At 41.1% G+C, this 144,179-nt stretch overlaps 7 protein-coding genes across 13 annotated transcripts in view; 1 reads left to right on the top strand and 6 right to left on the bottom strand.

Annotated features, from left to right (window-relative positions):
- Positions 1 to 42,016: 42,016 nt before the first annotated feature.
- Positions 42,017 to 44,644, bottom strand: cav4a (caveolin 4a). The gene is made up of 3 exons (XM_080424191.1): positions 44,319 to 44,644; positions 43,013 to 43,200; positions 42,017 to 42,311 (listed from the first exon to the last, which is right to left on the bottom strand). The coding sequence occupies exons 1-3, from the start codon at positions 44,544 to 44,546 to the stop codon at positions 42,161 to 42,163; spliced, it is 567 nt and encodes a 188-aa protein (XP_080280317.1). The 5' UTR covers positions 44,547 to 44,644; the 3' UTR covers positions 42,017 to 42,160.
- A 13,642-nt stretch (positions 44,645 to 58,286) lies between these two features.
- Positions 58,287 to 59,579, bottom strand: LOC308082022 (putative G-protein coupled receptor; the record flags this gene model as incomplete). Its single annotated transcript, XM_080423630.1, has 1 exon — positions 58,287 to 59,579. The coding sequence occupies one exon, from the start codon at positions 59,577 to 59,579 to the stop codon at positions 58,287 to 58,289; it is 1,293 nt and encodes a 430-aa protein (XP_080279756.1).
- Positions 59,580 to 65,173: 5,594 nt separating this feature from the next.
- Positions 65,174 to 76,732, bottom strand: LOC308082023 (uncharacterized protein; the record flags this gene model as incomplete). Its single annotated transcript, XM_080423631.1, has 6 exons — positions 65,174 to 65,922; positions 68,385 to 68,616; positions 70,399 to 70,571; positions 71,591 to 71,744; positions 72,715 to 72,894; positions 76,613 to 76,732. 6 exons carry the CDS (start codon positions 76,730 to 76,732, stop codon positions 65,765 to 65,767), a joined length of 1,017 nt encoding a protein of 338 aa, XP_080279757.1. The 3' UTR covers positions 65,174 to 65,764.
- A 485-nt stretch (positions 76,733 to 77,217) lies between these two features.
- LOC308081665 (uncharacterized protein) lies at positions 77,218 to 82,432 on the bottom strand. 2 transcript variants are annotated; one of them, XR_013932887.1, is made up of 5 exons: positions 81,983 to 82,432; positions 80,664 to 81,032; positions 80,016 to 80,154; positions 79,539 to 79,839; positions 77,218 to 79,481 (listed from the first exon to the last, which is right to left on the bottom strand). XR_013932887.1 is itself a non-coding variant. In XM_080423247.1 (4 exons), exons 1-4 carry the CDS (start codon positions 82,418 to 82,420, stop codon positions 79,697 to 79,699), a joined length of 1,089 nt encoding a protein of 362 aa, XP_080279373.1. In that variant the 5' UTR covers positions 82,421 to 82,432; the 3' UTR covers positions 77,218 to 79,696. The 2 variants fall into 2 exon arrangements, 1 of the variants encoding a protein (XP_080279373.1); XM_080423247.1 differs by having other exon boundaries at positions 77,218 to 79,839.
- Positions 82,433 to 83,995: 1,563 nt separating this feature from the next.
- Positions 83,996 to 94,257, bottom strand: LOC308083123 (uncharacterized protein). Of its 2 annotated transcripts, none has more exons than XM_080425275.1 (8): positions 93,916 to 94,257; positions 91,656 to 91,884; positions 88,858 to 88,969; positions 88,221 to 88,339; positions 87,983 to 88,136; positions 86,914 to 87,095; positions 85,879 to 86,107; positions 83,996 to 85,606 (listed from the first exon to the last, which is right to left on the bottom strand). In XM_080425275.1, the coding sequence occupies exons 1-8, from the start codon at positions 94,095 to 94,097 to the stop codon at positions 85,488 to 85,490; spliced, it is 1,326 nt and encodes a 441-aa protein (XP_080281401.1). In that variant the 5' UTR covers positions 94,098 to 94,257; the 3' UTR covers positions 83,996 to 85,487. The 2 variants fall into 2 exon arrangements, with proteins under 2 accessions (XP_080281401.1, XP_080281400.1); XM_080425274.1 differs by having other exon boundaries at positions 88,221 to 88,366.
- A 1,403-nt stretch (positions 94,258 to 95,660) lies between these two features.
- Positions 95,661 to 109,031, top strand: rrp9 (ribosomal RNA processing 9, U3 small nucleolar RNA binding protein). 2 transcript variants are annotated; one of them, XM_080421600.1, is made up of 15 exons: positions 95,661 to 95,842; positions 96,366 to 96,460; positions 98,308 to 98,420; positions 99,106 to 99,173; positions 99,281 to 99,322; positions 100,056 to 100,182; positions 100,782 to 100,906; positions 101,029 to 101,121; positions 102,076 to 102,176; positions 102,657 to 102,791; positions 102,973 to 103,035; positions 104,570 to 104,727; positions 105,264 to 105,343; positions 105,924 to 105,997; positions 108,473 to 109,031. In XM_080421600.1, exons 1-15 carry the CDS (start codon positions 95,759 to 95,761, stop codon positions 108,741 to 108,743), a joined length of 1,629 nt encoding a protein of 542 aa, XP_080277726.1. In that variant the 5' UTR covers positions 95,661 to 95,758; the 3' UTR covers positions 108,744 to 109,031. The 2 variants fall into 2 exon arrangements, with proteins under 2 accessions (XP_080277726.1, XP_080277727.1); XM_080421601.1 differs by having other exon boundaries at positions 104,570 to 104,715.
- Positions 109,032 to 118,553: 9,522 nt separating this feature from the next.
- The window catches only part of grm2b (glutamate receptor, metabotropic 2b), a gene marked incomplete at its 3' end in the record, with an annotated part of 45,312 nt that continues 19,686 nt past the window's right edge, over positions 118,554 to 144,179 (bottom strand). Inside the window, exons 3-11 of one of the 4 annotated variants that reach the window (XM_080421561.1) lie at positions 136,916 to 137,185; positions 135,608 to 135,954; positions 134,517 to 134,737; positions 132,942 to 133,237; positions 132,124 to 132,324; positions 130,969 to 131,208; positions 129,986 to 130,312; positions 119,311 to 119,500; positions 118,554 to 118,627 (exon numbers count right to left, since the gene is read on the bottom strand). In XM_080421561.1, coding sequence (XP_080277687.1) covers positions 118,554 to 118,627; positions 119,311 to 119,500; positions 129,986 to 130,312; positions 130,969 to 131,208; positions 132,124 to 132,324; positions 132,942 to 133,237; positions 134,517 to 134,737; positions 135,608 to 135,954; positions 136,916 to 137,185 — 2,166 coding nt within the window. Of the gene's footprint in view, positions 118,634 to 119,310; positions 119,501 to 129,985; positions 130,313 to 130,968; positions 131,209 to 132,123; positions 132,325 to 132,941; positions 133,238 to 134,516; positions 134,738 to 135,607; positions 135,955 to 136,915; positions 137,186 to 144,179 lie in introns of all 4 variants that reach the window. The other 3 variants (XM_080421560.1, XM_080421563.1, XM_080421562.1) reach the window with 3 other exon arrangements.

The raw sequence follows: 144,179 nt of genomic DNA on the forward strand, positions 1-144,179 counted from the left end.
AGGCGTCATACATTGATTGTCATGGTGACGACGTCCTGTAAATTATGTAAATCTAGATCAAAGATCATCCCCATATCCATATCTGCTGTGATATCTTAGTCCTGAATGTCCACAAAATCTTCCAATGAAATCAGCTTGTTGCCTTCATCTGTGCAAATTATTTTATTGTGTCACACATGTCACACATAATCCGACTTTGAATAAAAACAGGACAGGATTTTAAAATACGTGATTTGACCATTACAACGATTTAGTTTTCTGTCTAGGAGATTTCAGTGGAAACATATATTTTCTCTATCGGATTTACGTATGTTAGTTGAAATAAGGTGATATTCTGGACCAGCTCTAACTAGACATGATAGGACTTGATCAAACCCCATTCATGGTCATTGGTCACTGGTCCAGGTTCGTCCATGTTTTGTTGGGAAAGACTCATTCCATTTTGCCCCCTTAACTTTGAAAAGTCAATCTATGCAAGGACACATTGTTATGTCTGTCTGTAAACAGCTAATCTCCGGCACCGTTGGACTGATCGGCATGAAACTGTATGCACACTCTCAGTAGGCCAAGGAAGAAACTCTGCACCAGTTCTTTCAAATCTTGAGCTACATGGCATAAAAAGTCAAGAAAAAGGTAACAATGATCAAATTCAAAGAAATGCTAAGAGATCTACAAGCTATTACCCATAAAACATTATAGCATTATGTCATGGAACATTTTCTCATATATTTCAGTTGATTGTAGGGGTTAACTTTTCATTTACCTGAACAGCTATAGGTGAAACATATCCATACTGACTTAATGTGTGATCGTCAGACCTGTTCCCTGCAAGGGCTAAATGCAAAGCTTTTCAATTAGGGTCGTTCAACCTCAATAATTTCTTCTGTTCAAGTAGAAATTTGCAATCTGATGATGCACCATAAGGACTTTCAATGACGGCTAATTAGAAACAGTTGTATGATACAAAACAAGTCTTTATTTTGATTTTGATACTAGAGAAAAATAAGACAATACAGTATAGTGCAGTACAGTATAGTACAGGAATGACATGCATACTGACTGGAACCTCATTTAGTCTAAATCTCAACCACTGTGCATAGTGGTATAACTACTGACACTTTCTCTTTGGTCTGGCTTAACTGCACAGTTGTGGCACTGTAAACACATCTGTTTGCAATTCTTGCAATGGGTAGAAATGACGGTGCACTATCTGTCTGTGTGCCTTGCAAATCCCATATCTCTACAGGCTTCCCAAATAAATATCTGTCTGGATGAGGATGTAGCCACTTTACCTTTGCAACAACATGCTGATGAGTAGAAGCCTGTGACTTAACATTGACTATCAGAAACCTTTTCACAATCCCAGGGCGCAACTCAGCAGTTGGGTCCAACAGTGGTACCTCAAACCTTGAGTTGCTAGAACACCACTTGGCAGAAATGCATGCAGACCTGTCAGCCCTGCTATTAACAGAAAATGTCACTCCAAGGCTTCTAACTCTAGTGCACATCTGTACCAAACTACCTACATGTGAGACTAAACTGTGACTCTCTCTCTCTCTCTCTTTAAACAATCTAAATCTACAAAGTCATTTAACTATGGTCTTTTGAAAAGATCACATTGCAACGCTTAGTGAGCTAAAAAACTAAAGTTTTCAATTGATTGCAATGTAGTAAAAAGTGAATAAGAACATTTCCCATATCTGTTCACATCAAACACATTTCTAAATGCCAAAGCTATTCGCTGCCTGCTTGTTCAGGGGATACATTGAATCTTGGCCATCAGGTCAGAATTTGGGTCAGATCCTATCTAGGTGAGACATGACCTTTGACACGATCCAAATGTCTCAATAGAAGAGCAGGGAGACAACATTCAACCACCCCAATGGTATAAGTTATATTGTATGAACATACTCTACCATACAGATTGGACCTTACATAAAAAAAAGTGACATGTGCCGCTTTAAGTCAAAGCATATCTGTACTACTTCCTGTAAATTACGTCATTTAAGCAACACCATATCGCTTATTTCTGAACGTCACTGTAAGACGTCACCACAACGTTACCTGGCTTTGTGTCAAGTCGTCATGTTCATTTATACAAGAAAATGGCTGATATTGATTTGATGCAGCATAGTGTCGAAGAGCAATGTATTGTATAGGCCTGAAGTAGGGTTCCCTATAAGAGCCATGACAACTCTCTATTGGATCAACCAACTCCAACATTCCCATACCAACACATACTATACATAAATGTGAAAAGGGGAGAGGGACTGACTAAACGAACAGACATTTAAACTCATGGTTTTACTAACAAATTTACATATAAAAACATAAATCACCAAATAACACCACAACAAAACACTAAACACAATGACCCATAACATAACCCAAATACTCATTCCCATATTCAAATAATTACACAAATAAAAACAATACAGTCCTTGGTGCCCCAGTGCATGCTGGGAAATGGACTTCCTCTAGCCACCATTATAGGTCACTGACAAGCCGTCCATATGATGTCCTGGTGATGACTTCAAGATCATCCCCATATCGGCTGTGATCTGGCCTAGTACTGAACGTCACCGGAGGACGTCATCATTGAGTCATCATTGAGTCATCATGGCGTCATCATGACGTCTTGATTTTGACGTCATTTCCAAGACGTCATCTAAACAACTTTATAATCACCCAAACTGGCCGTATATCAGGCTGTTTTAGGTCACTAAAAAGCCGTCCATACTATGTCCTAGTGATGACGTCAAGATCATCCCCATATCGGCCATGATTTGGCCTAGTTCTGAACATCACTGAAAGACATTGTAAACAACATTTTGATCACCCAAACTGCCGTAAAAAGGCGTCATACATTGATTGTCATGGTGACGACGTCCTGTAAATTATGTAAATCTAGATCAAAGATCATCCCCATATCCATATCTGCTGTGATATCTTAGTCCTGAATGTCCACAAAATCTTCCAATGAAATCAGCTTGTTGCCTTCATCTGTGCAAATTATTTTATTGTGTCACACATGTCACACATAATCCGACTTTGAATAAAAACAGGACAGGATTTTAAAATACGTGATTTGACCATTACAACGATTTAGTTTTCTGTCTAGGAGATTTCAGTGGAAACATATATTTTCTCTATCGGATTTACGTATGTTAGTTGAAATAAGGTGATATTCTGGACCAGCTCTAACTAGACATGATAGGACTTGATCAAACCCCATTCATGGTCATTGGTCACTGGTCCAGGTTCGTCCATGTTTTGTTGGGAAAGACTCATTCCATTTTGCCCCCTTAACTTTGAAAAGTCAATCTATGCAAGGACACATTGTTATGTCTGTCTGTAAACAGCTAATCTCCGGCACCGTTGGACTGATCGGCATGAAACTGTATGCACACTCTCAGTAGGCCAAGGAAGAAACTCTGCACCAGTTCTTTCAAATCTTGAGCTACATGGCATAAAAAGTCAAGAAAAAGGTAACAATGATCAAATTCAAAGAAATGCTAAGAGATCTACAAGCTATTACCCATAAAACATTATAGCATTATGTCATGGAACATTTTCTCATATATTTCAGTTGATTGTAGGGGTTAACTTTTCATTTACCTGAACAGCTATAGGTGAAACATATCCATACTGACTTAATGTGTGATCGTCAGACCTGTTCCCTGCAAGGGCTAAATGCAAAGCTTTTCAATTAGGGTCGTTCAACCTCAATAATTTCTTCTGTTCAAGTAGAAATTTGCAATCTGATGATGCACCATAAGGACTTTCAATGACGGCTAATTAGAAACAGTTGTATGATACAAAACAAGTCTTTATTTTGATTTTGATACTAGAGAAAAATAAGACAATACAGTATAGTGCAGTACAGTATAGTACAGGAATGACATGCATACTGACTGGAACCTCATTTAGTCTAAATCTCAACCACTGTGCATAGTGGTATAACTACTGACACTTTCTCTTTGGTCTGGCTTAACTGCACAGTTGTGGCACTGTAAACACATCTGTTTGCAATTCTTGCAATGGGTAGAAATGACGGTGCACTATCTGTCTGTGTGCCTTGCAAATCCCATATCTCTACAGGCTTCCCAAATAAATATCTGTCTGGATGAGGATGTAGCCACTTTACCTTTGCAACAACATGCTGATGAGTAGAAGCCTGTGACTTAACATTGACTATCAGAAACCTTTTCACAATCCCAGGGCGCAACTCAGCAGTTGGGTCCAACAGTGGTACCTCAAACCTTGAGTTGCTAGAACACCACTTGGCAGAAATGCATGCAGACCTGTCAGCCCTGCTATTAACAGAAAATGTCACTCCAAGGCTTCTAACTCTAGTGCACATCTGTACCAAACTACCTACATGTGAGACTAAACTGTGACTCTCTCTCTCTCTCTCTTTAAACAATCTAAATCTACAAAGTCATTTAACTATGGTCTTTTGAAAAGATCACATTGCAACGCTTAGTGAGCTAAAAAACTAAAGTTTTCAATTGATTGCAATGTAGTAAAAAGTGAATAAGAACATTTCCCATATCTGTTCACATCAAACACATTTCTAAATGCCAAAGCTATTCGCTGCCTGCTTGTTCAGGGGATACATTGAATCTTGGCCATCAGGTCAGAATTTGGGTCAGATCCTATCTAGGTGAGACATGACCTTTGACACGATCCAAATGTCTCAATAGAAGAGCAGGGAGACAACATTCAACCACCCCAATGGTATAAGTTATATTGTATGAACATACTCTACCATACAGATTGGACCTTACATAAAAAAAAGTGACATGTGCCGCTTTAAGTCAAAGCATATCTGTATACTCCTGGTCAAATCCACACTAAATCTGTGGCAAAAATAGCCAGTGTTCAAGATCACAATTAACGCATTGCATTGCAAAACTGTTATGTTCTTATACAGCTGCTATTTGTGCAAAAGGTTCACCCCATAGGGTTCATGTGGTTATTGTGTGTGGATAACATGTGTGGTTATATACATTTTAGGAGGGAAGCCGCCTTTGCCTGTGTGTCACGCTTGGGCCCTGGGCCAGACTTTGGACATGTCTGCTTTATGTGCTGCTGCGGGTATTTTACCTACTGTACACTGTTACGACCTGGCTCGTAGGCCATAACAAAAAGGAGGAAGACACACGGCTGGTTTAAAAGTGTATACAATAATATTATATATTTAACTTGAATATAACAAAGAATTGCATGGAGAGTGTTAGTCTGTAGAATCAGTAAGTGAGTGGATGTGTGTAAACCAAAGACTAAACTGAAGAAGACCAAATTAGTTGTTGCTATATCGCTGTTGTCGGAAAGAAACCTCTTATCTCCATATTCGAAATTATGTTTTTTATTAGATAAACGCCCTACTTCTTCATACTACAGCGTCACACAAAAGCATCAAATGCTACTTTTGTTATTTTTTTAAATAGAATCCTGAAAACGAACTGTTTTGGACACAAGTTTTTCAGAAAAACCCAATGCCCAGCCTGCAGGACCTGTGGGAAGACACTCAAAGACAGACAGGGGAGTAGGCTAAGCGAGCTTGCTTGAGGTGTGAAGGGGGATGGTGTGTGTTTGTGCGTGTGTGTGTGTGTGTGTGTGTGTGTGTGTGTGTGTGTGTGCGTGCGTGCGTGCGTGCGTGTGCGTGTGTGTGCGTGTGCGTGTGTGTGTTTGTGTGTGTGTGTGTGTGTGTGTGTGTGTGTCTGTTTGTGTGTGTGTGTGTGTGTGTGTGTGTGTGTGTGTGTGTGTGTGTGTGTGTGTGTGTGTGTGTGTGTGTGTGTGTGTGTGTGTGTGTGTGTGTGTGTGTGTGTGTGTCTGTTTGTTTGTGTGTGTGTGTGTGTGTGTGTGTGTGTGTGTGTGTGTGTGTGTGTGTGTGTGTGTGTGTGTGTGTGTGTGTGTGTGTGTGTGTGTGTGTGTGTGTGTGTGTGTGTGTGTGACAGAGAGAGAGAGAGACGGGTGATCATTTAGAAAGTCGAATATTTACAGCAGCACAGGTTATGTTGATAAAGGCTGGTGATGTTTGCTTTTATGCATTATTACACACTTAACTTAAGACAGGCAAGCCCATTGTATTTAGTATTCAGTTAGTATTTTATTGTTATTTATTTATCGTTTATTTGGTCAGGCATTTTCCTAAAGGTCCTTATTTGGGCCCTTCCAGGACCCCATTGAGTCCCTTTGTTCACCAAATTAAAATCAGGAAAGCTAAACTTTATTTTCATGCTGTTTTATGCTGCTCAGTTTGGGTATTCTTCTTGCTTGTCTTGGTTGAATTATTAAAGTATGCTAGCTAAGCTATTAGCTGAAACTTTTACATGTGCTACAACATATTTTGTTTTATTTTATCAAGTAGGTAATTATGTTAGCCTTTCACATACAGTTCAAAAGCTTAAATGCTAGGTTTTGATGGAGGCTTTGAACAGGTCGGGGTGGGGTGGAGGCGTCTGCACTCTGAAAATGGCTTCTCTGGAATCAATTAACATATACTGCTTTTCTATTTTCAGTATCAATTCTCCACATAATCTTGCAGTGATGATCCATGTTGGATCAGGTTGGGATTGCTTTTCCCGACGTAGACAGTGTCGTTATAACGGGTAAGAAAATATATATTTAATTAAAAAAGAATATACATGTGATCAGTGGTGTAAAGTAACTAAGTACCTTGACTCAAGTACTGTACTTCAGTAAAATGTTGAGGTATTTTTACTGGAGTAGTTCCAATTTTCAATACTTACTTCTAACCCACTACATCTCAGAGGCAAATATTTTACTTTTACTCTACTATTATTTGAAAACTTACTATAAACTCTACTATAAATTATTACATTATAAAACTATTTGAAAATAGCAGATCTACAAGCTCACAACGCATTGTGAGCTTGTAGATCTGCTATTTTCATTTTACTTAAGTAAAATATCTGAGTACTTCTTCCACCACTGCCGGTGATAAGCTTAGACTTTTACAGGGGCAAATCACCTGTAGGTTCTCTTTTAGAGCGGTTTTGAATAGATATGGAATTGTGTTGTTTGTGTAGATAAACAACTAAATAAATCCTAATTGTATTTTCCTTGTATTTTCACCATCGTCTGGACCAGCCAGAGAATGCTGACCAGAAGATGATGATGAATGCCGCAATGAAGAGCTGACAGAGAAGATTGAGGGTAAGTTCTGTTTCATTCCCTCCTGACTGCCAGTAGGCAGTTACAGTAGTGAATAATGCCCCTCGCGCTCCGCGCAGGTCGAGTATTTATATAAACAAAGTCATGTGACGCGTAGGCTACCTGTGCGTCCGCCGTCCCGGCTACATAAGCACATGATAGCCTGCGCGCGGCCTCTTTGAACTTCTCGCTACCTGGCGTGCATCGCGGGTAAGTATTGCTCTGGAGAATCCGTGCATCGGTTCTTTGTTTTGCAGGTCCAAAGAGAGAAAGACACTACGTGTTGTTTGGTGAGTTGACATCCTGCCTGTGACAGTTGTCGAGAGCGCAATTTATTGCCCTCTTAAGGCTGTGGTTGTCAAACTATCTCCTCCTCTCTTTTCTTTTTCTATCGGGAGGATTTTCGAGCGTGGCTCGCTCACCAGCTACACACACACTGTCTTACACAGAGTGTTGTGAGAGTGATCCTCCACACTGGGTGTCGGTCGCGTGCTGTGGGCTGCCCACAGCACTCGCCTGATTTACCTGGCTATAATAGCTTGTTTGATTAATTAAAGGTTAAATTAATTAAAAAGTTAAATTAATTTAAAAAAAATAAATTGATTGAAAATAATTATAATAATCAATTAATTAAAAGTTACTGGAAGTTCCTGACGCGTACTGTGGCTGCACAGTTCTCGCTACGATTGCCTGGTTAAACACCTGATTGACATTTAAGCTGTTCTAAACTGTTGAAGGTGAATATCAAATCTGCTGGACGTTCTGGTTAGTGTTCAGATTTCCTAGCCTGTTGAGCTAACAGCAAGCTACTTTAGCCTGACTGATTAGCTACACTTTGTGATTGTTGCTGGAGGTTACTAACGCGTTCGGTAATTGTACAGCTCTCGTTGGTATTGCCTGGCTACACAACTGACTCGATATGGAGTGTTCGTCCTGTAAGGTTCACCTTCAGGTCGAGGACGGCCATGAATTGTGTCCATCATGCTTGGGTATCGGTCATCTCAAGGAAGCTCTGACTGACCAGGCATGCATGAATTGTAGCATCCTGCCACTCTCTGTGAGAGAGGCCAGGCTGCAGGGGGTGGAGAACCTCCTTTACAGGGGAGACCTTCCACCCTCTGGGGTCCCTTCCGGTGGGAGGGCGAAGCGCAAACACGGGTCTCATGGCGAGCGCGGTCACCCTGCCCCGAAGAGGTCGGCGGGGGCTGACAAGGCTCCATATCGCCATGAAATGGACGATTTGCTAGCTGAAATAGAGCGCCTTAAGGCAATGGTGCAGCCACCGCCTCGCCTGCCTCTAGCACCTCCCCCACACCAGGCGGCCTGGGAATCGGAGGAAGACAATGCTGACGTCCTGTCAACTAGAGCTTCAGACTCTGAGTTCCATGACGGGGGTTATAGCCCCAGGTACGACCCTTCCCCCGAACGGGGGTCTCAGGGTACTCCCCAGCCTGGGAGTGTGCAGGCTGAGGATGGCTCAGAGACTTCCCGCAGGAGCTCGGGAAGCACTGAGCTAGGAGATGGGCCCTGCGCGTTGTGTGCAACGCTGCGTGCTGCCCTGGCTAAGGTCGGTTTGGATGAGCCACCGGCCGCTCAGGTTGTGAGTAACCCGTTCTTCCGACGGGTTGCTGCGGCTCCACCCTTTGCTGTCCCACCCTCGCCTCACTACTTAAGTCAGTTGAAGCAGTGTTGGGCTGATCCAGGCGCACCTGCCCACCGAGGCAAGGATGCAAGAGCCCTGGCCTCCATGAGTGAGGCAGAAAAACATGGACTGGTTCACATACCTCCTGTGGACCAGTGCATTGCGGCGCTGGTTCTCCCTCCGGATGAGGCTCTGAAGAACACAGCCCGCTGTCCCAGCTCGCAGTGCCGGGTCACTGATGGCCTTCTGTCGAAGGCATATGATTCCGCTGCCTGCATGGCCCGTATGGGAAACTCTCTCTCTGTGCTCCTCCTCGCCCAGTCCAAGATCTTAGAGAGCGGGCAACCAGGGAGTGAGTTGGGCGACATTAACGATGTGGCTCTTGAGACCTTCGGCTTAATGTCAAGTGAACTTGGCCGTTTGATGTCCACCCTGGTCGTGACACGACGTCAGGTGTGGCTTGCTCAGGCGCCTATGTCTGACGAATGCAGAAATGCGCTACGGAAGCTCCCTGTTGTGCCGGGCCAGTTGTTTGGGCCAGAGGCAGACAAAGCACTAGAACGTAGGCGGCAGTCACGGCAGGCTTCAGAAGCCTGGGGTCAACGGGGTAGAGGCATGATGGCCCCCCCCGTTCGAACCTCTAAGCCACGTGGCGCGCGGGACCCGCGACGCTCGGGCTACCTGAGTCCTCAGCCGCAGCCCTGGCAACGGGACCAGGCGGCTGCAGGCAGATGGCAACATCAGTCCAGAGGTGGGCGGCGCCCACCTCGCCAGCCCCAGTGTGGGCAATGGCATAACCAGCGCCCCCCCAAGCCCCCAAATAACCCTCCAGGCACAGCCTGAGGGTCGGGGGCCGGCGGCTGGAAGATTTTCACAGCAGCACCTGAATTATTGGGCAGACCATGCCAAGGATGCATGAGTCTTGACAACAATGTCTCAAGGTTACAGGTTGCAGTTCCGCCGCCGACCCCCACCACCTTCAGGGGTCAGGGTGACCTCGGTCACAGACCCCGTGAAGGCCCAGTGTTTGGCCCAAGAGGTGGCCAAGCTCTTGGACAAACGAGCCATAACAGTAGTTCACCCACGTTCACAGAACGAGGGGTTCTACTCAACTTACTTTCTCATCCCAAAGAAAGACGGGTCTCTCAGGCCTATACTAGACCTAAGAAGGGTGAACGTGTACCTCAAGGTCCTTCCGTTTCGGATGCTTCGCACAGTCGACGTCCTGCAGACGATCACACAGGGGGAGTGGTTCACCTCAATAGATCTCAGGGACGCGTATTTTCATGTGCCTATACACCCAGAGCACAGAAAATACCTCCGCTTTGCCTTTCAAGGCCAAGTCTACCAGTTTGCCGTTCTGCCATTCGGCCTGTCTCTAGCTCCCCGCATCTTCACAAGGTGTATGAGGGCAGCCTTAACATCGCTATGCCTGTCAGGAGTGAAGATACTTCCCTACCTCGACGATTGGCTCATCTGCGCCCCCTCTTTCAGGGAGGCGGAACAGGTGACATCCAGGGTCCTCGCTCACATCGAGGCACTGGGCATGTCGGTGAACCTCGAGAAGAGCTCGTTGGTTCCGACACAACAGACCACCTTCATCGGCATGTCCCTAGCATCGGTATCGATGAAGGCACGACCGACTACACAGAGGGTGGAAAAGATACACAACCTCCTGCGGTCTTTCCGCCTGGGGGCAATGTTGACTGTCCTAACATGGCTCAGACTGCTTGGCATGCTGACCTCAGTCTCAGCGATCACTCCTCTGGGGCTGTTACATCTACGCCCACTACAGAGGTGGTTCAATGGCCTTCGCATGGACCCCTGCCTACAAAGGGGGGTCAAGGTCAAAGTCACTCGCAGGTGCCTTGGTTATCTCCGCCGGTGGCGGGACAATGCATTCCTGCTGCATGGGGTTCCTCTCGGCTCAGTCCCGGCGAGACGAGAGGTAGTGACAACAGATGCCTCGCTTCAAGGTTGGGGCGCGGTATGGCAGAAGAGGTCAGTCCAGGGGGTATGGTGCTCTCGGTGGAGAGGACGCCATATCAATGTTCTAGAACTCCGGACTGTTTCCTTGGCGCTGAAGCACTTCTTACCCTTTCTCAGGGGGAAGCATGTGCTCATTCGGACAGACAGCACCTCAGTGGTGTTTCATGTCAACCATCTAGGAGGGACCAGGTCTCTGGAGTCCCTGAGGGAAGCCCAGCGACTGTGGACATGGGCTTATCCTCTATTTTCCTCGATGAGGGCAATGCACCTGCCAGGCAGAGTAAACTCTGTGGCAGATTATCTGTCTCGTCAGAGACTGCCCTCTGGGGAGTGGAGATTGCACCCCCAGGTGGTACGGTTGATTTGGGATCGGTACGGGGTAGCCCGTGTAGATCTGTTTGCCTCAAAGGGCACAACTCATTGTCCTCTGTGGTTCAGCCTGGCAGAGTCCAGTGCCCCGCTTGGGATGGACGCTCTCGCCAACATCTGGCCGAGGGCGCTCCTGTATGCGTTTCCTCCGATCCCCCTGTTGTTGCCTGTGCTTCACAGGGTGAGATTGTCAGATCACAGAGTTCTCATGGTGGCCCTCGAGAATATGGTATTCAACGCTCCTCAGTCTATTGGACGGGGATCCTTGGCAGCTTCCAGTGAGGATGGACCTCCTGTCCCAGCTGGACGGGAAGGTATGGCATCCATCACCGAGCCTCCTTCAGCTTTGGGTATGGCCATTGAGAGGGATCAGTCACTCTTGAGTGTGCTTGACCCCTCAATATGTGAGACTTTGCGGAATGCTAGAGCCCCTTCCACAAGGTTGGTGTACTCTAATTGCTGGGCTGCTTTCTCATCATGGTGCAGCGACAGGGGTCTAGACCCAGTCTCTTGCCCTGTACAACATGTATTACATTATTTACAGTGTCTACTTGATGCGGGCCGTGCGGCCTCCACGTTGAGGGTACACACGGCCGCTATATCCTTTAATCATAGCCATATTGATGGCAGGTCAGTTGGTGCGCATTACTGGGTGACACAGTTTCTGCGTGGTGCCAAGAGGTTACGCCCCCCTAGGGTGGGGCGTGCTGCAACTTGGGACCTACCTCTGGTCCTGCAGGCATTGAGCCGGGCGCCCTTTGAGCCTATGGCGGGGTCGTCCTTGAGCTCTTTATCCATTAAGACTGCGTTTCTGTTAGCAGTCACAACAGCCAAGCGTGTGAGTGAGCTCCACGCACTTTCTATTAGTCCAGTATGCCTTCATTGGAAGGCGAACGACTCTGGGGTTACACTTTGGCCGAATGTCTCATTCCTACCTAAGGTATTGCCCCCCAATCATACTAATCAGGCCATAGAGTTGGCTGCATTCCATCCTCCCCCGTTTACATCCGAGGTGGAGGAAAGGGCCCACTTACTGTGTCCAGTCCGTGCGTTGCGACTGTATATTCAGGCAACGCAGAGTATTAGACGCTCAGAGCAGCTATTTGTCTGCTACGGCGGAAAGAATAGGGGATGTGCACTGTCTAAACAGCGGCTATCCCACTGGGTAGTTGACACAATTAAAGAGGCTTATGAAGTAGCCGGTAAACCTGCCCCTTCAAATGTCATCTGCCATTCTACCAGGGGCGTAGCCACGTCCTGGGCGGCGATGAAGGGGGTGTCACTGACGGACGTCTGTGCGGCGGCATCTTGGACAGCGCCTTGCACATTCTCGAGGTTCTATCGCCTTGACGTGGCCTCTGGATCCTCACTGGCGTCAGCTATCCTGCCGCTGGCTGCTACGGCAGACTAGGAGGTGGGTGCAATTCCTCGTGACACTTGTGGTATAAGTCATCCACTACTGTAACTGCCTACTGGCAGTCAGGAGGGAATGAAACAGAACGGAAGTTACGAATGTAACTATGGTTCTGTGAATTCCTGGATGACTGCCAGTAATACTGGTCACTCGGAATCTTTCAGGCGAGAAGATTCTTAGAGGCCGCGCGCAGGCTATCATGTGCTTATGTAGCCGGGACGGCGGACGCACAGGTAGCCTACGCGTCACATGACTTTGTTTATATAAATACTCGACCTGCGCGGAGCCGAGGGGCATTATTCACTACTGTAACTGCCTACTGGCAGTCATCCAGGAATTCACAGAACCATAGTTACATTCGTAACTTCCGTTATATGGAACTGTTTGTAAGATGTTTTTTGTTTTACATTATGTGTTCCTGTAATAATGGTAATTGAATACATCATTTAATTGCTATTCTATTCTATATTTTACAGTTGATGACCACCAGGACTGCATGTCTGGAGACTGATGGAGAAAGGGCAGTGTGGCAGCATGAACTAATGTCAGATGAAGAGGACAGCATCGTAGATGGACAGGCGGTGTGGATAAATAGCAGATCTACAAGCTCACAGCGCTGCACTCAGTACCACGCTATGAGCTTGTAGATCTGCTATTTTTGAATAGCCAAAGTATACTGTATACTGTTATTTTTTTATCAATAAAAACAATTTACCTGACTGAAATTGTTGCTTATTTGTTTTCAGAATCGTGTGTGTGTGTGTGTGTGTGTGTGTGTGTGTGTGTGTGTGTGTGTGTGTGTGTGTGTGTGTGTGTGTGTGTGTGTGTGTGTGTGTGTGTGTGTGTGTGTGTGTGTGTGTGTGTGTGTGTATAACTAAATAAATACATAAATAAATAAATATATATATATATATACATACATACATTAATAAATAAAATAAGGGGGGGGCACCACCCCCCTAGATCCCTAGGAGGGGGGTCACCTTGTGAGCCCCCCCCCCCCCCCCCACCCCCCCCCTCACAATGTGACCCCCAAAATAAGGGAGGGATGCCCACCTAGGTCACAGCCAATCATAGGTGGCTTATTACACATGCTCAGTAGCATTACTTGAGATAGGGAGGAGGGCAAATTGTGGAAATCCAGGTTAGGGCTGAAGGTGTGATTTTCTGGCAGCAGCCCCAGCAGGGGGTCACGCATACTTAATTTGGTACGATACCGGTCTTTACTGACTCAGAAAACTTTGAGTTTTCCGAGTGGTTTAGCTCATGTAAATACAGGAATTTTGACTGAATTTACATCTCATTTTCATCTGTTTTCAAAGCCGGAAACCTTGTTTTTTGCGCAGTGTAATGTCCAGTTTGCTAATCCACAACTACTGTGCCAGATAATCACCAAGAGAGTTAAAAAATAAAAAACGTTTCAGTCATTCAGTCCGACTTCACTGTAGCCTATAGTAGCCTTTTCATAAATTATATTTGTATTAGGCTGTCCTAAGAGTTTATAATATTTAGAGAAATGTAAGGTTTCAAATACAAAAGTATTGGTAGTAGTTGCTGGACATTTAGACTGAATGTTTCATTTATCCTCATCTTGCGCTAATGCACGCAACTGTTTTGCCAGGTTTTATTTGTGTTGTTTCTCATAAGCGTGCATCCGTTGTCCGTCAAAAACACAGTAGTCTGTGCCTTGACTTCAGTGCGCTGACTCTCTCCCCCCCCCGCCCCCCGCCCCCTTGCGCTTCAACTACATGCAAAAGGCCCGTTCGCAGTACAGCTACGTTCTGCTGGCAAATGTAAACACACTGAGCCGCTATTTCCTACTTCCGGTCCCCCCGCAGGATGTTTCCCACACAGGATTTTTGCTCCAGTAAATTCCTGCGGAAACAGGTGGATAGAGCATCGCAGTTCTAAACCCTTCCGGGTTCCACCGCAAAATACTCAATGCATTTTTCCCATTGACATTTCCAAAAATATTTATATCAATTAATTTAAGCCTAGAATCAAGCCATCCAGGGTCCTGGTGAATCATGACCATAAAACGTTTGATTCTGTGATTATTATTTTTTGAAAATGGCAAAACAACGGGTATTTATTAAATATAGTATATCATATAATTAAATATAAAATAAAATAAATCACAGAAAAAAAACGTTTTATGGTCATGATTCACCAGGACCCTGGATGGCTTGATTCTAGGCTTAAATTAATTGATATAAATATTTTTGGAAATGTCAATGGGAAAAATGCATTGAGTTTTTCCTTCCGGCACCAGGAAAAACCAAGAAGTGGGCGGGAACTGCGATGCTCTATTTCAAAGGATACAAAGGATTCAAATCAAGTACACCGTGGTCTGTTTAGAATCAATGACGGTCGTTAACAAGCCATCAACGCACAGCCAGTGTGAACGACCCAGTCAAATCTATCAGCGTCTTAACGATGGTGGTTGAACAATTAAGCAAAACTTCAACAGGGCGTTAGGCATATTGGAGAGATGCATTATCCCATTTGCCAACACAGAGATATCCTCTTTTAAGTGTGTTTTTGTTGCTCATAGAATTACATACACCAGGTAGGTTACAATGACCAATTTATAACTGGATATTCATAATCAAATGGACAGTTGTGTATAGATGCCAGCCTAGCTCCACAAATAAAACCAGAATGATCTGGCCATAAATAGCCTAATTTGTTTTATGTTAGGCAACAGTGTAGTCACTGTAGTTAATCATTAAAAGGGCAGAGTGACAAAAAGTTGTAAACTACTGGTTACCAAATACTCAACTTTCTTCAATCTGACCAGGATTCAATGGGTTTACCACATGTAAGTTGAGAACACTATCCATTCTGCCACCACTACTACAGACACTACACTGTGCACAAGACTGGCTACTGCAATGTTCTAATCAATGTGGAACAGGGCTGTGCAGAGAGTGCTGAAGGGGCAGGTGCTCAAAATGTCCACAAAAGGGCACATATGCGCATGCCGATTTTTGGGGTGGTGTTTTTGTGGGTGTCCCTTGTGCCATTTCACACCAGAAATGTAGTATGTTGGATGTCTTATGCTAATGGAGCAAGATGTTCCACAATAACATGGCCCATGTCATTACTGCCAGTACCCTCTCCTCTGCCTCATTGAGAGTAATGGCAGTAATGACATGGGCCATGTTATTTTGAACAAAAATTTAAAAGTTTATATATTTGAAAGTAATGTAAAGTATACATGATGTGAACATGCATGGTACATCATTATCAGATTATCCTTCAACTTCTTGTTTATGCCCCAAAATGACTGGATCTGTTTTATAGCAATTTGTAGCAATTGTAGAAATGTTAGACCTTAATTGCCGAATCTTTAAGCATATTCTAATCATGCACACTTTACTTAAAAAACTTTTTCCAAATATTTTATTTGTTTAACATGTTAAGCCAATTTTACATCGAGGTGCCCAGATGTCCCTAGTGCCCAGCTATCCCGTTATCCCTGCATCATACCACAAACAGCCTAATACGTTAACTTTAAGATGAGGGCAAAGTAACTACAATTTCATTTGACAGCTTCAGTCCATGTGGGACTTTCATCAGTGCAAATTTCAGTAAAATAAGCATTACGTTCTCATTACCATGTACAAATTTAAATAATTAACATTTCTCTATGTAGCCTATTGGCCATCATTCCCATTTTCATTCTTCAATACTAATGATCAAATAAAACAGATAAGGCAGGTGAAGATCAAAATGTACTAAAATATGTACCTGCAAAACATTTGAGGTGAGAAACTAATGCAGCATGCAGTAACATGCATGCTTCAGCAGTAGCAGACCAGGGAGAAATAATTCTCTAGCTACAGCCAGGAGCCAGTTTATTTAGTTATCACATAGATTGGAAATAGGGAGAAACAATGAACCTGACTCTGTACAAACTAAGCTAACAAAAGCTAGCTAATCTGCACAGAACGTGAAGTGTAAAACTTAAAGCAACAATTTATTGATGGGGGAGTGAACTTAACATGCTTGCTGCCTGTATCAAATCAAGTTGTTTGCAGCTGCAAGGATAATGAGGTGGGAGCAGGGGTCATCACCATGGCAGCTTGTGATGGACATTTTCATTAATATTTCATTTTTGCCACAGACATGCAAAATAATCATTGTACCAAAAACACAGTGGCCTAGCCCTAAATGTATACTAATGGACTCCTAATGTGTCATAGGGTCTATTCCAATGTGCTGCACATTTTAAAACAATAATACAGTATGTCTGCTTTAACTACTGAGCGACCAACAAATTAAATCCTAATTATTTTGGATTATAATAGTTGAGTGTCATCAGTACAGACAGTGCTTCAACCTCAAAAGGGTCACTTAGCTGCAAAGGTGAGTGGGGGTGCGTATTATACATCATATGGCTAATATAGAGATTGCTGGCTTTTCAAAAGACAGTGTTACTTGAGGACAGAAAGAGATCAAGTTCTACCAGCTAAACCATTTGGTTTGACAAGGTACGGTAGTGCATTCCATTAAGGTGATCAGGTGTTCTCTGTTGATGAGAAAGTCCAAGGCATGCACATGTAAGACACACCCTACAAGCTACACTTGATTTGTTTAGATTTATTAGACATAATAATTACATGGTAAATGCTTTGCGGCCCTCACATCTAGGCCCGATCCGAGGTTGGTCCAGACAGAGTCCAAGACTCATCAGATGTCAGGGCCGCGTCAAACTCTCCAAACATTTCCTCCTTCTAAATAGTCAAATTCCTCCTCATTCTTTAGCGGTGTGTGTAACAGATTCACATCCTCATCGTTCCTAAACACTGTTATCCCTTCTAAATAGTAAATTTCCTCTGTAAGAGATATTTCTGAACCATGACGGCGACCTGGCCTAATTATAGCTCTGCACACACGTCATGCGAAGTCCGGCCTCTCGGGCGTCTCCTCTCGGCTCCTCTCCTCCCCTCTCCTCCCTCCCCGCTTTGCTTTGCGGCCCTAACCTCTAGTCCCATCCTCCCAACCTCGGTCATGTGATAAAGAGGTCAGACTTCCTGTATCTGGTTGCTATGGCAACCTGCCAGATCAGGCTGAGGGTCTGATAGGCAAATCAGAGAATCAATCAAACCGAGGGTCCGATCACTGATCGAGGTGGGGGTAAGATGCCTAAAACATAGCCATAGCTCTGATCAACAGTCTGTGGCAAGTTTCGGGGCAAATGGAGTGATCCTGTGCTTGCTTACCCCGCACGAACTTTCGGAGCTTTTGTAAATTATATAGTAGTAAGATAGTAAGATAAGATAAGATAAGATAGTAAGATTATGATAAGATTTACATTTCATATCATACACCATACAGTAAGAACTCCTATAACTTTCAACGGCAATTTTTTTTTTTTCTTAATAAAAAAACAATTAAAAAAATATTACGATACAGTATGACATCATGACAATACCTATCGTCACATTTTAATACCACAATAGGCTATATCGTGTGACAATATGTCGTGACACTCACTCCTAGGCGGGGAGGGTTAATTTTTTTTTTTTAATCACTTGGGGAGGGTCATTGATTTATTTTTTTGTCTAAGGGAGGGTCATGGCATTTTAGATCAAGGTACATACATTTTCTCCAGGGGTACCCTTCTTTCACTCCTGCAAACTTTAGATGTCAATCTTAGCCAATCAGGATGGAATATGAAAAATCTAACAGATCCGTCTTGATCACATGAATATAGAGATCATGTCTACCGATTTGCGTGAAATTTTGATTAAATGTGAAGGAGTAATATAAAAAAATTTGTTTTATATAAGTCAGCCTCCTGGTGGCGCTATAAAAGGCAGATGTGAAAAATGAAGGGCAAAGGTTTTTCCCTGACCTCTAGGGTGTGCGCATACAAAGTTTTACACAGATCAGTGCAGTTAGAGGTAAAAACAGTAATCGGCACGTTATAGCGCCACCATGAGGCTGATTTGAAAATGTTCAAGTTGCATGTCTTCCTCGGCATAGTGGGAATGAACCAAGAACCTCTAAACTCAAATCTAACGAGTCTAACAGGACTACCGGTCATGCCAAACTAAAGCAGCACACTAAAATAAAGCAGACAAAAATAAAAGGCTATCTAAGCCTGATCTAACAAAGTCTGTGCTGTGCTGTATGGGTCTCTGTCTGCTTTTAAAGCTGCTACATGGGACTGCAGCTGCAATCAAGGATGAGGTGCAGGTATCCCAGCCTGGTAAGAGAGGAGAGAGTGTTAAAGGCACTGCCACACAATATGTATACAAGATGTCATGGTGTCACACAACACTACTCAAAGATGTGATTACTTTTATTGACACTTTGGGTACATTGTCACGGCAAAGAATAAGGAATAGTTAAAATACACAAATTCCCAAGTACAAAATACAGAAGAAAGAATATACAGCATCTTGATTATGGGAAAAATAGCCTAGAGGTCTAATTATTAGTGTGGTTGCCCGAATGGGCAACCAGACTATAGTACTCTACCGACTTTATTATTCTTTCTAGATAAACTTTTTTCTCACGCGCTATTTCTCCCACAGTTTATTTTTCCCAATTTTGTGCCATAATGTCAAATTGACCGGCTTCACCGGGACCAGACTGCTTGTACTTTGCTAAGAGATTGGTTACATAGTTTAATTGATATTGATTTATTAGTGCATTAAATCCATCCACTTTAATGGGAATTGCAAAAACTCCTATTCAAGTATTTTTTTCTCGGAAACCGTAAGGGCTACAGTTACAAGACTTGGAGGGGAGGTTAATAGTTTATTGCAAAATTATAAAAAAAAAGAATCACACCAGTCGGCCACATGGTGGCGCTATAACAGCCCACTTTACCTTTTGGCCTTTAACTCTTGAACCGTAGGTCGTACAATAAAAAAATATTTTCCCCTGGATTCCTTGGGTCATGACGCAACTCCCCATATAGGCCACGCCCATTTGTGTCTGGATAGATTTTCCGCCATTTAGAATTTTCTTCAAAACACACTTTTAGCTCCTCCTCCCACTTATTTTGTCCAAATCTCACAAAATTCGGTACACATGATCTCTGAACCCATGCGATAAACATCTCCAAGCAGAGTTTTGATAGTCCATACCGTTCGTCCGTAAATGGCTTTCAAAGTTAGCAGGAGGGGCCTGTTTTACCAAAAAGGCCAAAAATCACGAACGAAACGTCCGGTCAATCCCAAATTTGAATCACATGTCAAGGGTGGTTTACACAACAAATCCCCAAAAGCATTTCCACTTTGATCCATAGGGGGCACCACAAATACTCAAAATGTAACCGTTTGATGCAAAAACCTTATTTTGGGGGGATCAATCCTCTCAAAATGAAACGCAAGTGATCTCAGGAGTGACGTGACAATGTAATTGACGGTATTCCTCCCAGCGTATTCCTCGAGTCCCGACCGGCGTCGGCGCAACCACACTTTGCAATTGCCCTGAATTGCGACGCGTCTAGTTATTATTATTATTTCTATGTCATCGATATCGACAGATTTTCATAATAGCAGCTTATAGTTAGAACATTGTTTGCACTGCATGATATGGTATTGCATTATGAAAAATCCTGAGTGTCAACTTCAAACAAAACACTCTGCTCAACGATATCTCTAGCCTTTTCAATTATAATCACAGTCTCTGGCAATTACAGTCTCTCAGTTAGACTGCATGGGGTTCTGAGCAGTGGTGGTCTGGTGGACAGTAACAAAATGCATTATGTATTTTTGGATATAGGCTGACTTTCACTACACTAAATTTCAAAGACAAATGTTTTACTTTTGACTGCACTACATTTCTAGAAAGGGAAAATTATGAATTAACCACTTGAGCCATATTTCAAATCAGACAAGCTTGCGTGCCTCTGGCTGTTTATTTCATGGTATGGTTTGTATGGTTTGTCTATCAGGATCTGGCACTCACAAATAACTGATGAAATATCATCCTTCTTTGAACTTTTACAAAAGGCTCTCAATTGCCAGTTATTTTGTGTATTTTCGCCATTGATCTGGAATTTTCCAAAATGTTTTGCCAGGATGAAGTTCCTTTAAATCCTTCTCAAATTGGCACATAAACCACTTCCAATAGATTGCTTCTGAAGAATGTGGGGGGATACTCCAACATTCCCAAGGTGGACCAGCTTTTTTGTATTCTTTGTAGGCGATCATCTGGTCAGATTTTGGACAGACATTTTCGTCTACTTACTAAGGTAGTGCAAAAATCAATACCATAAGTATTGGTCATGCTATTAGCAAGACGGTGGAAACCCAGATCATGTATCAGATAATATATCCAAGAACTTTTTAAAGCTAGTCCAGATATTGCACTTGTACGATGAAAATGAGTGCTATGATCAGTCTCATGTCCCTCTACTTCATTGGTGCAGACAGCGCAACAGAAGGGACATTGGCCCGGATTCATAACGAGGGTCGTAAATATGGGGTAAATAAAGTTCGTAAAGGAGGTCGTATTTTTGGTACTCACAAACGAATGTGCAATTCCCAAAGGGGTTCGTATATCACAGAGACGTGCGTACGACCAGCTCTATATTATAATGACAGTCAGCTGGGCGTGAAAATCCTGAGAGGTTCATTTACATTGCTCCACGCCCCATTTTGCACCATAAAAGGCGTGAACCGTGACTCAGCAGTTTCTCTCTGATCAAATCTGTCACTTTACTGAACAGTGTTGCCATGTCCGCTTATTATAAGCGAATTTGGGCTTATTTTTCTGTAAAGTTGCTTGTAAATATTGGTAGCTGTGGGGTGCGGTTTTTTGGCCTTGTTTCTAAAGTGTAGTTCATTATTTGGGCTTGCTTCACAATTGTTCAATTATTTTAACCGGTGGTTCTCAAATATTTTTATGTCATGGACCCCCAAGTTAATATGTAGGCTAATGTATCCCTATAAGCCCCATCTGAAAATGTGTTGTGCCAGCTGGAGCCCCTTACCAGATTTGTGTTGTTAGAATGTTTAAAAAATCTTCCAAATATTCCACATTTTATTGCAAGATTTTTTTTTTAATAGCAGATCTACAAGCTCACGAAGTGCTTTGAGCTTGTAGATCGGCTATCTCCAATGTATATATATAATATGTAGTAAATATATATATCATTTCAATGTATACAGTATATATATATAGGTTTACAGCAGTGGTGTGTTCTAGATTTTTTTGGAGGGTATACTATGATTATTCCCTGCCTCCCACACGCACGGCATGCGCACATGCGCGCGTCTATAATTAATTAAATGTAAAAAAAATTGCACTCGCGCTTCGCGCGCTTGTGTGGCCCACACACAATATGCTTTGTACTGGTTTTCTAGTGTTTCTGATGTTAATCACCTGAACTCAACCACTTCTGAGCTGCTTTTAGCCTTAGATGCATTTTCAAAGCAAAGCAAGGATTATTACCATGTAAGAGCGCAAGGATTGTTATAAATAGATGCTGATTCCTTATCAGATATAATAGCAGTGTTAACAGCAAGCATTCATGTATCTATTACAGAATAGTATTAACTTGGCATTGGCCTTATTGAGTGTAGTGTCAGCAGATGAGAGCAGAGAGAGATTCTGTCTGGGACAGTGGTGTCTCTGGTGCAGCAGACGGAGGCCGTTCTGGAGACGCATCAGATGGGGTAAGAGGATGCTTACAAGCCGGGGCTGCAGCGAAACTCTTAAACAGATCGCTTTGAAAGAACTGCTTCTTTTTTGGCGGTGGTTGTGGTCCCATCTTCGTTTCCAAGAGTCAGGAGCAGACTGAACTAAAACCAACATTTCATTGCCTTTTATGCTGTGCTATGACGCGCATACGCGAATACTAATGAAGTACTCTAATCACTGCCTGATTAGAGTACTTCATTAGTATTCGCGTCGTTGAGTTAATGTGTGAATTCCGTCGCAGCCATTACTTATCACCTTAAGAACAATAGCTAAACACATGATAAGCCATCAACTCAGAGTTACACTAGACAGACCACATTCTTGCTGCCCCCCCAGCCACTCCTGGGGCTGGCAGTAGCGTATCAGACCGTATCACCGTATCAGATACGCTGTTTTGAACAGTTTTTGGATGTAGACGGTGGCGACGAAAAAAATCTACAGGGCATACTGCGTATACAGCGTACCATGGTAGAACACATCACTGGTTTACAGACAGTTCTCATATGGCTAGCTTCTTTTGGGCTTATTTTCATAGACCTGGTTGCTTATTTCTCTCACAAAATCTGGCAACACCAGAGCTGGGAGTTTAACTTCTCGTCCAAACTTACAGATGTCGGCCGCAGTGCCTTGACACTGACAGAGAACTTGAACATCATTCTGATCTGTCTGGAAGCGAGTCCCACTATTGCACGATGGGTCAGCTGAACGTAATGTGTTATGTTTACAAGGTTTAACCCCGCCAGCAAATAATAGACTAATAGAGTAGACAGTAGGCTTAGCCTACAAATTAATACCGCAGCACGGACACTGGCGCGTCAGTCCCTCCGCAGTTTCATTAAGGCATGATAGCCTATTTTCATTATTACGTGACACTTTGGCTCAGATGGCCCGCTGGCAAACACACTGAGGGACCTAATAATTCAGCTCTAAATGGAACTGATAGCCTAGAAATTAAATAAAAAGCGGTGGAATCTACATCATGTCTATATTATGTATAGGCTACAAGCAATACATCGTTTGACATTTATTTTTTATTTTTTATCTATATGTGTTGACAAATGTTGGGCACATATATATTTTATTTGAGGTTTGCCACTGTTGTAATTGATTTTGGCATGAAGAATAAAGCATTCTAAAGACGCACATTTCAGCCCTGGTAAGACAGCCTCGGGGCTGACCTGAGAACGTGCGCATGCACCTGACGCACAAAACACAGACCAAAAAACGTTTATGAATCCGACTGCAGGTGTAGGATTTGTCCTAAATGCCGGTACGTACAAAATATGGTCGTAAATCCCTTTATGAATCCGGGCCATTGTTCCCAGCAGCCATTACAGAGATGTTTCTTTAGCGTTGCATCAGGTGTTTCCCTGAACATCTCCATATTCAGTGATGTACAATTGAGATTTTGCTTGAATTCTGTAATGATGTTTTCCAGACCTTTCTTTACTGTTTCCTCAAGAAAGTCAAAGTCAGTAATATCTAGGCAAACAACACCTTTAAGGTAGTTACCACTTAACACTAGGTGAACAGAGAGTTTGTCACAGAATGTCTTCAGCCATGCTTGAATTGTCTTCTTTAGACTGTATTACCTCTCTTGTTGCAGACTCCATGGCATGTAGTATGCACTTTTGTTTGTCATCTATGTTTGTCCTCATCAGTTGAATAACTCTTGGATGTTTTTCTGTCCCGCCCCCATTTTAGAACACACCCAGCGGGAAATTTTGAATTTTGAAAAAAGTGCGGTAAAAAAAAAGAGCGGGAGGATTTTAATTGGGCGTGGTAAAATTAATAATTAACAATAATTAATATTACAATTAATAATTATTTGAAATTTAAAAAATAATTAAACTAATTACATTTAAATTGCGTTTTTTGACAACAAAGTAGGTGAGATGAGGTCAGAGGGCTGTTGCATAATTATGAACACACAGCGTCTGTGGACGTCTGGGGTCAGCTGGAGGGGTGGGTCTGCAGCAGCATGCTGAATGTGTTTGTGATTGGGTCATCTCAGAGAACACGAAGTATGACAACACCCTTTCCAAGTCATATGGTGCTCAAACAAGAGAGCGGTAGATGTGATAAGAAACCGGTAGTTAGGCCTGAGCCTATTTTAAGAAACAAACAGTTGACACACTTATCTCATCCACACACACACACACACACACACACACACACACAGACACACACACACACACACACACACACACACACACACACACACACACACACACACACACACACACACACACACACACACCGTTCTGCATCCTAATCAGAGAGTTCTAGTGCGTAACCTAATTTGTGACAGTTTCAGACGCTGTGTGTTCATAATTATGCAACAGCCCTCTGACCTCATCTCACCTACTTTGTTGTCAAAAAACGCAATTTAAATGTAATTAGTTTAATTATTTTTTAAATTTCAAATAATTATTCATTGTTATATGAATTATTGTTAATTATTAATTTACCACGCCCAATTAAAATCCTCCCGCTCTTTTTTTTACCGCACTTTTTTCAAAATTAAAATTTTCCCGCTGGGTGTGTTCTAAAATGGGGGCGGGACTACTTTATTCTAGAGAAGAAAGTACTCACAACCTGTCAGATTGACCCATCAAATGACGTCACAGCTAAGTCCCGCCCCTTTTTAACCGGAAGTCCCGCCCCCCTTTTAACCGGAAGTCCCGCCCCCATTTTAGAACACGCCCAGCGGGAAAATTTGAATTTTGAAAAAGGGCGGTAAAAAAAAAGAGCGGGGAGGATTTTTAATTGGGCGTGGTAAATTATGTCATGTTTAAAAAAGCGGGAAGCACTAAAGGGCGGGGGCTCTATAAAAAAGTATATAAAGTTGTTATCTCCACCGAGGGTTACAATAGAAAATGGCTTTATCTAAGAAAATGGATTTAGCTGCTGCGGAGAGCAGTCCTATAGCTGATCAAATTGGGGTCCGCTTCAACGAGGGGCAGGGTCCCCACACATTTTTAGCAATGAATTTCCAAAACTTTTCCAAAACTTTTCCAGAATATTTAGCCCAATTTCCAGGCCTATAAAACAATCATTCAGCGCAATAATGTGTCTCTTACTCCTATGTACAATGCCCAAAGATAGGCAGTGTAGCAAAAATAAAGCATAGAATATAAAATAGTACAATTTCATTCAACATTTCGTGCAAAATTAGGGCATAGTGACCCTGCGAGCGAAAATAGGAGGGGTGGACGACGTCGTTGCACGGTTCGTTGTCGCTCGCGGTAGGTCAGGACGGTCTCATTCAAAAACATGTATTTTAATGAGATTTCATCACCCGCTCGCTTTGCATCACGTCGCATCGCTGGCAGTGCGGATGGGGTGTTACAAAGCCCGTTTGGCGAAAAACTACTTATGTTACATATTTTGTGTAATGTTATACATGTTTATGAAAATGTTTTGTATTAAAAAAAATCAATAGCCAAAAACAATGCATAGCCAAATATTTTTCCAGGACCCTTGATAAATTCCAGGACCTTTGATCAATTCCAAACCTTTTCCAGTACTGGATTTTTTAATTTTTTATTTCAAAATATTTCCAGGAATTTCATGACCGTGGGGACCCTGGAGGGGAAATGCTGTAAGGTTACGATCTTTACAGTGCAGTCTAAGGAGAAACGGCCGTTGACGGAGCTCCGCCAGATTGAAATTGATGAGAAAAGCTATGATTCCTTCTATAGTGCATGTCTGAGGTTTATAGATTATATGACTGTAAGGTCACCACGCAACTGCGTGCTGAACTCCATCAATGGTGAATGTGGTGATGGGGTCAGTTCATACCTGATTGACAGTAGTCGCGGCTTAACATGGTTCCTGATCCGTATATGCATGTGGAAATACCTCTAAAAATTTTGGAGGGGGGCCTAAGCCTCAAAATGCGGTGGAAAAAGAATTTTTCTTTCCAATCCAGTTGACTTTGAACACTGCGGACTTGTCGAAGTTTCAAGAAGTGTTGGACCATTCAGTGTTCGGCAGATGCAAGCGTGAACGAGTAAAGATGTTGCTAAATAATCTTTAAGAAAATCATAACTTTTTTGAAAAGGCGGGGATAAAGGGCGGTAAAAAAAAAGAAAGCAGGAAGCCTCTAAGGGGGTTGGGAAGTTATGGACCAATTGAAAGAAAGGTCCGCCCCCTTTAAAAAAAAAAAACCCTCCTCCTCAGGCATCTTTTTTTTTTAAATAGGGAAGACACAGACAGTCGACTACTGAAAGCCCCCAAAGAACTGAAACAGCACAAGGCTTAATTCATTTAAAAATACATTAATTGAATAAGAAAAAAATGGCGTCTACCGGTTTGATCCACCGTGGGAGTGATAAGAACATTTGGCGGCTGAACCACTCCCGAAAAATGGCGAACCAGCCTTCATCGTCGACTGTTCCAGGTCTCTTCAATGGCTTCAGGCCACTCAGCAGAGTGATGGACCAACGCTCGGACTGTTCGGACATGAGCCGGATTGTCTAAAAATAAAAAAAATAACATGAATTGTTAATTAGCTATAGAACCATGAACTGCATACTAACACCCTACATGATGTAGAATTCTTACACTCTACACGGGTATGGCTGTAGGGCTTTGAGCTTTGGCACGAAGCACCTGGCTTTTTTTTTTTTTTTTTTTTTTTTTTAGATTCAATGTAAACAAGAGACTGTAAGTGTATGCACTTATCATGGTGTGAAAACCTTTTAAAAATATATATTACCTTCTTTGGGACTGCTTTGAGCTCCAGGAGGTGCAAGAGCTGATATACCAGAAAGATCCCCACTTTCCAGATCTATGAACACATGGAGAAAGCAAAAACTTGTATGTATGTATGTACATAACATGTATGAGCCTGCTATGAATGTTATTATTATAGAATTTATTTTAAATATTTTCACCTTCAACTGGTATGTATGGCAAGGCTCTGGGATAAATTTCCTCCGCTAGGCTATAGACATGAACAGGGTTTTAAACACAGGAGTTTTAATCAGCAGAGTTTTAATATAAATGAATAAAATACTATTATTTACCAAATCCATATGGTCTTCGCCCCGGGTAGAAAACAGACGGATTTTGCTCACTAAAAATAAATACACAGAATAAATTAAGCAGTAAAATAGCCTATTTTAACATTCTACATGTAACTGCTACAGTTACCCTGATGCACACATTCATGATATGCTTTAATAAGGGTAATAATAATAATAATAATAATAATAATAATGCTGATATCTATAATTGGCTCGCCACCATTAGATGTCATTCCTCACTGTCTCTCTCCCTTCACAGATCTGATCTGATCTGATGTGACAAGTATAGGGAACTGTGACACTGAGTTAAAGCTCCCTGATATATTAGTGTCAGATCAGTGAAGTGATGAATCATCTAGATTGGTGAAATTGGATATAGACGATAGCTTAAACTCATGACTTCTAAGAAACCATGTAATGTCAAAGAAAAACAAAATCATGACACACCCCTTAGATAATTTGGATGTCTAACCCTAAGGAGTATAGAGCATGAGGACACGCTCAAACAAATTATTCAGCTAATCTCCCTATAAGACTCAATTGACTGAAGAAGAATTGTTGCAAAAACAAACAAATAAACAAACAAAATGACATGGTAAAAAAATTTGTTGGCTAATCCTGATAGGGGAACTAAAGGAACTACAGTTATGGACCAGGGACGCAAGGGTTTATGAAGGACAGCACTACAAATTGGGGTAATTGAAACAGTATGATGTCACAGAGAGGTGGTAACAGAGACACAATCCTTCTCCAGAGAGAGTCATATTGAACACTAGTTATTTATTACATCTTCAAAATGTAATTAAATTGTATATTACAGATCTACAAGCTAACAATGTATCGCATCACATGTTGATAGCTTGTAGATCTGTTTTTTTCTTTTTGGAGTATAAATTACAGGCTCTTGCATCTTTGTCAAAATAAATTGTTTTCATTGTATCTTCGTTATACTATAGTTACTGGGGAAAGTAATAATATTACAGTAATATATTACTTAGTAAATAGTTACTGCCCAACACTGCTGGGGACAGACCTGGATTTCTATTATTACACCATGTGATAATTGCATCAACTGGATGAGTCAAAGTTACTTCAACAATATGTAATATGCTGTGATATACTGTACATGCATGTTGTTTTTCTTGTTTGCCATGACAATATGGACCAAAAACACATCATCATTGGCCTTCTAGCTGTATTATAGTCTTAAAAAGAATCAGTAAAATATACACTAGACAGAAAACAGTGCTTTTGAATATTCATTTATTGAGAGGATGCATTATGGGGGATCTTTAAAGTAATGGTACCAGTGTTACATAGGATAAACCAGAAATCCACTGAACATGTTATGGTTGTTTGAATCGTCATAGAGCTTCCTCCCACCAGGTAAACGCATGTAAACTATGTCCCCCTCCTCCAGCTCTACGATGATTCCATTCGATACGTATTCAAACCAACCACCCTTATTATTGTATCCTCTGCTGTAAAGGAGTTGCTGCTGATTTTTATACATGAGGATCTGCAACACATCTGACGTTTGAGTGTGACCTGCAGTAAATCTGAAGTAGTAGACTCCTTTCACCGGTGTTGTAAAGACACCTGTAAGAAAACACATGCACGCACACACGCATGCACAGGTCACACACACGCGCGTATAAATACACACAAACAAACACACTGCTGATTTCAACTGAAATATATTTTTTCCATGATGGTAACACTTTTAAAAACACAGTTGAAGATTTATTTCGATTACTGTAATTTATTTTTTATGTCTAATAGCCTGATAATTGCCTGATAAGTTGTAAAATGTGTAGGTTCGAGCTAATTGATTCTGTAAAGTTCATTGACATGACTTTATGATCACCTACCTGTGGCTGGACTGTATGCCTCGCCAATGTTAGTGAAGACTTTGGTGTAGACCAGAGTGTTATCAGTACCAAATGGTCCAACATACCCAGAATGACTCAAACCAACAGAAAAGGCCACCTTTGGTTTATCTGTCAACACAGAGCATTATCAAATGGTTTATAGTATAATGTTACAAAGGACGGCGATGTCCGGCACTACGCCGTATATGGACACATAGCGGCAGCGTGACGTCGCCTCACGTCATATCCTACTTATAAATATCGCGACTCCCAGACAGGAGAGAGAGTCAGTCATAAGTAGTAATAGCAATAATAGTAATATAATACCCATATAAATATCAGGCCTATTCACCACATCAAGGTGGGTGATTAAGGACCATATCCGGGCCTGCCGTCAATAGCACTTGCGACGGTCAATAGTATAGAATAGCCAGCCTAACAGAAATACAGTCCTTTAGAAGCAGTAACAGGAAAGCTCTGTTACATTTGGTCCTTCGAGCTGTCGGCGCGCTAGGCCTTCATCTCCCTTCGGGCTGGGGGCTCTGACGTACCGGATCGCCAGGAGCTCCTTTGGCAGCAGACCCGGTCTGGTCTCGCCTGGATGAACTACGCTATTGTGCTGTTGGGCCACCGTGACTGCACATTACGGTCACAGGCTCCTCCTAAGCTTCCCCTACAGCTACACCGCTGCACCAGCTGCGTAGCACATCCACCCACATCGCTCGGACCCGACGGAGACCCGACGGAGATGTAGGTACGAATCCCCTCTCCCGACCAAGCACTGGAATGAAGAGGAGAGCGCATTCACCTTGCCCGACGTCCGTCAGCATGCACCTCGCAGAGCGCAGTCAATTGTGGCCCAACAGCACAATAGCGTAGTTCATCCACGCGAGACCAGACCGGGTCTGCTGCCAAAGGAGCTCCTGGCGATCCGGTACGTCAGAGCCCCCAGCCCGAAGGGAGATGAAGGCCTAGCGCGCCGACACGACGGTTCTAAGGGGGACTCATGGAATCCGGTCAGCCCGGCTTACTCCACTCAAATAACCACCTGGTCGACGGACTCAATCAGGTGGTCCTATGCCACAGTGCGATGGAAGTGGACGCTAGAATGGGTATGGTGTGTAGTGAATGCCTTGTGGTATCTCTGACACCCCAAACCGAGCAGAGAGCACGCACAGGTCCTCCACCCCCCACCATCAGGAGGAAACCGAAGTCAAGAAGAGCGGGAGAAAGAAACAATAACAGAACGCCGAACATCGTCGGACATCGTCCGATACCGTCATTCGTGATTCATGAGAGCATGGTCGCAACGACCATCTCTCAGGGGGGACTGTTACAAAGGACGGCGATGTCCGGCACTACGCCGTATATGGACACATAGCGGCAGCGTGACGTCGCCTCACGTCATATCCTACTTATAAATATCGCGACTCCCAGACAGGAGAGAGAGTCAGTCATAAGTAGTAATAGCAATAATAGTAATATAATACCCATATAAATATCAGGTCTATTCACCACATCAAGGTGGGTGATTAAGGACCATATCCGGGCCTGCCGTCAATAGCACTTGCGACGGTCAATAGTATAGAATAGCCAGCCTAACAGAAATACAGTCCTTTAGAAGCAGTAACAGGAAAGCTCTGTTACAATAACATTATATAATATGCAATTGATCCAGTTATCTTGCAGTATAGCAGATACATACATATACATCCAACTGTCAGCTTGAACAAGACAAAGCAGAACAACTAAACAGTCACTACTCAATCTAGCAGTAGCAGTATTGTTATTATTGAGCTTGGTGTTCAAAATACTGTAAGATCTTAGTTCTCTAAGTTCACTAAGAGTGAGATACAGGAGGGTGCTGGAGCATTCAAAGCTGCATTCAGTAGGAGGTGTTTGATTGTATGGTGTTCTCAGGTGTATGATTGAACTAGAAGTTCGGGCCGCTACGCGGGCCCTCACATCTAGCGTGACACGTCGTACACTTCGCATCACAGATCCACCTTACAGCCACCTCACAGTGTGAGCGAGAGTATTGTGTTGAAAGTAGGGCGAAGTCGCTTATAATTGTCGGACATGGCAACACTGTGGTGAAAAGAAAGGCAAATTCGCTTATAATCAGAGGACATGGCAACGCTGAGTGTCCTGTGCTCCCCTCTTTCTCTGTCCCTGTGTGTCTGTCCCCCTGTCTGTCCAATAAGGTTCGGTCCCACATAAAAGTGCCTAGTTGGGTTCCACCTAGGGCCCAGGTAGAACCCACCTAAAGCCCACATGGGCATCCCATTTGGGACCCACCTCGGTCCCATATAGACTTGCCTAGTTGGGGCCCACCTAGAGCCCAGGTAGAACCCACCTAAAGGCCACATGGGCAACCCAGTTGGGACCCACCTCGGTCCCACATAGAATTGCCTAGGTGGGGCCCACCTAAGGCCCAGGTAGAACCCACGTATAGCATATACAGTTCAGCCCACCTTGAAACCATATGGGACCCATGTCAGCCCCGCGTGCTTCAGGACTCCACCGCACTCTGGTCCAAGGCCACGCCCCTTGAACACTTGAGTGACAGCATGCGTCCAAACATGCCCCCACCGCCGGCCTCTATGAGAACATAGAGGCAAAACATATTCCACCGTTCTCGTTTGTTTAGTCTGAAGTGCAATTATTATATTTATATATTGCATAAACGCCAGGTCGGCTGCCATTCTTAGTTATTTATTTTAGATCGCCTAAAACACCGCTATTATTTCTGTGTTTATTATTAGTTTAGGGAGCTTTTTAGTGTCCCTATTAAAATTGTACTGGTCTATATTCCACCCAATGTAATAATACAATGTAGAATGGAGTAGTTAAAGGTATATTTCACTTTCAAAAAAACTTTTGGTCATTTTATCGTCTACTCAGGCTTTTGTGACCCCCCCAGACCGTTTTTAAGTTGCTTGATTCAGTATTTAGATATTTGATAATCATTTGATCAGACACGCCCCCTTCCTATACAAACCCATTATAACTTCAAACTCCATTTTTAACATGTTAGATTCATCAAAAACACCTGTCCTTGGTTCTGCTGACTCACCCTGCCCTCCTAATACGTGAGGGGGCCGTGTTTTTTTTTTATTACTTTTTTCATTTATTTAATTTTTTTTTTTAATTGTATTTAATTTTTTTCATTTTCCCAAAAAAATATAAAAAACAAATGAAAAAAATTATCAAAAAAACACGGCCCCCTCACATATTAGGAGGGCAGGGTGAGTCACCAGAACCAAGGACGGTGTTTTTGATGAATCTAACATTTAAAAAATTGAGTTTGAAGTTATAATGGGTTTGTATAGGAAGGGGGCGTGTCTGATAAAATGATTATCAAATGTCTAAATACTGAATCAAGCAACTTAAAAATGGTCTGGGGGGCTCACAAAAGCCTGAGTAGACGATAAAATGACCAAAAGTTTTTTTGAAAGTGAAATATCCCTTTAACTCAATTTAACATTAACATGCCTCGTCATCTTTATGCTATTGCAACTATTGTTTAGTTCAAAATAATAATAGATAGATACAATTTGGTGATCCCACACTCTGGAATAATCTCCCACTGCACATTAAGTCCAGCTCCACCATTGAAATGTTTAAATCCACCCTAACAACCTAAAATAATATGTGTACAAATTAAAGTATTATCTTTCGACTAAAAGCTCCCTAAACTAATAATAAACACCGAAATAATAGCGGTATTTTTAGGCGATCTAAAAGAGAGAACTAAGAGTGGCAGCCGACCTGGCGTTTATGCAATATATAAATATAATGATTGCACTTCAGACTAAACAAAAGAGAACGGGGGAACATAAAAACTGTGTTTTTAGGCGATCTAAAAGAAAGAACAGAGAGTGGCAGCCGACCTGGCGTTTATAAGTATAAATATAATGATCGCGCGATGCATCGTCTTGATATAATGTAACTGCGTTAGGAGCGGACCCGGAGCTCATTTATAGATAAAATCACTGTGGTATTTAGATTAGCCATGTGTATCAGTCAGCTCCTGCCTCCTGCTCGCCCTGCCCCAACAGAGTAATCACAGACAGGCTGCGTCGTGTGCATTCTGCTCTGTGTTGCAGACAGACAGACAGACAACATTTTGCCGACTTTATACCGTCTGTCCCCGCAGATTATGTCCATAAACATGCTCCACACAAACAACGTTCCAACTTGCATCTTCCCGGTGGCTTTTGTTTGCATTTCACCTGCTAAAAAAACTCCATGGTGTTACCACGCAGGTCGCAGGGTAGCCGCCCGGAAAACTCGCCCCAAAACACACTTGCCCCCATTTTCGTGTATTTGTTTGACTGAGGATAAGGTTAGAAATAAGTTTAGGTTTAGGTATAGATTTACTGAGGTTAAGTTTAGGAATAAGGTTAGATTTTGGCACCGTTTTACTGAGGTTACGTTTAGGATTAAGGTTAGGTTTAGGCATAGTTTACTGAGGTTACGGGGCGACTGTGTTTTGGGGTGACTGCAGTGCGGGGCGCGTGAGATTGGCTGCGTTTCAATCGGCTGCGTTTTAATCGGCTGTTAACATTAAGCTATGAGAGAACAGGCGATATGGATTTGGGAGCGTAATTACAACGCATCGGTCTCATTTTAAAACCGAAGGTTAAAGAGATTAATATAATAATATTAATCTCTAGTTCTCGGTTCGGGGCTCGGGTCTTCGGTTCCGGGTGGACCCGTACTACCCTCTAGTCTCTCCCCCCCCCCCCCCCCCCACACACACACACACACACACACACGCTCTCCTTGTCTCTCTCTCTCCCCCTCCCCCTCTCTCTCTCCCCTCCCCCTCTCGCTCTGTCGCTCTCTCTCTCACCCCCCTCTCTCTCTCTCTCTCCCTCCCTCCCTGTCTCTCTTTCGCTCTCTCTCTCTCCCTCTCTATCTGTGTCGCTCTCTTGCAGTTAGTAATGTCCCATGACGTCAAAGGGTGCTCACTGTGTCGCAGATGATTGGCTGTTAAAACGAACCATCCGGAAGTAAATTGTGAGCTGAAATATATAGCACTTTATGATTATTAGAAAAGGAGACACATGTGACGGTGGAAAAGAAAGTATAAGTATTTATATACTTTTGCATGAGCGATTTTTGTAGCAAGTTGGGACAGAATTGGCCCAGTGCTTTGGCCGTGAGTTGTTCCTTAAAGGTTCAGGTTCCAAGGCGCGCGTCCTCTCTGATTGAGGTGTGAGATGTTTAAATGAAACAGGGTGCCAGTGTAATGTTACTGAATGTTGCACTGAGTGGCCATGGCTGAATTGGTAGAAGGCTATGTGTCGAAGTGTTTGTTCTTAGGTGACATTAAAGAAGGACCAGTACATTTCCAGTAGTCCAATCAATCAGGTCAAGGTCAGGTGGCGTTTTTGTTCATCTAATTGGTTGACCCCTCATCAGTGATATTTAGTGGAAGAAGGTATACAGTCACTACTTTGGTTCAGACCAGCTAAATTTAACATTTTATGTGTTTGTCAGTACTATATATTTGTTTTCTGTGTTTCTGAGGAATATCATTTTAACAGCATGGATTAGATGTTTGCTATGTCTACTAAACATGAAGGTACCTGTATTCTGTCTCTTCATTTCCTCTACTTGTTCCTCACAGTTAGTCAGCTTCGTTACTACGGTGGACAGCTGAGTACGATGGGCTGGAATCAACACAGTGTTATTATTAAATCAATCACAAATATTCATGCAGTTTCATTTGAGTGGGTAAGCTTTACCATAATGGACTTTATGGAACAAATACAGTACATTATTGTCAAAACATTGTCTATTCTCTGAGCTGAAGTTGTGTTTAACTATGAAACATTTTAAACACATTTCAGCCTGTATTTCCTTACGGTCCATTTTAAAATCACGCACCACAAATATGCAGCCTCTTAACCATCCTAACCATCCTAATTAACACCAAATAAGGTCCTTTTTCAACACTGCCCTCTCCTAGCTGAATTAATTGAACATCCTGCTGTGCAAGTTACCTTCATTTTCTTTCTTCAAGTCCTCCACCAATGTCTCGCTGGAACTCAATTTGGCAGCCATTTCTGAAACATATCAGAGAAAATTATATTAGACTATGAAATATTTTAAACAAATTTCAGCCTGTACTTCAAGCTCCATTTTTAAATGATGTTTATCACAACAAAACATGCAGCCTCTCTTAACCATCCTAACCTGCAGCATGCACCCGAAGATCAGTCACTAAATTTCTCTGCTCCTTGGCTACTTCCTCGCTGGCTGCCACCCTGGCCTCCGTGTTCCTCAGCTTCTCTCTCTGTTCTGCCACAGTGGCTCCCAAGATATGTACCATGTCTCTTTGCTCTAACACCATGCCTCTTAGAAACTTTAACTCTGCCCAGAGGTCAGACAGGGAGGTGGTGCCTGGTTCAACCTTGCTCTCTCTCTCGTTGACCCATTCATTCTGTTCCTGAGCCTCAGCCTCAGACAGACAGAACAGTAAAACAACCAAAGCCCAACAACCCCTCATTCTGAAACGGACTCACAGGGATATTCTGCAACCACCTTATATACTCACACACCTTGGAAACAAAACACGTCAAACTTACCACGTATCCAGTGGAAACTTACTGTTCAAGCTGATCAAATAAAGTCAAGGACCATCTGAGAGCCCCAACATGTGGTGCATGATAAGAGCAAGGTCGCATGTCCTGGCTCTGAAAAATGTGGGTGAGAAGACGTGGTGAAAAAAACTAAACGTTTTTTACACTTTTAGAGCATACCCGCGGTCATAATGAGGACATATCTATAATTAGATCCCAATTTTGTTTATATCAAAAGTCCCTGTAAGTCGAATTTTAATTACTTCCTGTAAACTAAAATGCGTGATGACATAGATATAGACCTTTATGAATATAAATCAATCATGATTTAATTCACCTGTTTGAGCCCAAGGGGATGGGACCTTCTGATTGGTTCAGACGGAAGAAAATGACCCAAAAACCCATTTCACCAGAACTTTAATGTCAGCTGTTAGTGTTCATGTTCCTCACGTGATGTGCCTCATAGACTTTATAGTGTGCCTTGAGATGTACAGTAAGGAAATGATCGCACAAAAATAGATATTTATTCAATAGACATAAACCACAAATGTTTTCTGTTCATTACTGTCTAAAGGTGTCTCACTGTCAGTTAGAGGCTGAGAGCATGTGACCCCAGCCATCACCTTAAAAAAAAAAATGTTTTTAGCATTTTTATAATATTGCACTCATGCTTATGACATTCCGATTACAGTTGTTATTACGATAACCATTGTTTTGTTAACACACAAACATAATGCAACTTTCTTCAGATAACAATAAATGTATGCATGTGCATAGTTATTAGAAAATTACATTATTGTACCTATCAAATATTGAACTGTTGTGTTGTGTTAGCCTGGTAAACCCTCCCTCCGGAAATCTCATTTGTAATTTATTTCAGGAGTGAGTCTGGCATGATCGCCCATTCTGCAATTTTGGCTGTGGGCTGGAGTTGGGCGGGAGTAATACCGTTGACTGACAACTCCTTCAGCCAATCAGCAGTGTCCCACTTCAGCCAGTGCATTTTTACCATTTCCAGACTAATGTGACGCAACGGGACTTTTGAGGCGGCCATGCCCAAAATAGGTGTGAGTGTTCGGCCTTTTCTTCACTTGAAAAAAAAACGCAATAGACCTATGTCAAGATATGTTGTTGACATGGTGCTTAATTTATACTTCATCATACAATGGTGTCATGCGATGCATTGTGAGCTTATAGATCGTGTATTTTTGGCATGCGTACTTCAGAGTTTAAATCAGGCTTTATTTATCTTTATCTTTTTATCTATTTTATTCAGATCCCAACATAGCTCGATAATAGCCCGCGTCGGGTGTAAACATCCTTTTTCTCCGAGTGCACAACCGACCTCTTATCTTTTCTACATGCCTTTGGGATCATTTATGAGCAACCCCTCTGCCTTCCACAAACCATTAACTAAAAGTATGTTTTGCCGTCCGTCCGTCCGTCCGTCCGTCCGTCCGTCCGTCCGTCCGTCCGTGTGTGTGTGTGTGTGACTGTGTGTGTGTGTGTGTGTGTGTGTGTGTGTGTGTGTGTGTGTGTGTGTGTGTGTGTGTGTGTGTGTGTGTGTGTGTGTGTGTGTGTGTGTGTGTGTGTGTGTGTGTGTTACAGGTACCAGGATCTGGCACCTAGTAGCAGATATATAATACCTGGAAAGCAGGTTAAAGTGGTTTAGAAGAAATAGAGGCAGAGAAACTGTTTCCACCGAGTCTTCTCTCAGTTATGAGTTATTCACATAAACACAATTTCAATAACCCTAACTGTCTACTGTTTGCATTGTCCTTTTTACTTTAATATTTACCCAGTATTTAATACTGCACATTTTACTTAGCATAGCTATACTGCCTTTTTTTTAACTGTCTATCTAGACATATTGACATTCACTTGTTGTTCAGAGAACATTCAGAATTACATCAATCCAACAAAATACAATAACCATTCTCTGACATCATTCTGATCCAAAATACATTCCAAAAGAAACACACCTTGTAACCTCTTGTGTCACTCTTATTTGCATTCAACTCCCAAATTCGTTTTGGTCATTAATTAACTTGCATCTAAAGTGCATTTTTATATATAAGATGCTCTAAGCACCATCAAGACTTGCATATCAGTAACAGTAAGACTATTAAATGAACCTATTTACATCTGCGTGTTTTGGTCCTTGCCATACCTTAGCTTTTGCTGAACTGACGCCACTGATCTTAGACCCATTGTTCTACTAGAGCACACATGGGCAACATAAGGCCCAGGGGCCGGACCCGGCCCTTTGACCATCTCAATCCGACCCGCCAAGCCCTCAAAGAAAAACTAAATGACCCCCCCAAAAAACATCTACATTCTAAAAGGCTGCCATTTGTTAATGGGTTTAGGACAAAATCATTTAACTCGACTCCAATTAATAGTAAATATTTACCATTTGAGTACATACCTGCATTCTTCCATCCATATGTACTCAAATGTTTTATTATGTTTATAATGTAACAGTGAAACAGTCTGCCTTGAGTCCAAATTTATAACATAATGCAATGTGTTTTATCAGTGACCTTTGGAGTGGTGCATATCAGTAAGATACCGTCTAAATGTATAAAAGGCTCATAAAAGTTGATACGGCATTGATGTAGATTGTTTTATGTAAGTAATATTTTCATTGTAACCTCGTGCAGAGTACAGAGTGATATAGTACACTGCAGCTGTAAAAAAATGTTTAAAAGAATAAAAAAGAAAAGATCATCATTTTGTAACTGAAAATTGTTGTTGTGAAAGCAAGGACCTTATTGTAAAGATAGTCTGGCATGTCTACCAAATTCATGCAGTTTTAACATAATTAAGCACTATGTGTTTCAAGTTTCAATTCAATTGTACAATGTGTGGCTTCTCACTCACTTTATCGAAGTCAGTATGGCCCTCTGGAAATAAATGCTGCCCACCCCTGTTCTAGAGCCTGACCCTAAATTTAAGCTGATGTTTTTGTCTGGGTTTTCAAATTGCTCCACAATTGACCAATGAAAAACCTTGGGATCGACCGGTCGATCTTAAACACATGGTTGTCCTCCCATACTCTTCTAGATCAACTGGTTGTTGGTGGCACACTGCAGGGCACTAGGCCTGATGTACGCTTTAAAGCATCATTACCTAACTGCTAGAGATGTCCTAATACTGACTGGCGGTTCACATCACATCACATGTTTATAGTAAAAGTATGGGTTACATTTTTTCTTGGGCAAGCTCTCAAGATAGCAGTACAGGAACAGTTAGAATAGAGAAGAGAGAATAGAATGGAAAAGAACACAGAACACAGAACAGGTCAATAACAGGAGGGCTGCCCTGATGTCAGGGTGTGTGTGTTATTTTGTTTTGATTACATAGGACAGTAGGGAGACAGGAACTGAGGGGGGAACAAGTGACATTACAATTTTATCAGGTCAACTACCCGTCAAATGAACACTCTTAATACCCTCCCAACAACCACATTGATTCTCTGCCTCTCAAGTCTGCAGATGAGTACATTTCTGTGGTGTGTTGTTTATCCATTTTGTCATCAATCTAATAAATCAAAGCTGTCTTTCGTGTCCCCACATCCACACGTTAGCCCTGGGGCCTGTATCCAAGAGGCAACTTGCCTGCATGTATTCAGAGTCTAGTTTGACTAGTTCTGGGCAATTAAAAAACAGCCAGCAGCGCGCTGTGATTGTGATATATGTGCTGGAAGCAGGGGTGGAATTTTGATGGTGGGGGTGTCTTCCCCCACCATGAGTACAGCCACACATCCTCAAAAGGGCATTCGTTTTTCACATACCCCTGCCCAAGGTAGAACAAAACACCACCATGAATGAATGAATGGTCGTAACAACACATATTTTACACAGCAAAATAGAGTAAAAAGTGAGAAAATAAAAAAATACACTATGGCGATGGGAGGGATAATTTTTCACCTATTGCTTGAATTTAGTTGAGCATTGCACTAATAGAGCCATGATATCTGCCCTACATCTCAAAACAAAAATGAATATCAAACTAGAAAGAGCGCAGACCTCCGCCAGGCCTACTCACCTACCCAGCTCGGTCGCTCATGATTTGTGTCATTTTTTGCAATACAAACCTACGGTTCAAGAGTTATAGGCCAAACCGTGAAGCAGGCTGTCATAGCGCCACCATGAGGCCGAGTTGAGATTTGGCATGGAGGTTCTTCCTTGGCCTACGGGGAGTGTGTGTGCAAAGTTCCAGTGGTGCACAAGACTAGCTGGTCACAGACAGACCCACTCACAGAATTACAGGAGCGGAAACATAATCCCAGCTCCCGGCTGTTCCAGCCTAAATGTTTACGTATAGTCATGAATTTTTTTTACCTATCACAGCCAAGGTCTGTTGTTGTGGTATGACACATATATATATACACACACACACACACACACACACACACACACACACACACACACACACACATATATATATATATATATATATATATACACACACACACACGCACACACACACACACAATACCATTGTTATACAATGGTGTCATGTGAGGCATTGTGAACTTAATTGATCTGCAATTTTTGGCTTGTGACACCATTGTACGACGATGGAGCATAAATCAGGCCTTATTTATTCAGATCCCAACATAGCTCCATAAAAGCCCCCGTCAGGTGAAAACATCCTTTTTCTCTGAGAGCACAACCAACCTCTCCTCTTTTCTGCATGCTTTTGGGATAATTTATGAGCAACCCCTCTGCCTTCCACAAACCATTAACTCCAGTGAATAGAATAATGAATCAAAATAGTTGTGTTCCACTTACTCATTTCAAACAGACAGAGTGCTTTCCATCAGTCAAAACACACTGTGACATAATTGGTTGATCTTTTGAATAGATGCATGCCAGCAGAATATCCTCAGCTTTTGAAGCCAGTGATTTGTGTGACTCGAGTATGAATGCAATGCTTCCATATTTCCAACTCCAAATGCTTGAAATATTCTGAAATATGTCATATCAAAATGTGAGACAATATGAAACACAAATATTAGGACACAAACTATAATATAGCAAAGTTAAATTATAAACAAAGTACCTCATGAATACGAAAAATGGTATTGCATAAAAAGCACCAAATGATCTTGCGATTGTCCCTCACTTTGATGACAAAATGACTTATTTTCTATCAATTACACACCCCATGAAGCATTGAATTCATGGCTTTTTTGGGGGGGGTTTTTGTCGCATTCCTAAGCCAATAATTTGATGACCGGCGGTCTCTCCGGTAGGAGACTCAAAGAGTCTTCTTTGAGTCTCCTACCGGATACATTAGCATCTTTCCGCCGGTAAACAAATTATTGGCTTAGGAATGCGACAAAAACAAAAACATCTACATGAATGCAATGCTTCATGGGGTGTGTAATTGATAGAAAATAAGTCATTTTTTGGGTGAACTACTCCTTTTACTGCTAACATCAATGCAAGTTGTCTTCAGTTAACAGATGTAATCACACTGATCTCTGTGAACATGCAAGGCCCCAGAGACTGTTCTCCTTTGGGTCTTATGAAGACAAATTGTTACCACGTATGTATTTATCGTAGAACCCTTTTATTTTACCTTTATTTTACCAGAAAAATCACATTGAGGTTCGAGACCTCTTTTACAAGTGTGACCTGGCCAAGACTAGGCCTAAGCAGTATAAAAACATCAGACAAGAACAAAATTATGCCAGAAAATGTGCAACAGATACATAACGAAAAAGTACAAATAAAAACAACTAACAGTTAATAGTAAATGTTTTTAAAACATGATAACTTTTGTTATTATGTAGGGCAATGGATAACAACATCTTCTGTTTCTATATCAAGTCCGAGACGAAGCTTAGTTATTGATCATTTGAAAATAACGCAAAGCCTTTTATGATTTAAAAATCACACCCTGTGTGAAGTGGGCGGTGTCTTGCTAGCTAATCACAATACTGAATGGAGTCAACCAATCATGTACAATAAATTGACATGTACATTTATTGAAACACTCTTTATGATGGACGAAACCATAACTAAAAAAAAACAAAGTAATGGTTTTTTTTAAGTTATGGTTTCTTATATAGGGCTATGCACATGTGTCATGTGACACTGGCCAATCACAGTCCTGAATAGACTGTGATTGGCCAATCACGGTGCAGGGTTAGGCGGGGTACTTTTTGGCCAATCACAGCGCAGGATAATTGTACAAATTTCCAAACCTCACTTATAGGGGCGGTTTCACCGCCCAAAAAATAGCCTTTTTTGAGCTTTTCAAATCTCAGTCCATGAGGCAGCAGTGGTACTTAAGTGGTACTTATGGGCACATCGGTTGGGAACCAGTGACACAGAACTTAATCCCAACCTTCATAATGTCCCTCACGTGTGAAAAGAAAGGTGTCATTCTCTCGCCAGGTGAACGCTGAAACCGCCGCAGCACCTGCTAGCACTGGTGAAGAAGGGCTGCACGATAATGCCCATTACAATGCTCCACAGGCTCTGTAACCAGCGGGTACCCACCAGCAGGCACTGGACACATGGGCTGAGCAACCTGTTAACAGGGGCAAATGGAGAAACGCATTCAGAGGAAAAGAAAGCACTGAACGATGTTAAAACATTGTAGACAGTATTTGATGAACTAATCTATGCTTGGATGGGTGTGGGTGATTTAAGCACCTGGTCTGTGTCAAAATAAATGGACTCTGGGCTAGGTGTGACTACAAAGGGGATCAATTAAATGCCTGCCTGCCTGTCTATGTATCTAGTTATTTTTAATAATAATAATAATAATAATAATAATAATAATAATAATAATAATAATAATAATAATAAGGGTAATAATAATAATAATAATAATAATAATAATAATAATAATAATAAACATTATTTATATAGCACCCTTTCAAACAAAGTTACAAAGTGCTTATAACAACTAAATAACAAACATAAATCATAATCAATTGAGAAAAGAATATAGGATGACTAGACAGCAACACACAATAACAGTATTAGTGAGAATAGATGCATCAATTTCTGCCGTTAGGGAGTTAAAAAGCATTTTTTGAATATAAAAGTGGGTTTTTAATTTAGATTTAAAAATGGTTATGGAGCTAGCAAGCCTGAGGTCCAATGCTAAGCTGTTCTAGAGTCTGATGGCAAAGGCCCGGTCACCCTTGGTCACCAGCCTAGACTTAGGAACAACAGTGAATGACACCATGGAGTGTGGTGACACATGAATTGGCCTCCACGCACCAAATGTGGAGGCAGCTGAGAATGCCAAACAGGAGGCCAGAGAGGATGGACATCGGAATGGCCAGCAGCACTGTCGCTATCCTGTAGATCCACACCCTGGACACCTCAAACAGAGCGTTGCTCCAGATCCACACCCTGTCCCCACTGCGTACCGACACAGGCTCTGCTATCACATCCTCAAAGGTCACCTGCATACATGGAGGAGAGAGACACGCAACTGTCACACATGGACGGAGGGGATGGTGTTACCATCGTAATCTGTAATGTGGCTTTAAGGTGCCGTAAGTGATTGTTATTTGTTAAAATAAGTGTAATAGCTCTATATTCCAGGGCCGGCGCGCCCATTAGGTAGAGTAGGCAGTTGCCTAGGGCGCCACTAGGGGGGGGCGCCAAAAAAAAGGCTCTAGGTGGCGCTGTGGCAGAAAACGGTGGCGCGGCGGGGGGGGGGGGGGCGCCAGGAAAAATATTGCCTATGGCGCCTAATTGCCTAGCATCGGCCCTGCTATATTCTGATAGTAAACATTACTATGGAGTGTTTTTTCAGTAGCAGGGGTCGCCCCGTCTCTCTCAGCTCAGTAAACTGCATTTTCAGGTCGGGATACAAATGTCCTGTCCAATCAGGAGAGAGAACTCATACAGGATACAGGATAATCAAGAGAAATTGGAAGAGATGACACAAATAAATGAGCAGACAAAATTAAATGCACGATGCAATTGAAGCTGATAAATGGGTACTGATTGGCTGAAATTGGTAACCCACCTGAAAATGTATTTTCTATTTATTTAAGAGCTGGAGAGACGGGGAGATCCCTGTTAGTGAACAGACACTCTAAAGCAATGATTACTATCAGAATATTGAAAAAATACGTTTTTATTTTAACCTAAAAATATCACTCACATTAACTTATTTAAAAAAAATATATATAAAAAATATTGAAAAAACACAGCCCCCTCACGCATTAGAAGGACAATATCAGTCACCAGAACCAAGGACGGGTGTTTTCAATTAATCTAACATGGTTAAAATGGAGTTTGACGTTACAATGGGTGTGCATGAGAAGGGGGCGTGTCTGTTTAAATGAATATCCAATATCTAAATACCGAATCAAGAACTGTCTGGGGTGCTCACAAAAGCCAGAGTATAGACGTTAAAATGACCCCAAACATGTTTGAAAGTGAAATACCCCTTTAATGCATATCACTGGTTTTTGCCTTAGTTATCAGATAGTTTTACTAGGAAGTTCAAATCCATGCGACTATATCAAGGTCCAAGTTACATCCATGGCCCATAACGGACCAAAAATACCTTGAGGCTGTCATTGATTCCACGGGGGTCTCTGTTATTAAGCAGAGGCTTGGTGTCACTGATCTCCACCAAAGTAGACGTATGGATATTCTCCTCTTCATCCAGGACGGGAGAGGCCTTCCAGAGGGCCACAGGCTCCTCCTGCTCATCAGAGTCCTCCAGCTCATCGGAGTCCCCCAGGTCAATCTCTACCTCCTCGGAATCTTCCCCTTTCATCATGGTGTCCATTCAAACATGAGAGGAAAAGCCAAACAAGGGGGACAAGCCGGTGTGTCTCACTCCGATTCATGTACTGTACTGTGTAAGCTGCATGCTCAGACCGCGGGCTGACCAGCCCCCCCCTGGCTGGCATTGAAGAGGGGTTTATATTGGGACCGTGACAGTGGCCTGGATGGCATTTGCAGATGGTCTTTCTCTTTAATGTGTGGATCACTTCCCCCTGTGCCTAGGGAGAGCCGCCTATGTAGCAGGATATAAATACCAGGGAGAGAGGGGAGCTTCCCTCTGGACACTGATACTCTCTGTTGGGAACGCAGACACAACACAAACTACACACTTTTGCTCTCCATATACCAGACACAGTGTCAGGATCTGTCTCCTTGTATCTTATTCTGTTGTATCGTTCCTATTGCTTCCTGTTCTCTTGTACTTTTATGTAGTGATGTCCTAGTGTTTCCTATTATACCTAGTTACTGTTACTTGTCTTGTCTCACCTACCCTTTGATTAGTTATGTTTTCCACCTGTGTCCTGTTGTGCCCCAGCCAATCCCTGTGTGTGTGTGTATAGACCCACAGTTCCTTATTTTTCCTGTTAGATTATAGACTTTGTTATGTTGTCCTGTCCAGTTCTGTTCACCTATCTGTTCAATAAATCTTTGTGCATTTGACCTGCTCTGCTCCTGCCTATCTGTTCTGCATCTGGGTCCTACACTCCTGCCTCGCACGTGACACACAACTTGAGGACAATGACATGAGAACCTGCATACATGCAGCACACAAGTAAAATAAAATAAATAAACCAATAAATAAAGAGATTCATGGAAAATAGCTAACTGTTAGGCTATTTTCCATTAATCTCTTTATTTATTGGTTATTAGAAGACTGTAAACAGGTATGATTTCATATAGATAATAGAGGCTCTATGCTTTTCTTAAGCAAATTCACAAGTGTTACGTTAGGCAGACTGGCCAACCACTCACTATTATCCATCTGTATTCAGCTTGAGAGAAAGATTTCTGACCTCAGCTCACTAAATGGGTCAAGAGATTAATTATAACTATACTGCCCCCACCTGGCCTGTGAAGAACATTACATCTCTTTTAACAAGCAGTACTCCCCACTGCAGCTGAATGGTGACCACGTATCTACAGCAGGCCTACGCCTACCCCTCCTTTATGACAAACACTGACTTAGTACAACAGTTACTAGCTAACTGATATATTAAATCTGACTCTATATGAAGTACAGCACTCAATGTAGCATCAATGTTCTGCTGTATTGTTCCCCATGTTTTTTCAATATATTGACCAAGTCTAACAAAAAAAACGAACCTTTCAGCATTATACACATTGCTTCCAAGATTATTGGCCTTCCCACACCAAGCCATCACATGTTTAGCAGTAAATGACCTCAACCGTCACTTTACAATCATGGCATCGGGATGAAGATACAGATCTTTTGACTCAGCCATTGCAGCACTAAACAAACTGACTCTATGTATTGTTTTTATGTTGTATTGTATTTTGTTATTATTAATATTTTTGTTGAACATACTGTGAAGAGGAATATCCCTCTGGGACGATACAGACTGATTATGATAATGAATTATGACTTATATCAGGCCTATCAGGCCTTCAGCGTGGGTAAGCCCCCCAGGGCATTATTACACATTATTATACAGCTTTTTTGTGATTTTTTTCAAGGGTGTCCTTAACCTAATAATTTTAATAAATATTATGATGATACTATGGTCCTAGCTAGGTGACTTACAGCCACAGTGAGCGTAGCCAATGCAGTGTTGATAAACTTGAGTTATTTAAAGTTAGAATAGCTGAAGTTGTGACTGCATCAAGGAATTATGCCATCTACAAAAACAATGTCAAGCTGAGTTACTACCACCTGAGCATGGCCCAAAGTAGCTTTGAAACAAGTTCAGAACCAGTGAAATGCGTTGCATGGCACGTTCTTGTAATCAAAAAGAGCCATGAATCCCTTGGCCCTGTCAAGTTCACCTCTCAGCCTTGTCACGCTCACCCTGTCCCTATTGGGCTTCCCAGATCCGTTTCTAACGCTCATCCTGGAAAGAAACATCTCCGAGTTTGAACAGGAAAGCTTTGGCTATAGATTCTGGCCAGAGAAAGAATGATGGGTTTATTCTGGTCCGGAAGTAGTGAATAGTTCAGCTGTTGGGGCTGAAAAAAGACTGTCTGCTTTGTCTTCTCCTGCTCAGGTCATAAATGGCATCCATCTCTATGAGGAAGCTCCTGGAGACAGATAGTGGTGGAAGAAGTACTCCGAAGTTTTTTACTTAAGTAAAAAGAGTAGCGATACAACCACTGCATGTAAAAGATTTGTTATTTGACTTGAGTAAAAGTATAAAAGCATTGTCATCAAAATCTGAAGTACCAAAAGTCATTATGCAGTATATCCCTTTTTTTTTATTCTCAAATTTCCTAAATGCTTTCGAAAATTGGCGATCAACAAGCTCATCACAACGCTGTTGTGAGCTTGTAGATCGGCTATTTTCGAAGAGACTAAGTAGAAAATAATGAATCTGTTTCGTAATAATAAACTAAATCTAAAAAAGTACAGTATTTGCCTCTGAGATGTAGTGGCGTAGAAGTATAAAGTATTGAAAAATGAAAATAATGAAGCAAAGTGAAAGTACTCAATTGTAAATATACTTTTCCTCCACTGGCTTTGTCTTCTCCTGCCCAGGTCATCAGAGGCATCAATCTCCACGAGGAAGCTCCAGAAGACAGATGACTCAATGTGCTGCTCTGGGCCTGGATAATGTGGAAAATGCTTTCTATTCTATGCCTTCTATGCTCTCTCAGGTATATAAGGTATATTTCACAACATGCTTTTAGGGAAAATCCTTTCTCTATACTCTCAACCTTTGGACTCATTAACAAATGATCCTCACACTGCTATTAATAGACCAGCCCATGGCAGTGAGGCAAGGTGTATTCAAATGAACTCCTAGCTCCCTGTTCAATTCCCAGGTTTTGCCCTCATTTTTATTTTCATAAAATTGAGAGGCATCCTGGAAGGCTTAAACTCATACATAGATTTTATGGATTTATGAAAAAAAAAGAATATCCTTCCCCATGGGTGCTGACCTTATCCCCCCATTTACAATTATGAGCTTATCTATTTCAAATGAAGGGATTCATGATGATCTTTTCCTATAGCTAAACAAAGTGAATTTGCAGGGGCCTATGGGCATCCCTTGTTCAATTAGCAGGAAACAGTGCTCATTGCCTCTTAGATCCATTGATTGCAATCAATGATTCTCTGAAGTATTTCAAATTGTTTGTGTAATAAATCATGCATAGTGTGCGTGTGTGCATGTGTGATCCACACACGCAAGCACACGCACGCACACACCAACGAGAAACACACACACACACACACACACACACACACACACACACACACACACACACACACACACACACACACACACACACACACACACACACACACACACACACACACACACACACACACACACACACACACAATTTAGCAGATGCTTTTATCCAGAGTGACTTACAAGTGTGAGATCAGAATAAGCAGAGTGACTAAGCATGAACTCTATCAATAAACAACAAGGTAAATGGTCACATTATAGAGTGCAGAAAGAACAATGTATTGCCTCAAAGAAACTAGGATATCAGGTAAACAACACGAGCACACGCGCGCGCGCACTTACGTACACACCACACACACGCACACGCTCACACAGTGTTTATAGTGTGAGAGAGGTCCTCCGCAGTGTGTCTGAATGGTCTCCATGGTGAATGATAATTCCTGTCTGAAGACAAAGTGGGAACACAGTGTATCAGTCATAGATAGATAGTGTGTGTGTGTGTGTGTGTGTGTGTGTGTGTGTGTGTGTGTGTGTGTGTGTGTGTGTGTGTGTGTGTGTGTGTGTGTGTGTGTGTGTGTGTGTGTGTGTGTGTGTGTGTGTGTGTGTGTGTGTGTGTGTGTGTGTGTGTGTGTGTGTGTGTGTGTGTGAGGTAAGAGACAGTGGTATGCTAATGGCCACTTGCACACTTCAGCAGATGGGCTCCATGAGGGTTTGTTTACATCCATAGCTGAACAGGTGAGCGAACCTACCAGGCAAAACAGAGGGAATGAGAGAAAGCGAGTGAAAGTACACAAAAGAGAGTACAAGTAATAGACTGTAAAAAAAGGAATATATATATATACATAAGTGTTTATATTATGTGTATTAACTCACTAACCATGTCTAAATCCTTACATGTACAAATTTGCACACTTATTCATACTCAAACTCGTGTTTTATTAAGGTAGCTCCTAGTCGTTAGTTGAGTGTTTTGTGTGAGCCCATCTAAAGTCAGGACTATCTATGCCTTATAAAGCATGTATACATTACATAGAAGCAGTGATATAGAAAATGTCAATAGAATCATTAAGCACATTACATATTCGGTTATTAATCGGGAATAAAACGATAATAACTGTGTTTACTAATGCTTAGTAATGTATGACTAATGCTATACAAATGATACATTCATGATTAATTAAGTATTTAGCCTACTAATTCTTGATAGTGTATCGTTATTATAAAGTGTTACCGCAAATTCAAATCCACCATCTTAGAATTTCTGGTCCCGAATGGAGCCAGAAAATGAATGCTACGGCTGGAAGGGCAGCTCTGGTTGAGCAAGTAGAAGCCCTGGAAGCATACCCTTCTTTATAATCAATGAAAACATTTATGGGACCATAATTTACAAAAACTCATATCATGATAATTCAAAAAAGAGCTTAAACTAGTGCCTGAAAGCATTTATGACAATGTATAAGTAAAATCTGATCATCAAATTCCCATTGAGTTTAATGAGGTGAAAAGTCTGCGGCATTTTCAATACGTCCGCATTGGCCTCATTTCCAGCGGCGAATGCTTACCGCCTGGTACAACCACAGTCTGATACTGTTGGCCACTGCAGCATCTCCCCTGGAGCAGTCCAGGGATTCAATGTCTTGCTCAAGGGCACGACTACAGCGTTGTTGGGGGGAGGGGATATGGTGGCCATTCACTTCCCCAATCTGATTTATCCTGCCGGTTCGGGGGACCAGGACCCTTTCAATCACACACTTTAGGCCACCATTGCCCCCTCCATTTATATCCTCTCAGAGTTCCAGACCCATAAGGGTCCCCAGACCTGATGTTGAGAAACTGTGCCTTACTATATTGCGTCCCCCCCGCCCCCTGTCTCTACCAGTGGTGTAAAGTAACTAAGTACATTTACTCAAGTACAATTTTGAGGTACTTTTACTTTACTGGAGCATTTCCCAATTGTCTATACTTTTACTTCTCCTCCACTACATCTCAGAGGCAAATATTGTACTTTTACTCCACTACAATTATTTGAAAACTTTAGTTACTACTTTACTTTGCAGATATACATTATTACATTATAAAACATACATTAACCACTTTAGCCCTGATTTATACATAGGCTATTTGAAAATAGCCTATCTACAAGCTCACAGCTTGTAGATCTGCTATTTTGTAACATTTTAGTACTTTTACTTTTGGTACATTTTGATACCAATACTTTTGTACTTTTATTAAAGTAAATGTTTAATTCCAGACTTTTACTTGTAACAGAGTACTTCTACATTGCAGTATTGATAGTAAAACATTTGAGTACTTTTTCCACCACTGGTCTCTACACATGTGAACTGATCTACACAATCTATCTATAGACAATGTGCACCCATTAGCTGGATATAAGTGATTTACATTCACATCACGTCTTATTGCCATGCCTGTTTTAACCAGTGCTTTGCTTAAGGTGTGATAACCAGTAGATGTTTTTATGCATGTGCACAAGCACAAAGAGAAACATTAACTTGAACACACACACACACACACACGCACACGCACACACACACGCACACGCACACACGTTGGCATCATAATATACTTAAAGTATCAAAAGTAAAAGTACTCGTTATGCAGAATGTCCCATTTCACACGTTGTTTTTTCTTTTTTCAAGGGTTTTCAAACATTTTCAAAATATCTTGGAGATAGCCGATCTACAAGCTCACAATGCGTTATGACGCAACAAGTTGTGAGCTTGTAGATTTGCTATTTTTCTTTTAAATGTATGACATTTCAAAATTAAATACTTTCGTGAATTTCTTAGAAAATGTACTTCATAATTTGCACTTATTTATACTTAAGTATTTTTAAAAGCAAGTACAGAGCACATTTTACTTAGTTGAGTTAGTAGTATCTATCTATACTTTGACTCTAGTATTGCCTATAGTAATATGTGTGTGTGTGCATGTGGCTCTGTGCAGAGTCAGCCGGCTACTGTTTCTGGAACAATCTAATGAACTAAACAGAATCATCAATCACACCATATCTCCTTCTTTCTCGCTTTGATTCCTCAGCTCTGGTTCACTCATTGCCGCCATGTAGTGTCTGCAGCAACATCATATTTCATATTTATTCATTTATTTTCATATCTCATTATATTTAAAGAGTAGAACGTACAGGGGAAAGGCAGATTCACCATGAGAAGTACAGCTACAGTATATGATGGAGCCACACACTTGCCTAGTGGAAAGTGGTTCTCATACATTTTCATGTCAAGGACCCCCTTTTCAAAAGACTTGGTGCCGAGGACCCCCATTGGAGAAGATGTTTGTAGCTAGATTATATTTAGTACAGAATTCTACAACTGTCTACACACCAGGGCTCTTCAATGATTTTCAGGAGAGGGATGCATAGATAGCTTCCACTTGTTTGACAGCACTGTCATCAGTGTTGTGTAAATGAATGTTTTGTAGGTGTTTATTTATAGATTATTTTGTCTAATATGCAACGCATTGCGCTGCGACGTGTTCTTGTGAGCTTGTAGATCTGCTATTTTCAGCGAATTCCCCACCCATAATAGGGATGCTATAGGATAGGGTATAAGGGGTTATTGTAAAAAAAAAAAAACCTGAGGGGGTCCCGGACCCCCTGTTGAAGACCCATGGTCTATAATGTGGGTGGGGAGATAACAGTGGAGAGAGTGAAACCTATGATCTGAATAGTCATTCTTATAGGGTGCATTCTCATCGGGTTAATAACTTCTAGCTGGTGAATCACAGTAATAGTGAAATTAAACTGTTCTTCATGTTTTCGGGGGACCCCTGAAACCCCCTTAAGGACCCCTGGGGTTTCCCGGACCCCACTTTGAGAACAACTGCTCTAGGCTTTCTTGTAAATTGTTGCTGTCGGGCAGAATCCTTGTATCATTTAAACTTTTTATGTTTTGTTTTTTTTCGTCATACAAGAGTGTCACACAAAAGTCATGAAAAGACTATTTTCGCTATTCTAAAATGTCAAATCAAACATTAAAAAAAGAACGGTTTTGGACATGGGCATGGTTTCCACCCGACACCCGACTGTGTTTGATCTACAATGAATATCATGTGAGAATGAGAATGGGCAATTGATGTGACTCTCTGGCTTTGATGAAGGTGCTTGCTTCAATTGAGATGGAAGGTCCTTCATTTTAATTAGCAATTAATAAGAACTGCTCCAGCAAATATAATTACTGTGCTGAACCAAGCAATATGCCGTCGCTGTCAGGCAGTAACCTCTTATCTCCACTTTTCAAGACCTACTTCGTCGTACAAGAGTGTCACCCAACAGGAGTGAAAATAGCCAATCTATGCACAAGAAATGTGGCGCTGAGCGGTCCAGCGGTTTGTGAGATTATCTCCGGACACACACACACACGCACACACACACACACACACACACACACACACACACACACACACACACACACACACACACACACACACACACACACACACACACACACACACACACACACACACACACACACACACACACACACACACACACACACACGGACACCCCGTCTCAGAGAGCAATGGTTCTCAACCTTTTCAGGCCGCGACCCCCCAAAATAATCATACTTGAGTTGAGGCATTCCATTTAGTTTGACTCGGTTCAACAGATAAATATTGTGAAAATGGCTGATCTACAAGCTCACAACGCCTCGCGTTGTAAGGCGTTGTGAGCTTGTAGATCAGCTATTTTCATTTTTTTATATTATTTGAGAATTTAGCCAATGTTTGACCAGTTTTTATAGTACAGTTTGCTGATTACTTTTGATGCAGTAATGGTCTTTTTCTTGTCTTTATGTTTTTCCTTAAATTGTCACTTCACTGTCATCTGGGGACCCCCCAAAAATCATGTGGGGTCCCGACCCACAGGTTGAGGACCCCTGTCATAGAGGGCTAGACTCTTTAAGCCTTTTGCAGAGCCGCACTCCCAAAAATTGTTTTGTATAGACTTTTTTTTTTAAACAGTCAGAGGAGTGAGGTGTTCTCGGCCTAGAGGAGGGATCCTGATGAAAGGCCAAAGGTCAAAGGTCAACAGCACCTGACACCTTCACTGCCATGCAAGTTCAACATACCCAGCATGTCATCGCTGTCCCATGGAAACCTTGCATGTCGAATTAATGCCCTACTTGATCATACCTACTACAGCCTCACATAAAAGTAACAAAAGCAGCAGATCTACAAGCTCGTTTTGAGCTTAGAGATCCGTTACTTTTGCTGTTTTTGAATTTGAATCCTGAAAAGTAAACAGTTTTGGACATATGTTTCCACCCGACAGAGACGATCTCCAAAGCGATTTACTTTTCATGAAATGGGAAAACGAATATGTGTGCCAACAGTTCCAACGTAGTTAATATTCAGTCACAAGGCTCTTGTTTACACTTTTGATTGGTTCAATATTTATGAAACCCATAGACACACAAGCTACTTTCACTTTCAAAAATGTCCATAAACAGTAAACATAGCAGATCTACAAGCTCACATCGCAGTGCGACACATTGTGAGCTTGTAGATCAGCTAGCTTCGCTACTTTTGTGTGACATTCTTGTTCGATGAAGTAAGGGGAAAAAACATTAAAAAGTTGTGCTATGGAGATACAAGGTTTCAGCCCAACAGCAACGGTATTGTTTGGTTATTTGGCTTCCTAAACCCTGACAACCACAATCACACTAAGCAGTCACACGACGGTGGTTATCAACTCGGTAAAGTCACGCCGGGATTTCCCAATCGAGCCATTAAAAAGGGACAGTGTTTGCGACATATGACCAATGGCAAACATGGACAGATACTACCGGCAGCACAGTGGCACGTCTCACAAACCGAGAGCAAACTATAACCATATTAGACAAATACGAACAATTCAAACACATCATCCATGGATAACAAGTGACACCGTTAGCAGCTGCCAAATGCAGGAAGCTAGGACAGCTGGCGAGAAAATAAATCGCTGAAGGTGTGAATGCAGAATAGGCTTATAATCGTCTGTAAATGCACGGCGTGTGTGTGTGTGTGTGTGTGTGTGTGTGTGTGTGTGTGTGTGTGTGTGTGTGTGTGTGTGTGTGTTACATGTGTGTGTGTGTGTGTGTGTTTGCTTCAATGCATGGCACATATTGTCTCTGTAGTTGCGAACGCGGGAGGAGGCGCGGCGAAGCCGCGCCTCCGACCAAGTGGAGCTTACTATGTAACCCTGCTTGGGTTGTGTCTCTGTCTCTCTGTCTGTCTCTCTGTGTGCACTGCCTGTGTGCAGCTCCTCTGAGATAAGTAAATGTCCAATTTAGACGTACCATACATCAAATGAAAGGTCTTTGAAAACTGAACACACCTGTCAAGGTTGCGTTTAAGCCCGCCCCTTCCCCCGGAAGCCACGCCCCGGAGAAGGCTCCTAAAAACTCCCCATTGAAACCCCATGTTAAATGAAAAGTGCCCGAATCGCTCCCAAACTTTTTCTACCCCCCCTAAGTGGGGGTCTACGAACAAATACATCGGGCTCGGATTTTGGCTCCGCCCCCCGGAAGTGGGTGAAACAGGCACTTCAAACACTTTGTTGAATTGTTCAAAAACATTCCAAGTTTTTTTTTTGTGAATTTGTATTTTTCTAAGATGCTCCTTTTAACGCAGATTTTAAAAAAAAACTTTTTTACTTTTTTTCAATATTTTTTTTCATTCTTTTTTTTCTTTTTTTGCGTTCGCTTACCGCGTTCGCGCGTCTTACTTGTACTAACACATATACCTCTAATCATGGCTTATTGGAATTGTCTCTCATTTGATGCCAGCACACTGTAATCCTAAAATGGAATATTAATCCCACTCTGTGTGTGTGTGTGTGTGTGTGTGTGTGTGTGTGTGTGTGTGTGTGTGTGTGTGTGTGTGTGTGTGTGTGTGTGTGTGCGCGTGCGTGCGTGCGTGCGTGCGCACACGTGTGTGCGTGTTCACTGTGCTTGTGTTTCAGCATTGTTTCCGAATTCCTCCACGTTCCATTCTACCTGCCTTGGCATTCATTCAGACAACACAAGCAGATGGCATATCGTATCATCCATTTCATCTATTTGTTTCCTATAAAGTGATGTGCCTTTTCATCTGAGTCTGTCTAGTCTAGAGATGTGCTTACAGAGCTTTGAAAATCTAGTACAGCATGTTCTTTTTGCTTGATCAGGGACATCAATACCATATATTATCCCTTAAATCTAATCTGGTTGAGTACGGGCGGCACATTCACTCACAAATAAATGTTCTGCTAGAGAACGTCTCATCAATATTTTATCAAACCATCTCCACACACATAATCTTTCTTACATGAGAAAGTGTTAATAATGAGCCTAATTGGATGAAAGCTAACAGCAATCCAGCAGGGTATTTCCTTTTTCTGGCTGTGACAAGTATGTCATATCCATAAATAAACGCACCGAATGCAAACATACTTTGCGTATAATCTCCTAGTGTACACAGTACACACATTAAGAGGGCATTATAGACAACCTCTCTGAGCTGTTATGAAATGGATTTCTCTCCTTATATAACCTGACCTGGGCTCTGTCTCGGTCACAGGGCTTTCACATCACAGAGGACATGGAAGACAGAAGTACATCAGGTACAACCTGGCCATAATGATACTCACTGCACTACAGATGCGGTTGCTTCCATTTAAAAAGGAAAGCTTTGCTGCAAACTATATACTGTGGCCTCCATGGCCTGGTGAATGTTTTTGACATGAGGTTTCCACCCGACAGATACAATATTTATTTTGTATACTTACTGATTTTGATACTAAATTGCTAAGTTTGTGGGGACCCCCTGGAACACCCTCAAGGACCCTCGGGGGTCCCCAGACCCCACTTTGAGGAACACTGCTGTAGGTATTTTGATTGTCGACTTTGTCCACATAACATTCATGGACAAAACAAAGCTGAGTACTGAGTTACTGTGACAATTTCAATGTATTTGTTGAAAGTTCTTTCAAAATGAACCAAAATCACACAATGTGATAATTAGGACCAATTATTAAACACAGGTCATTGATTTTGTTTGTCCACTGTATTTCCTTTTGATTTACACATGGGTAAATCAAAGGTTTTAGCAAAACAGGAAAAGCCAAAAGTACAGCCATGTTGGGAACAAACATTGGAAGTCTCTCAGGCAAAAGAGTAAAATAAATACAAAATGTCCTGCAACATAAATACAAAAAAAAACAACATAATATTGAATTGTATTTGCAAAAGTATTTGTACACATTTCACACCAAATAGCCTCCGGCACTTAATATAAATTATTTCACTTGCTTATCCTCAGTCAATCAAATACTCCTTCCATAGAAAGTCAAGTTGTCCAGTGAACGTAATATGATGTAGAATACATTTACTATTCAAGTGCAATAATATAATGATATAAAAAAAACAAATCCTTTCATAGTGAAAAAAACATAGGCCTACTGATTGCAGTGTACTGATAGTTGTAAGATTGCATTAGCAATGTAGTAGAGGTAAGTGTACTACCATTAATGAATTAATGAACCATTGATGAAATAAAGCTAATAATATCTATTTAACATATTAGCTTCTTTTATTTCCTTTTTTTTTCTTAGGGGATAAAGTGATTGTGTACTTCACCCTTCAACTTCAGCTAAAGGAGCTTGTCACCCATTTTCAACCTTATCTTCATATAATTGGCCCTCATGCTTGTTATGAGATGGCACAATTTCGGTCTACTCACTTAGCGTCTCATTGGTGGGCTTTGGACAGTACCAATGACATCATCGAAGGGGTTTCCAAGCTTATAGAAACTACAGCCTTTCTCTTCCTGGAAAGTTTGCATGATGAACCACTGTTACGTTAAAAGAAAATGAAATGAAAAGTGGATGAAAAGTTTTAAATCTTGTTTCAAATGACCAAACCTGTGTCTATTGAGGCTATCGATTATGTCATTGGTAGGCAGGTTTCTGAACTGTCCACAGCCCTGCTCTGAGACACACAGTGAGTAGAAAGAAATGGTGCCATCTAATGAGCATTAGTGAGAAACGGGTGAAATGGTTCTTTAAAACAATAATTATACATATAGATGGAAAGCATGTGAAAACAAGCAAAAGACTTGACATGAATCTCTTCATACTGTATCCGAACTTTTACAGTTTGATACAGTAAGTGCTATTAATCCCCCTGGCCTGGGGCTGCTAATGTTCATCTTCATCATATCTTAGGACTGGGCAATATATCCATGTTATATCCATATTGTGATATGAGACTTAATATCATCTGGGATTTTGGATAATGTAATATGTAGCATGTGTTGTCTTTTCCTGTTCCTAATTACTTCAAGGGTTTTTCACAATAAAACACTACTGGGGAGATTTTAGCGCTTGATTAAATATTTATGTATTTGATATTAATTTAAGCATATATAACCTATATAAAACCCATTGATCTTCAAACTCCGTGTTAACCATGCTAGATTAAATGAAAACACCCATCCCTGCTTCTGGGGACTGTTCCTTCCAATGCATGAGGGGACCGTCATCTTTCAATAACTTTTGAAAGTGAAAAAAGACAAATATAATTCAGTTTTTAAGTAATAAAAACATGAAAGGTGCCTCGTGCATTAGAAGGACAGTCACCAGAGCAGGGACGTGTTTTCAATGAGTCAAACATGGCTAAAATGGAGTTTGAGTTTTAAAATGGAGTTTGAATTATTGAATCAAGCAACTTAAAAACTGTCTGGGGTGCACACAAAAGCCAGAGTAGACGTTAAAATGCCCCAGAAGTGTTTTAAAGTGAAATACCCCCTTTAAGCCCGTTATATTTTCAAAACATGTCAAAAATAGCACAAACAATATAGAGCTGTAGATCTGCTATTTTGGGGAAATGTATTTTTTTTGTGCCTATAATATAACATTCTTACCATATGTGAAAAGTGGTTACAGGCTGCATTACAGTAAAGTGGAGACATTTTCTGAACTTATTGCTGTTCTAGCTGTTCTATATTTGCCTCCCACAAAAATAAGAATCCCATTGTGCAATTCCTTTTGTAAAAGCACTAGACATCCCCACAATTATATCAATATTGTGAGTGTGGCGATATTATCGTCAATGTTGATATCTAGGTGTTTGGTCAAAAACATCATCATATTTGATCCATATTGCCCAGCCCTGTCTTATCCCAGTGCGTGCTGATCGTCCTGTGGCAAAACAATGAGGTAATGTCTAGCTCAGTGGTTCTCAAACGGGGTCCGGGGACCCCCAGTTTTTTACACTGTCAGAGTTAAATCCCCCAGAGATCAAAAATCCTATGGATCCGTGACCTTATGAAGCATATCAAACTGGGGGTCGTTGAAAAAAAAGAGAACCACTGATCTAGCTGAACTCCTCTGGGATCTGTCCTGGTATCCTAAAGCCAGTCTGCCCACTCTGATCCAGAGTGTTCCTGGGGCTGGAGGTGGTGGTGAAGCTGGCCCGGGTCTCCACCGTACAGCTCGTCCTGTGGAGGAACTGCAGGAAGTTCTCGTGCCCGGAGCCGTCGTGGCTGGACACGCCGGCCAGCTCCACCGGCCGCGCCGCGTAGCAGCGCCGCAGCTTGCAAAGCTCCTCCCTGATCTGCCGGTTGAGAAGGCCGTAGAAGAAGGGGTTAATGGCGAACGAGGAGTACGCCAGCCAGGTGACCACCTCCTCCAGGTCGTCCGGGATTTTGGGTGAATCGTCCAACGTCAGACGGAAGTGGAAGGCAAAGTAAGGCAACCAGCAGACCAGAAACTGACCCACGATGACCACCAGAGTGAGAGCGGCTTTGGCGCCTCCGAATGGCCGGTGGCGCCCCGCTGTTCTGCGCGGGGCGGTCCGTGTGGTGATGATGGTCGTCTGGCTGTTAATGGAGTCCGAGCGGGGCTTGATCTGGCCGGTCGTCCACGAGGGCAGCGGGCCGTGCTGGCGGGCAGCCACGCGCGCCACCTTGTACACGTTGCAGTAGACGACGAAGATGACGACCGCCGGCAGGCAGAAGCACGCCACGCAGAAGAACACGGAAAAGGCCCGCCGGTGGTGGCTGTGGCTCCAGTGGAGGGAGCAGTGGGCCGCGCTGATGGAGCTGAGGTTGGCGTAGGAGGGCCACCCGAACACGGTGGACAGTCCCAGCACCGCAGAGGCCACCCAGACCAGAGCCATGACGGCGGCCGTTAGCTTGAACGTCATCTTGACCTCGTAGTGCATGGGGTGGACGATGTAGTAGTAGCGCTCCACGCTGATGGCCGTGATGGTGAAGATGGAGGCGGCGACGAGGAACACGTTGAGGAAGACGTAGACCTGGCACTCCAGCACGGTGAACGCCACGGTGGCGAAGAACGGCGAGCTGGACACGATGCCCAGCGGCATGAGCAGCAAGGCACACAGCAGGTCCACCGCGCACAGGTGGCACACGAAGGCGAACTTCCTGAGCTGCGGGGCTTTGATGATGACCGTCAGGACGGCGGTGTTGGCCAGGAGAGCCAGGACGTTCAGGGTGACCATGAGCAAGATCCCGGACAGGTCCTTAAAGCGGGTGTGGGCGTTGGAGAGGGTGCCCAGCTGTCTGCTGGGGGCGGAGGGCACGGGGGCTGGCCAGGACCCGGTGCTGTGGTTGAAGCCATGGGTGAACGGTGAGGTAGCCTCCTCCATGGTTTACAGCGAGGGCTTCAGGGCAGAGTTCTGCTTTCCAGGGTCCTCCCTCTTTGCTCCACCATTTTTTCTCCTATTGAGGATGGAATAAAAACATCATTGTTTTTTTGTTGTTTTTTTTGGTTCGGATTGCATGTTAAAGACATTTTTGTGAACATCTTTGTGTTTACTATACACTTCAAAGCATGTTTCAAAGAGTCAATAGTACATGTTACAAGTTGGACTGATGGGCTCTGTCCTGTGATTAATGATGACTGTGCAGCTTCACTCCCCAAAAACAGTAACCAGTGTGTCAGAAGAGAAACAACAAAGAAACAAAGACATTCAATACTTTTTGTAGGCAACAAGCGTTCCAAAAACTTCCTTAAAGGAGTAGTTCACCCAAAACATGACTTATTTTCTATCAATTGCACACCCCACGAAGCCTTGAATTCATGGAGATTTTTTTTGTTTTTGAGCCAACAATTTGATGACCAGCGTAGTCTCCTGTAGGAGACTGAATTGAGTACTGACCGATGACCCGGTCATCAAATGATTGGCTTAGGAATGCGACAAAAAACAAAAAGTCTCCATGAATTCAAGGCTTCATGGGGTGTGTAATTGATTGAAAATAAGTATTTTTTTGGATGAACTACTCCTTTAATAATAAAGTCATAAGTGATAAATATTGAACCACAATGACACTTTTACTTTGAAATTCTAGCTTTCAAACGGCAAGTAGAATTACAACCTGCCTCAAAAGCTACTTTATGGGAAGTAAACCAATAACTAATTTGTGGGAATATTTAACCACTTAATCACAAACTATTTCAAAATGATAATAAAAAACAGCTAATCTCCACAACACCGCTATTTTTTGCTACTTTTGTGTGACACTGTTGTATGATGAAGTAGGGCATTCATTTACAACAACAAAAAAAAGTTTAAATACGGAGACACAGACAATATTAATGTTATATTATCAATTATATCATATAGTGTTTCGGAAATTATTTGCACTTGCAATAGCCTCACAGCCCACCAGTGGGCCCCGGCCCACAGGTTGGGAATCACTGAGGTAGGGACGGGTCATGATGATCAATAGGAATAATTCATGGAGGACACCCTGTCCGTCTCTCCTTCATTCGTCCCCGTCCTTTTGAAATGAAAGATAATGAGTGTGCTTGTTTTAGCCCGCACAGCTGCAGGGAGCTGGCTGCATTGATTAGCATACATGTGCACAGTGATACTCACCCTGCACAAAACACCATCAAAGACACAACCTTCAGCCATGAAACATTGCTCATTTTCAGGATGTGGCACATTAGAAAATTCTATGACCAGAGGATATCGTTGTTGTCCGACAGAAACCTTGTATCTCTGTATCATGGAGGGGTCCTCAGAGTTACTATCAGGGGGCTGCCAAATCTTTGTGTCTTTTCTTCTCTTTTTTTCACCTCTTGACCCCTAACATCCCTATTCTGAGCTTGTAGATTGGCTATTTTCAGCAAAGTGGTTTGGTGTAGAGCGGTGGTTCTCAAAGTGGGGTCCGGGGACCCCCAGGGGTCCTTGAGGGAGTTCCAGGGGGTCCCCAGCTAGATGATAGATAGTTAGAGGCAAATGGACCCTTATGGGTCTGTAACTCAGAGAGTGTACAAATGTGGTTCCATTTGTACACTCTCAGAGTTAAATTAACATAGTTTTTACAATATAAATTGTGGTCCCAGAAATATAAAGGCCATTAAATGGTGGTCCGTAGCCTAATGCATGTCAAACTTAGCCTGGTAAAGCCCCTCCCTCCGGAAAATCTCTTTTCCATTTGAATAAATTACAAATGAGATTTCCGGAGGGAGGGTTTACCAGGCTATGTCAAACTGGGGGTCCTTGAAATTAAAATGGTTGAAAATCACTGCTAGAGCCCTAAAGATCTCTTATTGGGGGCCTTGGCATATCTTTTCAACAGGGAGTCCGCGAGCTATAATATGTGTACATTTGGGGGTCCTTGACATGAAAAAGTTTGAGAACCACTGTAGAGGGAAGAAAAAAGAGCAGACCAAGTACTGAGCCAAAGGGCAAGTTCACTAAGTATTGAGGAAAACGTTTAATGCTCTATTTTACACTTCATATAGCAGTGTCATGCAAAAGTAGCGAAATTAGCAGATCTACAAGCACACAACACATTGTGATGCGATAAATTGTGATCTTGTAGATCTGGTATTTATTTAGAAATTGTGAACATTTTGAAAATTTGGGGAACGCCAGGTAGAAAGTCTGTATGTGGATTTTTTGTGTGGGTTTCAATAAATATTTAACCAATGAAAAGTATTAATAAAAGCTTGTGACATTGTTCAGTACAGGTCCTTTTCTTTTTATTTCTTGAAAAGTAACAGTAGGGCATAAAGTAACAGTTTTGGCCTATAAGCTCTCTAGCCAACAGTGACCATAATTAGTTTTTGCTGCGTTTACTCTCATTAAACCTCAGTATGTAAGTTAGGTAAGCTATTAGAAGATCAACTTTCAGTAGAGCAATGATATGAGCTGTTAAATTTCGAAACAACATATTTCTCTGCTGCCTTGCTTATCATTATGATAAGAGTGGCAACCGTATGCATTTTGCAATGTAGTTTAATTGCTTGCCGTACGTCAATGTGCTGATATGTTAACCACTTAAAGCCTCTAGACTTAGTAAACTGGACCTGAGTTGTCTCTGTACTTGGACAGTTTTTTTCTGTCTACACCCAAATCTCTTTGCCAAAATAGCCGATCGACAAGCTCACAACCCATCGCGACGCGTTGTGAGCTTGTAGATCGGCTATTTTTTGGGCTAATGTTCCCCCCAGAATGTGGATGCTGGGGTTCAAGTGCATTCATTGAGCTCCCAGTGTGAGTTTTCCTTGTCCTAAATCACTGGTTCTCAACGTGCGGTCCAGGGACCACCAACTGGGTCCATGTGGACTCTTACAGGTCTGTAACTCTGAGAGTTCAAATGGAACCAAATGGACCCGTAATGATATCCTAGATATAAAAATGCATATCAAAACGGGCCTTGTTGAAATGAAAAGGGTTGAGAATCACTGTCCTAAATCCATGTGTTTTCATTTTTTTTTATCACTACCAGTGATCTACTGATGTACTCTCCCTCTGTAATCAGTTCTGGTGGACTATGCTATTGGCATGCCATGTTGGTAATGAGATTTATCCCCAGGAAGAACCAGTACACGTACAGTACAGCATTACTCTCATGCACGTTATGTAAGGCCACGTTTCCATCGTGCATGGCTGCACGACATATGCTGCATCCTTAAGGTTCAAATCTCATCTCTAAAGTGGATGGACATTTCCAATCATTAGCCTTTTTTTCTCGTATGGTTGAACTCACTCGAAGATATTGTGCACTGTTGATACATTGTTTTATCTAATTAACGGATGCATTTATTTTACAATTTGCATAGCCCTGTAGGCATTTGTGTTTCTTTTTTTCTTATATTGTGGATAGGAAATATTTGTATTTAACTTTTTTGCAACAGAGCTGCTATATACATTTTATTTGAGCATGCAGAGTAAAGCCTCTGGAATCACTAACATTACAACCATGATGAACTTAATCAGTCATAATGCCTGAGAGAATTGTATTCTAAACATGATAATAGTGTGACATTCAATGGCAATACAGTATGTCCAGTTTAGTGGATGATATGTGTCAATACCATGACAAAATGCAGCAAGGCTTTCTATTTGCATAACAGCTTAAACAAGGGAATTGTAAAATGAAGATTTGCAATATATTACTTGAGGATACATTTAGTTATATTACCTCATATTTATAGGGGAGATTTCTCTGAGATTTTTTATTATATATATATATATATATATATATATATATATATATATATATATATATATATATAATATAAACAAAACTTAAATATAGCTTTTAAACAGGGTATTCATACTCTTGCTATTGTACTTCCCTACCTCCCAACTACTATCCACTCTGCAACAAAATAAATACAATTGCATCAATTATTACTTATATCTGGATTATTTACTACTGCTTATGAATGAAGATGAAACTTACCAAACTACTTTTTCCATGGTTGACGTTATTTGCACAGCTCCTCCCAACCTCTTTCTCCAGGTCTCCAAGGATAGAAAAGTTCCGCAGGCTAATATGTCTTCTTCCAAAGGAATCCTTCAAAGCATCAAAGCCAGTTGTTTCTTATCATTATTTCTTATCTTATTGTAAAGACTAAATGTATACGCAGTCCTGTCACCTCTTGTGAAGATAGGTTCCCTGCCCTGACAGACGGATGGATGAAGCTCACAGAGGGACTCCAGGGTTGGATGGTAACAGCGCACACACACACACACACTTGCTGTTGCCAGACTCCACAGCTGTCTGAGGGAGGGGAGGAGCCAGCCTCTGCTCACTGTTCAAACTCTATGAAGCCACGCACGCACGCACGCACGCACGCACGCACGCACGCACGCACGCACGCACGCACGCACGCACGCACGCACGCACACACACACACACACACACACACACACACACACACACACACACACACACACACACACACACACACACACACACACACACACACACACACACACACACACACACACACACACACACACACACACACACACCTAACAGTATGTGGTCGTGACTGTCACACATTGTACAATATGGTGACACACACATGCACAAACACACACACACTCCTCTGTTCTCTTGTCTCTCCAGGCCCCTCACGGGACCAAAGAAAATAAAGACATTCAGTACAGTATGTGAATGCAGGTTTAAACTTGAACCCCAAATACAGTGTTGACCGGAGTCCCCCAGGGGCCCTCTCTTCTTTCCCTCCACACCAAATCTCTTTGGTGCGGAGAGAATGTTCGCTTATTATGACATGCCCAGAATAGGGCTCATGTGGTTAAGTTAACTGATCTTACATTCTGTAATAGAATGTGTGTTCTTATAAATTGCTGGTGCACACCTAGGACTTTTGAGTGAAAACACATGCATTTTGAATGTTATTTGTCTCTTATACAAGTAATACAAGCCCAATCAATGGTTTTAAAATCTCCATCTTTTTAGAGTGGATCAACAGTTGTACGTAGGTGAGATTAACTTTATAAACGCCACAGGGTTTTCTAAATCTCACCTGCACAGCACAACGCAATATTATGCCGTTGTTACAAATTTGTTGTTTTTAAATGTGCAAATAAACAAAACAAAAGTTATACTTTTTTTTGGCATTTGTGGATTTTTTTTATCATGTGTGTGTGTCTGTATGTTTTTTCTTTTTTTAATATTAAATATTCTATCTACACCATGTATGTTTTGCTCTTGTCTTGTCCCTACAGGTCTGAGGGGTGGGTGGGTTTTGGAGTATGCTACTCCACTTTGTTCTGTTCTGTGTATAATGCAAAAAGCTCTAACAAAAAAAAAAACATTTGCAGCTCTGCACTGACCTCTGTTGGTTGTTGGAAAAATTACCCCACATTTATTCTGAGCAAATACTGAAATGCTAAATCGTACAAATGAACATAATTATATAAAAAGAAACTAACACAAATTACAGGATAACCTGAAACAGTTTATTGGCTCTTAAGGCAATAACACACCAAACAAACAAGTGATGTGACAGATATTGTAGATGCAGGAAGTGCATCTTCAATCCTACTTTGCAACAACACAATTTAAATACTTTGAAGTACAGTAGCACTTTAGTGTGAACGCACAAACGGCTGTGAATTACAGGTTATATTCTAGACTACGTCAATTTTAATACAAATTGTGTATGTTTTTTTGCCTGATCAATAGTTATAAAGACCAACATAATTCCTATATTAAGATCCAAATTGTAATTACTTTTCGATACGATGACTTCGTCCTAATTAAAAGCCAGCAAATCTAAATGTTTAAACTGAAACAGAAAACATTCCTTCTCTCCTGTTCTAAGTGTGGACGACAACACAGCTGTAACATGAAATAAGACAAGAGTTAAAGCTGTAAAATATTCAACGAATCATACATTTCAAATGATTAAACCGATATTTCAATATCAAATGTACTAAATAAGTCCTATAAAAACACATGCTACCAATACAGTAGCTACCTGCCATACAATACTGACGACCAAATAGGACATGGCAAAGAAAAATAACCAGCATCAATAAACGATACCAATTATTTTCTACCACTGAATCGATGGCATGGAAATCTTGAGGCCAGGTTCAGGTTTAACGATTCCCGAAATTCGTTTCTTTAATAATTTGTCCTCATTATTCAGTTTTGTCCGGATTGCTGTTTTGACTTGGCCGATATCCACGCCGAATTTCAACCCCACGTGATCTGGAAAGAAAAGAAGCATGCAGTCAAAAGCTCAATCATGGTTTTGCATTTTTCAAATACATTCAAATACATACAGCAACAGAGCTACCAGGCACTGAGGGGACATGTGTAAATACATTACAGTCATAAAGCGATCGTTTTTTATATCTCTGCTGTCCAGCAGCAACCAGCTAACTCCAAAATAAAATATAAGTTTTTCAGGAAATGAAGAAAACCTTACATTTTTAAAACAAAGCAATACTGCCCCATCAAAGTTGGTATAGTGACTTTATACGATACTTTGACGATGTACAGTACCAATAACAAAACTCAGTAGCCTTGTGGTTAGAGTGTCCGACCTGAGATCGGTCGGGATACAATCCCCAGGCCGAGTCAAACCAACGACTATAAAAATGGAACCCAGCGCCCAGCTTGACACTCGGTACCAAGGGTTGGATTGGAGGTAAGCCCCTGCGACGCGTGCTTTTGGATCCAACCGCACTTGTGTCAGGGTTGTCAAAACCCCACCCCTGGAACTGCTTAACATGTCTGAACCTCCTTCCAAGTCGGCCCTCCCAGCCATGACCCCAAATTGCATTATAAAACAAAATGCTAGACGCCATGTCTGATTAGGAAGAAAGATGCATGCCAATTAATTTGAAAGATAACCTAAGAAGTTAATATGTGAAAGGACTATGGACATGCTAATTAATATGAAAGATAAACCAATACCTTAACCCTTTAAGACCTGGAACGCATCAGTGTCATTTTTTTATTTGAGCTAAAATGCATTATTTTACACTTTGGCTATTAAAAAATAGCAGATATAAAAGCTCATAGCGCTCGGGACAAGCAGCAGGACAAGTTGTAAATGTACACAACATAAAACACAACTATCAATCCCATCCCATATAAACAAAAAAACAACAACTTTTAAACGTTTGCACTTCAAAATTAAGTCAAAGTGCAAACAGTCACAAGGCAGGAGAAATACATTTCACACCATTTAGGTAGGGAAACTGTCCAATGGTGTCTGCCATCAGGTCGAACAGAACACTTTTAAAAGACTCTTTTCTTTCATGGTCCTTTAAAAGAGCCTATTACAAGCTGGATGGCACATCATTATTAGCCTTCGAGTTGGGTGGCAAATACTTATTATCTTATTATAAATGCATTCGCACTGAAAAATCTACCTCGCTTAGAAGGCAAGGCGAGTTTATTTTTATAGCACATGCTCAATGTGCTTAACACAAAACATCAAGCAAAGGAAACGCATTCTAAAATGGCATATAGGATTAGTTTTCTAAGAGTTTGTTCCAGATATGTGGTGCATAGAAAAATCATCGCCTCGTTATAACTGCGCTTAGTGTGCAGTGACACACAAGTGCGGTTGGATCCGAAAGCACGCCCCTGCGACATACTAGCGCAGGGGTGGGCCACTATATTTCCACACTCACTCCAGAGGGCCACATTGCATATACCGGTACTGTCGGGCAGAAACCTCTTATCTCCGTATTTTAACTTTTTTCATAAATTAATCCTGTACTTCACCATTCTGTCACACAAAAGTAGCAAAAATAGCCGCCGACGCGTTTTGAGCTTGTAGATCTTCTATTTTTGCTTCTTTTTGGAATCCTGATTTTTTTTTTTACCATTTTTTAATTGGAATTCTGAAAAGTAACATTTTTATTTAATTTCAAGTGCATTTAGTTATACTTATGTTAACTTTATGAACTTAAATAGAAATACATTGGTCATAAAAAAGACAATAGAATTGTAATTCTAGTCATTAAGCTACTACTATAGACTGAAGTAATTAAAGCATGTCATGTTTGGAATTGTAACAGCTGAAATCAATAATATATCAGTATTCCAATATTAACTCATTAAGTGCCATTGACGTGTTTCACGTGTTTTACCGCAATGGCGGAACGTGCCAATGACGTGTTTGACGTTTTTTTTTTAAACGTTCAGAACCCAAGATATCATCATTTGAAGATTTGCTGCTCCATTCACTTCTTGTTTCTTATTACTGAAAAGGGCTGCATCTCGGCTCCTGAGCACTTTTTTTTTCAATGTTATTATGTTATTTTCAAAAGGCAGACAATTAATGTCAACAAAATTTGTGAAACCACAAAGTGCAACCCTCAGTGATTAGCACCCATCAGGGGATCGATTATACTGGAGGTAAATATTCTGTGACTACTTGAAAAAGGTATAAGAAAATTGAAAAATTGCTGGCACAATTATTTTTTTATTTCATTGGCACTTAACCTGCGGGCCACATTAAGTGAAGGTGGTGGCCGGGCCACCAGTTGCCCATGTATGTAAACTAGCGGTATGTCCAGGGTTTGTGCATGCTTCTGCACCATGCGACACACTATCGTCATGTCCAGGGGTTGTACTTGTACATCAAGCTGCCTCACGTTACAGAAACAGGAGATAGGCTCCTGACCTACAGTATGGGCCACAGGGTTACTTACCAATAAGACTTCTCAAGGTGTCCGGTGGGAGCTGAGGCTTTTGGGAATCTTCTGACGTGACGTTTGTCCGACGGCCTTGTAGAGAATGTGTGGCCAGGGTTTCCCTGTCAAACAGCATCATCAGCAGGGCTGAAACATATTTTCTGTAGTCTGTGATCTGCGAGATTCGCTCATATAGATTCCTTGGGACTTTGAGACTGTCTGCGAGATGCACAAAGTTCTCGTCGTCATCCTGGGAATGAAAAGAAAAACGTTTAAGTTTCATGAACACATACGTACTGAAAATTCCCTGGGTGGTACTTTCTGGCGTAGTACTAAATTGGTTTGCATCCAACTTAAGCCATTTTGGGCGGAACCCCTTTTTGTAGCTATACCTTTCAGGACGGGAACCCCTTTTGGGGTTCCTGTTGCCATGTACAGTATACAGCAACATACATTTTTTGTAATTTTTGAATAAATATTTGAAGTTTTTCTGAAAACTTAGGTCAGGATTTTTAGAATCGGCCTCAGGTCTAAATGGGTTAACTCATTCCCTGCCAATGACGTCTTTTTGTAAGCCCACAGCGCCAATGACGTCTTTTTTCACAAAGGACCAGGAGATAACGCAATCCAAAGATTTACTGCTCCATTCACTTCCTGGTTAAAGTATTACGGAAATATTATCGGCTCCTGTGTTTTACTATGTATTTTTGAGCGAAATATGCTATTTTCAACTGGGTTTAACAAGCGAACGGGAATCGTGATGCCATTTTTTTTTTGATGATTAGCAACCATCAGCGGATCGATCATACTGGAGATAAATATTCTGTGACTACTTGAAATAGGTAAGAAAATCTCTAAATCCTGACTTTTGGGCTATTTAGTGAATGGCAGTGAATGAGTTAAAGGACAGGGACTAGGTAATTACACATTTTCTTTCCTTTTTACCCCTTCTTTTCTCCCCAATTTAGTCGTTATGCCAATTATTTCCACCCCACACACATTTCTGTGTGTGTTGTCACTGCAATTGTATGCTTCTGACTCACCTGCCAGCCCACCAGGGGGGGGGCGAAGAGCCTCTGTCCTACTCCTCTCGCCCAACACTCCCTGCTGACAGGTGCCCGCCCCAGCCCGTAGGAATACATGCAGTCACAATTATCACCCTCCTCGCCCCCGAACACAGGCCAATTGTGATTGTATAGACACTCGACAAAGATGGACGCACCACGGTCTACAGTCTAAATGAAATGTCGTGTTGAAGCATGAACTTTCAGAAAACTGCAGGTCTGCTACGACTCTGTTCTTTTACCACCGATTCTTATTTGTTTTTTTATTCATTACTTGGTATTTATCCTGACATTTCTATCTTTTATTTTAACTCATTCTATTCTCTTAACTCTTGAGTATTTTTTTTTCTTATCGTATTCAATGTCCTTAAATGATGAGTTTCTTTTGCTTGCGTCTTAATACTCAATGTCTTGTGCAAAGCAGGGGTCTTAAATTTTTTTCAGACTAATAATAACCCCTTAGCTGAGAGAGAGTTGAAGCTACATATTGTATACATCTTTTCTTAATTATGTTAATGTGTATTTGCAGACATTTAACCACCCTTGACCTTTGGCTCTGTATGTAGTCTGCTCTTTTCCCCTCAACACCATAAATAGCCGATCTACAAGCTCACAACGTGTCACGCTGCTTGTAGATCGGCTATTTTCAGCAAATGTCCCCCACCCCCAGAATTTGGATGCTAGGGTTCAAGTGGTTAATGTAAAATTTGGCGATTTGGCGGCACCCCTGATCACACAAGTATTTGACGACCCCTGTAGTAACTCTGAAGACCCCCTAGCCTTTTTTTTTTGGCTTGTTGTTGAATTTGCCATCGGGCTAAATATGAAATTCCCCTTTACAGTGGTTTAAACAAGTCTGATTGGATCTGAGAACAGTCAAAATGTCAGGTAATACTGTATAAGTGTTCTCACGTGACTCGGCAAGTAATCCAAGATAAATGCTACCGTTCTGAGAAACATGCACTGACCTCTGGTATATGATGAGATAATCTCGTTTCCATCTCATTTTCAGTAATAAATGAGATGGACTCTTCGTTGCTCTGTGTTGGAAGTTCTCCGTCACTGCCATGCCGGACATGGTCCAGAGTAACACGGAGCTCCTGTGCCGTGTGCCTCATCTGCATCATGAGGGTGTTCATGTCTGGAATCAAATATAAAACACATTTGTAACATCACTCTTTTGACATGTTTTTAAAGAATGTTTAACCCATTAAGACCTGAAGCCGATTCTACAAATGTCTTCTAAATCCCAACAGTATTCTGAAAAACTTATGTTTCTATATCAGTGGTGCTCAAACCTTTTCATGTCAAGGACCCCCAAAATTATATGTATTTGGCCGCCGACCCCATCTCAAAATATGTTGTTCCAGGGACCCCCCAGAAGCAAAGATTTTAGTTAAAAATGTTCGCTTTAAATTATTCAAAAATTTGCACACATTTTCACGATTTTTCTAAAATAGCCAAAGTGCAAAATAATGATTTTTAGCTCAAATCAAAAAGCGACATAGATGCGTTCCAGGTCTTAATGGGTTAAATATTCATGATAAATTTCCATTCAAACCTCAAAACAAGAACACAATCATTCAAGAATAACGTGCAAATGGGCAGCAAACACCAGAAGGAGTTGAACTGACCTCGTTCCCCCAAAATTCGGCTAAAAAAAAAATGCATTCTACTATGCTGCCACCAAAAGTGGAACGACCTACCAGAAGACAAAAAGGAGCTTGACTCCCTGCCCAAACTCAAAACTAACCTAAAATAATTCCTTTCGTCCAAAATACAAGTGAACATAGTTTAACTCCTTGAACACCTTGGAATCCCCTGATCCCCTCCCGCCCCATTCCTACTTTCTCTGTAAATATACCAAATTATTCTACTTATCTTTATTCCAATACGTTTTGTAGTATATTTTGTATTGTATTGTAGTGTCTGTATTACGGTTGAATTGAGTACAAAGGACCACAATGGAAACAAGCCCATGGGGATTTTTGTGTTATCCCGTTAGCATAACCTTTGACTTTTCTACCTGTACTGTTAATAAACACGTTAATAAAGTATTCAATCAATAAAAAAAACACACACAGTGGTAGTTTTGAGTATATGCTTGTATAAAGTGATTTTTATAAAGGACATTTGAGTGATATTGCACCATCCACTCACCCTTCAGCTCCCTCAGTTCTTTCTCTGCCAAGATTCTACATCTGCGTTCATATTTGAGTTCTGCTTGCAGCTGTTCTATTTTCATCAGAAGACTTATTGTGTCTGTTCTGATTCCAGGACTTCCACAATTTTCTTCAAAGCCGATTTCGTCAGTCTGCACAAGGAGGAAAAACATGTCAGGCAAAGGTATTTAAAAAGGGCAGTAAGTGATATTTCTTTGTTCAAATAAGTGTTAAATAGCTCTATATTCTGATAGTAATCATTGTTATAGAGTGTTTGTTCAGTAACTAGGGGTCTCCCCGTGTCTCCAGGGCTTTAGTAAACAGAAATTGCATTTTCAGGTCGGGATACCAATTTGATCCAATCAGGAGAGAGAACTCATACAGGATATACAAGTGGCATTTTAAGTGATGACCCAAAGAAGTGAGGACACACAATTGAGTTGAGACCCCCGTTTAAAATAAATACATGTTATCACTTGCACTACCTTCAACCCATTAAGACCGGGAACGGTGTGTCATTTTTAGATTTCTTTGGCTATTCAAAAATAGCAGATATACAAGCGCGCTTGTAGATCTGCCATTTTTTTTTTTTATCGTGAAAATGTGCGCAAATCTTTAGTTTGAATACATATATACTTTTTTAAAGCGAAAGTGTTTAACTCAAATCTTTGCTTCTGGGGATTTTACAAATGTCTTCTAAATCCTAACAGTTTTTTTTTTCTAAAGTTTTTTTTAATAGATTTTTTACTTATGTTGCTATATTATCAATGGTTTTCAAACTTTTTTCATGTCAAGGAGCCCCAAAATAATATGTATTTGTCCGCGGACCCTCTCCCATCTAAAAATAGGTTGTTCCAGGGACCCCCAGAAGCAGAGATTTGAGTTAAAAATGTATATAAAAGATTTACAAAAAAAAGAATCACGATATTTAAAAAAATAGCAGATCTACAAGCTCATAGCGCGGCACTCAGTGCCGCACTATGAGCTTGTATATCTGCTATTTTAGAATAGCCAAAGAAATCTCAAAATGACACACATGCGTTCCCTTCCCGGCCTTAAAGGGTTAAATACAATATAGTTCAGTTATATAGAATATAGAATAAGTTAAATATAATATTTCACCTCGTGATTTGCAAAATGAGTAGGGGAGTAGATTGGATCTTCAAGATGCGTGAAGCCATCTTCAACAGGGTTAGGATCGCCTCCAAAGTCGTGTGTTTGTGGGTTGATCTTGATCATCTTGGCTGGTGGCTGTATTGTTGGTGACACAGCCTGCCTCTTGGGTGGCATAGGTGTGCTAGTCTGGAAAAGAGATGGGTGTCTTCGTTTTAAATTTAACAGCCTTTACCCTATACATTCGATTCTGTTCTTGGACAAAATTACTCCTGCTTGAGACCCTGGCACCTTCACACATGAGACTACTGGGATGTACACTACAGAACCATTACAGATGCTCGTTAAGAAATTAACTGCTGTACAAGTTTAACCCATTAAGACCGCATCTGTGTCATTTTTAGATTTGAGCTAAAAAGCATTATTTTACATTTCTACTCAAAAATAGCAGATCTACTAGTAGCATATCTATTCAAAAATAGTAGATCTACAAGGTCATAGCGCGGCACTCGGCATCGAGTGCCGCACTATGAGCTTGTAGTTCTGCTATTTTTTTTAAATCGTGAAGATTTGTGCAAATCTTTGAATATATATATTTCTTAAGCGAACATTTGTAACTCAAATCTCAGTCCCTGGAACTAAATATTTTTAGATGGGGGTCCGCGGCCAAATACATATATATCTTGGGGTCCTTGACATGAAAACGTTTGAGAACCACTGACATATAACATACGCTTTTTTTCAAAAAACAGTTAGGATTTAGAAGACATTTTGTAGAATCGGCCTCAGGTCTTAATGGGTTAATTGTTGATAGATGTCCATGTGTTCATTATATTCAAAGCTGATAAGAATGTACATTATCATCCATATACCCACTGTTGTAGGCCAGCTGACACTGAGCGTTCATATCATCAGTATCGTATATCCATTCATACTCTTAGATCCTATTTTTAATATCTGGAATCTAGAGTTGGAAAACCAACCCTTTACAGCCCATTAATCCAAACAGAAAGGTCCTATCTGATTGTATTAAACAAAGTTAAATTCACCAACATTGCAGATGTACGGAAAGCTTGAATTATCCTCTTTCTATCGGCAAAGTTTTTGTTTCATAAAAATGACAGATATGATATGAGCTACTTTCTATTAATAAATTCTGTGCAGGTGATTATTTATTAAGTGTCAGAGTGCGAAGGCGCTCGTTTTCAATAACTCAAGGTCCTGCTGCCTCCTGCATTATGTTACATTTAGAAACAGGTGGTACACAGGACTGTTCAGTGATTTCCAACGAGCGCTTCCAAACTACAACACTTCAAAAAATAATCACCTGCACGGAATTTATTGACAGAAAGTAGCTCATAACATGTCTATGGTGGATTTTTATGAAACAAAAACAGTTGCAGATAGAAAGAGGATAATTCAAGCTTTCCGTACGGCTGCAATGTTGGTGAGTTTAACGTTGTTTAATACAAACAAACTCTTCTGTTTGTATGAATGGGCTGTCAAGGGTTGGTATTGCATCTCTAGATTCCAGATATTAAAAATAGGATCTAAGAGTTGCTTGTGGCTAATGTAGTATGTTCATATTTACTGGTAATAGACATATACTTATTTACTGGTAATAGACATATACTTATTAATACAATATACATTGTGTTAAATTATTATTGTCCCACCTTATTCTAATCTTATCTCTCTACTATTAGACATAATTTCATGCTGTTTCATGCTTACTGGTATTGCTGCTAAGGCACATGAATTACCCCCTCATGGATAATCAGTAACTGTTTGTCTTGTCTATGTTGCGTTTGTATGACAAAAGTTCGTAGTGCATTGGTTCTCAAAGTGGAGTCCGGGGACCCCCAGGGGTCCTTGAGGGGGGGTTCCAGGGGGTCCCCAGCAGAAGAAGTTATCATAGCATCACAATCAGTTTTAACCTCTTTATCCATTTAACGTTGGCTATTCAAAAATAGCAGATGTACAAGCTCACAGCGAGCTTTTTTTTTAAATGGTAAATCTTCTCTTCCAGGGGGGTCCCTGGCAGATTTTGTTTTCAGATGGGGTCCACGGCCAAATATTATCAATTTGGGGGTCCTTACGAAAAAGTTTGAGAACCACTGTCCAGTGTCCTAGTGCATCATCCTCCATACCCCCCCCTCTTTAACACTCTTAAAACAACTGTAATATACATTGTTTTAACTCAGTGAGACCAAGTGCAAATGGCTGGGGTCAGACTGAGTCTATGTTATTTCATTATTATTCTCCCCACCTAATGTTATGTTGCGTTTCATGATGACTGGTATTGCTGCTATAAGGCACATGAATGAATCATCAGGAAATGTTTTTTCTCGTCTATGTTGTGTTTGTATGAGAAAAGTTCCTAGTGCATCATCCTCCATACCCCCCCCCCCCAGGGTCTAAATATAAACCCTCCCCCCCGTTTCTACCTCCACTTGCCTTTCAATGAACACTCTCAAAACACAACTGTAAATCAAATATGATGTTTTTCTTTTTCTTCTTCTTTCTCTTGCATATATAAGATTCTCACCTTGACTTGTTCTAGTGGTTTTCGACACAATGCTATGAGGACGCGACCGCGACTTGAGGACAAAAGACAACAACAGAGACGCTGTACAAATGGAAGTACTGCGTAGTATAGAGGAAGTAGTACTAGTACTACTGCAGTAGTGCGCGTACATGGATCCTATGCTCTCAAATGCGTTCTGTGACGGACGCGGGATGTTCCCGGCCAAGGGGACGGGTGGACGGTGATGTGTCATGTATATTTGGGTACACGTGGGACACGTTTGTGTCGAGTAAACGTGCGGTGTGGTTTTTTATTTGTACTATTATGTGCGGAACACAAGTGGCAAATACGTTGATCTCCTGGGGAAACGTTTCGCCGCTGTACCGGTTTCCGGTTCGGCCCCGTCCTAGGTTTTCTGACCAATCGTATTTCACGTGCCGTTCCTCCTCGTCCAATTAAACGCCTGGGTTTGAAGAGAAGACGGGACTGTCGGTGTTGCCATGTCCGCTTATTATAAGCTAATTAGGCTTATTCTTCTATGAAGTCGCTTGTAAATATTGGTGGTTGCGGGTTGCGTTTTTTTGGGCTCGTTTCTAAAGTGTAGTTGCTTATGTGGGCTTGTTTCACAATTTCTAAATTATTTTAACCAGTGGTTCTCAAATATTTATATGTCAGGGACCTGCAAATTAATATAATATGTAATTAATTAAATCAATATTGTCCCCACCCTAAACACAATTTGAAAATGTTTTCTGCAAGGGAGCCCCCCGTACCAGATTTGTGTTGTTACTATTAGAATGTTTCAAATATCTTCCAAATATTCCACATTTTTTTCAAGATTTTTTTTAAATATCCGATCTACAAGCTCACAACGCGTCGCATCACGACATGTCAGCTTGTAGATCTGCTATTTTCAAGCGCTCATAGTGGCCTAGTCGCTTCTTTTGGGCTTGTTTTCTTAGACCTGTCACCTGGCTGCTTATTTCTCTCACAAAGTCTGGCAACACTCACAGCAGGGCGTGGTTGTAAAGCTCATACTAGTGTGGTTGAATGAAACTCATTTGTGTCCATGTTTGTGATCTATGCTTACTAAGATAAACATCTTTTCATATTATATTGAGAACCGTAACGTCTTATGATGTTGCGTAATTCTTTCTTTATAAACAAATACGAAAAGCCAAAGCTTTCACAACAATGATTAAAAACAAACAAAAAGAACAAGAAATCCAAAGCCAATTTCTTCATTCTTCCCCAAGTGATAAAAGCACGTTAGTAAATAATCCAAGGTGTCTAGGTGAACCCTAAAGATTTTTTTTAAACTTGCACTACCTTTAAATATCATATAATGTAATATAATTACAATTAATATATTTCATTCACCTCGTGATTTGCTAAATGAGTAGGGGAGTAGGTTGGATCTTCAGGTTCTCTGGAGACATCTTCAATAGGGTTAGGATCTCCTCCTCCAAAGTCTTCTGTTTGTGGGTTGATCTGGATCATCTTGTTTGGTGGCTGTAGTGTTGGTGACACAGTCTCTCTGGAGGACTAATGTAGAGTTAATCTATGTTTATGTGAAAAGGCCGTGACGTTTCCCAATTTGTATGGAGTGAAAGTCAGATGCTAATTGGCTGCTGGATGGATTAGAGGTGTGTGCTCATTAAAACAAAAAGACATCCAGTACTTTGTCTTTGGCTGGCATTTATTTTCTCACCAGTGTATTGTCCGTCACTCGACTCACTCCCAATATGTTTTCAACAAAAACAATGTTAAACCACCAAATATAACCCTCTAAAAGTCACTCCCAATATGTTTTCAACAAAAACATACACCCTGTAGTGGCAAAGCAAAAGACCCCTTAACAGACAACTTTATACTGGCTCCTATCTGTCAGGTCTGAGGTCTTGCTAGGGCGCGCCTCACTAGCCAACACACAAGAGGGGGTTGGGGTGCGCACTCCAAAACAGGTTGAGAATTGATTGCATGAAACAATCACAGTGGATCCAGTCTCAATGTTATAGTAAACAAATAATTGGTCTATAGCTCCCAAAGTTGTAATGAAAAACCTTTTTAGCAAGGTTCAGTGGTGCAAAGTAACTTTTAAGGTATTTAACAATTTTAAGGTATTTTTTTTTACTTTACTGGAGTATTTCCAATTCTCAGTACTTTTACTTCTACTCCACTACATCTCAGAGGGAAATGTTATACGTATACTCCACTACAATTATTTGAAAACTTTAGTTACTAGTTACTTTGTAGATTTTGATTATTACAAAACATACATTACCCACTACAGTCCTATATAGGCCTACATTTCGGCCATTTGAAAATAGCCGATCTACAAGCTCACAATGCGTTGCATTGTAGATCTGCTATTTTCAAAAGAATTTAATACATTTTATACATTTGAAAACATGTGAAATGGGACATTCTGCCTAATGAGTACTTTCTACTTTTGGTACTTTAAGTACATTTTGCAACCAATACTTTTGTACTTTCACTCAAGTCAATTTTGAATTCCGGACCTTTACTTGTAACAGAGTATTTCTACATAGAAGTATTGATACTTTTACTTAGTAAAACAATAGTGCTTTTTCCTCCACTGGCAAGGTTAAATATGAAGGAACCGATACATCCTCCAACCTCCACTATCAAAGTTTAGTGATGGAATGCATTGATGTCAATGGGAGTTGGGTGGACGAGCATATTTTCACCGTCGGGTAGAAAACTTGTATGTCCAAAACCATTACCCATTTACACCTGAGGCCGATTCTAAAAACGCCTTCTAAATCCTGTTTTCTGAAAAACTTCAAATATTTATTCAAAAATTACAACAAATGTATGTTGCTATATACAATACATAGCCACAAGAACCCCAAAAGGGGTTCCCGTCCTGAAAGGTATAGTTACAAATAGGGGTTCCTGCCGAAAAGGGGTTTTAATAGTAATGATAATGTGTAAACAAACACAACACATGATTTTACACAACACTGATGATAGTGCTGTCATAGAAGTTTATGAAGCTATCTGTGAAATCTATGAAAAAGTTTAATCTGTAACACAATAGGTAGTGGGGGGTCCCTGCTTCATCTCTGTCTCAGCTAAGGAGTCCTTGGCTTGAAATACAATGTGTTGCAGCAATGTGTTGCAGCAATCCAGGTGGCGAGTCCTCCGAAAGCAGTCAGGTCAGTCTCCTGCTGGAACAGTTAACAGCCACTAGGCCTGTCACAATTTTTACATAACCACTTGATCGCAAATATTTAGTCATTGTTTTGCATATTTATTTGTCTTGTCTGCCATGTGCAATTTATGTTTACAAAGCCTAAAAGGCAAACAAATGTAATTTGTATTTATATATGTTCCAATGTTCAATGCCAAAAACACAATTTAATGTTCAATCAAATGTAGTTGTGTGACAATTGATTGTTAACTAAAATGTCATGATCGTGACAACCTTAGCCACAGGTCGACCCAGGACAACTCTGTTTTGGTAGCACCGCCCTTAAAAGGCATGATGTCAAGAGTGTTGTTTTGAGTGAGCCACGCACTAAATGTACCGTGTGAACGTACTGAGTGTACACAGGTTTTCACCAACAACTTGGCCGCCGTACAGCCCTGGCTCAAGTGGTCTCACACAGGAGGACCTCTGCCTGTCCCGCATGCTGCAAAAGTTTCAAATTAAATAAACGTAGGGGGGGGTGAATTTGGGAAACATGCTTTAAGCTTTGCTGCTGCAACATTCTCTTGGCATCTACTACAAAATGATTAGAAGATTCCCTCATTGGACTTTATCATGTTAATCCTAACCCTAAGTAGTTTTCCTCGTGCCCGGGTACCAGCTGCTACCAGACAGGGGGTCAGTCACCTCAAGCGGAACATTGAAACTGCATTTTGTCTCTCTGCCAGGGGACAAGAGGCAGCTGGCCGGGGTCCAAGGTGGCAGACACCACCTTGGACCTGGAACAGGTAAATCTCTTCCGATATTCATTTGGTCAAGTGACTATAGACAAGTAATCCAAGATCGGCGCTCCTGTGCATATGTGCTCTAACCTGTGGTATATGATGAGGTAATCTCGTTTTTGTCTCAGGGGTAAATTGTGGCTCTTTGCCACTACAAAGGCTCCCCCTTCCATAAACTGAAACGTACCAGAATCCGTTAGGTGCTGTGATGTTTTTGTTTGTTTGTTTCCATTATAACCAGAACCATCCTTGAAAATAAATAGAATTTAAAAGAGAAAACTCAATCTACCAGCTCCCAATGCCACGCATTGGGAGCTGGTAGATCAGCTATTTTCACTAGTACTACCACCTGAGCAAGGCACACGTTAGGTTCTGAGGAGCTTATCTGACACCCAGGAGCTTATCTGAAACCCAGCCGGTAGCGCATGGAAACAAGTCCAGAACCTATGAAATACGTTACGCGGCACGGCATGGTTTGCTTATAGTTCTTGTAGTCGAAAAGAGCCATTAGATGGATTTGTCATTGCTCTGTGTTGGAACTTCTGCATCACTTCCATGTCGGACATGGTCCAGAGTAACACAGAGTTCATGTGATGTGTGCCTCATCTGCATCATGAGGGTGTTCATCTCTGGAATGAGCTTCATCATCTCTGGAATAACACAAAAAATATATACACACACATTTTGTAATAATTGCTTAAATATTTATGTCATTACTGTCATTTCTCAGATCATAAACCAAAATCCACAAGAACAGACAATCAAATGATGTGATTGTATGATGTGATTTAAATATTAAATGAGTGATGTTATTCAATGAACCAACCTTTCAGCTCCCTCAGTTCTTTCTCAGCCAACATTCTACACCTGCGTTCATATTCGAGTTGTGCTTGCAGCTGTTCTATTGTTATTGTGTCTGTTACAGGACTTCCATGGTTTTCTTCATCAAAGCCAATTTCTTCAGTCTGCCAACATAATAAAAACACATGTTAGTAATCCAATGCATTTAAAGCTAAATTAGGTATAGGTAGGTTGAAGGTAGGGTAAGTAATATTTTTTGGTTAAAACAAGGTTTTCGCTCGATATTGTGACTTGCTATAGAGTGTCTGTTCAGTAACAGGTGTCTCCCCGTCTCTCCAGCTCTTTAATAAACAGAAAATACATTTTCAGGTGGGTTTACAATTTCCAATCAGGAGAGAGAGAGAGTGCACATTTATCCGTTTCAATTTTATAGTGTTCCATTGCAATTTTGTCTGCTATTTATTTGTGTTATCACATCCAATTTCACGTGACCTGTACCATGTATGAGTTCACTCTCCTGATTGGATACAATTGTTATCCTGACCTGACAATGGGTTTTCTGTTTACTAAATAGCTGGAGAGACGGGGAGACCCCTGTTACTGATACTTACAGCAATGATTACTATCACAATATAGAGCCATTTAACACTTATTTTAACAATGAATAAATCACCTCCGGATTTGGAAAAGGTGAGTAGGTTGAGTCTTCTTTAACAGGATCACCTCCAAAGTCCTCTGTTTTTAGGTGAATCCCGATCATCTCGGCTGGTGGCTGTATTGTTGGTGACACAGTCTGAACCCATATAGAATGTTTATCTCCTCTGAACCCATCTTCAGCAGGATCACCTCCCAAGTCCCATGTCTGAATCATGTTGCCCTGTGTCTCTGTCTGGATCATCTTGTCTCGCGTCTCTGTCCTGGTCATCTTGTCTCGTGTCTTTGTCTTGGACATCTTGGCAGGTGGACCACCGGCCAATAGGTCTACAGCCGCCAATGGTGGCTGTATTGCTGGTGACACAGTCTGCCTCTTTCGTTTAATAGCCTGGAAACGGGCACAGCATATTCAGAGTAAGATTATGATGGAAAAACTTGCTATTTCGTGTGCGTGTATTACAATAAAATGTAGGAAAACTGTCCCAACGGGATCACACCTGCCAACATTAGACTGTAAAAAAATATTTTCTGCTGGTGGATGTGTGTGTGTGAGTTTGTGGGAGGGGAGGGGGGTTGTAGTTGCAAATGCAAACACTGCACCCACCCACACTAAGGTACATATCAAGTAAAACCAGTTCTAGCATTTCTCTTTATAGGATCACATTCAAGACAATTCAGTCCAAACTCTGTGTGTGTGTGTGTAGAGAGAGAGAGAGAGAGAGACACACACACACACACACACACGTGTATGTATGTATGTATGTATGTATGTATGTATGTATGTATGTATATATATACACATGTTGAGGACCTGCCAATGTGTGTGTAACAGGACATTTGGGCCCCTCGATGTAAAATTGGCTATTATTTCCGAAATGTTAAAAAATAAAATATTTGGAAAATGTTTCTAAGTGTGCATGATTATACCATGCTTAAACATTACACGATTAAGGTCTAATAATTCTACAATTGCTACAAAACCTGTATATCCAGTCCTTTTGGGGAATAAACAAGAAGTTAAAGGATACAATTAAGTCTGATAATGATGTACAGTGCATGTTCACATCATGTATACTTTACCTTACTCAAGACCATTTTTCAAATATTGTATTTAACAATTTGGACAAACTAGCCCATTTTACATCGAGGTACCCACCTATCCTGTATCCATGTGCTGTACATATTGTACAAATAAGGGGATTTAATCAGAAATTACAGGAGAAAGGGTAAACATTCAGGAGTCTCCTGCAAAATTGAGGATTGTTGGCAGGTCTGGACAAGTGGACTGTGGACCCCGTGATATGCTACTGTTAGTACTGTATGGGACAGTTTCCTGACCTTATAATGTTTCACCATAAAACGTTTGTCCTGGCATTCCTCACACAGTCCCAGGTAAATGTTAATGGACCTCAAAGTGACATTATAGAACGACCGACGCAGCTCTTTGTTCGTCACGTCACGACCCCCGTGTCCCGTCTTGATGTGGGCTTCGTGGATCTCGTCGAACAAATCTTCTTGGGCCACGAGCAGAGTGTCCAGACCCCTCCTGGCGATCTTCTGCACACCATCAACATCCACCAGATGGTACTTGTACAGCAGCCTGTATTCTTTCGGGCTTCGGGGTTTCTCTCCTTCATTATGCAGTCTCTGGAGTGTTGCCGACATCCCACTGTAGATCTCACGGCTGAGCAGCACTGTGGTCTCGGCAGTTTGGCCGACAGCATCGGCAAGAGCGTCTATTTTCTCATTAAACAGCTCTCTCATCTCCCAGGCCATGTTTTTATTTTATTTTTTTTACCCCGGAAGAAGGGGGAGGGTACTCGGGGGAGAGCCAACCACGTGGTCAAACGCAGAGCTTGGAGCTTCCGCCGTGTGGAAAAGCCTGGTGACGCGAGGTTACCTTGGTCCATGGAGCCAAGAAAGACGGTCCGTCATGGATGAACTTCAACATAGTGTTTGCACTTTCTCCCTTTTTGATCCACACATCTACATAAACGTTCAGATTTCAAATATAAAATGTTTACCCCATGGCCACCGATGTTACTATAATGTACGGGCCCTCAGAAGTACCCGTATCTTCCGTATGGTTCAATTAAAAGCATTTGAATCCGATCGGTGGCCATTTCTCCGCATTTTCCCTGTATGCTTTCGACTACGTGGTCCTATCGGTTGAGAGGTGTATTGCACTCTGATACATTATATTCTCTATGAGAAAATGGCCATCGATCGGATTCAAATGCTTTGTATTGAACAATACGGAACATACGGATACTTCCGAGGGCCCATACATAATTGTAACATCCGTGGCCATGGGGTAATCACTTTATACTTTAAATCTGAACGTTTATGTAGATGTACGGACTAAAAAGGGAGAAAGTAAAATCACACACAGACTAGCCTCGGAAACCCATGCCTTACAGACAGACAGACAGTTATACATTCCTATATGGATGTATGTATAACTATTTCAGAAGACAGAAAATGCAATTATTTTTTATAGTTTTGTAAGATTGTCTTGAAATAGTAAACACAGCTGGTTACATTGAAATTGAGACAGAGAGAAAGAGGGAGAGACGTGTATATTGTATATTGTAGGTGGAAAAGGTATTACGTATTTTATCTTGTTTATTATTATTATTATTATTATTATTATAGAGGGTGGATCAGTGGATGACAATGTAACACTGTGACTCTTGTAACAAGTCCTGTTAAAGGGCCCGGCATGATGACACATCTTGATTAACCTGTTCCCTTTATATTTTTGTAGACCTCCCCACCTCCTGTCCATAGCCTACAACACAAAAGACACAGTAGGGCAAGCACAAAAGGCAACAGTAGAGACATAATTTGAAAGGTCTTCCCTCAGAGGAACATAATGTCAGTGTCTTTCTCTTATTGGCATGAATGTAAGTTACAATATTGTAATAGAACTCTCTGTCTGTCTGTCTCTTTCTTTCGTTCTGTCTCTTTCAAATGGAACCAAATGGATCCTCACAGGTCCATTTGGTTGCACTCGTACACTCAGAATAATTACACAACCACAAGGGGCCATTTGGAAGTGGAACCCCTCAAAGCACCACAAGGGTCCCTGGACCTCACTTCCGACCCACTGGTGTGGCAGTAGTAATCCTTTCAGAGAGCCAACATGCACAATATCAGCACCCTATTTGACCAAAATGGAACGTAATCTAATTAGCGTCATTGTGAAGGAAGTAAGAGGGCCCGATTTCTTTACAATATGGCTGGACAATATGGCTGCTGTGCATAGAGCCTATTTGTGTACCCACTGATGCTCACCTGGGTATTTTGAGAATATTTTACTCATAATTGGGGAACAAAATAAAACAGAAACACAGCAGAACAGTTTATTGGTTCTTAAGGCAACAACACAGCAAACAAACAGTAGTTTTGACAGCCTGACAGATATTGTAGATGCATAAGTTCATCTTACTACATAATTTGGAACAACACAAAGGCTTTAAAAAGGCGCAGTAAGTGATTTTCTTTGGTTAAAACACATTAATATACATTGCTATAGAGTGTTTGTTCAGTAACAGGGGTCTCCCCGTCTCTCCAGTTCTCTAGTAAACCGAAAATACATTTTCAGGCCAGGATATCAATTTTATCCAATCAGGAGAAGTGATGACACTAAGAAATGAGCAGACAAAATTGGAACTGGAACACTTTAAAATTCTTCTTCTTTCGCGTATCATCGTCAAATGCCCTTGTCTCTGGTCCCACTTGGAAGAGGCCGGCCTCTGAAGGTGGTCTGTACATGGGACCCGTGGTGATTACGTGTTCTGCAGTATGCTCAGGCTCGCCACATTCGACCGACTCCAGTACGCAGGCGTTTCAGCAGAGTCCATCATGTGGACTCCTACACCTGGTGTTGGGGCACAGTATTCGGCTGCAGAGAAGACGAGGGCCTTGCGTGGAAGTTAAAATTGAAGCTGATAAATGGGTACTTTCTCCTGATTGGCTGAAATTGGCAACCCACCAGAACATTTATTTTCTATTTACTTAAGAGCTGGAGAGACAGGGAGACCCCTGTTACTGAACAAACATTCTCTACTATAGCAATGATTACTATCACAATATAGAGCTTTACCCTTTTCAATGTTTTTTTGTTTTAACCAAACAATATCACGTACCCTACCTTCACAGGGATATTTGACTTTCAAACATGTTTGGGGTCATATTTAACGTTCTTTCTTTTTTTATTTATTAATGCTTTTCAATTATTTTCATAAATTTTTTATGATTTATTTGGAAAAAAAATGTTTAAAAAAATGAAAAAATGTATTGAAAAAACACAGAACCCTCACACATTGTATGAAAGTGGAATATCCAGTACAGATTTATTTTAAGTACAGTAGCACTTAGTGTGTGAACAAACAAGTGGCTGTGAATTACAGGTTATATGTTACATCAATTTGAATGGATATTATATTTTCTACTGCCCAATCATTAGTTATAGACTTAAATATTATCAAGAATCAAATTACTTAATTATTTTTTCAATACCATGACTTCAGCGTCCTAACCCAGCAAATCTACTTTTTCATCAATTGAAGCAAACATGTTGAGGACAACACTTAAACACGCAATAAGACAAAAGTTAAAGCTGTAAAAGATACAAAGAATCATCTTTTTTTACCGAGTAAATTCACATTCCAATATCAAATGTACAAAATAATTCATATAAAAACACAGGTTACCAAGCATACAGTAGCTACCTGCCATATACAATACTGGCACAAAAAAAATAACCAGCAGATGGTACCAATTACAGTATATACAATCACTGAATCAATGGAATGTAAATCTTCAGGAAGGCTTTTGGTCAAACATCTGTTTGCTTTACCTGTCGTTTCTTTAATAATTTATCCTCATTACTCAGTTTTGTCCGGATTGCAAGTTTGATTTGGCTGATATCCACACCAAACTTCATCGCCACATGATCTGGGGGGAGGATGAAGGAGCACAGTCAAAAGATTAATCATGGTTTTTCCATTTTCAAATACATAACAGAATTGCCAGACACTGAGAGGAATTGAGTAAATACAGTACACTTCAGTCATAAAATGACCCCCCCTTCTAGTCTTTATGCCCCGCTTTCTTAGACCTTTTTACAATGGTGTGATGGTTTTTATGCAAATATTTATTGTAGCATTTTGAGATTTGTCCAAAAGTCAAGTGCATTATCAATTGATTGTTGTTATAATTATTATTACCTATAATACTTTTCATGGTGTCAGGTGGGAGTTGAGCCTTGTGGGAATCTTCCGGTGTGACATTGCTCCGACCGCCTAGAGAATGGGTGGCCAGGATTTCTCTTTCAAACAGTATCATCAGCAGCGCCGAAACATACTTTTTGTACTCTGTGATCTGTGAGATTCGCTCATAGAGAATCCGTGGGACTCTGAGACCCTCTGCGAGATACAGATAGTTCTCATCATCATCCTGGGAATGAAAAGACAAACATTTACGTTTCATTAAGGCAAATATGTATCGAAAATGCCCTTCAAAGCCATTACAAATGTAATGCATATACATTTGAAATAGTCTGGCTAAATGTTGTTGCTTACAGGTGGAAACCCGTAAGCAACGAAGTCCAAAACCGTTCCTTTTTTATTATTATTTTAAAAACATTTTAAAATAGTGTAAATAGCCAATCTACAAGCTCACAGCGCATCTTGCGGCACGCTGTGAACTTGCAGATTGGCTATTTTCAGATTGGCCACTTTGGAGATATGAGGTTTCTGCCCGACAGTGACAATATGAAATTCCCTTTTCAGTGGTTTAGTACTGGGTGAAATCTAGGATCATATCATTCCCATCTCCTGAACATTTTTCAAACAGGTCTGATCTGATCTGAGAACAGTCAGCCTCTCGGTGCACCCCATGCGGATGCTATCAATGCATTGAATGGGACATTATCACGTTTTATCAGACCATTGAATGGGCGAAGTAGGCGACCTACTGACCTACCCGTGATTTACAGACCATTCATTGGGTGTTATCAGGACATACTGACCTACCAACGGAGATGACGTAAAAAGTTATGTTTTGGTTTCAGACCATGACGGAGGCACGCAGTCTCAGTATGTCGCCTACTCGCCCATTCAATAGTCTGATAAAACGTGATAATGTCCTATTCAATGCATTGATAGCATTCGAAGCCGGTGCTCAGGTTACATACATTTTGTCATGTGACAAGTAGCCTAGTCCAAGATCAGTTCTGAGAAACACTGCATATGTACACTGACCTCTGATATATGATTCGATAATCTTGTTTCCTGCATTCCGGTCTCATTTTCAGTAATAAATGAGATGGACTCGTCATTGCTCTGTGTTGGAACTTCCGCATCACTTCCATGTCGGACATGGTCCATGGCAACACAAAGTTGATGTGCGGTGTGTCTCATCTGCATCATCAGGGCATTCATCTCTGAAAAAATATGTACAAAAAAAGATAAAGATATACATATATATACCGTATATATACACACACACACACACACACACACACACACACACACACACACACACACACACACACACACACACACACACACACACACACACACACACACACACACACACACACACACACACACACACACACACACACACACACACACACACACACACACACACACACACACACACACACACACACCACGGCAAGTACCCAAATGGCTACTTTGCATAACCAGGTTGTGCAAATGCATCCTCACATACATTTTGGCTACAGTACTGCTGCAGCAATAAGAATGCCTCAGCCACTGTCGAAGAAGAGAACACATTTTCTATGTTTTGAAATAATTTGTTATGAGTTATGACTCAGTCTCAGAATGTGATACATTCAAAACCCATAACAACAATCATTCAAGAATCAAAATCACGTGATAGTTTTGTTCTTGTATAATGTGATTAAATATTGTCGCTGTTGGGTGAAACCTTGTATCTCCATATTTCAACGTTTTAAATTTGAAAGAATATCATAATGGCCTAGTTTGTGGTACAACAGTGACCCCCAAAAGTAGTGAAGAGTTCCAATCTACACGCTCACAACACATCGCAATGCGATGTGTTGGAGACCTGTAGATCGGCTATTTTCTCTATTTTAGAAAACTCTTGAAGGTGACAGTGGGTTTTATAAATATTTAACCAATGAAAAGTATTAACACGAACTTGTGGCAACCGTAAATAATAACTACATTGGATCCAATCGAACACATTTCTTGAAAAATAACCATTTTGGAGATACAGGTTTTACACCCGACAGTGATGATATATTAATAAGTGATATTATTCAATCAATAATCAACCCACCTTTCAGCTCCCTCAGTTCTCTCTCAGCCAACATTCTACATCTGCGTTCATATCGGAGTTCTGCTTGCAGTTTTTCTATTTTCATCAGAAGTCTTATTGTGTCCGTGTCTGTCCTGGGAGTTGTGCAATTGTCTTCAAAGATGATTTCTTCAGTCTGCCCAAGTAATAAAAACACATGTTGGTAATCCAATGCATTTAAGCTGAATACAATACAATAAGAAGAGGTTCAATATTTCACCTCGTGATTTGGAAATGGTGAGTAGGTTGGATCTTCAGGTTCTCTGAACTCATCATCTTCAACAGGTGGATCACCTCCTTCAACGTCCTGTGTTTCTGAGTTAACCGCGATCACCCTGGCTGCAGTGGTGGAAGAAGACTCCACCACTGCAAAAAAATATAAAGTACAGTAAAAATGTGTTAAACCTTTTTATTTAAATAGCAGATCTGCAAGTTGTATGTTGTATCAGCTATCCTTTTCAAATAGCTGAAATATGAAATGTGGTTTCATAATATAATCTAGAAAAGAAAAGCAACTAGTAGTAAAGCTGTCAAATAATTGTAGTAGCATAAGAAGTACAACATTTGCCTGGCATAGAGTAGCGTAAAGTAGCGGTTACAGCCTTTCATTCGGAAGGTCGTGAGTTCAAACCCTACTCGGGGTCGATGTCAGCAAGGGCATGCGGTCACAACAGATCCCTAACGCCAAATCAAATGGTTTCAGATCCGAGCCAAGCCTATTCTAGGAGGCACGTCTGAAGCACGTGTGGAGATTCCCGTGGACGCGGGAATCTCCACACGTGAAAACAAACGAGAGAAGTAAAGTATTGAAAAATAAATATGGACCCATTTAGAATGTTCGTGTTGTCTGAACCCACCTTCAACGGGCTCGCCTCCTGAGTCCTGCAGTGTCTCTCTCTTGATCATCTTGTCTGGTGGCTGTGTTGTCTGTGCCGGCGTCTCCCTCTTTGGTAGCATGGCTTTATTAATCTGGAAAAGGGTTGTTAAATGTTTTACACCAGTGTTTATCAAACAGTGTTGCCATGTCCGCTTATTATAAGCGACTTTAAGCTTAAGTTGCTTGTAAATATTAGTAGTTGCGGGTTGCAATGTAAAGTGTAGTTGCTTATTTGGGCTTGCTTCACAATTTTTTTATAACAATCTTTAAATGGACCGGTTATGGGTCCATTTGGTTCCATGCGTACACTCTCTGAGTTACAGACCTGTATGGGGGAACATTTGGTTCCTAACTATCAATCATTTAGCCCCTGGAACCCCCCCTCCAAGGACCCTTGGGGGATGATCAGACCAGACTTTGAGAACCATGCAGTGACTTTTATACAAAGCACGTTCAGCATGTATGTGTGTGTTATGATGAAGTAAAACCTTACTGCAGACAGTGTGTAGTTGCGGTAAATAGCCTAAAGATAGATCCTGAGCACAAGTATATTTTGTATAGTGCACAGACTATTCCACAGTGAAAATTACATTTTGTACTTATGCTTCTCCAATAAATCTTACTGATATGGCCATAAATGGAGATTTCTATCTGTCAGTCCTTGTCCCTTTTGGGCATACTGTATATGGAGATCTCTGTATCTGTCAGTCGTTGTCCTGTTTATGGCCATATATACTGACTAATTTCTTAGGGCCTGATGCCATGACACGTTGAGATTAGACAACACAGTCCATATTTGGCCGTAGCTGCATTGGGAAGTCCTTATATGGTTATGGCTGATCATGGTGACATGAGCTTGACGATGTGGTTCGGCCGCCTGCCGATCCTCTCAATTTTAATATAGGAAGATGTGTGGAAATGGGCCTTAAATGTACTGTAATTAAGGGGGGGGGGATATATATAGCCCGTAAAGGAAATGTGCATATGAAATTAAATGTAAAAGCAAAAATAAACAAATGTAAAAGAAATGGTGGGCCATGTTGTCTGGGGCCCACTGTTGCGATTACCCGAGCCAGCCACCTACATTGGTCATGTATTTATATGACTATGAGGAGACGATTGAGCTAACGGCTAGCTGGCATTACATCAGGTAGTCCTATAGTGCTTGCCAACGTGTCGTCACCACAGGGGCCGTGGCATAGTAGCTGCAGACATACTGGTGGGGGTCAATGTTAGGTTAACCTGTTTATACCCCACCTCCGCTGGAGGTGCCGGCAACACCCACGAAAAAAAAAAGGGGTGACCGGGCCTTTGCAGTGGCTGCCCCCAGGCTCTGGAATATTCTGCCCTTACATATCAAAGCGGCCCAGTCGCTAGCTACCTTTAAATCTCAACTAAAGACTAATTTCTTCTCCCTGGCCTACAGTGCCATCTGATGTATCCCTGTCTCTCCATTGCCTGGTGCTAATGTTTGTTTTGTTTTTATTTGCACTTAATTTTTGTATGCTACGTCTGTTTACTTTGCATTGTTTGCTCTCTGTTGCGTGTTTTACCTGTACAGCACTTTGTTTGATTCTGTCATGTGAAATGTGCTATATAAATAAACTTTGATTTGATTTTATTTGATTTGAGATGTCTGCGCTACCAAATGACACGTGTTGACGCCCCCTTCAGGTTTATATAAATATATATTGGTACGCACTATAGCCTGCAACAAATGATGTCGCCTCCTTATAATTAATAATCAGTCCGATTATCCATATAGCTGATACAGTCTAAAGTTGTTATGACAGCTTGCCTATTGCGGCTGCATACTCTACAGTATATACTGGAGCCCTGAATTATAGGTGAGGTGAATGGGCTCAGGCTGTCCCCAAACAGGTAATAATTTCATTTGGATGCCTAACTGTCTTTACTTGCAAGAAACTGTGCTGCGTAGTGTTGATTACTTCACCGTTGCATCTCTCTCTCTGTGTGTGTGTGTGTGTGTGTGTGTGTGTGTGTGTGTGTGTGTGTGTGTGTGTGTGTGTGTGTGTGTGTGTGTGTGTCTGTGTGTGTGTGTGTGTCACTTAGAACGCACCAAATAAGTGTTTGCACGCGAATTCTCACCAAACAGAGATGTGCACACACACACAGATACACAGCTGCAGCTGCTCAAGGCACGCAATGTTTCTTGGCATTGCACATTAGACCATAAACTGCCATTGATTTGAAAGTCCGTAAGCGTCCGGCCGTGTTGTTGTGTTGCTGTTAGGGAACAACGTTGTGTCTGTCTGTGTCCAGTGACTGCGGGTACAGTGCTCAGCAGTAAGATCAAATTACTAAGAAGGGGAGGGGCCGTTGGAAGCGTGAGGGAAAAGAACAGATTTACAAGCTAACAACGCGCCGAGTCGCGCCGCGTTGTTAGCTTGTAGATCTGTTCTCCAAAATGGTGACGTATATTGCGTCAGACCACTTCCGGCGCTAGGGCCACCTAGTGGCCAAAACGCTTGAGCAATAATGGAGTTTTACACAAACTGTACATCGTGCAAGTACAGTAACGGTGCGGAAAAGCAGCTCATATTATAGCGAGAATACCGAGCAATATTTGTGCAAAGTGTGGAGTTATTTGGAGCACGCGTCTGCTGCGAGACCCTCCCCAACGCTGGCTCCGAACTGGGTGTCCTCCTTAATTCTGGTAGAAAGATTTGACAAAACAAATGCAGATATTTCCCAGGAGGTCAGGAAATGTGTGAGAGAGAGAGAGGGGGGGGGTCAACATTCGACAACTTTCCTCACCTTTCTTTGGTGGCATTCGTCACACAGTGCCAGGTAGATGTTGATGCTCTCCTGCGTGACGTTGTAGAACGACCGACGCAAGTCCTTCATCATCACGACGCGCCCCCCGTGTCCCATCCTGAGGTGGACTTCATGGATCACGTCGAACAGGTCTTCCTTGACCACGAGCTGAGTGTCCAGCCCTCTCCTGACAATCTTCTTCACGCCATCCACATCGATTAGTTTGTACCTATATATAGATATTGAAATTCTTTATTAACCCATTCAAACCGGGTACGCATCTGTGTGTCATTTTTTGATTTCTTTGGGCTATTCAAAAATAGCAGATATACAAGCTCATAGCGCGCGCGGCACCGAGTGCCGCCCTATGAGCTTGTAGATCTGCTATTTCATATGATATATTTCATATATCATGTGAGCTTGTAGATCGTGAAAGTTTGTGCAAATCTTTGAATATATATTTTTTTAAGCCAACATTTTTAACTCAAATCTTTACTTCTGGGGGATTCTACAAATGTCTTGAAAAAACTTATGTTGCTATAATATCAGTGGTTCTCAAACTTTTTTCATGTCAAGGACCCCCGAAATTATATGTATTTGGCCGCGGACCCCCATCTCAAAATATGTTGTTCCAGGGACCCCCAGAAGCAAAGAGTTGAGTTATGTATTTAAAGATTTGCACAAATTTTCACGATTTCTTTTCTAAAAATAGCAGATCTACAATCTCATAGCGCGGCACTCGGTGCCGTGCTATGAGCTTGTATATCTGCTATTTTTAAATAGCCAAATAAATCTAAAATGACAAAGATGCCTTCCCGGTCTTAAAGGGTTAAGAATAACACCTTGAGACACAGCATAAAGACAGCTGTACAATATACTGTAAACATACAATAAAAAACAATTAGAAATAAACTGAAGAACTAAATATCAACCACACCAAAACACAACACATAAGACAAGACAAGATCAGGGTATTATACTCTAAGCAAGCACAAAAAGATGGATCATTTGTTCAGAGTCAAACATCATTGTCATTTTCAATGTCAGCGTTAGCATACAGCTGATTAAAAGGAATATTTAGTTAGTTATTACAATGGGATACGTTATTATAAGTTATTAATTTGTTCATGGTTTATAAAAGTGTATATAAAAGTGTAATAGTGTAATGGCCATGTACAAGAAATCCTATTATAAGGAGACAGTGCACTTTTGAACTTTTGAATCCCACTTCTGACACCAATGTAACATTTCGCGCACGCCGAGCTAGCTCTCTTGACGTTGCCTGTTACCAGTGGAGGAAAGTAACTAAGTACATATACTCAAGTACTGCACTTAAGTACAATTTTGACTTTAGTGGAGTATTTCCCAATTTCAGTACTTTTACTTCTACTCCACTACAATTATCTGAAACCCTTAGTTACTAGTTCCTTTGTAGATTTCGATTATTATTATTTTTTAAACATACATTAACCACTTCAGACCTATACATACTTTGGCTATTTGAAAATAGCCGATCAACAAGCTCAGCAACGCATTGTGAGCTTGTAGATCTGCTATTTTCAAAGGATTTTATACAAATGATAACTTGTGAAATGGGACATAATGGCATTGTGCATAATGAGTACTTTTACTTTTAGTACTTAAGTATATTTTGATGCCAATACTTTGTACTTTTACTCAACAGGTAGGGTAAGTGATTAGCCCTGAAACATGACTGTCATACAAGCGTCATGTGAACCATGGCTAGGTAAGTGATTTGCAATTATTCAAATAATTGCAAAACAGCTCTATATATTCTGATAGTACTCGTTGCTATAGAGTGTTTGTTCAGTAAAAGGAGTCTCCCATGTCTCTCCAGCTCTTTATTAAACAGAAAATGCATTTTTAGTGCTCTCTCCTGATTGGCTTAAATGTTGTCACCTACCTGAAAATGTCTCTTTACTTAAGAGCTGGAGAGACCCCTGTGACCGAACAAACGCTCTGTAGCAATGCTTACTATCAGAATATAGTACTTTAACCTTTTTTAACAAAACAATAAAAAAAAAAATCCGAAAAATATCACTTACCCTACCTTCAAGTAAATTTCGAATACCGGCACTTTCACTTGCAACAGAGTATTTCTACCTTGTGGTATTGCTACTTTTTAAGTACAAAATGAGCACTTCTTCCTCCCACTGCCTGTTTGTTACCTGCCCTGCCGATCAGCTTGAAGCGCGATCAATATGAAACGTTACAACAACTGAAATAATGGTTAGATCACCTCCTCAGGTAGCTGATATCCTGCTTGGATTGGGGCTTCTCCTCCTCGCTGTCCTGCAGCCGAGCGAGCGACGCCGCGATCACGCTGTAGCTCTCGCGTCCGAGGATCACCGTGTTCACACTCTTGCAGTCGAGAGAAGCCTCCAACTTCTCGTTGAACGCGTCTTTCTTCTCCCGACTCATGTTTTTTAAAAAGATCGAAAACTTCCCAACTATTTCTTTATCGGGGATCCTTCGTTTTGTTGATGCATTTAAAAAGGCGTTTAGTGTTTAAGTTGAGAGTGAAGCGTGTATGTTACTCTCTCAAGGAACCTCACAGCATTCTTCTCCTTCTGGCGGACGAACCGCTCTCGCCGTTGCCAGATTTTGTGAGAGAAACAAGCATGAAAGCTATTTGAAAATAGTAGATCTACAAGCTCATAGATCTGCATTTAGTTTTTTAAATCTTGAAAAAATGGGCAAAATGCGGAATATTTTTTAAGCATGATTCTAACAACACAATACACAAATCTGGTATGGGAGTCCCTGGAACAAAATATTTTCAGATGGGGGTCCGCGGACAAATACATTAATTTGGGGGTCCCTGACATGAAAATATTTGAGAACCACTGGTTTCATCAACCGTAATAAAAAAAAATTAACCATTGGAAACAAGCCCAATTAAAGCAACTACATTTAGAAACAAGCCCAAATAAGCGACTACACTTTAGAAACATGCCCAAAAAACCGCAACCCGCAGCCGCAAGCCCGCAACTACCAATATTATTTACAAGCAACTTTACAGAAAAACAAGCCAAAAGTTGCTTATAATAAGCCGACATGGCAACGCCGTTATTCTGGCGGACGGACCGCTCTCTCATGACGTGTTTACTTCCCCTTTTTTTTAAATCTACATTTCTCCGGTCTGCCGAGAAACGTAGACATTTACCGTACTTTGTGCATTTATTGTGACATATATTCACTACACAATGTGACACATTTATATCAAGCAAAAATGTGGTGGTGTGTTTATTTTATTTATTCATCTACTATTCATATCCAATTTTTTCCGGAAGAGATCGGTGGACACGAAACGATCTTCCGGGGGAAACATTTGACCGCAGTACCAGTTTCCTGTTTGACATTGCTAACGCTGCTCAGCCAATGAAACCCCTGCGTTTGGAAAAGAAGGCGGGACGTGGGGCCGTATCGTCCAATCACTATCCACAAATACACAGCAGGGGCAGTGTTGCCATGCCCGCTTACTATAAGCTACCTTGGGCTTGTTTTTCTGTAAAGTTGCTTGTAAAATACTGGTAGTGGTGGTTTTGGGGGTTTGTTTCTAAAGTGTAGTTGGCACTAGTTGCTTATTTTGGGCTTGTTTCCTAATGTTGTTTAAACCAGTGTTTCTCAACCATTGTCATGTCAAGGCCAAATTAATATGTATTTGTCTGCGGACTGAAAATAGTCTGTGCCATGGGACCCATGTTCCAGATTTGTGTTGTTAAAATATTCCAAAAATGTTCACATGTTTTCCAAGATTATTTTGAAAATAGCAGATCTACAAGCTTTTAGATCTGCAATTTTAAATGTATACAGTACATAGTATATAGGTTTAAAGTGCTCATAGTGGCATAGCCCTAGTCTAGTGCCCTAGTCTAGTTACTTCTCTTGGGCTTGTCTTCCTAGACCTGGTTGCTTGTTTCTCTCACACAACCTGGCAACACTGAGCATGGGCGGGGCTTCAGAGCTCATAGTGTGGTTGAGGGAAACCCATGTGGGGATGAATGTTGTCTTTAAATGTGCGAAACACATCTTTCAGAAAAGCTTATTTTCCTAGACCTGACGGCTTGTAACTTTTCGTCATGTCTTCTTTCTTCATAAAGAAGAAGGACAACCCGAAGCTCTCGCAAAAAGGAAGCGACCCAAAGCAAACGAAAAAAAGAAAGGTAAGTTCAACTGTTAGCAAGATAGTTAAAATGTAGTTGTAACCATACTTCATTCTAGGAGATTGACGTTTTATTTCCAAGTAGTATAATGTCACTTATCAGCCAGTGTTGCTAGTCCTAGTAAGAACATTAGACAGTAAAACAGTAATAGAGAATGTACTTTAATGAATAAAACCCCACTTTAAGAATCACTGCTTTAACCATTCTGTATGATATAGACTATATCATACAGAATGGTTAAAGCAGTCGTCCTCAAAGTGGATAATATAATTATCTATATTATAGATAATGCTAATATAACCACTACATCTGCAGTGGTTGGAGGAGGTCTTCCTACTCTCTCATTGGCACATTTAGATCCTGGTGTCGGGTAGGACTCCTACTGGTGGACAAGTAGTACTGCCTGAAGCTTTATAAGTGCAATAATATCCCCCTGGCCAAGTAACACTGGCTTTAACACTGGATTTTATTGTGCATGTTGATGGCTGACTAATTGTGTTGTTTGTTTATTATATTGTTGCAGATCGATGGCGGCTCAGGACTTATTAGTAAAGGACGAGTGAAGAAGACTAAGGCCAAATACAACGAAGAGATTTCCAGTGACTCTGAGGGAGAGAGGTGAACATATCACAGACTGATTTAGCTCTAGAATGGCTGTGATGTCGCATACATGTCATGTATTGCATAATATGCACAGCTATAGATCACTCCCAGGTTAGACTGCCCGGTATTTAAAGGAGTAGTTCACCCCAAAAATGACTTACTTTCTATCAATTACACACCCCATGAAGCCTTGAATTCATGGAGATTGTTTTGTTGTTGTCGCATTCCTGAACCAATAATTTGATTTCCGGCCGGAAAGATGCTAAAGTCACTGGTAGGAGATTCCGCAAAGCCCGCAAGTCTCCTATGACTATGCCAGTCATCAAATTATTGGCTTAGGAATGCGACAAATACAAAAAATCTCCATAAATTGATTGTGTAATTGATAGAAAATTTTAAAAAAAATGGGGGTGAACTACTTCTTTAACCTGTAGCACCAATAATGAATTGCTGAGATTTGGGGTCAGCTCTTATTGTCATCTTGTTTCATCTTGTGTCATCATGGATATGAAACAAAATCCTACATGTCCGCACAATCCTACAGGATCCCAACCCTAGTCATTTAAGCGATATTGGTGCCTTAATGATTCCCTCTTAACGGGCCGGTTCCCTTTAACGATTCCTATTAAAAGATTTAATTTAATTTTTGGCCTTCATTTAAAAAAAATGATAAACAATCATACATACAGTATTGCATATTATTGTAGTGGTTCTCAAAGTGAGGTCCAGGGACCCACTGGGGTTACTTATGGACCCTTGAGAGTTATGATTGTCCTTGAAATTAAAACATTGTATAGCAGGCGTGAAGTATACCAGCTCTGACAGTGTGATTTAAAAAAGACGGTTCCAAATGTGATGCAACCGATTCCGGTTCCTCAATGTTGGGATACGGTCCCTCCGGATCCGGATCCCAACCCTATAAATGACAAGAGCTGACCTCAAGTCTTCTTGTAAACCTCATTATGTCCAAAACTGTTACTTCTCAAGAAAAAAGTTAAAATGTGGAGATAAGAGCCCGACAGCAATGATTTATTGGGTGAGTACTACAAATTAGAGTGCCATGGCGATCACCTCCTCCCAAAGAGCGTAATATGGGTGTCATCTATGGCTGTGTATTATCGTTGCTGTCGGGCAGAAACCGTATCTCCATATTTTAACTTTCAGTGTTTTTTCGTAAATTAATGCGTCACACAAAAGTATGAAAAATAGCAGATTGAGTTTGTAGATCTGCTATTTTTGCCATTTTTTTTATTTGAATCCTAAAAAGTAAAAGCTTTGGACATATGAGGTTTCCGCCTGACAACCTGAGACGATATGTAATACATGACATTATTCATGTATTATTCATCCATTCTATGGCTAGGACTGTTCTCACTGATGGATCTGACCACACTACATACATCTAAAGCAGTGGTTCTCAAACTTTTTCATGTCAAGGACCCCCAAATTGACACTTATTAGCCCGCGGACCCCCATTTGAAAAGATAAGCCAGGGACCCCCATAAGAAGATTTTTACGGCTCTAGCCGTAAAAAAAACAATTTCAAGGACCCCCAGTTTGACATGCATTATAGGCTACGAACCCCCATTTAATGGCATTTATATCTCTGGGACCCCAATTCATATGGTAAAATCAATGTTAATTTAACTCTGAGAGTGGACCCGTTAGGGTCCATTTGGTTCCGTTTGGACACTCTCAGAGTTACAGACCCATAAGGGTCCATTTGGTTCCTGTCCATCATTTAGCTGGGGACCCCCTGGAACCCCCTCAAGTACCCCTGGGGGTCCCCGGACCCCACTTTGAGAACCAATGATCTAAAGTATCTGTTTAAATACTGTTTTGTTGTACCTGTTATTCAACAGCCAAGGAGTGCAAAAGAAGAGGCCGGCGAAGGAAGAGATTGAATATGACGAAACGCCACAGGAGAAGAAACTTAGATTAGCTAAACTTTATCTTGATCAATTAAAGGACGAGGGTGAGTCTCACGGTCTGCACCGCTAGCCATTCAGTATTAACCAATTAAGACCAGGAACGCATCTGTGTCGTTTTTAGATTTCTTTGGCTATTCAAAAATAGCAGATATACAAGCTCATAGCGCGGCGCTATGAGCTTGTAGATCTGCAACTTTGTTTAAAAAAAATTGTGAACATTTTTGCAAATCTTTAGTTTGAATATATATGTATATATTTAAAGCGAACATTTGTACCTCAAATCTTTGCTTCTGGGGATTTTACAAATGTCTTCTAACAGGTTTCTGAAAAACGTATGTTTATATATCAGTGGTTCTCAAAAGGTTTCATGTCAAGGACCACCCAAAATTATATGTATTTGTCCGCCGACCCCATCTCAAAATATGTTGTTCCAGGGACCACTCCCAGAAGCAAAGATTTGAGTTACAAATGTTCACTTTAAAACAATATATATCTATGATTTGCACAAATGTTCACGATTTTTCAAAAAATAGCAGATCTACAAGCTCATAGCGCGGCACTCGGTGCCGCGCTATGAGCTTGTAGATCTGCTATTTTTGAATAGGTAGCCAAAGAAATCTAAAATGACACGTATGCTTTCCTGGATTGAATGGGTTAACCATCATCATGGCAAAATCAAAGCACCAGTTGTGGTCATTATCAGATGAAGTGTGTATCTTTGTTGAACAGAGGAAAATAAAGCAGAAGAGGACACATTCCAGGATGACTTAGTTGCTGGAAGACTTCAGGATGAAGTTGTAAGAGAATGACTTTTTGTTTTGAAAATGAGATTTCATCTGTATTGTAATCATTGTTTTTTGGTGTTGATAATGATGTAATGTTGACCTCCGATCTGACCCTACAGCTCGAGCAGAAAGGAAAGCTGCAGCGACTCATTGCCAAAGACGTGAGTGTGTCCTCCCTCTCCTGTGTTTATTGTCTGAATGAATTAGCATTCTTAAGAGTGCTATGAGTTATAACTAGGGCCACAACTCGCTATCAATTATTTTTTCGATTAATTTAATAATTGAGAAGCGTGTAAAAAAAAAAAAGCTGTATATCAACAAATTATTTAACAGTGTTTTGAACATGTTGCTGCTTGATTAACACATTCCACGCCAGAGTTTAATATCATAATGTACTCACCAGTGCCAGCGATTTATTGGTGTTTTTTAGTTTTTTTCACGTCGCCACAGACCTGTGAGTGGCCCAGAGAAGACCGTTTCAATCGCCGACATTCCATTTTGCAGTAGTCGCGGTTTATGTTAAACAGCGATCAGCGAGGAGAAAAACAACTCCGAGATAATGGGGGATTAGGGGAAGATTTAGAGCGGTGGCGGGTGGGAAATCTGGGAATGAAAATCTCCGGATACGGATATTTCCATATCCGGGTGTGCTACAATGAAATGTGTCACTGCGAGGGAGGCCTACAATGAAATGTGAACCTGTGAGAAAAAAAAACACCACTTCGCGTAGAACTACGCGACTGGCACGCTGCGCAATTATTTAGGTTCGCGTAGAACTACGCGATTGGCACGCAATGTGTTAAACTGTTGCACCCATAATTATAACTGTGAATTCAACCCAGTGACATAATAACATCCTTTTTAAATATGAACTGATTTGTTTGGACTTTTCAGCTGCTGCCCCCTGATGCCTCTGAGATCCGTCTGTTGAGAGGGCACAAACTGCCAGTTACGTGTCTGGTCATCTCACCCGATGACAAGTACATCTTCTCTGCTGCTAAAGACTGCTCCATTATTAAATGTCAGTATTCTACCCATTTACCACATACGCCCAATAGCGAAGGTAGCTGATCTACAAGCTCAGAACTGAACTTGTAGATCGGCTATGTGTTCGCTGTTAATCCATTAAGAACGGAGAAAGCATCTGTGTCATTTTCTATTTTAACAACTTCATTATTTTATACGTGGCCATTCAAAAATAGCAGATATACAAGCTCATAGCGCGTCACTTCGTGCCGCGCTATGAGCTTGTATATCTGCTATTTATTTTAAAACCAAAATATTTTGAGACTGGGGGGGGGGGGGGGTCCGTGGCCAAATTCATATCATTTCAGGGGTCCTCGACATGAAAAAGTTTGAGCACCACTGATATAGCAACATAGGTTTTTCAGAAAACCTAAAGCGGTCTTATCCATTGTACATGGCGGACGATAGGCCTGACCTCGATTATACGAATAGTCGACTAATCAGTCGAGGGGAGTCTGAGTCGACTGCCAATCTCTTAGTCGAATTATGAAACTGGCCAATCAGATTCGACTATAGAAATCCTTAGTCGGGGACAGGCCCAGTGGACGACTATTCCTCTGATCGTTGACCGCTCCCTATCATTCTGTTTCTCAGGGGATGTAGTGAGTGGTAAGAAAATGCACACGATCACCGGTGGACGAAAGGGTACAGAGGATCGCCATGTTGGACACACGGCCACTATCCTCTGTATGTCCATTTCATCAGATGGAAAATACCTGGTGAGTTATCGTGCCCGGTACGGTCATTTTAACCATCTGTAACACCTGCCATTGTTCGTTGTACACTTACATGTGACATTATGTAATGGTAACGGCATCTACTTGATTTCAATCCTTTTCAGGCCACTGGAGACATGAACAAGTTGATTATGATCTGGGAGGCAGAAACGTGTAAACACCTATATAAGTTCACAGGACACCGTGGTCCCGTGTCGGTAAGACCCGCTAATGTGTCTCACATTAACATGCTAAAAAGTCTCTCTCTGCTAATGTGTATCACATTAACATGCTGAAAAGTCTCTCTTCTCTCCATGTACATACACTTAAATAACCTCTGTCCGTCATTCTGTCTGATCCCTCAATCAGTTGAGCAATTGATCTGAACACGGACATTGACCATTAGCAAAGACACTGACTAAGCCTGTTTTCACTTTTCCCAAATGTAAGCAGTGTTTAGCGTTTTTGTCAACTCTGTCATACTGTAAGCAGCGGAGATTTGAAGTTCCTGTGCACGCGTGGCCACGGCCTATAGCCTCTGTTGTCATGGTTACGCTCCCCGCAGGCTATAGGATCTGTAGCCGCTGGGTGGATTTAGCTTGGTGGCTACTAACAGTATACACACACACAGCGACACACAGAGAATGCCAACAGACAGACCTGGCTCACAGCTCCAAAGTTATATGGACTTTGATTTTGGAGCCGTGCCCACAGAAAGAGTTATATGAGCTGATGAGCGCGGTGGATATCATTTCCATACCGCGTGACTGTTTATTAGTGTTCTGTTCGAATCATGGACATTTTGTTATTGGCACAAATAGCGTAGCTGAAACGATGTAAACATCGACATCAGGTTAATGACCGGGTTGTTACACACAGCCATGATCAAATGAGCAGCCTCCTCTCCAAAAGTTAAACTAAGCAAATACTGTGTACACAGCGCATAACCCAAAGTCTACAAACACCTTGAGTGCACACTTCTCTCGGTATGGACTGCATATGTATTTAACCATATTATCTTGTGTAGAATCTGAAAAATTCTCTCTCTATATAATTTATTATAATCTTTTTCCCAACCATATTGTACACGTATATGAATTCAACCATATTGTCTTCTCTTATGTATCTGAAACACCCTGCTCTTGTGAATCATCAACAACTTCAAATTTCAGGGTCTTTCGTTCAGGAGAGGAACTCATGATCTGTACAGCGCGTCTCACGATCGCTCGGTCAAGGTGTGGAACGTGGATGAGAATGCCTACGTGGAAACTCTGTGAGTACCTACCCGAGCACCATTGACCGCGATGACGTGATTACTCTGCCCGCAGCAATGTGTGGCAGCGGTAATCTGTCCTGTCTGTCTGTGTGTTCATTTGATAACCGTATATAACAGATTCTCACAACACTTGGAGGGAATTGTCAATACACTGCCCTGAAGAGATGAGATGATTAACCCATTAAGACCTGGGACGCATCTCTGTCATTTTTAGATTTCTTTGGCTATTCAAAAATAGCAGATCTACAAGCTCATAGCGCGGCACCGAGTGCCACGCTACAAGCTTGTAGATCTGCAATTTTTTGAAAAATCTTGAAAATGTGTGCAAATCTTTGAATATCTATTTTTCCATAGCGAACATTTTTTACTCTCTGTCATGAAACTCAGTGAGGGTCCGTGGGCCCAAAGCATATCAAACTCTAGGGGGTCCTTGAGAACGTTTGAGAATCACTGGTTTATCATTGTGAACGTGTATAGGTTTGGCCATCAGGATGTCATCACTGGACTAGACTGCCTGAGTCGAGAGCGCTGCGTGACCTCAGGTGGGAGAGACAGAACTGTGAGGGTGTGGAAGATCGCAGAAGAGTCTCAGCTGGTGTTTAATGGCCACGAGTGAGTATCTCTACCGTTTAGTGTGGGTGGAGAGCAGGGAATCAAACTGGTGCAGTTATGTGGTTAACTTAACCGGCTGAGCCACCACTTATTTCAGAATAAACTTTTGACTATAACATAATTAGCGTCTTTTAACTGGCTTGCCTAGTAGTGTAACTGCCTCTCCTTTGATCATCTCCAGTGGCTCAATTGACTGTATCCAGCTCATCAACGAGGAACACATGATAACCGGAGCAGATGACGGGTAAGCCTTCCACTGTGTCGCCCAATGGCAAGTTAGTTTTCACCGGGTACAACTCATCCTAAAACTGAGCCATGTGATCCGGTAATAAAAAATAAAAAAATCAGTTGGGTTCCGGTCTGCGTCACATTGTTTTTGTTCCCCACATAATGCGAATCAATTTCGCGAGTCTTGCTACGAGTTATAAAAGATGGACATAACAAACGATTATAATACCAAAAGAAACAAAACTATTTCTAAACCAGGGGAATCATCAGCTCAGTGGCCTTATGGTTCGAGTGTCAGAGGTTCAACCCCTGGCCGAGTCATACCAAAGATGCTCTGATTAAGATTTTTGGGGCCGATCACTGGAAGCAGTATCTGCCGATCCCGATATTACCGATCACAGCGTCAAATCCATAAATTCTTCTATTTATTATGTTACTGTAGCAGTATTTATATTCAATGATTATTGCTGTCATGTTCAGGTCATGTTCTACTTGCCCGAAAAGTAAATTTCCATTATAAAATGATTTTAACACTTTACTTTTTCCTTGCAAATTCTGGGGCTGCACGATAGACAAAATGTCATACCTCCATACTTATGCCAAATATCTCAATAGCTATACAATATGACTATGGTTCACACACGTTATTTTATATTTTTAAGTGTAGCAACAGTGAAAACTCGTCATTCTTCAAAAACAGTATATTATAGGTCAGCTGGCTGGGCTCTTATTTTAAATTCCACAGACCAGAAGTTACTTATTACTTAAGCCTCTTATTTTGAAGTCCACCAACCGGAAGTCAAGAGTTTACTTTCATCTGACTTGACACATGCTAAGCTTTGCTGACCACAAACTTTAGTACTGCACTGTTGTTTTGAATCTGACGCTTTTCAATAGGCACTAGTAGGTAATAGGCAATAGGCACATAGACTAACTTAACATAGACTTGTTTGACAGCACTGTGATCAGTGTATTTATCAGACATTTAAAACTCTCAATACCTAGTAAACTTGACCCTAGGCTCCGTACTTTGTCTGCTCTTTTTACCTCTACACTCTACCTCTTCTAAAGTTCCCCTCAGAATATAGGGATTTTAGGGTAAGTGGTTAATGTGAATATAAGAAAAAGGTCCCATCATACAAAGATTTGGAGATCCCCCTGTAGTAACTCTGAGGACCCCCTAGGGGGCGTTAGGTGGAGCTGCAGCCTGAGATACTGTGCGTTACAGAGAGAGAACACTTCTCCATACGACAGTGTTTTACAGAGAGTATACTTCTCCATTCAACGGTGGTTTACCGAGAGACAATACTCCTCCATACAATGGCGATTGGATGGTGAATTCACCCATGATCGAATGTGATCAAATGATCAAAGCCGATAGAGGCATTATCGGGCGATCGGTCACCGATCGATCGGAGCATCTCTTTACCAAAGACTAACCTTTACATCAAACAGAAGATAGGCTCCTAACCTATATGGGTCACATGGCTTCGGAACCAGCAGTTCTCAAGGCTACCTACTTATGTATCGTTTTCCTGTTTGTTTTGCAGCTCTCTGTCTCTTTGGAGTGTCAACAAGAAGAAGCCCTTGGGAACTGTGAAGCAGGCCCACGGGTGCCAAGGCGAGGTGGGGCTGGAGCAGCCTCATTGGGTGTCATCGGTAGCAGCGCTTCACAACTCCGACACGGTCGCCTCAGGTGCTTCTAGCTGTGAGAGTCCTTTTCTAAACATGGACAGCACACAACATAGCGTGTCTATGTTGTGTGGGAGAGTAACAACAAGACGACACACCATGTTTTTCGCTTTACATTCATTCATTGGCTGACTTGTCTGTGTAACTTGACTGGCATGGCACATGCTCGTAGTACTATGCAAAATGGTCACACAAAATCTGTAAGGTACCCCTGAGTCTGTGAGTCCTAATCTCACAAACCACTGGACCAGATTTGTGCCAAATTTCTTATGCATGCTGCCTTTAGGGCAAGGAAGTAACACCCTGAATTTAGTTGTCTTTCTTTTGCTTCGTTGTACATCAAACGGCTCATAACGCAACACATTATGAGCTTGTTGATCGGCTATTTTGCGCTGAACATTCGCTTATGTTGGCTCGCCTATTATGACATGCCCAGAATAGTCTTGCTAGGGTTCATGTGGTTGATGCAACAAGAGCCCTTTTCTTTCCATTTAAAGTTCCAGGAAGTAGAGGAAATAAATATTTCAAAATCTACAATGATTGTGTCTTCAGGTTCCCACAACTCGAAGGTGCAACTGTGGAAGTGTGGCCAGGGCTTCAAAGGACTGAAGCCTCTCTTCAGCATACCAGTGGTAAGTAAGCCCCTCGGTTTGACCCCCTTTCTCATTTGTCCTGGGTACTAAAAAAGAAAAGATGCTACATACTTTCAGTGGTGGAAAAAGTACTCGGACATTTTACTTAAGTAAAAGTATCGATACTGCAATATAGAAATACTCTGTTACAAGTAAAAGTCCAGAATTCTAAATTTACTTGAGTAGAAGTACAAAAGTATTTGTATCAAAATGTACTTAAAGTACCACAAGTAAAAGTACTAAAATGTTTGAAAATAGCAGATCTACAAGCTCACAGCGTGTCGCAATGCGACACGTTGTGAGCTTGTAGATCGGCTATTTTCAAATAGCCTCGGTATAAAATAGGGCTAAAGTGATTAATGCATGTTTTATAATGTAGTCATTTATATTGTACTTAAGTACATAACTTGAGTAAATGTACTTAGTTACTTTACACCACTGCATACTTTGCCAGCCATGTTAAAACTGTGTGAATTCTACCCGGGAACTAATTGGATCTTGGATTTCCACTCGGTGAGAGGCTAATGTTTAAACATTTCTGAACACCATTGTGTGTGTGTGTCTCTCCTCATTATCCCAGACGGGCTTCGTCAACAGCCTGAAGTTCTCAAGCTCCGGTCAGTTCCTGGTAGCAGGTGTGGGACAAGAGCACAGGTAAATGGAGTAATGGACATGGGCTCAAACATTTGCTCGGCCCGTTATGTTTATTGTCTCTGTATTCGACATTGATATCGTCGCTGTCAGGTGGAAAACCTTGTCCAAAACCGTTCCTTTTTATTCATATTTTAAACGCATTTTAAATATTAATATTTTAAACTTATTTTAAATATTAATATTTTAAACACATTTTATATAATATGATTGTTATTCGTGGTTCTGAAGAGGCTTTAACCACTTAAATCCTATATACTTTGTATTCCTGGCCCTCTTTTTTTTCACCTCTACACCATACATGGGCAACTGGTGGCCGGGGGGCCACATGCGGCCCCCACCTTCACTTAATCCGGCCCACAGGTTAATATCGGAATACTGATATATTATTGATTTCAGCTGTTACAATTCCAAACATGCAAACATGACCCACTTTAATTACTTCAGTCTTCTATATTAGTAGCTTAATGACTAGTGACTAGTATTAAAATTCTATTTTATTTTTTTATGTCCAATGTATTTGTATTTAAGTTCAAAAAGTTAACATAAGTATATTAAATGCATTTGAAATTAAATAATGTTGCTTTTCAAATCAAAAATAGCAAACAAATCAGGATTCCAATTCAAAAATAGCAAAAATAGCCGATCTACAAGCTCAAACCGCGTTGCAGCGCGTTTTGAGCTTGTAGATCGGCTATATTTGCTACTTTTGTGTGACATAGAATGCCAATTTAAATTCATTCATGAAAAAAGGTTTCTGCCCGACAACAACAATATACAATGTAGAGTGAGTGTGGAAATATAGTGGCCCTCTCCATCATTAAAGAAAGTTGCCCACCCCTGCTCTACACCAAATCTCAGATCTACAAGCTCAACAACTCGTCGTTTTGCAACGTGTTGTGAGCTTGTAGAACCGCTATCGTTTCCGAATGCTCACGCATTATGACATGTCCAGGATAGGGACGCTAGGGTTCATGTGGGTTCATTTGGTTAATCAATGATAGTCCAGAAGTGTCAATGCCTGAGATCCCCCACTAGATGGCACTATGAAACCATAGCAAGCTTTTAATGGCATGATTAGCCTACTGTTTATAGCAGTGGTGGAAAAAGTACTCATACGTTCTACTTAAGTAAAAGTATCAATACTGCAATGTAGAAGTACATTTAAAAGTTACAATTAAAAGTCCGGAATTAAAAAAGTACTTGAATAAAAGTACAAAAGTATTGGTATCAAAATGTACTTAAAAGTACCAAAAGTAAAAGTTTAATTAGTTTTAAAGTTAAATGTTTGAAAATAGCAGATCTACAAGCTCACAACATTGTGCTTGTAGAGCTTGTAGATTGTCTATTTTCAAATAGCCTATGTATAAAATAGGGCTGAAGTGGTTAATGTATGTTTTATAATGTAATAATTGATATCTGCAAAGTAACGAAAGTTTTCAAATAATTGTAGTGGAGTAAAAGTACAATATTTGCCTCTGAGATGTAGTGGAGTAGAAGTAAAAGTATAGACAATTAGAAATACTCCAGTAAAGTAAAAGTACCTCAAAATTGTACTTAAGTACAGTACTTGAGTAAATGTACTTAGTTACTTTACACCACTGGTAGGCAGTATGTTTGACATTTTGTACTTAAGCTTCTTAACAAACGGATTGAGATGGAATATCGGCTTCCAATGTGTGATTAGCAACAAATTGGATTCAAGAATATTGTGAAGGTGGATCGTTTTGTAATTGTTATGGCTTCATTGTTGGCCTATTGATAGACTCGATGGTAATGTATTATGAAATCGTTATGAAGCTTTCATTTAAGCAGATGATTATGTTGTAGTTAATGTATAAAATACAATGTATTTCATGCTGCCCCTATACGTTTGATTGGATTTCATTTTCACGCGATATTTGACTAGATGCCACATAGGCACTGAATCCCTATTAATTATCACCACATTCTAGCAGTACTGAAGGATTATTAATTTGCTTTCCCCCCCCAGAGGTTAATACGAAAAATGCCAGAGAACGTTATGCTCAAATGGAAGCTACATGATGGCGCTGTGGGATTGTACTGAACAGATGATCTCAAAGGCATTTTTTTTTTATGCTGAAACATAATGCAGTAAATACCACTACATGCAGATAATTAATTTGCATAGTAGTGCATACATCATAGAGATGTCATCCATGACTGTCATAGGCTGCCCACACACCTCCGTGGTGCACATTGGAGCCAGCAATTTCGACGTGGATCCCCAGATCCACATGATGTGATTGCTTTATATTTGAAATTGTGTTTTTAGTTTGGTAATGTCAAAACCAAATGAAAAAATAAATGAAGCTCCAATCTAATACATGCATAATGAAACTTCCTCAGTGTTAGGTTGCCAACAGACGGGCCTTTCTTTCTCTCCCTCCTTCCCTCCCTCTCGCTGTCTGTCTGTCTCTCTCTCTCTGATGTGTTTGTTCTTTGCATTTCTTCAAGGTTGGGCAGGTGGTGGAGATTGAAAGAAGCAAAGAATGGGATTTACATTATTCCTCTTAAAAGACAAACTCCTCAAAACGAAGACGCTCCCCAAACTGAAGACGCTCCCCAAACTGAAGACGCTCCCCAAACTGAAGACGCTCCCCAAACTGAAGACGCTCCCCAAACTGAAGACGCTCCTCAAAACGAAGACGCTCCTCCTCAAAACGGAGAAAAGGAAGAAGCCAAGCCCGATGATGATGTTGAGCCGAAAGAACAGGAGACTGCTTAATATGTATTCCATTTTTCTTTATTTTGTGTTGTGCATTGAACTCTCTCATTTGTTTTTTTCAGCAAGTTAATTCCACTGGAGAGCTTTGTTAAATGCCTGTTATATTCTACAGTTCAATGTTCCCTTTAAGAAAAAGCAGCACACCAATACTTAAAATAAAAGAAGGAATTAGCACCTCCTTTTCACCAATTAATTTGTTTATTTGTTTTGCCGTTCCACGCCTTCGTTGTGTGAAATTACACCTGTACCCTTTCTGCTAATACAGGATATACTATTTCTCAACACTGATTGCCTTGTGACGTGATTTCATCCTTTTGTGTAGATAAGTGCCCATGAGACCTGGAGATAGAAGTTGTTGCTGTCGGGTGGAAACAACTTGTATGTCCAAAACCATTCCTTTATAATAAAAAAAAAAACGTTTTAAATGGTGAAAATAACCGATCTACAAGCTCACAACACGATGCGATGTGTAGTGAGCTTGTATATTGGCTATTTTCACTACTTTTCTGCGTAGGGTATTCATTTACGGGGGGAAAAAAACCTAAAGTTGAACTATGGAGATACAAGGTTGCAGCCTGACGGCAACAAAGTGTCTTCCACAGCTCGGAGCTATTAAATCCATCAGATGGGAACGGCTGGGACAGAGCGGAGATGGTTTTGACAGATTAATCCTGCACAGTTGGTGAGGAGTGTCTTTTGAGAAGAAGCCGGTCTCATAGGAGTTGAGTCGTATTGAAGGCATCCTCCTCTGTTCTCATTGGATTATCAGTCAATATTTTTTGTCTTGTGTTCTTTGAGGGGAGGTCTGACTAATTGTATTTTTTTTTTGGTTTACCCTGGAAAGGTGAAAAGGGCTTAACCCATTAAGACCGGACAGGGAAAGCATCTGTGCATCTGTGTGTCATTTTAGATATCTTTGGCTATTCAAAAATCGCAGATATACAAGCTCATAGCGCGGTACAGAGTACGGAGTTCAACATTTTGAAAATGGGTGCAAAAATTTGAATGTATTTTTAAAGCGAAAATTTTTAACTCAAATCTTTGCTTCTGGGGATTCTACAAATGTCTTCTAAATCCTAAGAGTTTTTTTTTTTTTTTAAAACATATGTTGCTATAATATCAGTGATTCTCAAACTTTTTTCATGTGAAGGACTATTTGTTCGTGGACCGCCCCATCTCAAAATATTTTGTTCCAGGGACCCTCACCAGAAGCAAAGATTTGAGTTAAAAAAAAAAATCTAAAAATATATACACAAATGTGCCCCAATTCTCACGATAAAAAAAAAAAGATCGCAGATCTACAAGCTCGTAGCGCGACACTCGGTGCCGCGCTATGAGCTTGTAGATCGGCTATTTTTTTTAATAGCCCAAAGAAATCTATAAAATGACACCGATGCGTTCCCGGTCTAAATGGGTTAAAAGGATATTTCACTTTCAAATTAAAGGGACACTTCACCCAAAAAAAACTTTGTTTCAATGGATTAGTCACGCCATGGAGACTTGAATTCATGGATATTTTTAAGTTTTTGTCTCATTCCTAAGACAATAATTTGATGACCAGCGGACCGGTAGGCAGCGGTTCCGCTAGGAGACACAACGGAGACTCGTTGTGTCTCCTACCGGAACCGCTGCCGGTCATCAAATTATTGTTTTAGGAATGAGACAAAAAAAAATCCATTAATTCAAGTCTCCATGGGGTGACTAATCCATTGAAACGTTTTTTTTTGGGTGAAGTGTCCCTTTAAATAAAGATGAAAAAATGTATAAAAAAGATTAATGCAAAATCACCCCCCCCCTCCCCCCCCCCAACGCAGTAGAACGTATTTCTACTTCGTGAGGGGGCTGTGATTTTTCCATTACTTTTTTCTATTTATATATATATATATATATATATTCATTATTTTATTAAAGTGAAATATCCCTTTAATAAAATGTCCTAATGTAGTTCATTTGTATTTTAGCTTTATGTTATGTGACCTCACAACTGAGGGAGATGCATGGAGTTGCATTGCCAGTACCAACACTTAACGTACATCTTTCAATCACAAAGATGTACGTTAATGTTCTCCGGGAATGTCATTCTCTAATGATAAATGGTTATGTTATGCTTATTCTTGAAGGCATATAACCCCGCAAGAAATATTTTTTGAGGAAAACCTCTGGCTAACAGACAATGTAGAACTATTACGTTTTGTGTTAGTCTCTGTATTAAAAAGTGTTATATATTAAGCCTGCTAGACTAGTACAATTTACATGATCTATCTGCTTAATATATACATAATTGACATTCTATATATTGTCATTGTCAGGTGGAAAACTTAAGTCCTAAACCTTTCAGGAAATGCGGAAGAAAATAACCTTTGTTCCAATGGATCCAATATAGTTCTTATTTAGTCACAAGCTCATTTTAATACTTTTCATTCGTTCAATATAAAACCCACAGACAGACTTAAAGGGATATTTCACTTTCAAACATGTTTGGGGTCATTTTAACATCTACTCAGGGTTTTTTGAGCACCCCAGACAGTTTTTATGTTGCTTGATTCAGTATTTAGATATTTGATATTAATCTTATTCTACGCGCCCCCTTCCTATACAAACCCATTGTAACCATTAGTCCATGGGCCAGACTAGATGTCGGTATAACTCAAGATGGCAAAAGTTACTTAGGGTTGTGTCAGTTTTCCAGTTTTTTTGTTTTGTGTCTCTGATGTTTCTTGATGCCACAGCACTCAAAGAAAATATATGGTTTAGGTGGAAATTGTGGGAAAATGTGTGTTATTAAAAGTTTGAAGAGCTCCAGTGGCCATACATATTCACGAAAGGGCTTGAATGAAAGCTCAAAGTTGACCCTTAACAATGATACTAAACTCTATAATATAAAACATTGCAATATGTCCTGAACATGAGCCAATACCAATATATGCACCCGTGTCTATTTTTCATTGGGGATTGCAGCTGATAACACCAATTTAGCTGTGACTCTGGAAGGGTTATCATACCAAAATATTATCTACAGACATAGAGCTTCTCAAAGATATTATTATATATTATTATATTATACCGACATCTGGTCTGGCTCATGGAATACATGATAAATTAATCAAAAACACCCGTCCTTGGTTCTGGTGACTGATATTGTCCATCTAATACTTGGATGGGCCGTATTTTTTTAATTACTTTTTTCATTCATTTTATTTTATTTTTTGATTGTGCTTTATTGTTTTCATTTTCCAAAAAGATAATAAAAAAATACATGAAAAAAGTTATTGAAAAAACATGGCCCCCTCACAAATTAAAGGACAATATCAGTCACCAGAACCAAGGATGTGTGTTTTAAATGAATCTAGCAGGGTTAAAATGGAATTTGAACAATGGGTTTGTAAAGGAAGGGGGCGTGTCTGATAAAATCAATATCAAGTATATATATGTATATATATATATATATATATATAGCTGTTTTCGCGATATTCCTTTTCTTTCTGTTTTATCCATTTCACAAAGGGGGGCCGCAAGCCAGAGGTCAAGGCTGTTTAGGGGGCCCTTGGCATGGAAACTGCTGGTCCTGGCCTGGTCGGTGCCATTTGTTCTGAATTGGAACAGGCTTTACTGTAACGTGATGACAGCTGATTTAAGCAGTCACACATCTGGCCCCAGTCAAACTAATTAGACTCACTGCTGGGTGTGAAGACACCTGTTATGCATCGATCCAATCAATATACAGGATCAATCAGACACACACACACACACACACACACACACACACAGAGCCTCTGTCATGACAGCACATGTCCATCTGTTGTGTCTTGTACCATCTTGCCCTCTCCGCAATAACATGTTTGTACCATCTACCTCAGTGGTTCTCAACCTTTTCACGGCCCACCCATCTGACCACTTATGGGTGGGCCACGTGCATTGTCAGAGCATGTTCATTTTAACGATCAATCAATCGACTTTGTTCTGGCTTGCATCAATACCCTTTAAGTTCCCATTGGGAGTGTGTCTATGTTCCCCGGGTTCTATGTTCCCCGCTTACCTAACCCTAAACCTAAACCTAACCCTAACCTAACCCTGACCCTAACCATAGTGGGGGAACATAGAACCCGGGGAACATAGGGGATGACCCCTCAAAGCTCATGTATTTTGCCAGTTATTTGGGGGCCCACTTTCAATATTCTCACGGCCCACCAGTGGGCCCCAGCCCACAGGCTGAGAACCACTGATCTACCTGACTGTCACCAGGCTTTCCAAGTGGCCGGAAAGCCTGGTTTTCATTTTGGACTGACCTTTGTGATCCGGTCCAGGCCACAGATTCCCCAACTAATGTCCGCATCCGGTCGGTCGCATCCGATCGTTCCCCCTCATGAATGTTGAATCGAGGCCCTAGTGTTTTACAGGTTTCTTTGTTCACGGGTTTTTACCTGATTCTATGCTCTCTGTTGGGTTAGTGCCGGTCATTAAAGACAAAGTGGGTAAGCTAAACAGCTCAGACAACTATAGGCCTATAGCCCTAGCCAGCGTGCTGTCCAAAATTATGGAGACAATTGTTCTGAGTAGACTTGAGAAGTACATCAAGTCTATTGACAACCAATTTGGCTTTAAACGTAAGCATGGCACTGATATGTGTATTTTTGCACATTTGCACATTTTAGATAAATATAGTAGGCAAAATTCTACAATGTTTATGTGTTTTATTGATGCGTCACGAGCGTTTGACCGCATTAATCATGAGAAATTATTTTTTAAATTGTCACAAAGAGGGGTCCCTAGTTTTCTAGTCAGAATCCTGGTCTTCTGGTATGCGCACCAGACGATGCGAGTGAAATGGGGGAGTTCAACCTCTGCTCCCTTTCGTGTGAACAATGGGGTACGCCAGGGGGGGATTTTGTCCCCTTTTCTCTTCAACGTTTATATGGATGATTTATCTTTGATTTTAAACGCATATACAGGGTGTAGGGTTGGCAATTCGCTAATTAATAACCTTATGTATGCGGATGACCTGGTCATCTTTAGTCCTTATAGTGCTGGTCTTCAACAGCTTCTGAGTGCATGCTCACAGTATGGTGTTGATTTTGACATAAAGTACAATGCTAAAAAGAGTAAGATGATGTTTGTCCGAAGCAGAGAAGACAGACAGTCAACTTTTCCTGACTTCTATCTCTCAGGCACTGCCCTTAGTGTCTGCTGTGAGATTAAATATTTGGGCCATATAATATCAAATGACCTCTCTGATGACAAGGACATATACAGCGTCGGAAGCTGTATGCTCAAGGGAACATGCTGTGTCTTTTTAGCATGTGCTCAGTACCGGTGAAGATTTCACTCTTTAAATCTTTTTGTACACCTCTGTATACTGCCTACCTGTGTCGCTTCAAGCAAGGCAGCATCAGACGACTCACAGTGGCTTATAATGACTGTATGCGGCTGCTGCTGAGAGCTCCAAGAAGCTCCAGTGCAAGCCAGATGTTTGTTAGTGTTGGGGTACCCACCTGCTCTGCTGTGCTCTGAAATAAAGATTGAATTGAACAAATGTAATTGTAGCCAGTTAGAGTTACAATAAAAACATATACATACTAAACAAAATACACCAAGAAGTATTTCAAGAAACCTGCCGCATTCGGGGGTCATCCCTATGTCCCCCAGGTTCTATGCTCCCCGGGTTCTATTTTCCCCACTTGGCTGGCTTCCTATGTTGTTTAAACCAGTGGCTCTCAAACATTTTCATGTCAACGTCCCCCAACTTAATATGTATTTGTCTGCTGCCCCAATCTGAAAATATGTTGTGCCAGGAACCCCGATACAAGCGTTGTTAAAATGTTTCCAAAAATATTCCACCTTATTCACATTTTTCCTCAGAGTATTTTGAAAATTCCAGATCTACAAGCTCACAACGCGTCGCATCTCGACACGTTGCCAATGTATAGCCAATGTATATACTGTAGGTTTAAAGTGCTCATGTGGCCTAGCTGCTTCTTTTGGGCTTGTTTTCATAGAACTGGTTGCTTATTTCTCTCGCAAAATCCGGCAACACTGGACCAGATCAGCAAACTGACTGCTACACTGGCAACTGAAAAGGGCTATGAGGATCCAGAGTCAGGGATACTGTGAGGTAGATGGTACAAACATTTCTACTGTAGAAAGAAGGGAACTTAGGACAAGATAGTACATTAGCCAGAGCACATGTAAAGGATGTCATGACACAGCCTCTCTCTTGAGGTTGGCTGATTGATCTTGCACACATCTATTAGATGGTGTCTTGTCACACCCAGCTCAGAGTCTAATGAAGTTTGACTCGGACCAGATGTGAGTCGACTGCCATCACCCACACCACAGCAATGTCCAGCAAAATGGCATGGGGGTATTCAGTCACCTTTACTAACGTTTACTAACGTTTTTCATTCATATTCCTATTAAATTATCCATGAACCCCAGTGTCCCTTTTTTTATGCGAACATTCAGCAAAAAAACTCTACAAGCTTGTAGATCAGCTATTTTCAGCTAAGACATTTGGTGTAGTAGATGGACCAAGTATAGACCCCTGTACACACACTTTAATGTTCAAATTCTCATCTTTGATGTTTAAATTGGTCCCAAAGTACTTCTAAAAGATTGAATTCTGCACACGGTGCAGCTCGAGAATAAGCATGTCGTCAGGCAGTGAGTGCACCTTTTTTGGCTACCCAGTGGAAGCAATAATATATAACATGTGGAGGAATAAAGTAGGCTATTCATATTTAAAGAAAGGTCATGTTGAAGGCTTTCAGTATAGTCCTATTTGGCACGCTCATGCAGTACAGTGTGCGTGTGTGTGTGTGTGTGTGTGTGTGTGTGTGTGTGTGTGTGTGTGTGTGTGTGTGTGTGTGTGTGTGTGTGTGTGTGTCATGAGGAGGGGAGCTCACACAACCCTAGTCAGTGTCTTTTTGTAAACGCCTGATCTCACAATGCCTTATTGCATTGTGAGCTTGTAGATTGTCTATTTTCACTAGTTTTCTTTCTTTTTTTTAAAAGTGTAAAATGATTAACCCATTTAGACCTGAGACCAGTTTTTTTTCTTTTTATATTTATATATATATATATTATTTTTTTATACATATATACATTCCAAGATTTGCTAAAAAAATTGCAGATCTACAAGCTCATAGCACAGCACTCTGTGCCGCGCTATGAGCTTGTATATCTGCTATTTTTGAATAGCCAAAGAAATCTAAAATGACACAGATGCGTTCCAGGTAAATATATGGCCTGTTTTGGCCATAGTACATTATTTATTTTGGTACCATTGTCACTCTTTGTATACTGTACTTTTTATTCATAAGTCCCCAATGTCCAATCCCCCAAAAACACATGCAATTATTTGTAAGACAATTAACTGACAACTAATCTTTGATGATCGTGACAACCCCTATCTTGGATCAGGCATTTCATCAGGCTAAACCGGGACAATTATGTTAAAATGAGGCTAAACCAGGACAAACGTGTCAACTTCAAATGAGTAAAGGGCTTATTTATAATGTGCGTGGCTTTGAGCCTATGTGAGGACTCAGCTATGACTACACTTCAACTCATATTTAAGTGCTGTGAGGCAGTGTGATGTAACAATCACATCCCAGTTATCAAACCAGATTCAAATAAACATGCCCGTTCTCCTGTGTTTTGAAATGCCATAGCGTTTTAAAAACATGTTTTGAATATTCCGATCTACAAGCTCACAACGCGCAGCGATATGATATGTTGTGAGCTTGTAGATCTGCTATTTTCACCACTTTTATGCAGCATTTGTAGGATGAAGTAGGGCATTATTAATTTATGAAAAAAACATAAAAAGTTGAAATATGGAGAGATATGTTATTCCTTGTTTATTTATTGTAATGTTGTCTATCCGAGGTCAATTTAATAGTGTGAAGTAGCCAGCATCAAAGTTAGATGTGAGACAAAATGTATATTAAAAAAAATGAACAATAGTATAAAATCACAAAAAAAGGCAATGGATCCAAAACATCAAACATGATATTGTACAAAAAACATATTGGATGAGTCTATTAAATAACTTCAACAAAATACCATGTCATGTTTTAATATTAAAAACAAACATTTTATTTACATAAATTACAAGCACAAACTCTTTCACAATAGTCTAAAACATTAAAACATTGTCCTTTATATCAAGTAGTTGTCTAGTTTTGTTATCACAATATGATTAATTGCATATCACTGCCGTTTAAAAGGAATGAGGATTTTTTATTTTATATTATGTATATATATATATTTAAATCATTATCTAAAGAAACATTTGATATTATTCACAGTACTGTAAGGACAAGATCAAATGTATTACACAATGATTGTTACACAACCACTCAAGTTAACGAGACCTCATGACGAGGCGCAGTGCATTCAACACGTCTAAACCTGTAAACCAAGGACATCACAGCAATGATCAATCTATACAAAAAGGCTTTACAGTTGGCGGTGTGTCACACCAACATCATTTAGCTTTCACAGTTTCAAGCAGCCTACTGTTGCCACATTCAGTCCATACAAACAGAATTGTCTCTCTGCAGCTATAGTTTTCTGGCACCGTTTTTTTTCTCCGTTCTTTCCTTTTCTTTCACGAGCAGTCTTGTTTTATGAAGGGATGACTGCTGAATCGTCTTGTCGGAAGAAGCAGGGGTCGTCAAAGTGTCTGTACACAGACAAATGATGAGACTTTTCCATGTCCATGGCAAACCTTTCATTTTTTGTTGGCCACACAAAAAAAAGTGGAGAGTCCTAGTGCTCCCAAGGTGGCAAAAATCCAATGCAAAAACATCCGAGTCGGGAGACAACTGTACAATGCAAAAGAATAGTTTGAATGCCTTCAAACAGCATTTTCTTTTTTAAATAGCTGTTTGAAGGCAACTATTGTACAATGGACTTTTTATTTATTTTATTTTTTTAAACTTTCTGTTCTTAGAATGTGCAATGAAAGCACTGCCTGACTGATAATGATAAGACTCAATTATTAAAATCCCAAATACGGAATAGACTTGGACTGCAGTGGCTGATTTGCCAGTGTCCAGGTTTTCTTCAGAATAGGTAGTACACTGATTTTAATTCATGTAGAAATACTATCATTTAAAAATGTGTAGCACAACGGCATAGACACAATGGCACATTAGGAGTCCACTAGATCTATGTGTTTCTGGCAGGCGGCAAGCATCCGGTTTTTAAAATGAAGCCAATAAGGAAGTGCTGAATTCCCTGCAGTTATCATTAATCGCTAATCCCCCCCCCCCAGCCCCCCCCCCCCCCCCCAATTACCACGCCATGGATTAGACCACACTTTACACTTGATTGTGTTACCTTAGTAATCATATTATGGTAAATTATGGTCCCATTAATTTAAAAATGAATGATAAAGCAGTGTGCTTCTAGGCCTTCTACTGGCTCTACTGAGTGAAGACCCGCCCTCGCTGTCCTTCCAGCCAATAGCATTCGTTTCCCGATTGCTTTTTCGGTACAGGAAGTTCCAAGATGGTGGATTTGAATTTGCCCAAAAAAAGTGGCTTCAAAACGGGTCTGTAGAAACCAATGGGTGTGCGAGGTCACCGTTCCCTTAGTCCATATTTTTCCGCAGTCTATGGTTTCTGGTAATGTTATTGGCCGCCTGTTTTGTCCAAGGCAAAAAATGTAAGTTGAACGAATATGTCCATGACGGTGATGCACCCGGGGATGAAGAGGTGACGGCGGAGGAGCAGTCTTGTTGGATGCAGGGACGACTGTGAAGGAATGATGCTTTCTTGTGCTTGGAAAACGGAACGGGATCTGGTTCTACAAGGAAGACGTGGTGGAGTCCAGCACCTCGCGACCGTTACAAACCGCTGGCACGAAGTTGGAGGCTGATCCTGATCCTGCACAAAGTAATGACAGTTTAGGCTGCCATACCATTCGGTTAAAATACAATTTTATTCATTGATATATGAGCTTTAGAAATTAAATTGTGCTGATAATTGGAAGTAGACTTCCATTAGGGGAGAGCTATACGCAGTGGTGGAAGAGGTACTCAGGTATTTTACTTAAGTAAAAGTATCAATACCACAATATAAATATACTCTGTTACAAGTAAAAGACCTGTGTTCAAAATGTTACTTGAGGAAAAGTACAAACGTATTGGCATCAAAATATACTTAAAGTACCAAAAGTAAAAGTAGCCTACTAATGTTTGAAAATAGCAGATCTACTGCTAGCTGCGATGCGACGCGGTGTGAGCTTGTAGATCGGCTATTTTCAAATGACCTATGTATAAAATAGGGCTAAAGTGTTTAATGTATGTTTTATAATATAGTAATTTATATCTGCAAAGTAACTATTAACTCAAGTTTTCAAATAATTGTAGTTGAGTAAAAGTACAATATTTGCCTCTGAGATGTAGTGGAGTAGAAGTAAAAGTATTGCAAATTGGAAAAACTCTAGTAAAGTAAAAAGTAACAAAAATGTTTTACTCAAGTACAGTACTTAATGTACATGTACTTAGTTACTTTCCACCACTGGCTCTACGGCAATTATGGACTGGGTGAGTGGAAGTTACCTTTTGAGTAGCTGGAGCTGGGAGCTGAAGCAGCAGACACAGTGGTACCAAAGCGGTTGCCTGCGGCCCTCAGTGAGGTGACGTTCTTCTGCGGCTGGAACAGGATGATGTGGACTTTGGGGGAGAAGAGGCAGCCCAGAACCACAGAGCCGCTGAGACTGACCGAGATGCACATGGTGGTGGTCTGCACCTGAGAACAATGATTAACAAACATGGTTACAAAGTGCTTTACAGAACAAGGTAAAAGAGCAGCATGACAACCCATAAGGGATAAAACTACAACATAAGATCAGTGAATAAAATAACATGATATAAAACAAAAACCACAGGAAGAGAAATATTAAATAAACACTGAAATGGCAAGAGGACTTTAAAAAAATGAGTTTTTCAGAAGTGATTTAAAGGATGACACAGATTTTGCAAGCCTTAGGTCCTCAGGTAGAGCGTTCCCAAGCCTATAGGAGCCCGGACTGCAAAGGCCCGGTTGCCCTTTGTAATGAGGCGGGCTTTGGGAATGCTGAGGAGCCTTAGCTGAGGATCTAAGGCTGCACACAGGCTCGTAAGGTGTCAGCATGTCTGAGATATAACTGGGAGCCTGTCCATTCAGTGCTTTCATCAGTAAAATATTATAGTAAAATCGATTCTGAAACTAACAGGTAACCAGTGAAGAGCAGCTAAGATGGGTGTGATATGGTCACAGTTGTTATTTATTTTTTTACCCCTCTTTCTTGTTATGACATTGATTCCTCCCCGCGTACATGTCTGTGTTGTCACTGCTGTTGTGTCCTACTGACTCACCTGCCAGTGAGGAGCCCCCACCGGGAGGATGTAGAGCCTTCGTTCTACTCCTCCCGCCCAACACTCCCTGCTGACAGGTGCCACCCGTGGGATTACGTGCAGTGACTATTATCACCCTCCCAGCCTGGTTTCCCTCCCCCGAACACGGACCAATTGTGTTCGAGTAAATGCTCGACAAAGCCGGATGCACCACAATGGATTCGAACCCACAACCTCTGTGGTGGTGGGCAGGTACATTTCTTGGAGTTCTTGGAGAAGAACAGTAACACAGTCTTATTCCAAACAAGGATCGCTCGCATTCGTCTGCTTGATAATGCAGCAAGTGTTTATGAGGCCTTAATGATGCCGTTATTGCAGCCACCTCACAACTGCATTTCTCCTTTTTATGTGAAATTAAAAGGTTTAAAAGTGTAAGGTCCTTACACACCAGGAGCGTTTATTCCGTGCGATTCGTTCGCATTCATTTAAACTGCTGTTTAGAGTTTACTCTGGGAGCGTTTATTCCCAGCGCTGCCAGTGTGGAAGGACCTTTAATTTAAAGTAGGGCAATTTGCACGGATAAATGAACCCTGTTGACCATACACAGTATGAAGTAAAAAAAAAAAAAAAAGATGGTCAATAAAAAATAAAAAAAAACATTCTAAGCTCCTTAAAAGCAGCAATCCATACATTCTGTGTCCTCGATGGGATTCGAACCCCGGTCTCCTGCCAGACACCTGCCGACAAAATCACAGCTTGACCGAGGGGGATATTGGGCTTATGAGCTTCAGGCAGGACTGCTGCCAACCAGTAAGTGTCCTACCCCGACATCAGGGTCCAAACCACCTCCAACCACTGCACATGTAGTTGTATAGTATAGTAACATACTCGACTACTCTGTTTAGCAAGAAACCCAAAGTCAGCACATCCTAATATTCAAATAGAGGATGACACATTTGTTGTGCCATATTATTTATTTATAATAGAAAATGCCTTTCCAAACATGCATGCTTAACCCATTAATAATAATAATAATAATAATAAACTTTATTTGTATAGCACCTTTCATGACATGAAATGCAGCTCAAAGTGCTTTACAGAGCAAGGATACAATTACAGTTAGAACCAATTTAACAATAAAGCAAACATCTGTGTGTCTGTGTGTCATTTTGTGTGTCATTTTTAGATTTCTTTGGGCTATTAAAAAATAGCAGATCTACAAGCTCATAGCGCGGCACAGAGTGCCGTGCTATGAGCTTGTAGATCTGCTATTTTGGGGAAAAATCTTGGAAAATCGTGGGTCTTTGAATATATATATTTTTAAAGCAAACATTTGTAACTCAAATCTTTGCTTCTGGGGATTCTACAAATGTCTTCTAAAACATTTTTTTTTTTAAATGTATGTTGCTATAATTTAAAAAAATATATACGTTTTTAGCCGCGGACCCCCATCTCAAAATATGTTGTTTCAGGGACCCCCAGAAGCATATACTCAAAGATTTGCACAAATGTTCACGATTTTTCAAAAATAGCATATCTACAAGCTCATAGCGCGGCACTCGGCGCCGCACTATGAGCTTGTAGATCTGCTGTTTTTGAATAGCCCAAAGAAATCTTAAAATGACACGTTCCCGGTCTTAAAGGGTTAAAATGCACAAGCAACCTTGTATCCAGTGGTCATGCATAATGTATTTGACTCATGTTATACTACTTACACTACAAGTGTATACATTATGTGCAGTATTTGCATGTTCCTGGATAACAGGGCAAATTAAAGGTCAAGTTTAGGCTATAATCACTGCTGGCTGTCCTGGCCAAGTCAAAGCCTTGTTAGTCATCGTTGCTGGCAGGTGGAAACCTTGTATGTCCAAACGCGTTCCTTTTTTATTATTATTTTAGAAGTATTTAAGCACTGAAAATAGCAGATCTACAAGCTCACAACGCGTGTAGATCTTTTAGATCAGCTATTTTCACTACTTTTGTTGAACCATGGAGATACAAGGTTTCTGCCCGACAGCAACGTCATATTTCAGCCGCTAATGCGAGCTGACTGCTGAGGACATACGCCGCACAGGGGCAGTGAGTCTCTCCCAGCCACCGGTTAGCCCTGCAGTCCAGGGGCCATGCAGGGTCTTCTGTTTGCAGACCCCCACAGCTAGATGTGAAATCACTTATAAACATGCTGTGTGCGGATGCATAAACCACTCAGAAAGCTTTCATGTTTAAATATGCACATTAGGAAACGGCCAGTCGGTGTAATCACTACAAAAACTGTGTTTGTAATTCATTAGCCTTTTAATTTCACACCACCAGGGTTTGATTTGTAACAAAAAAAACTGAGTGGGGGCATTTCCTTAATCACTTGAGCCCTCTATACTTAGTAAACTGGACATGAGTTGCCTGTATAATTGGTGCACTCTTTTCTTCAACCTACACCCATCTCTTTGCCAGAAAATAGCTGATCTACAAGTTCACAACATGCTGAGTTGTGACGCATTGTCAGCTTGTAGATCTTTTTGGCGAATGTTTCCCCCAGAATAGGGATGCTAGGGTTAATAAAATAAAATAAAATAAAATAGAATAGAATAGAATAGAATAGAATAGAATAGAATAGAATAGAATAGAATAGAATAGAATAGAATAAAATAAAATAAAATAAAATAAAATAAACCTATAATGACATATAAGGGATTCGTGAATGAATGATTGTAGACAAGAAAATGCGTGACTATAACATGTGTCAGATGTCACATAGATGGACGGGCGTGGATTGAGACGCTGATATAAAATCAGACAAAAACGTTTAGAGGTGGAGAGCAAAATGCCTGAAAAAACTCTGCTATCCACCCCAAATGACGCTGCTGGCTGAAGGCTAGATGAATATGAAGAAGAGACAGGCTGACAGGGGTACTACCATGATGTAACCACACAGCATATTGCACTTTATGTTTTACATTTGATGGAATATCGATCAAAAGAACAAAAGGGAGACAAGGGCTAAAAACATCACTGAGTAAAACACTTCAATATCCACTGAACTCCTGAACTCAACTATGACCAGCTCCGTAGTTGGAGTCCTACCTCCGTCTGAACATTTGTTCGGAAAGGGAGGTGCAGTGGTGGGAAAAGTCCTCAAATGTTTTACTTAAGTAAAAGTATCAATACTGCACTGTAGAAATACTCTGTTACAAGTAAAAGTCCGGAATGAAAATTTTACTTGAGTAAAAGAACAAAAGTATCGGCATCAACATACACTTAAAGTGCCAAAAGTAAAAGTACAAAAGTTTTGAAAATAGCAGATCTACAAGCTCACAACGTGTCGCGTTGTGAGCTTGTAAATCATCTATTTTCAAATAGCCTATGTATAAAATAGGGCTAAAGTGGTTAATGTATGTTTTATAATGCAATCATTTATAAGTAAAGTAAAAGAACCTCAAAATTGTACTTAAGTACAGTACTTGAGTAAATGTACTTAGTTACTTTACACCACTGGGGAGGTGACATAACTACAAATTGACGTCATTCAGAACTTCTGATGGGCGGTCTCAGAACGTTTTATCAGAACTTGTGCACCCCTAGATGTCCTGACTCTCCGGACTGGTTCGGAAAGCATATAAGACGTATTTTCCGACGTCGGAAGGATCATGTAGGGCCTAGGCTATTGGCCTTTAAGCTGGACCCTCTCATCCCCTCTATTGTGTGCTATAGTGGGGATGAGGAGCAGATTCAGCCACACAGGGCCCGCCCCGACCCACTAAACAAAGTCCATCCATCCATCCATCCATCTTCAACCGTTTATCCGGAGCCAGTTCACGGGGGCAACAGTTCCAGCAGAGAGCTCCAGACTTCCCTTTCTCGGGCAACATTAGCCACTTCATGCCGGGGGAACCTGAGGAATTCCAAAGCCAGCGTGGATATATAATCCCCCCCCATCTGGTCATTGGTCTGCCCCAGGGCTTCCTCATAGTGGCACGTGCCCAGAGGACCTCCCTAAAGGGAGACGCTCAGGAAGCATCCGTAGCAGATGCCCAACCCACATTCACAGGCTCATTTCCACATGAAGGAGCAGTGGCTCTACTCCGAGTCTCTCCCGAGTGACTGAACCTCTCACCCTATCCCTAAGGGAGACGCCAGCCACCCGTTTGAGAAAACTCATTTCGTCCGCTTGTATCCGCGCTCTTATTCTTTCAGTCATGCCCGAACACACACAGCTGGTATTAACCAGTGGTGGAAAAAGTACTCAAATGTTTTACTAAGTAAAAGTATCAATTCTGCAATGTAGAAGTACTCTGTTACAAGTAAAAGTCCGGAATTAAAAATTGACTTGAGTAAAAGTACAAAAGTATTGGTATCAAAATGTACTTAAAGTACCAAAAGTAGAAGTACTAAAATGTTTGAAAATAGTAGATCTACAAGCTCACAACGCGTCGCGATGCGACGCGTTGTGAGCTTGTAGATCTGCTATTTTCAAATAGCCTAAGTATAAAATAGGGCTAAAGTGGTTAATGTATGTTTTATAATGTAATATATTTATATCTGCAAAGTAACTAGTAAACTAAAGTTTTCAAATAATTGTAGTGGAGTAAAAGTACAATATTTGCCTCTGAGATGTAGTGGAGTAGAAGTAAAAGTATTGGACATTGGAAATACTCAAGTAAAGTACAAATGCCTCAACATTGTAATTAAGTAGGCAGTACTTAAGTGAATGTACTTAGTTACTTTCCACCTTTTAACTCGTTCTATAGTGTTCCTATCAGTTTTGGATTATGGTGACATTGTCTGTGGGAATGCTGCAGCCTTCATTATTGGGGGCTATTTTTTGACACTCATCACTGAGCACTTTATGATATAATGATGGTGGGTCGGCCTTCTCTAACAGAGACACAACAACATCATTTTCTACTTATTTTTAAAACTCTCATTGGGAACCATCCCTCGTATTTGTCTGAGATTTTGTCTTTGGGAGTCTTACAAGATTAAATGTTTTTATTTCACTTCAAGTCAATAGGGTTTACAGTCACACTGAGATTGGGAAACCTTCTTTTTCCTTTAATGCCACTTACTCCTGGACTGCCCTTCAAAACTTTTGCACCGTTTAAAATCCTTGATCACACTCCATTGTGTATCTGTAACTGTTTTTTAATTATATTTTAGTATCTAGTTGCTTGTATAGTTCCTGTTTTCTGTCTTCCTGTCTGTCTCTTGATGTATGTTGCTGTTGTTATATTGTTCGCTCGACTGCAAATGAGGGTAACCTCACCTCAGTGCCTCTCGAGCATAAATAAGTTTGAAATGCAATGAAATGAAAATCGTTTTTAAAACATTTTATTTTCCTTTTATTGCACTTATGTTGTACAGTTTGTATTGTTTAACAACTTGATTTATAGCCTGTTCTTTGCTCAAATATGCTACATTAGGTTGTTTTGATATATATAGCTTTTCATTCATAATCCTAATATACTTCTATTAGTAGATACCATACAGAGTATTGCTGGGACTTGGGTAGTGGTTTGAGACTCAAACAGAGGGCCCCATATAATAGCCCGGGGGGGTGGGGTGGGGGAGGGGGGGTTTACATTAACCACTTGAACCCAAGCATCCGTATTCTTGGGGGAAAGTTTGCTGAAAATAGCACATCTATAAGCTTGCGACGCGTTTGAGCTTGTAGATCGGCTATTTTCGGCGAAGAGTTTTTGCGTAGAGGGGAAAAAAATAACAGACCAAGTACAGAGCCAAAACTTGGTCTGACGCTGCATCGTCCGCCTGCAAAAAAGCCCCCTGTCAGAAGCCATCAGGGTCCTGACCCACATATTGTGGCTGTCGGGTGGAAACCTTGTATGTCCAAGCGTTACTTGTCAGGAAATGGGGAAAAAAAGTTCTTGGAGTTATTATTTAGTGACCAGTGGTGGAAAAAGTGTTCAAATGTTTTACTTAAGTAAAAGTATCAATACTGCAATGTAGAAGTACTCTGTTACAAGTAAAAGTCCGGAATTCAAAATTTAGTTGAGTAACAAAAGTACAAAAGTATTGGCATCAAAATATACTTAAAGTAGGCCTACCAAAAGTAAAAGTACTAGAATGTTTGAAAATAGCAGATCTACAAGCTCACAACACGTCGTGATGCGACGCGTTCTGAGCTTGTAGATCGGCTATTTTCGAATAGCCTAGGTATAAAATAAGGCTAAAGTGGTTAATGTATGTTTCACAATATCATAATTTAAATCTGAAAAGTAGCTAGTAACTAAAGTTTTCAAATAATTGTAGCGGAGTAAAAGTACAACATTTGCCTCTGAGATGTAGTGGAGTAGAAGTAAAAGTTTAGACTCCAGTAAAGTAAAAGTACCTCAAAGTTGTTCTTAAGTACAGTACTTGAGTAAATGTACTTAGTTACTTTACACCGCTGGTTATTATTTAGTGACGCGTTGTGTTGTGACTTGTGAGCTAACTGAGCTTGTAGATCGACTATTTTAGCTCCCTTTGCGTGACACTCTTGTACAACTACGTAGGGCATTCATTTGCCTGTCAGCAACAATCTGCTCTGCTCTGTTTGTCCACTGGTATAACTGACTCCTGCTTGACACTGGCACACTCATAAATCATATGGACTATATATGGATACATATCCTGTGTTTCCCCATGGGGATAATTAAAGATCTATGATCATCTTATCTTACGATGATGATTGACTATCAATGTCCATGTGTGATAGTCATGGATAATCAATCAGTTTGTCGCTGCCTGCATACCATACTCTGCATGTCGCCAGTCTGTCCTGACTGCCCCTAAGTATCTTGTGAAGTGGTGGCAAAAAAAGTAAACACTTAAGCCCTGTAGATCATTGTTTCCCAAGCAGTGGGTCAGGGCCCGTTTTGGGGTCGCGGACACATTTTCATGGGTTGCGAATTCCAAAAAGGAATTCCATAAATATTTTAAAATGACCTTTTAGGAAGTAGTGATAATAGCAGATCTACAAGCTCACAACACGTCGCATCGCAACGCGTTGTGAGCTTGTAGATCGACTATTTTCACTAGTTTGGGTCCCTGGAGAGACTCAAGCTAAAAAGTTTGGGAACCATTGCTGTAGATCAGCTACTTTTGCTATTCAAAAAAAATATATAAAAAAATCTAAATGTTTGCCTATAATGACATCAAAATAGAGACACCAGCTTGAAAGTGACTAATGAACATATGGTTGCAGACAAGTCTATAATGTGCATGGATTGAGATGCACTCAGCACTGATCTAAAATCATGTGAATAAAATGATTGAATTTTAGGTTAAATGCACACGCTGGACGATCACCATCCCCTGGGAGCCCAAATGAAATGACGGCCCTGGTGACGATTACAACCAGGTTTATCTTGTTTCTACAACAGACACAACGAGCCTGAGGTAGCTCATGATGATACTGAGTAGACCCTACCATTTTGTGTACCTAAGGCCTTGTTGTACACCCTGACCAAGTAGTGTGTCAGTAGCCTTAGCTCAGGGGTCTTCAACGTTTTCAGGCCAAGGACCCCCTAGCTGAGAGAGAGATGAACCCCCTTTGAAGACCCCTGCTCCAGCTTATTCACTGAGTGAACCAAAGCCAACATTAGCAACGTATATATATCCTTTGTCAGTTGTATGCCCATTGTTTTGCCTTATTTGTCATAGGCTGCTCTACACTAAGATAAATAAAGTGCTACCGGACACTGACGCATTTCCAACGCGCCAAAACAATGTATTCTAATTTCTAACTCTGTTCAGTGTGGCATTACAGACAGAAGTTATAGATGATGCATGATGTTGCAATTAGTTACTTCGTAGTCCTTTGTGTGCGATGACTAAAGGCTGTATGTACACAGTGGACCGTTACTAGTCCCTTTTTCACTCTGATCATTAAACACATGAAACCTTGCGTCCTCTGCAGCAATAAGGAAGGAAGTGTTACAAAGACTACATCAGATCATGTCCCTTTTTGAAACAGAGCTTGTGAGCAGTGTTGCCAGATTTTAGAAATATTGCGTGCCAGACCCCCATACAAGATTTGTGTTGTTTCAAAACTATTCCAGATTTAAATTATTTTTATCAAGATATTTTTGAAAATAGCAGATCTGCAAGCTCACAACGCGTTGCATCTCGACACTTTGTGAGCTTGTAGAGCTTGTATTTTCAAATAGCCGATGAATAGGGTTAAAGTGGTTAAACTGAAGCAAACCCCAACTTCCAATATTTGCAAGCGACTTTACAGGAAAGCAAGCCCAAAGTCGCTTATAATAAGCAGACTTGGCAACACTGCTTGTGAGTCATGCAGTACATTAACATTTGTCAGGGTGATCCTACCTTGATAAGATCCATCTAATATGAAATTGTGTGCATGAGTTGCACATAAAAGTCTCAGTGGACCTCCTAATACAAGAAAGTGTTTTCTGATAATGAAAGCTATGTTAATTACATTGTCGCCTATATGTAAAACCCAGCTAGGGACAAGAGTTGAACATTTGCAATTGCTATTAAAACCCCCTGCAGCACATCAGTTTAATTATGTGTACTGAAACTATGTTAAACTGCATCATCCCTATCAAGTAGAATTGAAATGAATTCAATATATATTTTGTATCCTGCTATAAAATGAAGAAAACTCTGTCTGTCTTGAACCTAATTTTCTCCTCAGCGGGTTGGCCAATTAATCTGAACTTGAACACGGCGCATTGACCACATTGGCATATGAAGAGAGTGACAAAGCCTATTTATCACTTAAAGGAGTAGTTACCCCAAAAAACGACTTATTTTCTATCAATTACACACCCCATGAAACCTTCAATTCATGGAGATTTTTTTGTTTTTTGTCGCATTCCTAAGCCAATAATTTGATGACTGGCAGAGACTCAAAGAGTCTGTTTATTAGCGTTTTTGTGAACGGTCCTCGCAGACTATGGGATCTGTAGTCGTGGTTGCAGTCCCATAGCCCGGATGGACAGTGGGTGGCAATGACGGGTATGTATATTTTGGTCTTAAGCATTCGAAAGTCTTTGTTCTTGCCTTGAAAGACTCTTTCATGCCACATGAAAGGAAGCCAGGAGTTTCATAAGACAAGTGATCAAATAGAATTTGAAAATGACTCCCAGTTCCTTACGTGTATAAACACCCATGGGATTAGTCAATTATAGACTAGCTTTGCATTATGTGATAACGCTGTGCGGATGGCCTTTTCTTTCTTCATAGTTGTGCTGGAATACAAATCATTCTGCTGAAATCACTCCAATTGGTTCCCTAAATATCAATAATTTAGCTGGGAACCCCTGGGGGGGGGGGGGGGTGGGGGGCACCCCACCCACCCCACCCACCCCACCCACCCCACCCACCCCACCCAACTTTGAGAACCGCTGTTGTACAGCATCGTTGTTACCAGTGGTGGAAGAAGTACTCAATTGCTTTACTTAAGTAAAAGTATCAATACTGCAATGTAGAAATACTCGGTTACAAGTCCGGAATTCAAAATGTACTTAAAAGTATTGGCATCAAAATGTACTTAAAGTACGAAAAGTAAAAGTTCTCAAATAGAAAATAGCAGATCTACAAGCTCACAATGCGTCGCATCGCGACGCATTGTGGGCTTGTAGATCGGCTATTTTCAAATGGCCGAAATGAATACAGAGCTGAAGTGGTTAGTGTAGGTTTTGTAATAACAATCCAAATCTACAAAGTAACTCGTAACTAAAGTTTTCAAATACATGTAGTGGTGGAGTAAAAGTATAATGTTTGGATCCGAGATGTAGCGGAGTAGAAGTAAAATAATTGAAAATTGGAAATACTCAAGTAAAGTACAAATCCCTCAAAAGTGTACTTAAGTACAGTACTCAAATAAATGTACTTAGTTACTTTCCACCATTGATCGTTGTTACGGCGTACTCACTCTATAATCGCTGGCGGTGACGTAGAAGATGGGCTGGAAGGCCAGCCAGATGATGCAGGTGGTGTACATGGTGAAGCCGATGAACTTGGCCTCGTTGAAGTTCTCGGGACACTTGCGGGTCTTGAAGGCGTAGACGGTGCAGAGGATGATGAGGACGCAGTTGTAGGTGAGCGACAGCAGCATGCTGGAGTCCTTGCTGTTGCACTTGAGGGTCACCACGTCCCTCCGGTCCGGGTTGACCTCCTTGCGGACCCCCGGCGTCTCCACCAGGAGCCACACCACGGCCACCAGCAGCTGGCAGGAGATCAGAGCCGCGCAGATGGCCACCTGGATGGATAGATAGGTGGATAGGTGGATAGTTAGATAGTTAGATAGTTAGATAGATAGTTAGATAGTTAGATAGATAGATAGATAGATGAAGATAGATGCCCTCTAGACTTAGTAAAACTGGGCCTGAGTTAGCTCTGTACTTGGGCCTTTTTCTTTCCCGTCTACTCCAAATATATATTTTTTGTTTCCACCCAGAATATGGTTAAGTATAATATTGAGGTACTTTTACTTTATTTGACTACGTTCGTTTTCCAGCGTGTGATACTTCTACTCCAATACATCTCAGAGGCAGAGACTACAATTATTTGAAAACTGTAGTTACTAGTTACTTTGTATTTTTACAAGACATTGCATTAGCCAATTAAGCCGTGAATTATACTAGAGCAGATCTACAAGCTCACATGTCACAATGTGAAGCCAATCAGGAGAGAGCACTGAAAATGCATTTTCTGTTTAACAAAGAGCTGGAGAGACATGGGAGACTCCTTTTACTGAACAAACACTCTATAGCAATGAGTACTATCAGAATATAGAGCTATTTAACACTTATTTTACCCTACCTTTAAGTAATGATGCCAATTACTTTTGTACTTTCACTCAAGTAACACACAGGACCTTTACTCGTAACACAGTAATTTCATCCGCCACTGCACCTGTGATCCTGGGCTGATGAAGCGCGGCCGCTGGGCGCCGTCCTTGACGCCGCTGAAGATGCGAGCGATCCGATTGGTCTTGGTGAGCAGCGCCGAGTAGCACACGGCGAAGGACCCGCCCAGGCCGAGGCGACGCAGCGTGCACACCACCGTGGACGGCTTGATGATGTAGATGAACGTCATGCTGTAGCACATCAACACGCCCAGCAGCAGGATGTAGGAGAGCTCTCGTCCGCTGGCCTGCAGTTTACAATCACAATTCACACATTTAGGCAGACACTCTTTTATACAGTGACTTACAAGCAGTGGTGGAAACAACAAGGTAAACTAGAAAAAGTGCTCCTCGGAGCACAGGTCTCCGCCGGTTATTGTGGCCTCCAGGTGGCGCTATAACAGGCCAATGTGAAAAGGGTGCCATTTCTTCTTAGGCCTTTTATGGCAATCGGACACTGCAATCATGATTTGAGGCATTTTGTTCCAAAAATGTGTTTTGCTAAATTAGACCTGCTGGTGGCGCTATAACAGGCCAATGTGAAAAGGGTGGTATTTCTTCCTCGGCCTAGTGGGAATGTGCGTGCAAAACGTCACTGAAATTGCATGCTGCGTGCATGATTTGAGGCATTTTGTTCAAAACAAACCAATCCTGCAAACTTTGGAAGCCAATCTTAGGCAATCAGGGTGGAATATGGGAAATCGGACAGATCTGTGTTGATCACATGACTATAGAGATACTGTGTACCGATGTGTGTGATGTTTGGACAAAATCTGTAGGAGTAGTATAAAAAAAATTGTTTTGCACAAATCGGCCTCCTGGTGGCGCTATAACAGGCCAATCTGAAAAACTCAACCAGAGGTTCTGAATTGGCATCCAGGGAGTGTGTGGGCACAGTTTCGCAGCGACCGGGCCAACGGTGCCGGAGATAAGCTACTCACAGACAGAAGGACGGACACACAGACGGACAGGGTGCAAAACAGACTCTCTCGCCATGCCTTTCGGCCTGGCGGAGACAATAATAGAGGAAACGAGGATGGTAAACATGGTAAACAATGAACCTAGCAACATCTAAAGAACATGCTATCTAGATCACATTCTTAACATTTGGGTAAAAACAGATCTAAGCGAAAGATCTGAACAAAAAACATGACAGTTCTGACCTTCACCACGGGCGTGTCGTTGTTCTTGAAAAACACGGCGATCACCGCGAGGGTGCACATGATCCCCAGGCAGGAGATGGTGACGGGCCCGATGGCCCAGGCGTCCTCCCAGCGGATGTACTCCTCGGGCAGGTCGTAGCAGCCCGTCAGGTTGGCCAGTGGCCACTGGCCGTAGCCACAGTCGGCGCAGGCGAACTCGCCCTGCAAGGTACAGTAGCGTTGTCACAATCATGACATCAAAGCATTAAATTACATTAATGTGCGATTAAAGCACATTTTCAAACCTTGTGGTTATTCCAAGCTTAATGGAAACTACAGCCTTTCTCTTCCAGTGGTGAAAAGTAACTAAGTACATGTACTCAAGTACTGTACTTAAAATGTTGAGGTATCTGTACTTTTACTTCTACTCCACTACATGTCAGAGGCAAATATTGTACTTTTACTTCACTACAATTATTTGAAAACTTTACTTACTAGTTACTTTGAAGATATACATTATTACATAATAAAACGTACATTAACCACTTTAGCACTATTTTATACCTAGGCTATTTGAAAATAGCAGATCTACAAGCTCACAACGCATTGCTTCGCGATGCGTTGTGAGCTTGTAGATCTGCTATTTTCAAACATGTTAGTACTTTTACCTTTTGGTACTTTAAGTACATTTTGATACCAATACTTTTGCACTGTAACTCAAGTGCATTTTGAATTCCGGACTTTTACTTGTAACAGAGCGCTTCTACATGGCAGTATTGATACTTTTACTCAAGTAATACATTTGAGCACTTTTTCCACCACTGTTTACATAGGCCTACCTGCAGGTACTGGTAGGGCTGGCAGGGGATGCAGATCCAGCAGCACACGTCTCCGGGCTGCATGCTCTTGATCTCGTTCTTCCTGCAGGGGTCGCTGCACTGCGAGGTGGGCGGCCGCAGCTCGCGCCAGCGCACCAGGCTGGTGTTCAAGGTGAGGTTCTGGGCCCAGTAGCCCACCTTCTTGTACGCGTACTTGCCGTCCTCTTTGTGGTAGTGGAAGATGTTGTAGCGGCCGATGCTGTCGCCGTGGGCGTCGAAGCGGACCATGTTGTCGGTGTCGCCGGGTCTGAATGGAGCTGGGATGAAGCAAGATATATCAACGTTGACAGAAGCTGCCATCAAGAGCTATAGCGTTCGATTTATAAAAACAAAAGAACTGATTGCCTCGTCACTCAAGGGTCCTTCTGGCCGATCCACACGGTCACGACTCTTTTCTGTTCTGGCCCCACAGTGGTGGAATGAACTTCCCACTGATGTTAGGACAGCAGAGTCACTGCCCATATTTCGCCGCAGGCTGAAAACCCACCTCTTCAGGAAACACTACCCTTCCTCTCTGCCTGACCTACTTGTTGTTAACTAGTTATACGAACGCTTGTTTTCTATTGTTGTATTGTTTATTGGATCTTGTTTAGTCGATACACTTATTTGTTTTAGCTCATGCTCATTTGATTTAGCTATTTTGTCTCATCTGTTTAAGGAAATAGGTAGCTGATATATTGCACTTTTACCTTAGCGCTAGGTATACTCTTGGTTGCTTGTTTTTGCAGAAAATGCACTAAAGACTGGTGATTAGTAGTTTTCGTTCCCTACCTATGTTGAATACACTTATTGTAAGTCGCTTTGGATAAAAGCGTCTGCTAAATGACTGTAATGTAATGTAATGTAATGTAAATCTAGATGTACAAGCTCACAATGTGTCACATTGTGATGCGTTGTGAGTTTGTATATTGACATTTCTTTTTTATTTTAATTGAAAACATGGACATTTTTGAAACATTTTGAGAAATTTTGAAAAATTGTGTGCAAGCATAGTCAGCAGTCAACAAATGCACATTGACACCTAAATCTAACATACGCGCTATTAATTTGATTTGCTGCATCTGTGTTGCTTACATGACAGTGTACTATAAGGTCAGTCTTATGTTTTTACAAAAGGAAATGCATGTATTTAATTCAGTCTAACAAGAAGCAAACATATCCCCACCAGAGATAAAAACAATGATGAATGTCTAAATTTTATCAGACTGTGAAAATGACTGAACCATAAGCCTCGATGAAAACACATGTTATTATTATTATTATTATTATTATTACATTTATAATTGTTTTACCTGCAGAAACACATTACCCTCTTGCTCTATTTTGGTGTTTTCACTCTTTCTTTTCGTAGTGAAAACATCAAAATACAGCAAGAGGGAAATGTGTTTCTGCAGTTAAACACCACCACACTACTCCAGTGGCTGATAACTGCTGATGTGGAGGAAAATTATTGGTACAAAAAAAACTAAAAAATTGCATATTACATACTAAAACTTTAAACACTGGTCTAGTGTTTGCCTTCATTACTTGTCTCACCTTCAAACTTGGTCTTCAGTATGAACTCCTTGTAGAATCTCTTTCCGTTGCCAGGCTTCATGGCATCACACACTCCGGACGTGTTGGAGCACACGGCCTGCCTCATGTTGTGCAGGCCGTACGCCATGGCGTACACGGCGTTCACCACGAACATGATCTTAGACTCCGGCTCAAAGGTGCCGTCCCGCAGGCTGCGCTCACTGCAGCCATGCTCCTCCAGACTGCAAGGCAAGGCAAGGCAAGGCACGTTTATTGGTATAGCAGTGGTTCTGAAACGTTTTCACCCCCCTAACTCTGAGAGTGTACAAATGGAACCAAATGGACCCGTAACGGTCAGAGTTATAGACCCACAACCGTACATTTGACCCACGACCGTACATTTGGACCCCAGACCTGGACGTTGAGAAAGATTTACATGAAACATTAAGCAAAGTAAACACATATGGAAGAGAGAGAGAAGAGAGAGAGAGAGAGAGAGAAAAAAAGAAGGTAAACACCTACTCCTTAATAGGAAAACTTATTCAGGAGACAAAGCAAAAAAACACATTTGAACACAATTTAAACAAAAGAAGTAAAAATAAAACAGGCAGGGGGTTTGAATCCACCGCTTTGCATACGGCTTTGTCAAGCGTCTATACGAACACAATTCACCATATTCACACGGCGGCCATTCTGCTATTAAGTCAATTAAATAATACCACCCCATTTCTTCCCCATCCTCAAATATGACGTGAGAGCAAAATGGCCGCTGTGTTCGAGGGAGGGATGCCGGGCAGGGGGGGCTGATAATAGTCACTGCACATACTCCTATGGGGCTGGGGTCGGGCAAGGAGTGTTGGGCGGGTGGAGTAGGACGGAGAATCTACGTCCTCCCGGTGGGGGCTCCTCACTGGCAGGTGAGCCAGTACGATACAACAGCAGTGACAACACACAAATGTGTGTGGGGAGGAATTAATTGGCATAACGACTAAATTGGGGAGGAAAAAAGGGGTAAAAAGCTAAAAAATAATAATAAAAAAAAACAGTGCAGAAGAATACAAATAAATCTCAATAAAACACAGTGGCAAACAGAATCGTTTTTTTTAGCACACCTGCAGCCAAACCGGCGCTCCCAGAACTCCTTGAACCACGGGTTTCTCGTGTTGGTGTACGGATTCAGTTTAGTGAAGTAGTCCTCGAACTCCCTGATGGGATAGGAGGCCAGCTCGATGGTGAAGGCCCCGTTCGCCGCCGCCTCGCTGCCCCTCACCATGCTCTCCTGCGCCCCCCAGCCGTCGCTCGCCACCCAGGTGAAGGTGACGTTCATTCGGGTGGCGGCCACCAGGAGCTCGCGCGCGTCCTCGCTGCGCGTGAACAGGATGACCACCTTGGCGTTGGACTTCTGCTGCAGCGAGCGGATCACGTTCTCATATCCCTGCCGGTTCATGGAGCGGCTCACCTTGAAATATAGAAATGATTCGAGAATGTTTACTCTTTTCTTTTGTGCCCTAAATGGATTAGTTCCACGGTACATCATGTTAAGAGTGTGCATGTTATTTAGACAGATGCTAGGTTCTCTGTTTACCTGGGGTGCCAATGGTCGAGTGGTTAAAGTCATAGAGTTAAAAATAATAGAGAGGGCACCGGAAATCCCCACCCATCCACTTGTATTGAGTTGCTCACCCAGCGCATACTCTTAGTTCTTCCGGGTTGGGAAATGGGGGGCCTATTTGTGGCCTATGTGACGCGTTTTGCGTCACCTCCGTGCCCAACCCTGTGCGCAAGCTCGTGCGCAAGCTCGTGAGTCGAGCCCATTGGTTGAAACCGTTTTCGCTCGTTCATGTGTCTGGCCCCAGCCGTAATGAGCTGCAGTACCTATGATTGGCCAGCATGTCCAATGCGCTTCACTGCTCCCTCTCGGTTCTGGGGGCTCGGTTAAAGTGCATCCCACTTATACTGTAGGCTTGAATGCAGCCTGACAGTGGGTCCGGTCGTGGGTTCGATTTCCGAGCCCGACGACCTTTGCTGCGTGCCACTCCCTGTCTCTCTCTCCCCGTTTCCTGTCTATCTCAACTATTCTGCCCAAAATAAAGGCCTAAAATATCTTTAAATAAATGAACACTTGTCACTCTGGATAAGAGCGTCTGCAAAAAAAAAAAACTCCATATTTTGCCCCCTGGTCGCTTTGTGATGAATTGTGAACTTGTAGATTGTCTATTCTTTTAAAGTTTTTCGCTTTTAATTACATGCCCAAAAGGGGGATTGATTATTAATAAATTATTGTATACAATTATTTTATAATAATGTTTATAATCAATTAAATCAATTAGTTTCATTAACTGTTACATTCCTAGAAAGCACTTTAGGCCAACTGCTGTAGTTTATAAATGTGCTGTATAAATAAAGATGACTTGACTCACCTTGGCCGAAGTGGCGATACAGATCTGGCGAGTGCGGGCCTCCTGTTGGAAGGCATCGATGCCGGTCTCACCGTAGTCCCCCTCGGATGCTACGGTCGACACATAGGTCCAGTTGAAGTAGCGCAGGATCTCAGCCATGGCCTTGGCCTGGTAGAAGTCGGGAGGCACGGTGCGAGCAAAGTAGTCATAGCGCGTCTTATCGCTGAGCTTAGCACTGGTGGAGGCGTAGCTGATCTGAGGGATCTGGAACAGGCGGAGTAGGTTGGCCACCTGGAGAAAGATACGGTATACTTTAGTGTCCAAAGAAAGCGTTGAATGACATGCATATCACAATACCAAGCCTCCTGAGGGTAATGTTGAATGACCATTATTATGTTAGCAAAAACGTAAGTAGCCTAATTGTAATATTGGCACACAGACACACAAACACACACACAGACACACAGACACACAGACACACAGGCACACAGGCACACAGACACACAGACACACAGACACACAGACACACAGACACACAGACACACAGACACACAGACACACAGGCACACAGGCACACAGACACACAGGCACACAGGCACATCTCACAGACGTTCTTAGATATCTGGCTAGACACCTCCAGACCCACGCTGTAAAAAAATAGAATGGCAAGCTTGTACGTTACGGCATCAACAAACCTGCAAATAGTGATGAAATGCCCTGTAACATTCCCTCCCCTATGAATCATTTCAATCACATTCATCCAGATGTGATCCTGTCAGGCAGAAACCTTGTATCTCCAACTTTTTATGTTTTATCCCCCCGTAAATCAATGCCATTCTTCATCATACTACAGTGTCGCTCAAAAGTAGTGAAAATAGATCTATAAGCTCACAACGCATCACGATGAGACACATTGTGAGCTTGTAAAATCAGCTATTTTCACTATATTCCTTTCATAATAATAAGAAAGGAACCGTTTTGGATGGTTTTGGACGGTTGGTTTCCACCCAACAGTTTCTCTAGCTTAACTCTCTGTTCAGACTGCAGGCCAATCTGATTTGTTTCTCCAACCTGATGTTTAGGACTGACTGTCCACACTGTTATTTCCAAGTGATCAGATCGTCCACATATCTGCATTTTATTGTTGTGGTGACGATGTAACAACATATGCCCGGAAATAGCAGATCTACAAGCTTACGATGCATTGCAATGTGACATGCTAATGACAAAATACTTCAAAATTGTACTTAAGTACAATACTTGCGTAAATGTACTTAGTTACTTTCCACCACTGCAAACCACCATTGCTATAATCTGACCTGAATCCACTCAAGCAGAGAGCTAACTGTCCGTCAGACGCCTTGGGCGCCCGTGCACCTCCAAGCACCTCTCATCACACATCACACACTATCTGTTTATCCTCCTGTCAAACGCTCACTGCACCAGCAGCAACTAAGCACCACGGCACCACAAGCGCCACAGAAATCCCTCCACTGACTGAGACACTTACCACTTAACCCATTAAGATATCTGTGTGTCATTTTGAGATTTATTTGGCTATTCAAAAATAGCAGATATACAAGCTCATAGCGCGGCACTCGGTGCCGCGCTATGAGCTTGTAGATCTGCTTTTTTGGAAAAATAGTGAAAATCTGTGCAAATCTTTGAATGATATATATATTTTTAAGCGAATATTTGTAACTCAAATCTTTGCTTCTGGGGGGGTCCCTGGAACAACATATTTTGAGATGGGGTCCGCGGCCAAATATCATTTTGGGTGGTCCTTGACATGAAAAAAATTTGAGGACCACTGATATTATAGCAACATAAGTTAAAAAATAAAATAATGTTGTTTAGATGACATTCGTAGAATCCCCATAAGCAATCTCAAAGAAATCTTAAAATGACACAGATGCGTTCCCGGTCTTATAATGGGTTAACAACAGCAACAATAGCATGCAGATAAAATTATTGGACACGTATTTTGCTATTTACCCGAGTTCAATTTATATAATCTACAATAGTGGTTCTCAACCTTTTCAGGCCCCCAAAATAATCATATTTGAACTGGGGGACCCTCCACTCTGACAAGCACTTGGAATTGTAGGAGTTGAGGAATTACATTTTGTTTGACTCGGTTCCGCAGATAAATATTGTGAAAATAGCCGATTTACAAGCTCACAACGCCTGCGAGGCGTTGCGAGGCGTTTTGAGCTTGTAGATCAGCTCTTTCTTATATTATTTGACAATTTTGCCAATGTTTGATCAGTTTTCATAGTATAGTTTGTTTTTATTTAATTTATTATCTATTTTTTCCTTTCTTTTAGGTATTAGTTATTAAAAGTCCTTAAATTGTCACTTTACTGTGATCTGGGGAGCCCCCCAAAAAAAAACATGTCACAGGTTGAGAACCACTGATCTGCAAGAACGTTATGAAACCTCACACCAAGGGCTCACAAAACCTGGGCAAATAGGTTTAAAAAACGAACACAGTTGGCCCGTGTTCAGAGGAGTGAAGCCGGGGCCGGAAGGGTGATATTTGTCACTGCACACATGCACTCCTACTAGCTGAGGCAGAGCCTGTCAGCGGGAATGTTGAACGGTAGTGTTGATTTTGTTGACTAAAACTCTGACGAAAAATGTTTTTCGACTACCTTTTTTTACTGACGAAAACTAAACAAAAACTAAATAAATAAAAACTAAGCTACGATGACTAAAACTAAACTAAATATATTGACAATTTTGTCAACAAATAAAAACTAGACAAAAATGTTAGTGAGGGACTAATGGAGAAGAGATCCAGTAGAACTAAGACAATTTTTTAATGTTTGGTTGCGCTCAGGTGTTACGCTCTGAAAATAGCAGATCTACAAGCTTACAACGCGCCGCGTTGCGACGCGTTGTAAGCTCGTAGATCGGCTATTTTCAGCATGCAACCAAGTGTAAAATCAGCCATTACGACGCCATCAAGGCATCGCCAAAATACATTTTAGTCGACTAAATCAACTGTAGATTTAGTCGACTATAATTTCATGATATTTAGTCGGCTAAAACTAGACAGAAACTAAAACATTTCAGATGACTAAAATATGACTAAAACTAAATGTAATTCTTATTCAAAAGACTATGACTAAAACTAAATCAGAATTTGCTGTCAAAATCAACACTGTTGAACGGGAGGAGTATAGGACGGAGGCGCTTCGTCCTCCCGGTGGGAGTTCCTCACTGGCAGTACCGTGAGTCAGTAGCATACAACAGTAGCACAAGCAGTGACTGGAACTAATTGGCATAACGACTAAATTGGTAGAAAAAAGTGGAAAGAATAATTTGAATGAATGAATAAATAAATGAATTAATTAATGAATATATTTATGAAATAAGACTGCAAGAAACGGTCACTGGATTTGCTCACATAATACAGTGTTATGGCAATTATTTTCATGTTCCATATTAGTAATAAAAAAAAAGTTACGAAAACGAGTCATTTATCACAATATTTCCCATGATGCATCAGTGTATGCATACTTCCTGCCTCAGGCGTTCTGTGTGCTCCCGGACCAAACACACATCCCTGTGGATCTAATTGTGACCGTACCTTTCCACGGTAAATCCTGTTACAATTCCCATTGCTTTCTCCATCCCACTCGTTTCTACGCAGGAGAATTATTAACCGTGGCTGTCAATCCATTTTGTGATGTCAAAATATGATCTTCTTCATGCATATTGCATGTGTGCTCCATGATGATTGTGTGGTCCGAAGTGCAAGCCCTCTTTGTCTCTCCCCTCCGGACACTCCCAAATTCATTTACACCAATGATTCTCAACTTTTTAAATGTAAGATATTAAGGGTATGCTATGCATATAGGCCACAAACCCACATTTGATGAATGTGTTAACCCCAGTCTACACTGTAAATTCCTCTGTGTCAATGTAACCCTCTGGGCCCTACAGTATATTCCACTGCAGTGGTGGAAAACGTTTTTTTTTTCTTAAGTAAAAGTATCAATACTGCAATGTAGATATACTCTGTAGAAGCCCGGAATTCAAAATGTACTTGAGTAAAAGTACAAAAGTATTGGCATCAAAATATACTTAAAGTACCAAAAGTAAAAGTACTATTGTCTGAAAATAGCAGATCTACAAGCTCACAACGCGTCGCATCACGACGCGTTGTGAGCTTGTAGATCGGCTATTTTCAAATAGCCTAGTTATAAGATAGGGCTAAAGTGGTTAATGTTGTTGTATGTTTTATAATGTAATAATCTATATCTGAAAAGTTACGAGTAACTAAAGTTTTCAAATAATTGTACTGGAGTAAAAGTACAATATTTGCCTCTGAGATGTAGTGGAGTAGAAGTAAAAGTATAGATAGACAATTGGAAATGGTCCAGTAAAGCAAAAGTGCCTCAAAATTGTACTTAAGTACAGTACTTGAGTATGAGTAAAGGTACTTAGTTAATAGTTACTTTACACCACTGTCATATACTACTATGACACAAGTTGATTCAGATACCACCGAAGTGGAAACTCCAAAATACCGAACTCCAAAATAAAGGACGCAAGACTGGCTCAGATAATCATTCTTGTTTATTGGGAAGCGTTCCCAATAAACAAGAATGATTATCTGAGCCAGTCTTGCATCCTTTATTTTGGATTACCGCTTTTTCCACTTCGGTGGTATCTGAGTCTAATTATATTTACAGCTGAGCAGCCGCTGCCTAAACAGAAAGACATGCAGAGGAAGCGCACCTGCTTTCCCCCCCCCCTTATTTATAATTACAAGTTGTTAACCACTTAGTAAACTGGACCTGAGTTATCTCTGTACTTGGACCACTTTTTTTCTGTCCACACCAAATCTCTTTGCCAAAAATAGCAGATCTACAAGCTCACAACGTGTCTCGTTATGACACGTTGTGAGCTTGTAGATCTGCTATGTTTGGCTGATGTTCCCTCCAGAATATGGATGCTGGGGTTCAAGTGGTTAATATAATAACACAAAAACTGTACATATATACAGTGAGATTTTATCCGGCCGCTGGGTGTCCCTTAATTGAATTTCAGGTATAGTTGACAACCCTCTACACCATGGTGCCTCCCATGTTGTCTAAATGCCAAACGATCTTGCGCCTATTTAGTGTCTCTTAACCCATTCAATACGCATCTACATGTCTTCTAAATCCTACCTGAATCCTAACGTATGTTGCTACTCAGTGGTGCTCAAACTTTTTCAGGTCAAGGACCCCCAAAATGGTACGTATTTGGCCGCCGACCCCCATCTCAAAATATTTAGTTCCAGGGACCCCCCAGAAGCAAAGATTTGAGATGCAAATGTTCGCTGAGAAAAAAATATATATTCAAAGAATTCCACAAATGTTCACGATTTTTCTAAAGAAATGGCAGATCTATATGTATATCTGCTATTTTTTTAATAGCCAAAGTATGAAATAATGGTTATAGCTGAATCTAAAATGACACAGCTATGCGTTCCCGGATTGAATGGGTTAAAATGAGCTGTGGTGTGGTGCAATCAGGGCACAATCTCCCACACAGGGTTGAAGACCAGCTTCAAGTTAAGTTGGTCTTATCAGCAGTGACAGGCAGCGCAGGCGTTTGCTTACTATTTACTTATCATTTATAGTAGACAGTGCATCACTCAGTGACAGCGCAGGTAGGTGTTTCCTTACTATTTACTTACTATTTATAGACAGTGCATCACTCAACGCATCAACAGGTCACCCTCAAATCCAGGGCTCCTGACACACGGAGCGAGCAGCCATCCATCACGCTTTAATAAGTGGATTAATAACAACCTATAACTGAGAGTGATCATATTTATTCCCCCTTTCTTTTACAAATCAAAACCTCTATTATTGGTCTCGGAACCCTCATTATGTCCAAAACTGTTAATTTTCAGGATTCAAATGAAAAATATAGCAAAAGTAACAGATCTACAAGTTCGCTTGTAGATCTGCTACTTTTTTTTCCTAAGATTTTGAGTATAGACAATTATTTTGATCTGCTACTTTTGCAAGTAGCTGCGAGGCGTTTTGAGCTTGTAGATCTGCTATTTTTTGGCAAAGAGTAATTGGTGTAGAGGGGGGAAAAAGCAGACCAAGTAAAAAAAAAAATAGTTTAATCTGAAACACAATTGTATACAATATATTGAGGGGGTCCCTGCTTCATCTCTCGCTCAGCTAGGGGGTCCTTGGCCTGAAAACGTTGAAGACCCCTGAAGTAGGGTTTTAATTTTTAAACAGAAAGTTAAAATATGGAGATAAGAGGTTTCTACCCGACAGCAGCTGGTTTTTCTCTACTCTCTGACAGTTCGTAAAAACATTGTTAGAAATGTGAGTAAACCTATTCTGGTCTTCTGCCTGTGTGTTTTTCTGAGCTATCCTCACACTTCTTACTTGCCAGCTCCTGTGGGGTTTTGATCCATTTTAGTTTGTGTTTTTTTTACCTGCCCTTTGGACTGCTTGCCGGCTCAATAAAAAGCCTTTTGTTCTATCTGTGCTCTCTCTTGCCTCCACAGCGCTCAGTGGTGGAAAGTAACTAAGTACATTTACTTAAGTACTGTACTTAAGTACAATTTTGAGGTATTTGTACTTTACTTGAGTATTTCCAATTTCCAATACTTTTACTTCTACTCCACTACATCTCAGAGGCAAATATTGTACTTTTACTCCACTACAATTATTTAAAAACTTTAGTTTACTAGTTACTTTGCAGATATACATTATTACATTATAAAACATACATTAACCACTTTAGCCCTATTTTATACCTAGGCTATTTGAAAATAGCAGATCTACAAGCTCACAACGCATTGTAGTACTTTTACTTTTGGTACTTGAAGAACATTTTGACACCAGTACTTTTGTACTTTTACTCAAGTACATTTTTAATTCCGGACTTTTACTTGTACCAGACTACTTCTACATTGCAGTATTGATACTTTTACTTAAGTAAAACATTTGAGTACTTTTTCCACCACTGGTGTGCACACTGGGGTCCCACTCTCCACTCACATCCTGACAGAACCTACACTTTATAGCTGTCAACAGAGCACTGAGGGACCAGCGGCGCTGGTGGAAGAAGTAGCCTACTCAGATTACATTTTTCTTAAGTAAAACTATAGCAATACCGCAATGTAGAAATACTCTGTTACAAGCACAAGTCCCATATTCAAAGTTTTACTTGAGTAAAAGTACATAAGTATTAGCATCATCATATACAAATAGTAACAAATTACAGTACTCATTAAACTTAAATGACAGTACTCAAA

Source organism: Gymnoscopelus braueri (genome assembly GCF_963280865.1).
Source record: "Gymnoscopelus braueri genome assembly, chromosome: 3".
NCBI lineage: Eukaryota > Metazoa > Chordata > Actinopteri > Myctophiformes > Myctophidae > Gymnoscopelus > Gymnoscopelus braueri.

What these genes read in the sequence shown, in the direction of transcription:
- cav4a (XM_080424191.1), bottom strand. Translation starts at nt 44,546, where the DNA reads ATGGACACCATGATGAAAGGGGAAGATTCCGAGGAGGTAGAGATTGAC. An exon ending in GAATCAATGACAGCCTCAAG is followed by an intron (nt 43,201 to 44,318) that starts GTATTTTTGGTC and finishes CCATGTATGCAG; the next exon opens with GTGACCTTTGAGGATGTGAT. An exon ending in CTCAGCTGCCTCCACATTTG is followed by an intron (nt 42,312 to 43,012) that starts GTGCGTGGAGGC and finishes CCCTGTTAACAG; the next exon opens with GTTGCTCAGCCCATGTGTCC.
- LOC308081665 (XM_080423247.1), bottom strand. Translation starts at nt 82,420, where the DNA reads ATGGCCTGGGAGATGAGAGAGCTGTTTAATGAGAAAATAGACGCTCTT. An exon ending in TTATGGTGAAACATTATAAG is followed by an intron (nt 81,033 to 81,982) that starts GTCAGGAAACTG and finishes GCCCGTTTCCAG; the next exon opens with GCTATTAAACGAAAGAGGCA. An exon ending in AGAACTGAGGGAGCTGAAAG is followed by an intron (nt 79,840 to 80,015) that starts GTTGGTTCATTG and finishes GTGTTATTCCAG; the next exon opens with AGATGATGAAGCTCATTCCA.
- LOC308083123 (XM_080425274.1), bottom strand. Translation starts at nt 94,097, where the DNA reads ATGAGTCGGGAGAAGAAAGACGCGTTCAACGAGAAGTTGGAGGCTTCT. An exon ending in AGAACTGAGGGAGCTGAAAG is followed by an intron (nt 87,096 to 87,982) that starts GTGGGTTGATTA and finishes ATATTTTTTCAG; the next exon opens with AGATGAATGCCCTGATGATG. An exon ending in TATCGAATCATATATCAGAG is followed by an intron (nt 86,108 to 86,913) that starts GTCAGTGTACAT and finishes TTTCATTCCCAG; the next exon opens with GATGATGATGAGAACTATCT.
- rrp9 (XM_080421600.1), top strand. Translation starts at nt 95,759, where the DNA reads ATGTCTTCTTTCTTCATAAAGAAGAAGGACAACCCGAAGCTCTCGCAA. An exon ending in TGATCAATTAAAGGACGAGG is followed by an intron (nt 98,421 to 99,105) that starts GTGAGTCTCACG and finishes TTTGTTGAACAG; the next exon opens with AGGAAAATAAAGCAGAAGAG. An exon ending in CTCTCTTCAGCATACCAGTG is followed by an intron (nt 105,344 to 105,923) that starts GTAAGTAAGCCC and finishes TCATTATCCCAG; the next exon opens with ACGGGCTTCGTCAACAGCCT.